Genomic DNA, 144,179 nt, shown 5'->3' with positions numbered 1-144,179 from the left:
CACGCCCACCGACCACCGCTCCCCCTCTGTCCGAATCCACATCCACTGACCTCCACTCCCCCTCCGTCCGAATCCACGTCCACCGAGCTCCGATCCCACTCCGTCTGAATCCATGCCCACTGACTTCCGCTCCCTCCCCCCTGCCCCAGTGATCACTCCCCTGCTGCTGCTGCCATCTCCATGTCCTCCATCTGTGGCTCATCTCCTCACCTCCCTGCACCTGACAGCCCCCTTCTTCCCCCGGTGATCACCCCGCCCTCCTGCCCACCAGTAATCATCCCCCACCCTCTGCCCCCTGCCCCAGTTTTCCCAGTAGGGTTAGGATTAGGGGTAGGGTTAGGGATAGGATTAGGGGTAGGCATAGCATTAGGATTGGGGGTAGGGTAGAGATAGGGGTAGGGTTAGGTATGGGGTTAGGGGTAGGGATAGGGTTAGGATTAGGGTTAGGGATAGGGATAGGGTTAGGATTAGGGGTAGGATTAGGGATAGGGTTAGGGGTAGGATTAGGGGGAGGATTAGGGATAGGGTTAGGGGTAGGGTTAGGATTAGGGGTAGGGATAGGGTTAAGTGTAGGGTTAGGATCAGGGGTAGGGTTGGGATTAGGGGTAGGGTTAGGATTAGGGGTAGGGTTAGAATCAGGGGTTGGGATTAGGGTTAGGATTAGGGGTAGGAATAGGGGTAAGGTTAAGATCAGGGGTAGGGTTGGGATTAGGGTAAGGGTTGGGATTAAGGGTAGGGTTAGTGTTGGGATTAGGGTTAGGGGTGTGTTAGGGTTGGAGTTAGAATTGGGGGGTTTCTACTGTTTAGGCACATCAGGGGCTCTCCAAATGCAATGTGACGCCCGCAGACCATTCCATCAAAGTCTGCATTCCAAAACATCACTCCTTCCCTTCCGAGCCCGAACGTATGCCCAAACAGTGGTTCCCCCCACATACAGTTAGGTCCATATATATTTGGACAGAGACAACATTTTTCTAATTTTGGTTATAGACATTACCACAATGAATTTTAAACAAAACAATTCAGATGCAGTTGAAGTTCAGACTTTCAGCTTTCATTTGAGGGTATCCACATTAAAATTGGATGAAGGGTTTAGGAGTTTCAGCTCCTTAACATGTGCCACCCTGTTTTTAAAGAGACCAAAAGTAATTGGACAATTGACTCCAAGGCTATTTCATGGACAGGTGTGGGCAGTCCCGTTGTTATGTCATTCTCAATTAAGCAGATAAAAGGCCTGGAGTTGATTTGAGGTGTGGTGCTTGCATTTGGAAGGTTTTGCTGTGAAGTAAACATGCGGTCAAAGGAGCTCTCCATGCAGGTGAAACAAGCCATCCTTAAGCTGCGAAAACAGATAAAACCCATCCGAGACATTGCTACAATATTAGGAGTGGCAAAATCTATAGTTTGGTACATCCTGAGAAAGAAAGAAAGCACTCGTGAACTCATCAGTGCAGAAAGACCTAGGCGCCCACGGAAGACAACAGTGGTGGATGATCACAGAATAATCTCCATGGTGAAGAGAAACCCCTTCACAACAGCCAACCAAGTGAACAACACTCTCCAGGAGGTAGGCGCATCAATATCCAAATCTACCATAAAGAGAAGACTGCATGAAAGTAAATACAGAGGGTTCACTGCATGGTGCAGGCCACTCAAAAGCATCAAGAATAAAAAGGCTAGACTGGTTTTGCTAAAAAACATCTAAAAAAGCCAACACAGTTTTGGAAGAACATTCTTTGGACAGATGAATCCAAGATCAACCTCTACCAGAATGATGGAAAGAGAAAAGTATGGCGAAGGCGTGGTACAGCTCATGATCCAAAGCATACCACATCATCTGTAAAACAATGTGGAGGCAGTGTGATGGCTTGGGCATGCATGGCTGCCAGTGGCACTGGGTCAGTAGTGTTTATTGATGGTGTGACTCAGGACAGAAGCAGCCGAATGAATTCTCAGTTATTCAGAGCCATACCTTGTGCTCAGATCCAGCCAAATGCAGCAAAACAGATTGGTCGTCGTTTCATACTACAGATGGACAATGACCCAAAACATAAAGCCAAAGCAACCAGGAGTTTATTAAAGCAAAGAAGTGGAATATTCTAGAATGGCCAAGTCAGTCACCTGATCTCAACCCAATTGAGCATGCATTTCACTTGTTAAAGACTAAACTTCAGACAGAAAGGCCCACAAACAAACAGCAACTGAAAACCACCGCAGTGAAGGCCTGGCAGAGCATCAAAAAGGAGGAAACACAGTGTCTGGTGATGTCCATGAGTTCAAGACTTCAGGCAGTCATTGCCAACAAAGGGTTTTCAACCAAGTACTAAAAATGAACATTTTATTTAAAATTATTTAATCTGTCCAATTACTTTTAGTCCCTTTAAAAACAGGGTTGCACATGTTAAGGAGCTGAAACTCCTAAACCCTTCATCCAATTTTAATGTGGATACCCTCAAATGAAAGCTGAAAGTCTGAACTTCAACTGCATCTGAATTATTTTGTTTCAAATTCATTGTGGTAATGTCTATAACCAAAATTTGAAAAATGTTGCCTGTGTCCAAATATATATGGACCTAACTGTATGGTATCAGCGTACTCAGGAGAAATTGGATGACTTTTGGGGTCCAATTTCTCCTGTTACCCTTGTGAAAATAAAAAATTGAGGGCTAAAAAATCATTTTTGAGTAAAAAAAAAGATTTTTTATTTTCACGGCTCTGCGTTATAAATTTCTGTGAAGCACTTGGGGGTTCAAAGTGCTCACCACAATCTGGATAAGCTCCTTGGGGGGTCTAGTTTCCAAAATGGGGTCACTTGTGGGGGTTTCTACTGTTTAGGCACATCAGGGGCTCTCGAAACGTAACAGGATGCCCACAGACCATTCCATCAAAGTCTGCATTCCAAAACGTCATTACTTCCCTTCTGAGCCCCGACGTGTGCCCAAACAGTGGTTTACCTCACATATTGGGTATCCACGTACCCAGGACAAACTGGACAACAACTTTAAGGGTCCAATTTCTCTTGTTACCCTTGGGAAAGTAAAAAATTGCGGGCTAAAAAATAATTTTTGAGGAAAGAAATTTTTATTTTTATTTTTACGGCTCAGCATTATAAACTTCTGTGAAGCACTTGGGGGTTCAAAGTGCTCACCACACATCTAGTTAAGTTCCTTGGGAGGTCTAGTTTCCAAAATGGGGTCACTTGTGGGGGAGCTCCAATGTTTAGGCACACAGGGGCTCTCCAAACGCGACATGGTGTCCACCAACGGAGCTAATTTTCCATTCAAAAAGTCAAATGGTGCTCTTTCCCTTCCGAGCCTGGCTGTGCGCCCAAACAGTGGTTTACCCCCACATATGAGGTATCGATGTACTCAGGAGAAATTGCCCAACAAATTTTAGGATCAATGTTATCCTGTTGCCCATGTGAAAATGAAAAAATTGAGGCTAAAAGAAAATTTTTGTAAAAAAAAAGTACTTTTTCATTTTTACGGATAAATTTGTGAAGCACCTCAGGGTTTAATGTGCTCATTATGCATCTATATAAGTTCCTTGGGGGGTCTATTTTCCAAAATGGGGTCACTTGTGGCAGAGCTCCAATCTTTAGGCACACAGGGGCTCTCCAAACGCGACATGGTATCCGCTAACGATTGGGGCTAATTTTCCATTCAAAAAGTCAAATAGCGCTCCTTCCCTTCCAAACCCTGCCATGTGCCCAAACAGTGGTTTACTCCCACATATGAGGTTTCAGCATACTCAGGACAAATTGGACAACAGATTTCGGGGTCCGCTTTCTCCTTTCACCCTTGGGAAAATAAAAAACTTGTTGCTATAAGATCATTTTTGTGACTAAAAAGTTAAATGTTCATTTTTTCCTTCCATGATGCTTCTGCTGCTGTGAAACACTTGAAGGGTTAATAAACTTCTTGAATGTGGGTTTGAGCACCTTAAGGGGTGCAGTTTTAGAATGGTGTCACTTTTGGGTATTTTCAGCCTTATAGACTCCTCAAACTGACTTCAAATGTGAGGTGGTCCCTAAAAAAAATGGTTTTGTAAATTTTGTTGTAAAAATGAGAAATTGCTGGTCAAATTTTAACCCTTATAAATTCCTAACAAAAAAAATTTGTTTCCTAAATTGTGCTGATGTAAAGCAGACATGTGGGAAATGTTATTTATTAACTATTTTGTGTCACATAACTCTCTGGTTAACAGAATAAGATTCAAAATTTGAAAATTGTGAAATTTTAAAAATTTTCGACATATTTCCAATTTTTTCACAAATAAACGCAAAAATTATCAACCTATATTTACCACTAACATGAAGCCCAATATGTCACGAAAAAACAATCTCAGAATCGCTAGGATCTGTAGAAGCATTCCTGAGTTATTACCTCATAAAGGGACAGTGGTCAGAATTGTAAAAAATGGCCAGGTCACTAAGGTCAAAATAGGCTGGGTCATGAAGGGGTTAAGAGAGAGGGTCTTTATAAGGCTTGTCACCATGGTGGCATATCCTTTCCAAACATTTGAGATTTTACTGGGGCTTCAGTATTGTCATGCTCACGCCCTGACTGGTGGGCGTGAGCTCGGGGGGTTTGTGTCCCCACTGTGCCATGAACCAGACTACCCTGGAAGGGGCGTGAAAATGACAGCTGCCTTGGTTTTCACTGGAGCCTCTGATGGTCAGGCTTGTGCGGCAGGCAGCTGCCAGGTGCTACTCCAGGGTGGTGTCTGGCTGTGGCTGCTGATCCCACTTGTAAAACAGGAACACTAGGACAGGTGCGGGCATCAGGCAGGACAAGCAGATGAGCACGGATGAAACTCAGATGAGTAGGCTGGCACGGCTGAGACACAGGGCTGGCAGGCACGGCAGAGACACAGGGCTGGCATGTACAGCAGAGACACAGGGCTGGCAGGAACAACAGACACAGGGCTGGCAACAACGGCAGAGACACAGGGCTGGCAGCAACGGCAGAGACACGGGGCTGGCAGCAATGGCAGATACAGAGGGCAGGTTGGTGTGGTGTATGAAGGAACAGGTAGGGATCTGTTCACACAGGAGGTGCAGGTATGGAAATAATGTATGAAGGAACAGGTTAGGACCTGTTCACACAGGAGGTTAAGGTAAGGAAACAAGCAGGAAGGAATGAAGTATGAAGGAACAGGTTGGGACCTGTTCACACAGGAAGAGAATCGCAAGGCTGCGGATAGGAGCGGTAGAGCAGCAAGAGATAGCGCAGCAACAGAAGCTAAGCAGAGCGGAACTGCAAGGAATGCGGAGAGGAGCTGCAGCAAGAGATTACTGCAGCAACAGGAGTGGAGAAGAGTAGAACGGAGCAGAACCGCAGGAGTGCGGAGCAGAGGTAAAGCTGCAAAGAGACAAGGGTAGAACCAAAAAGTGCAGAGCTAAGAGCAGAGTGAAGGCACAGAGTGCAGAGCCAAGAGCTGAGAGCAGAGCAGAGAGGAACAGAGTACAGAGCCAAGAGCAGAGTGAAGGCACAGAGTGCAAAGCCAAGAGCCAAGTGCAGAGCAGAGCAGAGAGGTACTGCAGGGAAAGAAACCACAGACAAGGAGACAGAGATAGGACAAAGTTCAGACAAGGTAATGGAACAAGACAAGGTACAAGAACAAAGACACGGGGACCAGGATTTTGAGCCTCCTGGAGGGCAAACAAACAAGATACAAGGCAAAGCAATGAGAACAGTCTTCAGAGAAGGCAAGACACAAAGCAAGGCCTGGCAGCTCAGAAGCAAAACACAAACTGAGTTAACACATTGCACAGACCCAGTTCACTGGGTGGAGCTGCATTAAATACTGGAGGCCTCTTGGTAATTGGTCAGGAACAGATGAGACAGGTGCACCTGATTCCTATAAGAACCAGAGAGTTCAGGCGCTGCCCCTCTATGCACACAGCCAGGAAGCATGCAGAGAGCAGAGGCACAGAATATGGAGCTGGCTAGACACAGAAACCACAACATGACCTGGAGCAGTGGGTAAGATAGTGTGAGAGATGAGAGGCCATGCCGTGATGCCAGCAGAGTTGTTACAAGTATATTAAAACTGTATTTATTTTGTTGAATAAATAAATAAAAAAGGGAGCGTATACTTCAAGTTATTCTGCTGGTTGGATGTTATATGGCTTATGTTGGAGAAAGTGGGATGCTAGAGTGCCTGTTGCTTTCAAGTGTCCAGTCTGGTATGAGGTGATTGAAAAGTTTGTGAGGAACCATGATTTATTGTCACGGGGAGCCTAGGTAGGCAAAGCTAATAACCCGGACCCCTGCGATATCCCTCAGGCTAGGGAAACCCTGTCTGTCCCTCTCCCAGAGAGTACACTGATGGTGTGCTTGTCTGGGCTGCCAGGCCTGACCCTAACTCCTGTTTCAGTACTAATCTGAAACCTCCACCCTCCACCCAGTGATAATTCCTCACACCAACCCCTACAGAATGCACAGACAGGGAAAACCAAAAACGCACCAGTATCAGTGGCATAGGGTATGGATCACGAACCGTAATCTGGTTTAACTCCCTGAAATCCAGACACGGGCGTAGTCCGCCATCTTTCTTCTTAACGAAGAAGAACCCCGCTGCCACCGGCGAGGACGAAGGCCTGATGTGACCTTGGCTCAAACTTTCAGCAATGTAGTCCTTTAATGCTTGCCTCTCAGGACCAGAGATGTTAAACATCCTTGCTTTCAGCAATTTGGCCCCTGGTTTAAACCTGATAGTGCAGTCATAGAGGCGATGTGGTGGCAATTCAGAGCAACCCTTCTCTGAAAACACATCCGTGAAATCCAGCAGTGACTCAGGAATGCTAGGAGTCACAGCGGACACACATGTGGCCAGGCAATTCTCCTGGCAGAATTCACTCCACTGAATTATGTCCTGAGTTTTCCAGTCAACCACTGGGTTGTGCATGGATAACTATGGAAAACCCAAAACCATTTGTGCAGGAAGATTCCTGAGTACCCTACATGTAACCTGCTCGAAATGTAGAACCCCAACCTGGAGTGTCACCTCAGCCACAAACTCAGTAATCTCCCCCTGTGGGAGAGGAGCAGCATTGATGGTAACCACCCGGATAGGATGAGGCAGTTTTTTGATCCTGAAACCGGCCGTGCGCGCAAACTCCTCATCAATGAGATTAGTGACAGAACCACTATCCACAAAAACAGTGATTGGCAGCTCTCTGCCAGCAATCATAACTTTGGCAGGGAGCATGCATTGAGAAACCACCATGGAGGATATGCATAAGCTCAGATTGGCCTCCTCCACACCCTCTGAGCTTAGTAGTTTTCCGCCGTTGCGCTTTTCTTAGCAGAGGACAAGTATTTACATAATGACCAGTTTTACCACAGCAAAAACAGGCTCCCTGCTTCCTGAGCAGAGGGGCTCGATGTTTAACATGTGACTCCCCTGCGATTTGCATAGGCTCCGTGGGCTCACCTGCAGCAACCTCACGTATACCTACGCCCTCTCCCAACGGCGGCGCCTCTTGCTCCCCCTGACGCAAACGGCAATCAATGCGGACAACAAGACTCATAGCGGACTCTAGAGAAACAGGAGTCTCGTACATCAGAAGGGCTTTTTTAACCCTTCCTGAAACCCCATGTATAAACTGACTCTGCAGCGCGGGATCATTCCATTGTGTGTCAACCGCCCAATGGCGAAATTCAGAACAGTAATCCTCCGCCATACGCTCCCCCTGGCGCGAATTTTAGATTCTGCTAGAGCCATTCTGTCAGAATCATCATAAATGAGTCCAAGAGCAGAAAAAAACTCTCCACTGAGTTAAATGCAGCTGAATCAGATGGTAACGAAAACGCCCATGCTTGGGGGTCCCCGTTGAGTAATGACAACACCAGGCCCACACGCTGAGCCTCATTACCTGAGGAGATCGGGCGCATACGAAAATAAAGTTTGCAAGCTTCATGAAACGTAACAAATTTACTGCGTTCCCCAGCAAACCTTTCAGGTAAAGGAAACTTAGGCTCAGCAACTCTACCTGCAGATTCAGCTTGCACATTAGCTACTACTAGACCCTGTTGTTGAACTGCTCCCTTCAACTCAGTGACCTGTAGGGACAGCGCCTCCAACTGGCGGGTTATGGAAGTCATGGGATCCATGGAATACAAAAATCTGGGCCGATTATAATGTCACGGGGAGCCTAGGTAGGCAAAGCTAATAACCCGGGCCCCTGCGATATCCCTCAGGCTAGGGAAACCCTGTCTGTCCCTCTCCCAGAGATTACACTGATGGTGTGCTTGTCTGGGCCGCCAGGCCTGACCCTAACTCCTGTTTCAGTACTAATCTGAAACCTCCACCCTCCACCCAGTGATAATTCCTCACACCAACCCCTACAGAATGCACAGACAGGGAAAACCAAAAACGCACCACGCCGCACACACACTCAGGAAAACACTATAATGTGCACAGGGCAAAACAAAACACAAATAGGAAGGAGAAATATGACAAAGGATCATACACCACCAGATATGATATTTCCACTCCAAGACCACCACTCCGAACCGAGATCACCAGGTACAAGACACAAGCTATAATCGGCGACGCCCAAAGTTCAGAAGAATTATTTAAAGGTCGTGGGCGTGACCCAGCCTCCAATCCGAGTACCAGCTAGATTAACCCCAGACAGCCTAGATAAAATCTAGCTGGCGCCACTGAGCGCATAGTGGACGAATGAAGAATTACCACTGTCTGTCGGACGCCCTAGTGTGAATGGCGTCCGACATGACATTTATTGAGTGTGCTGATGAATGATTTTAGAATGGCTAAGAATGTGATGAAAATAATATGTAAGAATGATGTGGAATGTAGTATTGTGGATTTGAGATGGAATGAAGTTTCGGTTGCATGGAAGAGTTTGGGAATGCATGGGATGTCTAATAGACAAAGGGATATTGTATGGATGTCCTTGCACAATATTTTGCCTGTGAGACAAGTTCAGAAGAGAAGACGTCTGACCAGAATGGATGTGTGCCCGAGAGAAGGATGTGGTGGATGTGAGACTGTGTGGCATACTACGTGGGACTGTGATTACGCGTAAAGTGTGTGGAAGTGTGTAGGTGGGTTGTGTGAGTTTTATTGATTGGCATGTTGTGATGTTTGGAATTGATGCATGTAGTAGCCTGAAAAATAGAATACTATTATGACTTGTGTGATACAGAGTTTGTGGGATGTGAGGAATTTAGGACTTTTCAAAGAGAAGCATGTATCTGTGAATAAGGCCGGCGTCACACTAGCGAGTTTTACGGACGTATGAGCGCATAAAATACGTCCGTAAAACACGCCTAACAAACGTCCCAATTATTCTCTATGCCCCTGCTCCTATCTGCCGTATTTTACTGATCAGTATTATACGGCTTTCTACGGCCGTAGAAAATCGCAGCATGCTGCGTTTGTCACTGTATTGCGCAGAAAAAAACGCCAATGAAAGTCTATGGAAGCCAGAAAAATACGGATCACACACGGACCAGCAGTGTGACTTGCGAGAAATACGCAGCGGTGTTAGAGAGAAAAGCCGAAAATTCAGTGCGGTGTACAGTAAAATCACACTGACAGCTTACAGTAGAATAGGTAGAATAAATAACATTAGTAGTGTGGAATATGCAAAAAAATGGTGATATGAGATGGTTTACTGTATGTAAACCATGTCTCATATCATGTCGGGTTTAGGAAGGAGATAGCAAAAGCCGGTAATTGAATTACCGGCTTTAAAGCTATCTAGCGCTGTATGAAGTAATAATATATATACATATATGTGTCTACTGACATATATATATTGCAGCATAGCGACTGGTCATGTGAATGATGGATGGTATGTATCGCAGAGGTGGGTGGCCCTGTGATGGAAGCCTGGGTATGTTTTGCTCAAGCAGATCTACTGCTGAGGGGTTTGTTTACATTGGGAAGGCTTCCAGGTGATTGGAGAGATGGGTGGGTTCAGTCACCTACAAACCCAGCCAAAGAGGCATGTCTTAACATGTAAGATAGTTTTGTGTGTAAGGACCTGTGGTGATGTCACGCTCAGCTGACACCTATGTAAAGGAGGTGTGTGTAGCACATGAGGAGAGAGATTGAGTGAGTGTCTGTCAGGGTGGACACACTTCTGTGTGTCCTGGCAGGACACTGCAGAATGGCCTGTGTGTTGGACGGTTCCAAGTGGGGACGTCCTGGATGCACACAGAGACCATTCCAGGCTGGAGAGCCTGCGTGCTGGACATAGCATGGACGGTCGGTGTTGGAGGCTCCTGGGAGTGGAGTCATCCTGGAAGCACCAGGAGACCGTAGACCTGGACGGTTGGTGTTGGAGACTCCTGGGAGTGGAATCGTCTTGGAAGCACCTGGAGACCGTAGACCTGGACGGTCTGTGTTGAGGACCTGGGATTGACCTGAAGTCAGTGTAAGGAGTGGAACTTCTGAGAGGTAACCCCGGACAACGGGATTATAATATACAGCAGAGAAGCCTATCTGCTACGTGAACTGTCTAATGTTTCATGGCTGCAATGAAATGGAGTGTACCCTGTCTGGTTTATGCGGAGTTTAAATAAACCATATGGACTGATATGTGTGAGATATCGTGCCTGAAGGGTTTATCATGCTGCCAAGCCAGTATCCCCAAGACCCGTAGCGGGTGAAACGCTACAATATATATAAATATATATATATATATATATATATATATATATATATATAATTATATGTTTTTTTTTTTTTTTTACACACGGATCCCTTGTATAGCCGTATGTCGGTTTTGCAAGCCTGCGAGAAAAACACGCAGTACGGATGCCATACGGATTACATTTGGAGGATGCCATGCGCAAAATACGCTGATACACCCTGCCTACGGAGGAGCTACGGACCACTATTTTGGGGACTTTTCAGCATATTACGGCCGTAATATACGGACCGTATTGTCTTACGCTGAGTGTGACGCCGGCCTAAGTGTGTTGGGCTGATCGTTTCTAGATTATTCTTGATTTATAAATTAGACAGCAAAGGCAGTGGTGGTTATGATGCAGAGGGCATTTGGAAATGAAAAAAAGGCAGCACCTGATCAAATATCAGTGCATTTCATTGACGTTTAGCAATAGGGTTTTAGGATGTCTTTTGTTTACACCTTTGGTTTGTTATACTAAACTAAATATGAACCATGATGATGAGAGTTTGAAACAATGACGTTTAAGTTGATGAGCTTATATTGAGTTGTTTAAAACTAACCTGAATGGTTTAAAAAAAAAAAAAGAAAGAAAATGAAACAGTGCCTGCAAAATGAGATTCTGGTTTGGTTTATACAAAGGTATGTAACAAAGCTCGTTAAAGAGTCGACAATGATTTTTAGGATTGCTACTTCCAATAGGTGGCACTAGAGTTCTAGTCTTTCTCTCTGAAGAGACAATTTGCACATCACTGCTGTGGGAAAAGTGATAACTCACCTTCAGCAGGCACATTCTTTAATATAGATAAATGGATCTTGCATTATATGAGCTTGAAAATTGACTTGTTTCAAATAGATATTTGTGCTGGAATATTCTGCGTCTTAGGCGTCTTTTCCACTTGCGAGAAACACGTCCGTGTCTCGCATGTGGAAACGAAGCTCTGGCGCCGGCACTCCGCTGCCGAGTGTGCGGCTGCATGTGTTGCTATGCGGCTGCACGCTCCGCTCCGGAGTGCCGGCGCCAGAGCTTCGTTTCCACATGCGAGACACGGACGTGTTTCTCGCAAGTAGAAAAGAGGCCTAAGGCTACTTTCACACTAGCATCGGCCCATCGCAGTGCGTCAGGCCGACGTATCGATGCAGCATCCTGTAACAACGCAGCACAACGGGGGCAGCGGATGCAGTTTTACAACGCATCCGCTGCCCCATTGTGAGTTGCAGGGAGGAGGGGGCGGAGTTCCGGACGCGCATGCGCGGTCGGAAATGGCAGACACGACACACAAAAAAATGTTGCAAGCAACGTTTTTTTGTTCCAACGGTCCGCCACAACACGACGCAACCGTCGCACGTGTATGCTTTGCCCAACTGTGGGCAAAGCCGAAAACCATTAGTGCACATGCGCGGGTGCACTATGTCCTGGAACACAGCAAAATATTTTTGGGACATAGTGCGCCCGTGCATGCGCACTAATGGTTTTTGGCTTTGCCCTCAGTTGGGCAAAGCATACTGTGCATGCGCAAGGCAAGATTGCTTTGCGCACGCGTTAACTAGGGAGGAAAGCGAATCAACGGCAAGTCAATTTCGCGACCAGCGTGCGGCCAGCGGAAAAAAAGGGGTTAATAAAAGATCCAAAAACACCACCCATATGACCCCAAAAAAGGCCCCCGAAAATTAAGGTGACAAGTTCCCTTTAAAAAGTTTATTAACCTTTTACCTACTTCATAGGAACTGAAGCAATGTGGAAGGAAAAAAAATAACATTTAACTTTTTTACAAACATTTTATTTCAGAACCAATTTTTTTATTTTCACAAGTGTAAAAGGAGAAATGAACCACAAAATTTGTTGTGCAAGTTCTCCTGAATACGTCAATACCCCATATGTGGGGGTAAACCACTGTTTGGGCATGGCAGAGCTTTGAAGAGAAAAAGTGCCGTTTGACTTTTTCAATGCAGAATTAGCTGGAATTGAGATCGGACACCATGTCGTGAACTTATCTAGATGTGTGGTGAGCACTCTAAACTCCCAAGTGCTTAACTTGGAGTTTATAACGTAGAGCCGTGAAAATAAAAAATAGTATTTTTTTCACAAAAATGATTTTTTTTGCCCCCAAAGTTTTATTTTCACAAGGGTAACAGGAGAAATTAGACCACCAAAGTTGTTGTGCAATTTGTCCAGAGTATGTTAATACCCAAAATGTGGGGGTAAACCACAGGGCCCATGGCAGAGCTTGGAAGGGAAGGAGTGCCGTTTGACTTTTTCAATGCAGAATTGGCTGGAGTTGAGATCGGACGCTATGTTACGTTTGGAGAGCCCATGATGTGCCAAAACAGTGGAAACCCCCCACAAGTGACCCCATTTTGGAAACTAGACCCAGAAAGGAACTTATCTAGATGTGTGGTGAGCACTTTAAACCCCCAAGTGCTTCACAGAAGTTTATAACGCAGAGCTGTGAAAATAAAAAATATATATTTTTTTCAAAAATGATATTTTAGCCCACAATTTTTTACTTTCACAAGGATAACAGGAGAAATTGGATCCCAAAGGTTGTTGTCCAGTTTGTCCTGAGTACGCTTATACCCCATATGTGGGAGGAGACCACTGTTTTGGCACACATCAGGGCTCGGAAGGGAAGTAGTGATGTTTTGGAATGCAGACTTTGATGGAATGGTCTGCGGATGTCATGTTGTGTTTGTAGAGCCCCTGATGTGTCTAAACAGTAGAAACTCCCCACAAGTGACGGGAAAGGTCAGAGAGGCCCGGCGCCTGTGCACTGCAGTACTTTGCTCTGCCCTCAACAGTGCAGACAAAGTACGCCTGCGCCGGAGCCGCAGCATGAAGGCCAGAAGAGGACGTCATCGTAAGAAGATGGGAGGCCCCGGACCGGACCGTGACACCCATTGGACAGGACCGGGACCGCCCCTGGGTGAGTATAATATAACCTCTTTTTCTCATCTTTCAGGATACATCGGGGGCTTATCTATAGCATTCCAGAATGCTGTAGATAAGCCCCTGATGCTGGTGGGCTTAGCTCACCCTCGATTTTGGGGGTGACAGGTTCCCTTTAAGGAACTTATCTAGATGTGTGGTGAGCACTCTAAACTCCCAAGTGCTTAACAGGAGTTTATAATGTAGAGCCGTGAAAATAAAAAATAGTATTTTTTTCACAAAAATGATTTTTTGCCCCCAAAGTTTTATTTTCACAAGAGTAACAGGAGAAATTAGACTACCAAAGTTGTTGTGCAATTTGTCCAGAGTACATTGATACCCCATATGTGGGGGTAAATCACAGGGCGCATGGCAGAGCTTGGAAGGTAAGGAGTGCCGTTTGACTTTTTCAATGCAGAATTGGCTGGAGTTGAGATCGGACGCAATGTTGCGTTTGGATAGCCCATGATGTGCCTAAACAGTGGAAACCCCCCACAAGTGACACCATTTTGGAAACTATACCCCTTATGGAATGTATCTAGATGTGTAGTGAGCACTTTGAACCTCCAAGTGCTTCACAGAAGTTTATAACGCAGAGCCGTGAAAATAAAAAATGTTTTTTTTCTCAAAAATTATATTTTAGCCCGCAATTTTTTATTTTCACAAGGATAACAGGAGAAATTGGATCCCAAAGGTTGTTGTCCAATTTGTCCTGAGTACGCCGATACCCCATATGTGGGAGGAGACCACTGTTTTGGCACACATCGGGGCTCGGAAGGGAAGTAGTGATGTTTTGGAATGCAGACTTTGATGGAATGGTCTGCGGATGTCATGTTGTGTTTGTAGAGCCCTTGATGTGTCTAAACAGTAGAAACTCCCCACAAATGACACCATTTTGGAAACTAGACCCCCTCTAGATGTGTGGTGAGCACTTTGACTGCCCAAGTGCTTCACAGAAGTTTATAACGCTGAGCCGTGAAAATAAAAAAACTTTTTCCACAAAAACGATTTTTTTGCCCCAAATTGTTTTATTTTTCCAAGGGTCACATGAGAAACTGGATCTCAAAAGTTGTTGTCTAATTTGTCCTGAGTACGCTGATGCTCCATTTGTGGAGATAAACAACTGTTTGGGTGCACGGCAGAGCTCAGAAGGGAGGGAGCACCATTTGACTTTTTGAATGCAAAATTGGCTGGAATCAATGGTGGAGCCATGTCGCGCTTGGAGAACCCCTGATGTACCTAAACAGTGGAAACCCCCCAATTCTAACTCCAACCCTAACCATAATCCTAATCCTAACACAACCCTAACACAACCCTAATCATAACCCTAATCAAAACCCTAACCCCAACACACTCTAACCCTAATCCGAACCCTAACCATAACCCTAAACACAACCCTAACCCCAACACACCCCTAACTCTAATCCCAACCCTAGCCATGACCCTAATCACAACCCTAACCCCAACACACCCCTAACCCTAATCCGAACCCTAACCATAACCCTAATCCCAACCCTAACCCTAATCTCAACCTATTCCTAATCCTAATCCCAACTCTAACCCTAATCCCAATTTAAACCCTTACTTTAGCCCCCACCCTAACCCTTACTTTAGCCCTAACCCTAACCCTAACTTTAGCCACAACCCTAACCGTAACTTTGGCCCAACTCACTTTAGCCCAACTGTAACCCTAATTGGAAAATAGAAATAAATGCATTTTCTTTATTTTATCATTTTTCCCTAACTAAGGGGGTGATAAAGGGGGGGTTATTTACTATTTTTTTTTTATTTTGATCACTGTGATAGGATCTATTACAGTGACCAAAATGAACCAATAGGAAAAATCTTCCTATTGTTGCCGGGTGCCAGCACTGCGCATGCGCCCACCATTTTCTTCCCAGAAAAAGATGGTGGCGCCCATGGGGGGAAGGAGGGCTAAGGAACACTGGAAGGTACTGGGGGGGATCAGGGACCATATTTCTCTCTCCTCTGATGTGCGATCACATTAGATGAGAGAGAAAATAAATAGCGCATTGGACATTTTTTTTGCGGCAGCCGTTATACAGTTAATAACGGCGATCGCAAAATCGGGGTCGGTAAAAACCAACCCAAATCACTTTTTTTGAGTCTCGGCTACCCCAGGAGCTGAGACCCCAGAGAAAATCTGACCCTGGGGGGCGCTATACACTTTCTTATTTTGTTGCAAGGCTTACTTTGTGTGGGCAATAAGGGATGTATTTTAAGAATGTGTGGGGTAACAATGAGCACTTTAAATGTTTAAGGGGTAGTATCAATGTGTAAGAGCACATTATAGTAAGAATACTATATACCAAGTTGCATTTTTTTTCCAAAAAATTCACCCCCCAAAAAAATATACAGTGTGTTCTGTCAGACTGAGGCCTGTTTAAAAATCATAGTTTGTCAGGCATACGTAGCATAGATGTATGTGCTAGCCTTGTGCCACTTTTTTTGATGTTTTAAATTCACCAAAAAAGGCCTCATATATCTGCGTGCTCCAAGTTTTACAGCACTATTTAGCCTAAAAAAATATAAAAAGGCCACATATTTGCCAGTGTGGTATTTCTGTGACAGCCCTCATATATCTGCGTGCTCCAAGTTTGGTCATTGTAGGCCAGAGGACCACTTTTTTTGCTGTCTGTTAGTCAAATTATATACAGCACTATTTAGCATAAAAAATATAAAAAGGCCACATATTTGCCAGCATGGTATTTCCGTGAAAGCCCTTATATATCTGCGTGCTCCAAGGTTGGTCATTGTAGGCCGGTGTAACACTTTTTTAGCTGTCTGTTACTCAAATTATATACAGCACTAATTTGTCCTGAGTACGCTGATGCCCCATGTGTGGAGATAAACAACTGTTTGGGCGCACAGCAGAGCTCAGAAGGGAGGGAGCACCATTTGACTTTTTGAATGCAAAATTGGCTGGAATCAATGGTGGAGCCATGTCGCGCTTGGAGAACCCCTGATGTACCCAAACAGTGGAAACCCCAAAATTCTAACTCCAACCCTAACCATAATCCTAATCAAAACCCTAATCCCAACCCTAACCATAACCCTAATCACAACCCTAACCCCAACACACCCCTAACCCTAATCCGAACCCTAACCCTAACCCTAATCTCAACCCTAACCCTAATCTCAACCCTAACCCTAATCTCAAACCTAACCCTAATCCCAACTCTAACCCTAATCCCAACTTTAACCTTTACTTTAGCCCCAACCCTAACCCTTACTTTAGCCCCAACCCTAACTCTAACTTTGGCCCAACTCACTTTAGCCCAACTGTAACCCTAATTGGAAAATAGAAATAAATACATTTTCTTTATTTTAGCATTTTTCCCTAACCAAGGTGGTGATAAAGGGGGGTTATTTACTATTTTTTTTTATTTTGATCACTGTGATAGGATCTATTACAGTGACCAAAATGAACCAATAGGAAAAATCTTCCTATTGTTGCCGGGTGCCTTTCAGACTTCTTTTTAGACCAGATGATGTACCAGCACAACAGAGTCCAAGTGTTACACATGATGAACGAATGGAGAGGATGATGCAGGAGTATCTAGAACTGAATATCAATACCATCAGGGAGGATATGGACCCTTTCATATTTTGGTCTTCCAAAATGGATGAGTGGCCAGAATTTGCCTCACATGCCTTGGAGGTTTTATTGTGCCCGACAGCCAGTGTCCTCTCAGAACGTGTCTTCAGTGCTGATAGTGGTATCCTGGCGGATAAGCGCAGCTTGCTGTCATCTGAATGTGTATACTGCCTAACTTTCATCAAGATGAACAAATCATGGATCTGTGGCACCCCAGGAGTGCAATATCTAACCCATTTATTGTTCGTTTTTCCCAGTCTGGGAGTACTGGATTTAATGGAGAGGGAATGTGGAACCCCAGGAGTTCGGGTACCACAGTGGTATTGCTTTCCTCTTGGGGAGGGTGATGCCATGCCTTGGAGCAACAAGCATCCCTTTAACAGGTAACATACATGCAACATGTTCTGACTCCAGGCCAGAAGGGGGAGCTCTAGACCCGGTTTCAGGGGAGCTTCCCTAGATATGTTTTGGCTTGGAGGAGGAGTTAGTTCAGTCTGTAGGAAAGTGTGAAGGGAGGAGCACAGGAGAAGTGAGGAGCTAGAGGGGAGCTGCGACTGAGCTCCCTCCACGCTGAAGCACAGGAACCGGACACCGGGAGTCCGAGGCTGTGTGGGACTGTATGCCCTACAGGAGAAACCAGAGGGCAAGGTATTTCAAGCCACCTGTCCACAACTACCCCTAAAGGCACAGCAGCATATAGAGCCTGGAGCCGCCGCAAGTAGGAACACCTGTAAGGCTACGTTCACATTAGCATTGTGCGGTGCAGCGTCGGCGACGCAACGCACAACGCAAATGTGAACGCATTCACAACGCAGCATTTTGTGACGCATGCATTCATTTTTTTCATGGTTTTTGGCGCAGAAAAAACTGCATCATGCAGCGTCCTCTGCGCCCTGACAGTTGCGCCATAGTGACGCATGCGTCACAAAACGCAAGAGCAAAGCATGTCCATGCGCCCCCCATGTTAAATATAGGGACGCATGACGCATGCGTCGCCGCGGCTGCCCTCGACGCAACGCTAATGTGAACGTAGCCTAAAAAGGCTCGCGTTGCCTACCATGTGGGTACTGTCCTAGGACAGAGAGAGAGAGGACCTTGTGAGAAGTCGCAGGCAGCAAGGGACGCACATTACAGCGCAGTAAGGAAGTCTTCCAACCCCACCTGGCTAAGGAGATTCCAAATCGCTTCCAGACTGCCCGGATTCCAAAGACTGCCTGTAACCTGTATGCTGGAACTTCTTCAGTAAAAGTTAAAGAGACTGCAACCTTGTGTCCTTCAATTCTTTCTGGCACTAAACCATCATCATCTTTCTCACTCCCCGGGAGCCCTGGGGACTAAGCTTCACCTGTGGGAAGCCATACCATCCCTGCTGCAATAGCATCATCCCCAGTTGACCCCTTTAAGCAGCGTCGGTCATCCCTGACCGAATACCACAGGTGGCATCACAAACATTCTTTATTTTTTTATACTATTTCTACTCTCGTGAAATTTATGCCGCTTCTGTGGTGTAATACCTTCATTTGTTTAAATGTGAACACTCCAGATTTGGTGTCCATCTGCTGGATTGGGTGTAGTGGAACACCTGTTGGTCTCTATTATACTATTTCTGCCGTGGTGAAATTGATACCACTGTGGCATTGTCTGCCAATTATTTTTGGAAATGTGAACACTCCTGGTTGGGTGTCCATCTGCTGGATTGGGTGTAGTGGATGACCTATCAGTCCATATTATACTATTTCTACTATGGTGAAATTTATGCCACTTTGGTATTGTCTGCCAATAATTTTTGGAAATCTGAACACTCCTGATTGGGTGTCCATATGCTGGATTGGGTGTAGTGGAAGACCTGTCGGCCCCTATTATACTATTTCTACGGTGGTGAAATTGATGCCACTTTGGTAGTTTCCTCCACTAATTTTTGAAACTGTGTAGTCTCCTGGTTGGGTCTCCTTCATGCATGTTGCCTATAGTGGTAGTCCTCCGAGATCGTCAGGCCTCCATTTCCTTGGACTCAACTACCCGTGTTACTATCCTTACATTTTTCTGACAATGGTAGTCTATAAAACTGATATTTGTGCCACCTGAGTGTGGCTCAGCATGTAAGCAGGTAAAGGAGTTGCATGTGTTATCAGGGCTCCCAGCAAAGGAGGCCTACAATGATCCCTGACCCACCTCGTCTTACTGTGACGTTCAATTGAAAACTGTAAATGCTGTCCCAGACCCCGATACCTCATGCCTGGCTGATTGCTGCAGTGCCATGCTACAATGTGCACTGTGAGTGAATTGTGGCCACTTTCCAGGTGTCTGTCCCTCATTTGATGTGTTTTGGAAGCATTTGGGGCCGTTATAAGGTGTTATGCATTCATTTTATTTGCCTCCCATTGACATGAATGGGATTCAGTTATGTTCGGTGAATATTTGATTAATTAATCGGCAAATATTGAAAATTCGACGATTGTAATCTGATCTGAACATTGAAATATTTGCTCATCTGTGCCCATAGCAAAACACTAGTAGTGTGGAAGCACTCACGGTTTTATCCCTACTGTTCCCTATTGTAGGTTGGACAAAGTGTGGCTTGGCAGACACAGTGGAACTGGTTCTTGCTAGAAGAGCAGGAGAGCACTTATTCAGACTTATCTTTCTTTTGTGAGGCCTCACTCCTTTGAGCATACTGTGGAGAATGATGTCCCCCAGTGTGGACTGGAATGGATTAAGGGAGCTATGGAGTTTCCTTCCTTTGCCTTGACTAGACAGGACCAGACTAGTTTAAACCAGCTCATAGTAAGTGTATGCACAGTCATTTCTACCGTAGCTTGTTGTGCGGGGAATAATCACCTAACTTTCATACATATACATTGACCAGTAGATGGCAGCAAACTACAAATTACAATGCACATTTATGAATCCTCGCTGTACACACACGCACTATATTACATCTCCTAACTCGCATTGCCCAAAGTAGTTCTATGTGCAAATTGCCTCTTCAGACTCTTCAGAGAGGAAAAGGATTAGAACTTTAGTGTCACATATTTGAAGTGGCAATCCTAAAATTCAATATCGACCCTTTAAAGAGCCTTGCCACATGAGTTAGGGAAAAAAGCCAAACCAGCATCTCAATATGCATACATGTGTTTTGGGGTGCTGCCCTTCATCAGTGCAAAGCAAGAAATCTGGCACACTGGAACAAATCTACTGTCACACGACAACTGTTTCACTCAGCAGCAGTAGATACCACAGACTGATCTATTAGTAATTATTCTGTCCACATCATTCTTCGTCAGCCTGTCTACAGAGGTCGGGAAACAAGCGCCGAACGACTTCAGTATTGTCAATCATTCTCATTTTATGGTCTGAACTCAGCGCATTTCAATGTGACCAAGATGGTTGAGTGTGGTGGTGCAATATTTGAGCATTTAGAGTACCACTTTAAACTTTTGCCCAGGACTCCATTTTGTCTAAAACTGTCCCTGGTTAAGTCACCATATTTACATTCGCTGGATAGGTCATCAATGTGATATCATCAGGGACCAACAACTGACACCACCAGCAATCAGCTCAAAAAACATATATTTCTTTATATTTGTGTTATGGTGTTTTTTTTGTCAAATGGTCCTTCTGAATGCAAATGTCAAATTTAGTGGTTGTAATAATATTGTCCCTCTGTCTTCATTTTCCATTCGATCACTCTTATCTTGTCACTAAATATTCCTTTTTCACATGCAGCCAAATCTCAATTATTATAATTCTGACTGCTGATTTACCTTAGAGACAAACACAGATTGTGACAATTTTATTTGAGAGGATAATGACTTTCAGAATTTTAGTTCTAACATTTGTCAGATGGTGGCGCCATGAGTACACTGTCAGAAAACACGGCCTGGCCTGCAAAGGAGCGAAAACATGAAAATGTGATATAGACTGAAGTTTTACATATAAAAGTTAACTTACTGTCTGATCTGTAAATTAGAATGTAACAATTCAGCGGGTACGAACAAAAGCAAGCACTACCTATTAAAAAGGTAATAATAAGGACCAAATCAAAGGAGCTTACAATCTATGTCAAAATAGGGATGACACAAATGGTACAAATTCTGAGCTTGATTTGTACAAAGCGTGAGGCAGTGAGGGGGATCATATGCGAGGGTCGATATGTATCTCCCAAGATAAGCCCCCAATGTATCCTAAAAGATGAAAAAAACAGGTTAGATTATACGCACCTGGGCGGGCGGTCCGATCCGATGGATGTCGCGGTCCGGTCCGGCGCCTCCTATCTTCATCAGATGACTTCCTCTTCTTGTCTTCATGCTGTGGCTCCGGTGCAGGCGTACTTTGTCTGCCCTGTTGAGGGCAGAGCAAAGTACTGCAGTGCGCAGGCACCGGGCCTCTCTGACCTTTCCCGGTGTCTTCACACTGCAGTACTTTGCTCTGCCCTCAACAGGGCAGACAAAGTACGCCTGCGCCAGAGACGCAGCATGAAGACCAGAAGAGGAAGTCATCTGATGAAGATAGGATGCGCCGGACCTGACCGCGACACCCATCGGACCAGACCAGCAGCGGGACCGCCCCTGGGTTACTATAATCTAACCTCTTTTTCTTATCTTTCAGGATACATCGGGGGCTTATCTACAGCATTTCAGAATGCTATTGATAAGCCCCTAATGCTGGTGGGCTTACCTCACCCTCGATTTTGGGGGTGACAGGTTCCCTTTAAGGGCTTTTATTTTTGGAGCGAACTGCAGGATGGTAGTGGGGTCATTCGTTCCCTCCAGCCGGGTCTTACAAGTGTCCCATGGCCACAGATTCCATTTAATAACCCTGCAGCAAATAGTTGGGTGGGTCAGTCTTGGTGTGCAAACTACAGAGCAGGTGGCTCTGCAACATCCGGCTTGTGTGAAGTAACATGGAGCCAAGCAAAGCAAAAACGCCTGGCACCCCTCAGTGTGACACGGTGGTGCAGTCACCCATGGCATTTAGTCTCGGATACTGTCTGTCTTGACGTCCTGGCTGCAATCCAGAGGATACCATTTGTTTTCCATTTGTGAGTTACCGTATATACTTGAGTATAAGCCGACCCGAGTATAAGCCGACCCCCCTAATTTTGCCACAAAAACTGGGAAAACCTAATGACTCGAGTATAAGCCTAGGGTGGAAAATGTGCCAGCTACCGGTAAATTTCAAAAGTAAAAATAGATACCAATAAAAGTAAAATTAATTGAGACATCAGTAGGTTAAGTGTTTTTGAATATCCATATTGAATCAGGAGCCCCATATAATGCTCCATAAAGTTTATAATGGGCCCCATAAGATGCTCCATATTAAAATATGCCCCATATAATCCTGCATAAAGGGTAATAAGGGCCCCATAAGATGCTCCATAGAGATATTTGCCCTATATAGTGCTGCACAAGCGTTATGGCCCCATAAGATGCTCCGTACAGTCACTTGCCCCATTATAATGCTGCACAAGCGTTATTGCCCCATAAGATGCTCCATATAAAGCTGTGCCCCATATATAATGCTCTGTACCGTTCATTATTGCCCCATAAGATGCTCCATACAAAGCTGTGCCCCATATATAATGCTGCTGCTGCAATAAAAAAAAAATGACATACTCACCTCTAGTTGCTGCCCGCAGCTCCTCAGCGTCCCATCTCTCCGCACTGACTGTTCAGGCAGAGGGCGGAGCGCACACTAGTATGTCATCGCGCCCTCTGACCTGAACAGTCAGAGCAAGAGGACGGGAAGACTGAGCGGCACCCGGCATGTGGAACGCGGACAGGTAAATATGACAAACTTACCTGCTCCCGGCTTCCCTGGCTCCTTATCCCGGACAGATGGTCTCCGGGCACTGCAGCCTCTTCCTCTGTCAGCAGTCACTGGCAATGCACATTACAGTTATGATGAAAATGCGGCTCCACCCCTATTGGAGTGGAGTCCATATTCATAACTTTAATGAGCGGTACCACATGACCGCTGAACAGGGGAAGAGCTGCGGCACCCGAAGACCGTGAGACAGGCAGGGACAGCGCCGGAAGCCGGTGAGTATGCGACAGACCTCTCTCTCCCTCACCCGCCGACCCTGCCGCCGACCGTGACTCGAGTATAAGCCGACAGGGGCACTTTCAACACAAAAATTTGGGCTGAAAATCTCGGCTTATACTCGAGTATATACGGTACTTGGATATTAAAAACATTTTGCTTTGAACTTTCCTGTGGTCCCTGCCTATCTGTCGCACTGCACCAACCCCTCTGTACTACATAAGTTTCAGCCATCTTTTATAAAAAAAAACCCAAACAATATGGCTATACAGTATGCATAAGGCTTGAACCATTCATAGTTTATATATATATATGCACAAATATAAAGTACTAGATGGTAGCCCAATTCTATGTTAGCGCTATATAAAAATAAAGGTTATTATTCTAACGCATCGGGTATTCTAGAATATGTTTGCGTAGTGTATAGCACAGCCCACGTAGTATATTGCACAGCCCATGCAGTACATTGCACAGCCCAAGCAGTACATTGCGCCGCCCACGCAGTACATTGTGCAGCCCACGTAGTACATTGTGCAGCCCACGTAGTACATTGCGCAGCCCACGTAGTACATTGCGCAGCCCACGTAGTATATTGCACAGCCCACGTAGTATATTGCGCAGCCCACGTAGTATATTGCGCAGCCCACGTTGTATATTGCACAGCCCACGTAATATATTGCGCAGCTCACATAGTATATTGCGCATCCCACATAGTATATTGCGCATCCCACGTAGTATATTGCGCATCCCACGTAGTATATTGCGCAGCCCACATAGTATATTGCGCTGCCCACATAGTATATTGCGCAGCCCACGTTGTATATTGCGCAGCCCGCTTAGTATATTACCTAGCCCGCGTAGTATATTGCGCAGCCCACGTATATTGCGCAGCCCATGTTGTATCTTGTGCAGCCCACGTTGTATATTGTGCAGCCAATGTTGTACTGTATATTGCGCAGCTCACGTAGTATATTGCCCAGCCCATGTAGTATATTTCCCAGCCCACGTAGTATATTGCCCAGCCCATGTAGTATATTGCCCACCCCACGTGGTATATTGCCCAGCCCACGTAATATATTGCACAACCCACGCAGTGCATAGCAATGTGGGCACCATATCCCTGTTAAAAAAAAGAATTAAAATAAAAAATAGTTATATACTCACCCTCTGTTGGCCCCTGGATCGAAGTGGTTACCGACGCTCCTCACGCGCTCCGGTTTGAAGAGTGCATTGCGGTCTCGCGATATGATGACGTAGCGGTCTTGTGAGACCGCACATCATCGTCTCATGAGACCGCAATGCATGGAGCGGTCACCGGGGCGTCGCGAGGAGCGTCGATAACCGTTTCGATCCGGGGGCCAACGGAGGGTGAGTATATAACTATTTTTTTTTTTTTTAATTATTATTTTTAACATTAGATCTTTTTACTATTCATGCTGCATAGGCAGCATGAATAGTAAAAAGTTGATCACACAGGGTTAATAGCAGCGTTAACCGAGTGTGTTACACAGCGGTCAACGCTGCCATTAACCCTGTGTGAGTGCTGACTGGAGAGGAGTATGCGGGCGCCGGGCACTGACTGCGGGGAGGAAGGAGCGGCCATTTTCTTCTGACTGTGCCCGTCACTGATTGGTCGTGGCTGTTTTGCCGCGACCAATCAGCGACTTGGATTTCCATGACAGACAGAGGCCGCGACCAATGAATATCCGTGACAGAAAGACAGACAGACAGACAGACGGAAGTGACCCTTAGAAAATTATATAGTAGATATTAAAGTGCATTGCTGGACAGTGGAAAAGGAGACCGATAAAAAGAATGTAATAGGCTTGTGGTAAATCTGGCAATAAACTTGTCAGAGGTAAACCATTCAATAGAACTGGTGAAGCACTAGAAAAGGCTTGGAAATGGGAGCAATGATGGATTTGAAATATGGAGGAGCTAAAAACTTGTTCTTTTATTAATTAAAATCCCTGGTGCATGTGTCCATATGAGTGGACAGTCCTTTTTAATAACTCAGTCTTCCCTACATGACTGCATGCAGAGAACGCTGTCAATCACTAGTAGGACCACCCACTGGACTCATATGTATACAAACACAAGGGATTTCAATGAATAAAATACAAGTTATGCTAAATCTTTTCCAGCAAACCTATACATAATTCTGCTCAGATTCTCTTTCTACCATTCTGTTTACAGGACATACTGTATGTTGAACATGATAGGTTCCTTTTAATTTCAGATTGTTGGCAGAAAGTGAAGCATAGATTAGGCGGTAGACAAGGCAAGGGAGACGAGGGATAAGATGAAGGAAAGTGCTAAGTTGTGGGGACCATTGTCAGTGAGACTGACAGTGAATTTGCACCAGTTCTCAGTCACTTTGATATATAGTATATTTTTTAAGGTTAAATACTGATGTCCTTTGTTTCTGTTTTATGAATTCCATTGTTATTCTATTATATTTTTGCCCTTGAGCTGTTAATAGTATACCTACTTTTATTGGTTCAGTGTTATTTAAGGACTGGTTTTATATAAGCTCTTAACCAGGGATGTGTAAGGATATGGTCTGTCTTACCTAATTCCTGCCCCTGAAGATAACAGATGCACTGTGAAGTCAGTTGTGTGGTTTTATATGTTAAAGTAACGTGTGTTTAATGTAATGTTATGGTGATGTACAGTATATAAAGTGTTAATGCATAATGTGAATATAGTACAAGGATAAGCTTAGGACAGTATATAATATAACATATGGGTAATAGGTTAGCACGTGAGATAGGAAATACAGTAATTATGGTTAGGATCAGCCCAGTGGGTGGGCACTAGCGCTGATTAGAAAGGGGACACTTCCTGGTTAGTGGGAGTTCAGTGTCAGCTAGTGAAGGGTACAGTGGAGTTCAAGTTCAGGTGGGGCGGGTTGCTAAGGGCAGCATGGGCCAACCGTTGGAGGCAGTGGGAGGCCAAACAGAGTTCCCTGATGGACATTCCAACAGTATCTGGCGCCTAGAGCTCGGGCCAGGTACCACGACATGGGCCTGGTCTTCTGACATCATGAGGTTGGTGAACGTGGATCTACGTGGAGGACACGTGGTCAGTCCCGGGTGCACTGCTGGAGAGGACAACAAATCCCTGAGGCTGGTGGAGTCAGCAGGCTTGGGGGTAGTGCACAACGAACAGGTAGCAAGACATAAGAGTAGTTCTACTAAGGGAAAGTGTGAATTGCTGTGCTCTATTACACTTGTACCCACCCGATGAACTTGGAGTGCATAGTAAAAGATTGACCTGGTGTCCCATGCACTGTGTATGGTGGCTCCTGAGCACAGAAGCCTGGAGGCAGTGGAGGCCTGCCTACAAGTGAATGTGATGCACCCCACACCCTACAGCAAACTAGGACTGGGACACCCCTTTTCTGTAAAGTGACAGAGCGCATTCGGACAGCAGCTCGTGACTACCACTCAGCCACTTTACAGATGCACAACCTTTTCTGAAATTATTACACTGAATCACTCCCAAGGGCTGCAATAAAACTAAAACGGGTATTACCATCTGATACATTTCTGCCACAGCAAAAGTATGTGCCATAAATACCTGATAAATGACCAGAAAGTGGAAACTGCACCCATAGAAAGAATTGAGGTAAACTCAATTACCATAAATTACAATGGAGAGTGCCACATACATTGATACTCACCTGTAACTCATCTACACTTTTCTGAATGGCTGACCAGGGTTAAGAGAACCCATTATCCTAATATTTATAGGGGATACATAGATGGCTATGTATCATGTCTGTGACCAGACGTTTGGGGGCCACACAGAATGGCATGGTTAGCCGAATATGACCCCAGTCCTCAGGTTGGGCACCCCTTCACTAGACACACTGTTGTGATTAAATTCCTAACTGATATTGCCAACAAATAACATTACAGCTGGTTGATTGAATGCCTCAATTCACAGACAAGTTCAAATTGTAGGATAATAATGAAAGTCTTAGGAATGGCAGCCAAAATGACAATTAATGCACAACAGTCTCTGACCTAAGACTGCAGTAACTGGAAAACTGGAACACTTCATTAAAGTCTAACAACTAGCTCCTCAACATGCATGATACTTCTCTGCCAAAAGATCACGCAGTTTATTCTTAAAGTCAAATCACGGATACACAAGATGCCCTCACAAGTCTGTGTGGTCTCTCTTCAGTAACTTGACTTTGCTTATTAAGAAGACCTAATATAGCCTGAATCAGATAATATCTGGAAGTACAAGGCTTATCATCCTTTGCTTTACGATAGGTTTTTTTATTTGTTCTATTATGGTCAAGTGATGCGGCGGAATCTGTATGGAATGGAGCTGGAGAGCACAGCTCCATTCAATGTGTAGCGGCCACTGCTGGGTACTGCAAAAGAATAAAATTATTAATCCTACTATAGTCAAATGATAAACAAAATCAGATATGTAGTTATTTTTCACCTTTTGCTGTTTGTGAATGGGGTACAAAATACTGACTGAATTTACTTGTCTATTATCTGCGGCAAATAATTAGACCCCTGAATGCAAGAACATTGCCAAAAACAAATAGTGTTCATACTTTATTTTTCTTTAAGATTTCTAATTAAAGGCAAAATTGCTGAAACACCGTCTGGATCAATAAACCATAAAGTGTCATCGAGTCACTATACCATATACCGTAGATACATTCGAAAACAAACCAGTCAATCGGTGTGAATAATGTTCAAGTTCATTCTCAAGAACAAATTGTGAATTCGAGACCTGGGAAAATGTAATACAGATTCAGCTCAGCATCTGCGAATACCTTGTGACTCAGTGTTGTTGTAAGAACGCCTCAAAATGATCTCCTTCCCTGTAATATAAACAGAAGTGATCGTCTTACGCTCCGGTCACAGGTTCTTCTATTATCGGCACCTGATCTGTCACGTGACACAACACTTTTCTACAGTTCGAGTAAAGTCACCTGATGAGAGGACATTTGTGTAACCAGTCTGGAGTTATGTGGATTACGCTGGAAATCAGCTCCTTGCCTGAAATGAACTAGAACAAAGTTTAATCCACGAGGTTCTTTCTATGAAGTACAATGAGTGAGGAACATAATGTCTTATTCTTCCATGAGCAGAATAATGGTCTGTTTGGAAGGGGACACAGCATTCCTATCAGTCTTCAAACCAAAGTGTTAGCCATACTGGACTTTATTGATCTGTGTACTTTTTCTTAATGATAATTACGGGAACATAAGCAGTAGACTCCGGACCACTTTATAGAAGTTGTTTCTGTTTTCCCTTTTATAGTAGAAATTAAAAATCACTTTTTTCATGGAGCATAGGAGTCTATTACATACAGATTAATTATTTAAAATAATACTCTGGTGATTTTTTAAAAAATTTCTCTCATTGGTTGCATTGATGTGTGTACGTGTAATGAGCGCAGACACACTGATCGCTGTCCCCTGCTGTTTTCAGCACTGCTGCACTCCACTCCGGCATCACGTGACTGCATTTGTGACCGGCTGGATCACACAATTTCTTCTGTGTAAAGTGGCAGTTATTTTCAATAATACATTTTTTTATTAAGGGATTTTTTACAAAAGAAGGGAAAGGGAAAATAAAATATGATAAAGACTGTAGAGTAGCATTACAACAGTTATATCAACCTAATAACAAACCTTTTAAATTGGAGGAAAAAACAGGGAAAAGAAGCAGGAGAAAAAGGAACGAAAAAAAGGAACGAAAGGGGGAGAGAAATGGGATGGGGAAAAAGGGGACAATAAAAGGGAAGGATACATTAGGAAAACAGGGAAAGGGAGGTGTGAAGAATATTGGAGAAATAATTCCATGTCAATCATCTGTATACCATTGGGCATGGAATTATAAAAAATCCTTCAGCACATGCAGTGGTAACACCTGGCCATCTTCAAACAATGTCACCCCCATAGCTAGCTTGTATGCAACCTTCTACAGGAACACCCCCTGTGGATCTAAGCTATGTGGCCTGAGTCTTTTGTTCAGCCAGCTGGGATTTCATAAATTAGTTATGGAAATACTATATGTCCTAGCTGTACATCATATATATATTTCCGTGATCCCAAGACCAGGGCAAGCGCCTGTCTGGGTTTCGAGTCATTCTAACATGCACGGGAAGGGAGATACATAGACCAGCCAATAGCAGCTTGGCCCAAACCGCTGTCCTAGGACCGCCCAGAAAGGAGTTATGATCTTTCCTAGCTTTTGGGAGATTTATCTACAAATGTCCATGGGAAGGGATTTAGGATCCGCCCAGAGGGCAGGAGTGGAGTGACCCAGAGAGTTAAATGCTTGTGTGCAGAATTTCCTATTCCTTTTTCTCTAGGAGGTCGTGATGACACATCGTGTGATGACAAGTCACACTCAGAGGGGACCACAAGCCTCCCATGTGGTAGCCCCTCTCCCACAGGCCAGGTCTTTTATCTAACTGGCAACTAACTATATGTTCAGCTTATACCTTTTGTCCTACCACTATTGTTTTTGCATATCTGACCATTATACATATACAGTTATATGAAAAAGTTTGGGCACCCCTATTAATCTTAAGCTTAATGTTTTATAAAAATTGTTTTTTTTGCAACAGCTATTTCAGTTTCATATATCTAATAACTGTTGGACACAGTAATGTTTCTGCCTTGAAATGAGGTTTATTGTACTAACAGAAAATGTGCATTCTGCATTCAAACAAAATTTGACAGGTGCATAAGTATGAGCACCCCACCAGAAAAGTGACATTAATATTTAGTTGATCCCCTTTTGCAAAAATAACAGCCTCTAGTCGCTTCCTGTAGCTTTTAATGAGTTCCTGGATCCTGGATGAAGGTATTTTTGACCATTCCTCTTTACAAAACAATTCCAGTTCAGTTATGTTTGATGGTCGCCGAGCATGGACAGCCCTCTTCAAATGATTCCACAGATGTTCAATGATATTCAGGTCTGGGGACTGGGATGGCCATTCCAGAACAGTGTAATTGTTCCTCTGCATGAATGCCTGAGTAGATTTGGAGCGGTGTTTTGGATCATTGTCTTTCTCAAAGATCCATCCCTTACGTAACTTCAACTTTGTCACTGATTCATGAACATTATTGTCAAAAATCTGCTTTTACTGAGAGGAATCCATGCGTCCCTCAACTTTAACAAGATTCCCGGTGCCGGCATTGGCCCCAAAGCATGATGGAACCTCCACCAAATTTTACTGTGGGTAGCAAGTGTTTTTCTTGGAATGCTGTGTTTTTTCGCCGCCTTGCATAATGCCTTTTTGTATGACCAAACAAATCAATCTTGGTTTCATCAGTCCACAGGACCTTCTTCCAAAAAGAAATTGTCTTCTCCAAATGTGCTTTTGCATACCTCAGCCAACTTTGTTTGTGGTGTGCTTGCAGAAACGGCTTCTTTCGCATCACTCTCCCATACAGCTTCTCCTTGTGCAAAGTGCGTTGTATAGTTGACCGATGCACAGTGACACCATCTGCAGCAAGTTGATGCTGCAGCTCTCTGGAGGTTGTGTGAGGATTGTCCTTGTCTGATCTCACCATTCTTCTTCTCTGCCTTTCTGATGTTTTTCTTGGCCTGCCACTTCTGGCCTTAACAAGAACTGTACCTGTTTTCTTCCATTTCCTTACTATGTTCCTCACAGGGGAAATTGACAGGTTAAATCTCTGAGACAGCTTTTTGTATTCTTCCCCTGAACAACTATGTTGAATAATCTTTGCTTTCAGATCTTTAGACAGTTGTTTTGAGGAGCCCATGATGCCACTCTTCAGAGGAGATTCAAACAGGAGAACAACTTGCAAGTTGCTTTTCTCATGATTGCATACACCTGGCTATGAAGTTCAAAGCTCAATGAGGTTAGAAAACAAAAAAAAAATAGTAAGTCAGTAAAAAGTAGGTAGGAGTATTTAAAACAAGAAAATTATAAGGGTGCCCATACTTATGCACCTGTCAAATTTTGTTTGAATGCAAATTGCACATTTTCTGTTAGTACAATAAACCTCATTTCAAGGCAGAAACATTACTGTGTCCAACAGTTATTAGATATATGAAACTGAAATAGCTGTTGCAAAAAAAACAATTTGTATAAAACATTAAGCTTAAGATTAATTGGGGTGCCCAAACTTTTTCATATAACTGTATGTATAACTATTGTGTATATATATATATATATATATAGTATATTGTCTAGTGTGTCCTTAAGGTGATTAAATATATCATTTAACCTTGGGCTACTCTTTTATCTCGATCCACGAATCCTCACATGCTACTGGAGACGGTTTCTGGCCCAATATAACCCTGTTAATGGACCAGGCGTATATCGAACGAGGAAATGGTGGCAGTCCTACTACCGGGCTGATAAGGATCTGTTTCACTGGTGCTAGTGAAAGGGGCCTCTCAGCCTGTCAGAGTTGAGGGCAAGTGTGGTGCCACATAAGTGACTGCATGGGTCACTTTCTCTCACTCCCGGTAGCACCCTGGGCCCGTGTGGACAGGAGGGGTCTGTGTAAAATGTGCCAAGCTGACCTTATGTGTCCCTAGGGGGTACAGAACGTCACGTTGGTACAAGTGTGGAGATTTTACCATGTAATCCCAGTGAGGTGTGGATCCTTCACGTTTCGTTACAAGTGGTGACAGTGAGGCGGGATCAAGATTATAGTATGTGTGACCCATATTCTCAGACACTAAAGACTACTAGCAGTAGCCTTTGCCACTGGGGTCTTAATATCAGCTCAGCACTAGACAGTCCGAGTGCAAATACTATAAGGTGTTTGGGTGCATCAGGCTGAAGCTTTGTGTCAGTAACCAAAGAGTGCAAGGATGATCAGTGACATCAGGGGCACAGCCAGGGAGATGACCAATATGTTGGATGGTGCAGAGAAGGTGGAAGTTCATGTTGCTCAAACAACCCAAGGAGCCTATCACTGGCTGTCGGTCCTGCAGTGGGCCGGTCCCCACCTGCCCATCTCCCCAGCCAGACAGGCTCGGATGACCTCCTGCAAGTTGCCCTGGCTGGTTTCCTGACTGGAGACAAGGCCACCTACGATAATCTCATGGCAGAACGTCAGCGGAAGCTGGAGCACAGCAACAAATTCTTCAGCTCCAACCCAACTCCAGCTGCAGACTCCACCCCTTCGCGAGTCCCCTGAGATCTGCATCCTGAAGCTACAGGGAGAGGACTTCCCTCTGCTGGACAAAGGAGGGGACTTTGACAATTTTTTACTGGCATTTGAAAAAACTTGCCATCAGTACCATCTGCAAGAGAACCAGTGGGTCCAGTTGTTAACACCTTGCCTCAGGGGTAAGGCCCTGGAAATCTTGGGTACCTGCCCAGTGAGACCACACTGAGCTATGAGGACATTAAGCAGGCTCTGGTCCGGCAGTTCAACTTGTCCCCTGAGATGTACCAGAAGAATCTCCGGAGTATGCAGCAGGATCCTGCAGACAGCTGGACTGATCACATGCGGGTCTTACTGAGAGCAATTGAAAAATGGACCATGGGCCAGGCTAGCCCAGCATTTCTACAGGCCATGGATGAGGGCCAATGTGGCTTCCTTCTGCCGTTCGTGCAACACCTGTCAGATTGTGGGGAAGGTGGGGCAGCACCACAAAGCCCCATTGGTAACTCTGCCCATCATTGAAGAGCCTTTCAGGAGAGTGACTGTGGATTTGGTTGGCCCAATGGCCACTCCCAGCATCTCCTGGAAACGCTTCATACTGATGGTAGTAGACTATGCCACCCAGTACCCGTAAGCAGAGACCTTGTCGTCCATTTGGGCCAACAAGGTGGCCACCGCCTTAATGGAGATTTTCTCGCTAGTGAGATCTCCCCAGGACCCAGTTCATGTTGCAGCTATAGAGTCCCTCTGTAAGCAGATACAGATGCAACGTCTGGTGACCAACCCTTACCGCCCACAGATCAATGGCCCGTGTGAATGGTTCAATGACACCCTGAAGCAGATGCTTAAGATGTTGGTCGACTCCCAAGGGTGCAACGCGACTGGGAGCAGTACCTCCCACACCTTCTTTTTGCCTACTGGTAGGTTTCACAGTCCTCAACGGGGTTCTCCCCCTTTAAGCTCCTGTACCGGCGACGTGTGTGTGGGCCCTGAGCTCTGGTGAAAGAGGTCTAGGAGGGAGACTTGGCCACCCCTGGAGTGTCAGTCATCGAGTATGTTGTGCGCTTCCATGGCAAGATGCAACTCTTGGCACAGCTGGTGTATGATAATATGATGCAAGCCCAGGCCGATCAGAAGAGATGGTATGACCAGAATGCTTGCGAGATGACCTACCAGGTGGGTAAAAAGGTGTGGGTATTGGTCCCTGTACCCAAGGACAAGCTTCAGGCAGCCTGGGAGGGCCCTTATCCCATCCACCATGCTCAATGCCATCACGTAGCTGGTCACCTTGGACCACATCCGGGGAAGGTGGAAAGTCTTCAATGTGAACATGATGAAGGCCCATCACATTTCATCACAGGAGGTGAAAATAAAATAGTTCATCCATATTATAATCCTTGAAAAGGCATCACAGGATTTCAGTTTAATTATATTAAAATAATAAATTATCTGTATAGTTTCTGGCTAAAAGAAAATGTTATTTGTTTGGAAAGGTATTCCTATACAGGTAAAAGTATGAGTTCCAGGAAGACCATATAGAATAGTCTTTTTTAAGAGAGTTTGTTTTTTAAAGCATAGGAATGTTTCAAAGCATTGTGAAAAAACATTTTATCTATAATTTCAGAGATAGTAGGAACATTAACTGACTTCCATTTAAATGCAATAAGTAGCTGTGATATGGCAAATATATAAATGGAAATATGTTTCATCTTTTGAATTTGAGTCAAGAGATAAAAGGATTAATTGTGGTGAAATTGTAACCATAGAGTTGCTGATTTTATTCAACAATTTAAAGATTTCTTTCTATATTAACGCAACTTTAGGACATGTCCAAAATATCTATCTATATAATTGTCTAAGGGTCACTTCCGTCTGTTTGTCTAGTTGTCTGTCATGGAAATCCCACGTCGCTAATTGGTCGTGACTGGCAGGCCTCGACCAATCATCGACGGGCACAGTCCGGCCGCGAATTCGCACCTTCCTACTCTCCGTCAGTTCCCCCTCCATAGTCCCCTCCAGTCAGCACTCACACAGGGTTAATGGCTGCGTTACACCACGTTATGCCATGATGTAATGCAGTCCGTTGACGCTGCTATTAACCCTGTGTGACCAACTTTTTACTATTGATGCCTATGCAGCATCAATAGTAAAAAGATCTAATGTTAATAATAAAAAAAAAATCATTATATTCTCACCTTCTGGCTCCTTTCCCGCTCCTCGCGATGCTCCGGTCCCAAGAATGCAATGCGGTCTCACGAAGTGATGACGTGGCGGTCTCGCGAGACCGCTACATCATCATCTCGCGAGACTGCAATGCATTCTTGGGACCGGAGCATCGCGAGGAGCATCGCTAAATGCCTGGCCTGGATCTGGGGGGCGCCGGAAGCTGAGTATATAACTATTTTTTATTTTAATTATTTTTTTTAACAGGGATATGGTGCCCACATTGCTATATATTGCTGAGCCTGTTTCAGAAGAAGAAGTTTCCAAGCTCCTCGCTTCTGCCCGGCCTACAACCTGCAATAGTGACCCCATTCCTTCACCTCTCCTACAGTCTCTGTCACCAGTGGTCACCACTCACCTGACTAAAATATTTAACCTCTCTCTTTCCTCAGGCACCTTTCCCTCCTCATTTAAACATGCCATCATTACCCCTTTACTTAAAAAGCCATCCCTGGACCAGAACTACACGGCTAACTACAGACCTGTCTCTAACCTTTCCTTCATCTCTAAACTCCTGGAACGCTTGGTCCACTCCCGTCTAATCCACTATCTCTCAGATAACTCTCTTCTTGACCCCTTACAATCTGGTTTCCGCTCTTTACACTCCACTGAAACTGCCCTCACTAAAGTCTGTAATGACCTAATAACAGCTAAATCCAAAGGTCATTGCTCTCTGCTGATTCACCTGGATCTATCTGCCGCATTTGATACTGTGGATCACCAGCTCCTTCTCACCATGCTCTGCTCGATAGGCCTCAAGGACACAGCCCTCTCCTGGTTCTCGTCCTACCTCTCTGACCGCTCCTTCACTGTATCTTTTGCCGGCTCCTCTTCCTCTCCTCGTCCCCTTACTATCGGGGTTCCGCAGGGCTCAGTCCTGGGCCCACACCTCTTCTCTCTATACACTGCCCCTATTGGACAAACAATCAGCAGATTTGGGTTCCAGTACCATCTCTATGCTGACGACACCCAATTATACACTTCTTCCCCCGACATCACCCCTACCCTAATTCAAAATACCAAGGATTGTCTGTCTGCTGTCTCTAACATCATGTCCTCCCTCTATCTGAAACTAAATCTCTCCAAAATTGAACTACTTGTGTTTCTCCCTTCTACTAATCTCACTCTACCCAACAGCGAAATTACCCTGGAGGGTTCAACCATAACTCCCAAACAGCATGCCCACTGTCTTGGGGTCATATTCGACACCGAACTTTCCTTTACTCCCTATATCCGATCACTCACTTGCTCCTGTCACCTGCATCTTAAAAACATCTCCAGAATCCGACCTTTTCTCACCTTTGAAACTGCTAAGACTCTTACTGTCGCTCTTATTCATTCTCGTCTGGACTACTACAACTCTCTTCTAATCGGTCTCCCTCTTTCCAAACTTTCTCCTCTCCAATCCATCTTGAATGCGGCAGCCAGGGTCATATTTCTGTCCAACCGCTTCACCGATGCCTCCATCTTGTGCCAGTCATTACACTGGCTACCCATTCGCTACAGGGTCCAGTATAAACTCATCTCTCTCACCCACAAAGCTCTCCGCAGTTCTGCACCGCCTTATATCTCCTCTCTAATCTCCGTCTATCGCCCTAAACATGCCCTCCGTTCTACAAATGACCTAAGAATAACATCCCCCGTAATCCGAACCTCGCACCTCCGTTTCCAAGACTTCTCTAAGGCTGCGCCAGCTCTCTGGAATGCACTTCCCCAGACGATCAGACTGATACCAAGCCCCGACATATTCAAGCGTGCTTTAAAAACCCATCTCTTCAAACAAGCCTACCACATCAACTACTCAGTAAGCTAACTTTGTCCTGTCCCCTCCTTCCAAATATTATCTGCATGTGAATCTGCACCCTACTATTCATCTGTCTCCACACCCTCCATGCACACGATAACTGCACTTGATACTTGACTATTGCACTTAAACACACGGGCTGATGATCGGATCATGCAGCTTCATATGAAAATCCCTATTTATTATAATTGCCAGACCTGAAATAACAAGCACTTTTCACCTATTGTGTCCACCAATTTCCTTGTAGATTGTAAGACCTCACCCCTAATGTCACTGTTTAAATTGTCTTAACTTATACTGAATTTATTGTCTGTACATGTCCCCGCTTAATTGTAAAGTGCTGCGGAATATGTTGACGCTATATAAATAAAAATTATTATTATTAATTATTATAATTATATACTACGTGGGCTGTGTTAGATACTGCGTGGGCTGTGTTATATACTGCGTGGGCTGTGTTATATACTGCATGGGCTGTGTCATATACTACGTCTCTGTGCCATATACTATGTGGCTGTGCAATATATGTGGCTGGGCAATATACTACGTGGCTGTGCTATATAATACGTGGGCTGTGTTATATACTGCGTAGCCTGTATTATATACTATGTGGGCTGTGCTATATACTACGTGGGCTGTGATATATACTATGTGGGCTGTGCTATAAACTATGTGGCTGTGCTATATACTATGTGGCTGTGCTATATACTATGTGGCTGTGCTATATACGATGTGGCTGTGCTATATACTACGTGGCTGTGCTATATACTACGTGGGATGTGCTATATACTACGTGGCTGTGCAATATACGTGGCTGGGGAATATACTATTTGGCTGTGCTATACACTGCATGGGCTGTGCTATATACTACGTGGCTCTGTTATATACTATGTGGCTGTGTTATATACTATGTGGCCTGTGCTATATACTACTTGGGCTGTGCTATAAACTATGTGGATGTGCAATGTACTACGTGGCTGTGCTATATACTACGTGGCTCTGTTATATACTACGTGGGCTGTGTTATATACTGCATGGGCTGTGCTATATACTACGTGGGTTGTGCTATATACTATGTGGTCTGTGCTATACACTGCATGGCTTGTGCTATATACTACTTGGCTGTGTTATATACTACGTGGCTGTGTTAGATACAACGTGGCCTGTGCTATATACTACATGGGCTGTGCTTTATACCATGTGGGCTTTGCTATAAACTACGTGGATGTGCAATATACTATGTGGCTGTGCTATATACTACGTGGCTGTGCTATATACTATGTGGGCTGTGTTATATGCTATGTGGGCTGTTATATGCTACATGGCTGTGCTATATGCTATGTGGGCTGTGTTTTATACTACGTGGCTGTTTTATATGCTACGTGGCTGTGCTATATGCTACGTGGGCTGTGCTATATGCTACATGGGCTGTGTTATATACTAAGTGGCCTGTGTTATATGCTACGTGGCTGTGCCATATGCTATGTGGGGTGTGTTATATACTACGTGGGCTGTGTTATATGCTACATGGCTGTGCTATATTTCTATGCTGTATCTGTGCATCATGAATCATGGTATGTGTTAAAGAGGGGGGCCCACTGAGACTCCTTCGCCTGGGGCCCTCAAAAACCTGGAGCAGGCCCTGGTTTCACTGATTGGTCACGCCTGGCCACGAACAATCAGCGACAGGCGCAGTCTGGCCTTGAATTGGCGTGGATTTGAACCACGCTTCGCTAATTGGTCGCGCGCGGCTAGCCGAATCCTGTGTATAAATTGCATTATTTTGAAAACTTCATAAATAAACTGCATATATATTCTAGAATACCCAATGTGTTAGAATCGGGCCACCGTCTAGTATCTAAAGCAGTTTTCATAGAAATTAGCATTTACATTAGAGTTACAGTATGTTATTTCAATTGCTTTCTTTTCCATATTTCTGTCCTGAAATGTGAGTTCAAATCTTATTCCCATTTTATCAGGTTTTGATTTTTCAAAATGTATGTCAGAATTAAAAAAAAAAACATAAATATTCCTTGTGCTCCAGATATTATCAATTGTGAGATTTAACAACATGGAAATAATAGCTCTCGGGAGAAGTATAGGTATAGAGAGTTTCTTTGTGATGTATTGTCTAAGCTGAACAAAAGTGAAGAATTCCTCTTCTGTAAGATTATAAGAAAAGTTTTTAGGGATAGGAAGCTTATAATATAACAAAGTGCAAAAATAATGGTGCAATGTTAATAAGCCCCTAAGTCAGTGAAAATGAGATCCATCCTATATTATTCAAGTAGTCACTCATGCTGCAGAAAATACCATATGAGTAAGCACAAGACTGATAAAGGCAAAGTGCCTAATGTATTTACCTGGCAATGAGATGCGGCAACTTCAGTCATGAGTGACTACTTGGATAATATCCTTGAGCATCTCCTTGAGCAGCATGTCCATGCTCAACTTTCCTCCCACCTCTCATCTAACTCTCTCCTTGACAACCTCCAATCTGGCTTCTGCCCCCACCACTAAACCAAAACTACCCTGACCAAAATTGCTAATGACTTACAGCCAAAGCTAACAGACAGTTCTCCATCCTCCTCCTTCTCAACCTGTCTTCTGCCTTCGACACAGTCGACCAATGCCTACTGCTCCAGATTCTTTCTTCCCTTGGCATCAAAGACCTTGCCCTGTCTTGGATTGCCTCATACCTTTTCGACCACACATTTAGCGTTTCCCACTCCCACACTACCTCCTCATCCAGCACGCTCTCTGTTGGAGTCCCTCAAGGCTCTGTCCTTGGGCCTTTACTTTTTTCCATCTATACCCTTTGCCTAGGACAACTCATACAGTCTCATGGCTTCCAGTACCACCTGTATGCGGACTACACTCAGATCTACCTCTGTGGCTCAGATGTCACCTCTGTTGTGAATTCTGTTATCGAACTCCCTCCTGTGGTCATGAATGGTACTTCGGCGAGTTCTGTCCATGAACTCCATCTGGTGGCTGTGAGTGGAGCTGCTGCTTCTGAGGTTCCTTCCACAGGTGACGTAGTTTATTCTTTGGCTGGCTGCTCTATTTAACTCCACTCAGATTGTTATTCCATGCCAGCTGTCAATGTTCTTGTACTGGTTCAGTTCGCTCTTGGATCTTTCTGGTGACCTGTCTACTCCAGCAGAAGCTAAGTCCCTGCTAGTTAATTATTTGTTCATTGTTTCCTTGTCCAGCTTGCTATTATGATTTTGCCTTGCTAACTGGAAGCTCTGGGATGCAGAGTGGCACCTCCGCACCGTGAGTCGGTGCGGAGGTCTTTTTGCACACTCTGCGTGGTCTTTTTGTAGTTTTTTGTGCTGACCGCAAAGATACCTTTCCTATCCTCAGTCTGTTTAGTAAGTCTGGCCTCCCTTTGCTGAAACCTGTTTCATTTCTGTGTTTGTGACTTTCATCTTAACTCACAGTCAATATATGTGGGGGGCTGCCTTTTCCTTTGGGGAATTTCTCTGAGGCAAGGTAGGCTTTATTTTCTGTCTCTAGGGCTAGTTAGCTATTAGGCTGTGAAGAGGCATCTAGGTAGAGTTAGGTACGCTCCACGGCTATTTCTAGTTGTGTGATAGGATTAGGGGTTGCGGTCAGCAGAGCTCCCACTTCCCAGAGCTTGTCCTGTGTGAGTTTAACCATCAGGTCGTTCCGGGTGCTCCTAACCACCAGGTCCATAACACACCTCCCTGCTGTCCAGAATCCCAGAGTATCTGTCAGCCATATCCTCTTTCTTCACCTCTCGCTTCCTAAAACTCAATGTAGACAAATCTGAACTCATCATCTTTCCTCCATCTCACACATCCCCCCTACCTGATCTATCTATTATGGTAAATGGCATTACGCTCTCTCCCGCACCTGAAATCCGCTGCCTCGTGGTAACTCTCGACTCTGCCCTATCCTTCAAACCACATGTCCAAACTCTTGCCACCTCTTGTTGCCTCCAACTCAAACATATTGCCAGAATCCATCCCTTCCTCAGCCCACAATCTACCAAAACTCGTATGCAAGCCCTCATCATCTCCCGCCTCGATTACTGCAACACCCACCTCTGTGGCCTCCCCACTAACTCTCTTGCACCATTCCAGTCGGTCCCCAACTCTGCTGCCTGGCTAATCCACCTGTCTCCTCGCTACTCCCTCGCTTCTTCCCTCTGTAAATCCCTCCACTGGCTCCCAATTTCCCAACAAATCCAGTTCAAACTACTAACACTGATCTACAAAGCCATCCACAACCTGTCCCCTCCCTATATTTCTGAACTAATCTCCCAATATCTTCCCTCACGTAATCTCCGATCCTCCCAAGACCTCCTACTCTCCTCCACACTTATTCGTTCCTCACACAACCGCCTCAAAGATTTCTCCCAAATATCCTCCATCCTCTGGAATTCCACGCCTCAACACGTTCGATTAGCCACCACCCTCAAATCCTTCAGATGGAACCTGAAAACCCATCTCTTCAGGAAAGCCTACAGCCTGCAATAACCATTCTGCTGCCTCACCACCACCCGAGCTGCCGCCTCACCACCACCTGAGCTGCCGCCTCACCACCACCACCAGAGCTGCCGCCTCGCCACCACCAGAGCTGTAGCTCCCCCGACCTTCTGTCTCTTCCCCATTATCCCATAGAATGTAAGTCCGCAAGGACAGGGTCCTCTGCCCTCTGTACCAGTCTGTCATTGTAAATTTGTTTACTGTAAACAATATCTATAACTCTGTACGTAATCCCTTTCTCATGTACAGCACCATGGAATTAATGGTGCTATATAAATAATAATAAATAATAATATTAGAGGATGGATCTAATTTTCACTGACTCAGGGGCTTATTAACATTGTACTATACTGAATGAACTGTTGCACTATTGGGCTACAGTGCTCTCATTTTATTTAGGATATTTTCCCATATTATTTGAACATTTGTATTGTAGCACCTTACTATTATTTTTGTACATTTGTTATATTAGTTCCTTTGCTCCATGGTTTAGTTTATACTCCATGATTCATTTTGTACCATTGGATTTCCTTTCTTGTCCCCTATGTTTTCTCCCACATGCTATGTAGCCTACAGACCTTTTGTATTCCTAGCATGTGACACTCTATTACTCTTCTCCTAATTTTTATTGCATATTACTGTACTTGTCTAAATAAAATTTGTTATTTTTTTACCGCATATAAATCGCTTTTGACTTCTGTTTTCTTTTTGGGATCTCTTCATTTAAAGGGATTGTATCACGAAAAAATTACCTATTATTTAAATCAGATTTGTGTATTACAGGTATGTAAAGAAAGGGACAGTTTTGTGTCTTCATGTCATTAATTTAAAAAAAAGTAATACATTTATAAATAAATTAGTAATCGTGCAATCTTCCCACTGGTCACTGTGGCTGTTTTTAAATTCAATTTCCTGTACTTTAAAGAATAATATTCAGGAGAGTTTTTTTATCATCAAAGGCAGAATTACAGTGACAATTATCTCATCTATACAAAGTTGATAACAAAAGAGCCACAATTCCCAAAAGGTGATGTTACACTTGTGCCCTCTCCCTTCACAATGACCTTTGCAGGTTCAGTTTATTGAAATAACAGGAAGTTAGAGCCTAGAAAAGTGGCCGTTGTAAAAATTGTAAGATTATTATTTTTTAATTTTAATGCATATTGTGAAATGTAAAAAAAATTGGCAAAGATATTTTAAAAATACATTTAACACAAAAGCCTGATTTAAACAATAGGTCATTTTGTAATGATAGCTTCCCTTTAAAGATGATGGTCTTCTCTGCTCACATAATCGAAACCTCCCCTAAATAAAACTGGCACATTTATTTTTCTCATTACTGAAGACTTTATTATGAGAAGTACAAAGCTATATACATAATTATGTTCAGTATTACACTTTTATATCTATATATGGCAAGTTAACTTAGAAATAGCAAGTTATGTGCCCTGAGGCTACTACAGAGCCTAACTGACTGATGAAGTCTGAACTAGCAATCCGTGTTACAGAAACAAAACACATGTTTACAGTGTATATCAAATGATCTGTTTCTACATGGCAAACCGGCTTAAGTGCTTTATTTCCTCTGTTCGCCATACCTGGCAATGTTTAGACTTTTACATATACCTACTTTATGTTCTTCACACTGTCACTTGCAGACTTTGGCACCAAGATTGATAATCCCTTTCTTTATTGGTTAGTTCAGTGTCAAACTTCCCCTTTGCATAAGATACAAGATTTGTGAGAACACCCTTTTGTGCAGTTTTTAATTTCAGGGTTTCTAAAGCTACATTTACACTGTAATATAATTCTAAATGAACGTTGTTGAAAATGCTCATTTAAACATACTTGCCATGTAAACAGGCAGCCAATCACCGTACGAGTGAGCAAAACGCTTGTTTATTGGGTGACATTATCCTTTGCTCAACACAAGAGGTCATTGTTCACTATAGTGCATCCTCCTGTGTGAACTAGATGATATTATTTTTCACTAAGTGGCAGGATTGCTTTCTAATTACTGATAGATTTCAGCTGGTATCATTAGTTTCCATGGCTTTTTTCACCTCTTTCTTCTTGTTTTCAATACTTTTTCCCTGTGTGATTGCTCATAACTTAATTTATGGACATATATGGTTTGTGTCACACTGCTGCCATGCAGGTAGGTGCAGGCTTCACTAGATGCCAGTAGAGTGGAAGCAGGACTACACCTATACAGAGCTGGCTTGCAGTGCAGCAGTGAGGCTACCACAGGTGGCAGAAGAACAGTCAAAACAAGCCGTGTCAAATCCTAGACTGTAGCACAGTACCAAAGGAATAAACAAACTCATGGTCAGAGACAAGCCAGGGAGTCAGTAACGGTCAGGAGCAGATAAGCCAAAAGACAAAACACAGAAGCAGGTCAGAATACAAGCCAAGTCAAAACCAGGGAGTCAGCACACTAAGGGGAAACACTAAGTCAAGATGAGAATAGGGGAAAACAGAGACATGGGTTCAGACAGTAACACAGCAGGACAAATCAGAGCGATCAGAGTCAGCTACAGCTGCACAAGGCAAGAACTATAACTAACATCACCTGCAGGAAGCAGCACTGATAAAAAGCCAACCTGAGCCTATGCAGAGGCTGAGAAAGGATAACTCTTGATATGACCAGACCAGGAAAAAAGGAAAACAGGACTCAAAACCCGGTCTAGATCATGACAGTACCCACCTCTCAAGGGGGGCAGCTGGGCCCCCAGGTTTCCCAAGATACCAAGCATGAAACACCCGAACCAATCGATCGGCATGAACCAATTGTGCCGGGGCCCAGGATCGATCCTCAGGACCGTAACCCCTCCAATGGACCAAATAGTGCAGCGAACTGCGGACCATGCACGAATCCACAATCTGTTCCACCTCATACTCCATCTGCCCATCCACAGAAACTGGAGGCAGAGGGGACGGAGACCCATCAGAGGAAGGTACAAATGGCTTCAGGAGAGACTTATGGAACTCATTGGGGATCCGAAGTGACGGAGGTAGACGTAAGCGAAAGGCAACTGGGTTGACAACCTCAATTACCTCATAAGGACCTATAAACCAGGGACCTAGCTTAGCGGAAGGAACTTTCAGCCAAATGTTTTTGGTAGACAACCAAAGTTTACTCCCACCAGGATTACGGGTCCTGTAGATCATCGCTTATCCTCAAACTGTTTGTTTGCCTTGAGCTTCCCTAATGTTCCTCTGGACTTCGCTCCATACCTCCCTCAGCCTCTGAATAGCCAAACCATCCCCTTGACACCCCGAATCCATCCTGGAAAACTCACCAAAATGGGGGTGAAAGTGATAATTACAAAAGAACGGAGACATGCCCGTGGACAGAAGAAGCTGGCGGCAAAACGTACGTCGGGGTGAAAGGACGCCAAGGAATATAGCACGTCTATTTAGGTAATTATGATCAGTTAATGCATTTATGGGACCAGCGGTCTTATTGTCATGGTATGATGAATGGTAGCACTAGCCTAATTACCAGCCTTATATTTATATATATATATATATATATATATATATATATATATATATAGATATATAAGAGACCGGGTATATATATTGCTGCATTTCTGGACAACAGGGGGTTATCTGCAGTTAACCATTATTAATTTATCATTGAATACTAATATTATTTGGCACTGCTGGGTTACTTTTATTGACTAGGTCGTGGTTCCATTTACACTGATAGGGATTGTATATATGACTGACAGTAATTGACATTTTTATGTCTACTATATAGCTATATATGTTGTTTTGACAGTAATTTATTTGATATGTGTATTATATAATGGTGGGGAAGTCACCAACCTGCTTAGATGAGAGATTAGAAATCATATAAATGTATCTGGTGATTGTTAATACTGTTAGTATAAGAATATGCCTTGTATGAGTATTATGTCAGTGGTATTTTGGTGTTATCATTCACTTGGTGTCCTTTTGACAGTAATTTTGTTGTTTATTTTGTTGATTTTATGTATTACTAAATAAAAGCTATTTTTTATCCTAAAGGGACACTGTCACCTGAATTTGGAGGGAACAATCTTCAGCCATGGAGGCGGGGTTTTTGGGTGTTTGATTCACCCTTTCCTTACCCGCTGGCTGCATGCTGGCTACAATATTGGATTGAAGTTCATTCTCTGTCCTCCATAGTACACGCCTGCGCAAGGAAACTTACAGCCTGGAATCAAGTCAATAGCACAATCGCAGTCCCTGTGCGGTGGAAGGAAACTGGACTTGGGCTCATCGAATACATCCTGAAAATCAGACAAAAACTCTGGAATTTCAGAAGAGGAAGAAGAGGAGATTGACATCAAAGGAACATCATTATGAACCCCCTGACAACCCCAACTAGTCACAGACATGGACTTCCAATACAACACAGGATTATGTACCTGCAACCACGGAAAACCCAGCACGATAGCATCATGCAAATTATGCAACACCAGAAATCGACAATCTTCCTGATGGGCTGGCGCCATGCGCATGGTCACCTGTGTCCAAAACTGGGGCTTATTTTTAGCCAAGGGTGTAGCATCAATGCCCCTTAAAGGAATAGGGTTCTGCAAAGGCTGCAATGGAAAATCACAACGCCTGGCAAACTCAAAGTCCATTAAGTTCAAGGCGGCGCCTGAATCCACAAACGCCATGACCAAAAATGATGACAATGAGCAGATCAAGGACACAGATAACAGAAATTTAGGTTGTACAGTACTGGTGGTAAATGAACTGGCGATCCTCTTTGTCCGCTTAGGACAGACAGAAATGACATGAGAAGCGTCGCCACAATAATAACACAACCTACTCTGACGTCTGAAACCTTGTCGTTCCGTTCTAGACAGAATCCTATCACACTGCATTGGCTCAGGAATTTGCTCTGAGGATAACGCCACAGTGCGCACAGTTCTGCGCTCCCGCAAGCGCTGGTCAATCTGAATGGCCAGAGACATAGAATCACTCAGACCGGAAGGCGTGGGAAACCCCACCATAACATCTTTAACGGATTCAGAAAGACCCTTTCCGAAAATTGCAGCCAAAGCATCATTATTCCATTTAGTCAGCACAGACCATTTTTTGAATTTCTGACAATACAATTCTGCCGCCTCTTGACCCTGAGACAGGGCCAACAAGGTCTTCTCAGCTTGATCCACAGAATTAGGTTCATCATATAATAATCCTAAAGCCCGAAAAAAGGAGTCTACATTAAGCAAATCCAGATTCCCAGATTCCAGGGAAAATGCCCAATCCTGTGGATCGCCACGCAGCAGGGAGATGATGATTTTAACCTGCTGAATGGAATCACCAGATGATCGAGGTCTCAGAGCAAAAAACAGTTTACAGTTATTTTTAAAACTCAAAAATTTGGACCTGTAACCAAAAAACAAATCAGGAGTAGGAATCTTCGGTTCTAAAACAGGAGTCTGAACAATATAATCAGAAATACCCTGTACCCTAGCAGCAAGCTGGTCTACACGAGAAGCTAATTCCTGAACATTCATGCTAGCACAAGGCTCCTCAGCCACCCAGAGATAAAGAGGGAGGTGAAGACAAAGCAGACTGAAGAAAAAAAATGGCTCAAGATCTTTCTTCCCTTCTTTTGAGATGCATTTAACTCATTATTGGCCAGTTGTACTGTTATGATCAGGTGACCTTGGAGCAGCATGAAAACTTTCACTGGAGTAGGTGGTAACTATACTGACCGCAAATCCTGATTTTTAACACCGCAACTAGAAGTAGCCGTGGGGTGTGCCTAACAAATCCTAGACACCTCGACACAGCCGGAAGACTAAATACCCCTATAGATGGAAATAGGAATTCTACCTTGCCTCAGAGCAGAACCCCAAAGGATAGGCAGCCCCCCACAAATATTGACTGTGAGTAGTAGAGGAAAAGACACACGCAGGCAGGAAACAGGATTTAGCAAAAGAGGCCACTCTAGCTAAAATAGGAAAGGATAGGACAGGATACTAAGCGGTCAGTATTAAAATCCTTCCAAAAATATCCACAGCAGAAAATACAAAAAACTCCACCATCTAACTAAAGATGTGGAGCGTATATCTGCAACTCCAGAGAATCCAACAAGACTGAGAAAACACTGACACAGTCTAAGCTGGACAAGAGAAAACAAATGAATAGCACAGAATATAAGCACACAGCTTGTGTGCCACAGAAAAAGAAACAGACACTTATCTTTGCTGAATTGGCAGCTAAGCAGGAGAAGCCAGACAAAGATCCAACACTTCCCAAGAAACATTGAAAACTGGCAAGGACTAATGAGTCCTGCAAACCTAAATACCCCAGTCAGAATTGCAATCAGTAGATACACCTGTCCAAGACTGCAGCCCAGGGACAACTGCATTACCACCTACAACCACCGGAGGGAGCCCAAAAGCAGAATTCAGAACACACTCGCATGTGCTGTCCCTGGCTATCGCGGTGGAAGCTAGCCACGGCTTGCGAGGTCCTCTGCAGCTGTGCATGACTATCCACGTGTGTCCAGGCTAGCAGTCGCTGCCAGGTGCCCTAGGCCACAGTTCCTGTGCAGACTGTGCTGTAATGGTATTCGTTTGTGCTTAGGGTGCGCGCGGCCACACCTACCCTGCTTTTATTAGGGTTTGAGTGTGCACCTGAGTTGCTTCCTCAGCCTATTGCTGAGGAGCAGTTCCTATATAAACTCCCTCTTTCCTATAGGGCGGGGCCAGAACATTGCATTGTGTTTCTGTGTCTTGCCTTGTGAGGTATCCATCTCCTGTTCTGTCTGCAGTATGTTCTGGTAGAGCTGATACCTGTCTTCCACCTGTTCTGGGGGCAGAGTACCCAGATCCGCCTATCCTGGAGGCTACATATCCAGATCTGTTTGTGTTTCGTTTTTCCGCCTGTTCTGGGGGCAGAGTACCCAGATCCGCCTATCCTGGAGGCTGCATATCCAGATCCGTTTGTGTTTCGTTTTTCCACCTAATCTGGGGGCAGAGTACCCAGACCCGCCTATTCTGGAGGCTGCATATCCAGTACCTGTTCCTGTCTGAACTGTGTCAGTTGTGCTATGTTCCTGAAGTCCTTTTGTGTCTGACACCCCGCACCCAGTGACTGAACTTTCAGGGCTCATCTTTTAAAGATGGAGTCCGGAGTTCTTGCTGAGCTCTTACTATGCTGTGCTCAGCCTTCCATGCGGTGCTAACCCCGTCTGGCCCAGTTCCAGTCCAGCGGTGTTTGCACCATCACGCTTGAGTTCCTTCCTAGGTCCGATGCCCGGAGCCTGACGGCCGTAGCTAGGAACCTGATGTCTACTGCTACCTGGTCCTGTGCCTTCCGTGTCCCAGCCGATGACCTGGGCTGCCACGCCGGTGTCCCAGATGTCTATCCGGTATTCCTGATATCCAGCCTGTGTCTGATGTCTTGATGTTCTTTCTGTGTCCGATGACCCGATGCCCTGCGCTGCCACGTCAGTGTCCCAGCCGATTACCTGGGCTGCCACACCAGTGTCCCAGATGTCCTGATGTTCTTCCTGTGTCCGATTACCTGATGCCCTGGGCTGCCACGCCAGTGTCCCAGCCGATGACCTGGGCTGCCACGCCAGTGTCCCAGATGTCCTGTTGTCCTGCCTGTGCCCGATGTCCTGTTGTCCTGCCTGTGTCTGATGTCCTGATGTCCTGCCTGTGTCCGATGTCCTGCCTCTGTCCGATGTCCTGATGTCCGGCCTGTGTCCGATGTCCTGCCTGTGACCCGATGTTCCACCGGTTCCCTGGGGTCCACCCTGTGATGACGTCTGTCCTGGGTCTGTGTCTGATGTTCTGAGCCAGTGCTGTACCTGTGGCCTGAGAGAGAGACCGTCCTTGTAAGCCTTTGCCAGATAGACCTGGACTGCATCAACCCATGATGACCCTTGCCATCGTCTGACGTCTGTCCAAGGTCAGTGTCTGATGTTCTCCTGCTGAGCCTGTGCTACGCCTGAGGCCTAAGAGAGAGGCCGTCCTAGTAAGCCCGTGCCAGATGTCCCTGGACTGCATCAACCCGTGATGACCCTTGCCATCGTCAGAAGTCCATCTGAGGTCGGTGTCTGATGTTCTCCTGCTGAGCCTGTGCTGCGCCTAAGGCCTGAGAGAGGCTGTCCTAGCATGCCCGTGCCAGATAACCCCGGACTTCATCAACCCGTGATGTCATCCTGCCTTCGTCTGTTAACCTGAGAGGTGTATCTTACTCTGATGTGTGGAATCAGGATCCTGACATTATGTTTCATTATGTACTGTGTTTTCATTTAAGTAAACTTTGGTTCTTCATACTTGAAGTTGTGCGGTGTAATCTAGTTCTGCATATCGCCATCTTGTCCACATGCTCAGCTGCCACAGACCCTGCTCACTGCCCTTCCCTAGTCTGGGTAGTCCAGGTAACTCTATGTGGTCCAGTGGGTCCACTTTCCGTTCCCATTATGGACGCTCGCCCCACGTCATTATGTTTGGCGACGTGGAGGCGTCGGCTCGGCCGCGTCTGCGGTCGCAGCCGTAACACACGGGTTCAGACAGCAATGCAGCAGGACAAATCAGAGCAATCAGAGTCAGCTACAGCAGCACTAGGCAAAAACTATAACTGCCATCACCTGCAGGAAGCAGCAGCGATAACTAGCCAACCTGAACACAGACAGAGGCTGAGAAAGTAATAATAGAACAACATGGCACTCGTAGTAGTGTATAGAGTAGGTGCTCAAGTAGGGTATCCAGCCCAACAAATCCAAATCCGAAAAAACTTGGCACTCTAGATGTATAATTATCATATGCAAAATGGCGCCATTTACCCAGCGACTCCGGTCGCATTACATGTGCACCTACGTGGACAGGACTTGTTGCTGCATGTAGGCTACCCTACCAGTATTGGAATTTATAGAGACAGGATTAACATTTCGCCCTGCACCAGATCTCTTATATTTGTTCTGATGAAGGTCCGGATGTGGACCAAAAACGTTCGACTTGCCTTTATGGATGCACATCAATTAACCTTTTGCATATGATAATTATTCATCTAGAGTGCCAAGTTTTTTCGGATTTAGAGGCTGAGAAAGGTTAACTCTTGACATGACCAGAACTGGAAAAAGGAAAAGCAGGACTCAAAACCCAATCTGGATCATGACAGTTTGACTTCTTTACGTGTGTGGATTGGATGGGTCAATAGCATGGCTTGATCCCTGACAGGTTCACTTTAAACAGAAATATATGGTGAAATAAAACAGTGCACTTTTCTGAACAGTGTCTGGGTGTCTGTGGTTGGTGCTGCTCAAACGTTGATCAACAGATTAAGGAACTAGAAGAAACAATGGTGTGACCACTGGCTAAATAGATGTAGGTGCTCATTGGCAGAGAGTAGGATAAATGATAGAATACCACGGCACTTAAATTAGTTAATTTGAAATTTCATTGCAAAAGGTGCAGCAATAATGCTGTACACAGCACTAAGAGTGGCAGAGCAAAACTAGCCTGAGAGTTAGGGTACCGTCTCACAGTGCACTTTGGTCGCTACGACGGCACGATCCGTGACGTTCCAGCAATATACTTACGATCTCGCTGTGTCTGACACGCTACTGCGATCAGGGACCCCGCTGAGAATCGTATGTCGTAGCAGATCGTTTGAAACTTTCTTTCGTCGTCAAGTGTCCCGCTGTGGCGGCACGATCGCATCGTGTAACAAAGGTGTGCACGATATTCTCCACCTCCTCTGCTGATTCTACATCGCAAATACGTCATGAAATTATCGCTCCAGCGCCGTGCATTGCGAAGTGTGACCGCAGTCTACGACGCTGGAGCAATAATGGAGCGACGCTGGAGCGTCACGGATCGTGCTGTCGTAGCGACCAAAGTGCCACTGTGAGAGGGTACCTTTAAGTATGCTTTTATTTGTTATGAACTTTGAAAAGAAGTTGTCCAGTAGAGGACAACCCTTTAGGTTTGGGGATTGTTAGTTTGGATTGTTTTTTCCTTCATTAATGTACTTGACAAATTGGTGTCTTAAATGACCTAGCCAGAAAGTGGTGCTCAAAAGAGTCATCAGGTGGGATCACTTGTCTACAGCACATGAATTGCCGGGCATCCTGCAAGGTTCTAGCAAATACACGTCGCAATGTAACCTCATGATGTAAATAATCACTGTAGTCTGATTTTTAATTTATTAATTCTTTGTGTCTAGGTTATTTTATGGGTTAGGGCGACTCTGGTGCCTGCAGTTATGAATTAGGAACCATTTTTATTTCCACTCTTTTACAATGAAATATACATGAAATAATAACATATATACAGCAACAAATATGATAATAAATAAAGTTCCAGGAATTTTAAAATAGGAAAGCTTGGGGATTTCTGTCAAATGTAACTTGAACCTATTCAATTTATAACTAGATGGGGATTTCTTTTTTGGTGCTTCCCATTTTAGCTTTTAATCTTCATGGATTATTTGAATTACAACTCAACTACCAGGGGACATTTCAGATCGTAAACTTAATGGTGTATCATTTACTAGATGCTTATCTATCTATCTATCTATCTATCTATCTATCTATCTATCTATCTATCTATCTATCTATCTATCTATCTATCATCTATCTATCTATCTATCTATCTATCTATCTAACCATCTATCATGCTTGAATAAGACTCTGTCATTTATTTATCTATCTTTCTAATTTACCTACGAGTGATGCCACACTCACATTTTGATAAACTATAAGAAAAGAAATGTATCAATTCTTAAATGGTCATTGCAGAAGTATGACATGCTTTTTCCTTTGTATTTTTGAGTGCAGAGTGAAAAATTAATGCATAACAATATATTTCTCATCAACTATCTACACAACCATATCTTAAGCAAATAGTAGATTATGCTGTTGGACTTCCACGCAATCTTCAACTGCCTTAAAGGCTCTCTGATTACTAATAGCAATTTTATTTATATAGCGCCAATATATTCCACAGCACTTTACAATTAAGCTGGTACCTGTTCAAACAATAAAGACATCAGAAAGTAACACATAGCTCAAAAGTTACTAGAGTGAAAGCCCTGCTCACAAGTTTACAATTTATAAGGAAATAAGGGGGGTGCACAATAGGTAGAAAGTGCTTATTATGTATGGTCCAGCCATCATTATAATAAATAGCGCATTTCAAGTAAGCTGCATGAACCGGTCACCAGCCAATATCTGTGTAAGTAGAGTTAACAAGAGCCATTGTGTAGAGGAAGGGAAATGTGTGTTGTTCCCTCTGCTCCCCAATCCCTTTAAGTGTGTATAATGTTTGTTATTTATGTGTTTATACACGGTGGTACTGCTACACAAAGTGTATTACCACCGTTTACAAGAGTATTGCTACACCTTATGTGTACTACTCTGCATATTTATATATTGTTATTGTTTGCCAAGTACTGCACACTGTTGATAGGGAAAGTTTCTCCCGGAGTCCAGTTTAGTGTCAGGGGCATAGTGTTCCAAGCTGGTCACTAGAGGGGGGCACTATAGTGTGTAGTTAGGAGGGGCATGGTGGGGATAAGTATAGTCAGAGCTTCCTTGTTTAGACAGTCAGGGCCTGGGCTCCCATGCAGCTCACTGGGCTCTTTTGCCAGGAGTCGCTTTGCCCTGCAACGTTTAAGGAAGGGGCCCAGCGTAGCATACATAGTACCGAAGGATTCTTCTAGGAGGAAAGGAGTACAGCAGCCCATAGAGAGAGAAAGAAGTTTGTTTAGCCAGGCAGCACAAGCAAGCAGATCTTTGCCTTGTTGGCAGTTCTTAGAACCGGGGCGAAACGGTGTAAGACTCCCCCCATGGCTACCTCCCTGGGCCCCCCTTCCTACAATTGGATGCATGAAAGATGTGGACACAGATGGATAGTAGGGACCAAATTCTGAGTAAAATTTAGAAATCATTAACAAGGCAGAGTTAGGCTAGTAAATTGAGGTTATAGGACTGTCTAAATAGATGTGTTTTTAAAGTATGCTTAAAAATGTGGGAACTAAGTATTAGTTGAGTAGTCCGGGGTAGTGCATTTCAGAAAACTAGCACAGCATAAGAGAAGTCATGGAGAAGGAATTGGGAGGCTCAGAATATTGAGGATGTTAGTCTTATATCATGTGATGATTCCTCTCTTCAGCATGTCTTGGGCACAGTGAGTAAGGCCGGCGTCACACTTGGCGTAAGACAATACGGTCCGTATATTACGGCTGTAATACGCTGAAAAGTCCCAAAAAAAGTTGTCTGTAGCTCCTCCGTAGGCAGGGTGTGTCAGCGTATTTTGCGCATGACATCCTCCGTATGTAATCCGTATGGCATCCGTACTGCGTGTTTTTCTCGCAGGCTTGCCAAACCAACATACGGCTATACAAGGGATCCATGTGTAAAAAAAAAAAAAAAAACATATATACTGTCTATATATATATATATATATATGTCAGTAGACACATATATGTATATATATTATTACTTCATACAGCGCTAGATAGCTTTAAAGCCGGTAATTCAATTGCCGGCTTTTGCTATCTCCTTCCTAAAACCCGACATGATATGAGACCTGGTTTACATACAGTAAACCATCTCATATTACCTTTTTTTTGCATATTCCACACTACTAATGTTAGTAGTGTGTATATGCAAAATTTGGCCGTTCTAGCTATTAAATTAAAGGGTTAAATGGCGTAAAAAATTGGCGTGGGCTCCCGCGCAATTTTCTCCGCCAGAGTAGTAAAGCCAGTGACTGAGGGCAGATATTAATAGCCTGGAGAGGGTCCATGGTTATTGGCCCCCCATGGCTAAAAACACCTGCCCCCAGCCACCCCAGAAAAGGCACATCTGGAAGATGCGCCTATTCTGGCACTTGGCCACTCTCTTCCCATTCCCGTGTAGCGGTGGGATATGGGGTAATAAAGGGTTAATGCCACCTTGCTATTGTAAGGTGACATTAAGCCAAATTAATAATGGAGAGGCGTCAATTATGACACCTATCCATTATTAATCCAATACTAGTAAAGTATGTAAACCATGTCTCATATGTCGGGTTTAGGAAGGAGATAGCAAAAGCCGGTAATTGAATTACCGGCTTTCTGCTATATCGCGCTGGATGAAATATTAATATATATATATATGTGTCTCACTGACACATATATATATATAAATAAATAAATAAATAATCTTTATTTTTATATAGCGCTAACATATTCCGCAGCGCTTTACAGTTTGCACACATTATCATCACTGTCCCCGATGGGGCTCACAATCTAGAATTCCTATCAGTATGTCTTTGGCATGTGGGAGGAAACCGGAGTGCCCGGAGAAAACCCACGCAAACACGGAGAGAACATACAAACTCTTTGCAGATGTTGTCCTGGGTGGGATTAGAACCCAGGACCCCAGCGCTGCAAGGCTGTAGTGCTAACCACTGCGCCACCGTATATATATATATATATATATATATATATACAGTGGGGCAAAAAAGTATTTAGTCAGTCAGCAATAGTGCAAGTTCCACCACTTAAAAAGATGAGAGGCGTCTGTAATTTACATCATAGGTAGACCTCAACTATGGGAGACAAACTGAGAAAAAAAAATCCAGAAAATCACATTATCTGTTTTTTTAACATTTTATTTGCATATTATGGTGGAAAATAAGTATTTGGTCAGAAACAAAATTTCATCTCAATACTTTGTAATATATCCTTTGTTGGCAATGACAGAGGTCAAACGTTTTCTGTAAGTCTTCACAAGGTTGCCACACACTGTTGTTGGTATGTTGGCCCATTCCTCCATGCAGATCTCCTCTAGAGCAGTGATGTTTTTGGCTTTTCGCTTGGCAACACGGACTTTCAACTCCCTCCAAAGGTTTTCTATAGGGTTGAGATCTGGAGACTGGCTAGGCCACTCCAGGACCTTGAAATGCTTCTTACGAAGCCACTCCTTCGTTGCCCTGGCGGTGTGCTTTGGATCATTGTCATGTTGAAAGACCCAGCCACGTTTCATCTTCAATGCCCTTGCTGATGGAAGGAGGTTTGCACTCAAAATCTCACGATACATGGCCCCATTCATTCTTTCATGTACCCGGATCAGTCGTCCTGGCCCCTTTGCAGAGAAACAGCCCCAAAGCATGATGTTTCCACCACCATGCTTTACAGTAGGTATGGTGTTTGATGGATGCAACTCAGTATTCTTTTTCCTCCAAACACGACAAGTTGTGTTTCTACCAAACAGTTCCAGTTTGGTTTCATCAGACCATAGGACATTCTCCCAAAACTCCTCTGGATCATCCAAATGCTCTATAGCAAACTTCAGACGGGCCCGGACATGTACTGGCTTAAGCAGTGGGACACGTCTGGCACTGCAGGATCTGCGTCCATGGTGGCGTAGTGTGTTACTTATGGTAGGCCTTGTTACATTGGTCCCAGCTCTCTGCAGTTCATTCACTAGGTCCCCCCGCGTGGTTCTGGGATTTTTGCTCACCGTTCTTGTGATCATTCTGACCCCACGGGGTGGGATTTTGCGTGGAGCCCCAGATCGAGGGAGATTATCAGTGGTCTTGTATGTCTTCCATTTTCTAATTATTGCTCCCACTGTTGATTTCTTCACTCCAAGCTGGTTGGCTATTGCAGATTCAGTCTTCCCAGCCTGGTGCAGGGCTACAATTTTGTTTCTGGGGTCCTTTGACAGCTCTTTGGTCTTCACCATAGTGGAGTTTGGAGTCAGACTGTTTGAGGGTGTGCACACGTGTCTTTTTATACTGATAACAAGTTTAAACAGGTGCCATTACTACAGGTAATGAGTGGAGGAAAGAGGAGACTCTTAAAGAAGAAGTTACAGGTCTGTGAGAGCCAGAAATCTTGATTGTTTGTTTCTGACCAAATACTTATTTTCCACCATAATATGCAAATAAAATGTTAAAAAAACAGACAATGTGATTTTCTGGATTTTTTTTTCTCAGTTTGTCTCCCATAGTTGAGGTCTACCTATGATGTAAATTACAGACGCCTCTCATCTTTTTAAGTGGTGGAACTTGCTCTATTGCTGACTGACTAAATACTTTTTTGCCCCACTGTATATATATATACCTATTCTATGTGTACACATTTATTCTACCTATTCTATTGTAAGCTGTCAATGTGATTTTACTGTACACCGCGCTGAATTGCCGGCTTTTCTCTCTAACAGCGCTGCGTATTTCTCGCAAGTCACACTGCTGGTCCGTGTGTAATCTGTATTTTTGGGGCTTCCATAGACTTTCATTGGCGTTTTATTTGCGCAGTACGGTGACAAACGCAGCATGCTGCGATTTTTCTACGGCCGTAGAAAGCCGTATAATACTGATCAGTAAAATACGGCAGATAGGAGCAGGGGCATAGAGAATCATTGGGACGTTTGTTTTGCGAGTTTTACGGACGTATTTTCTGCGCTCATACGTCCGTAAAACTCGCAAGTGTGATGGCGGCCTAATAGTTAAAGGGAACCTGTCACCCCCAAAATCAAAGGTGAGCTAAGGCCACCGGCATCAAGGGCTTATCTACAGCATTCTGTAATGCTGTAGATAAGCCCCCGATGTAACCTGAAAGATGAGAAAAAGAGGTTGGATTATACTCACCCAGGGCCGGTCCCGCTGCGGTCCGGTCCGGTGGGCGTCGTGGTCCGGTCCGGGACCTCCCATCTTCTTACGATGTCTGCCCTGTTGAGGGCAGAGCAAAGTACTGCAGTGCACAGGCGCCGGGAAAGGTCAGAGAGGCCGACAAAATACGCCTGCGCCGGAGCCGCAGCGTGAAGACAAGACGAGGGCGTCATCCTATGAAGATGGGAGTCCCCAGACCGGACCACGACACCCATTAGACCGGACCGCCCCCCCCCAGGTGAGTGTAATCTAACCTCTTTTTCTCATCTTTCAAGATACATCAGGGGCTTATCTACAGCATTCCAGAATGCTGTAGATAAGCCTCTGATGCCGGTGGGCTTTGCTCACCTTCTATTTTGGGGGTGACAGGTTCCCTTTAAGTCATCCAATTGCTTGTAGGGCCGTGCTTAGCTGTCAGTGTGTTGATTGAGATCTCAGTCATTGAATCTGGTGCAGGCATGTCCTGTACTTTGACAGCTCAGCCATCCAGCCATCAGAGACTGGGAGGTGCTGGGCTTCTTGCAGGTGCTCATTGTTTCTAATTAATATCTTGCTACTTAGCTGTGCTCTCAGGGTCTGAATACTTAAGATCTTTGATCTTTTTAATCATAGACCTGAAACAGGGACAAGAGGGCATCCTCTGCGTTTGGAGGAAAAAAGGTTTAAGCATAATAACAGACGTGGATTCTTTACTGTAAGAGCAGTGAGACTATGGAACTCTCTGCCGTATGATGTTGTAATGAGTGATTCATTACTTAAATTTAAGAGGGGACTGGATACCTTTCTGGAAAAGTATAATGTTACAGGGTATATACACTAGATTCCCTGATAGGGCGTTGATCCAGGGAACTAGTCTGATTGCCGTATGTGGAGTCGGGAAGGAATTTTTTTCCCCAATGTGGAGCTTACTCTTTGCCACATGGGTTTTTTTTGCCTTCCTCTGGATCAACATGTTAGGGCATGTTAGGTTAGGCTATGGGTTGAACTAGATTGACTTAAAGTCTTCCTTCAACCTTAATAACTATGTAACTATGTAATGTAATATTTCAGTTTTTCTGTTTTAATAAATTTGCAAAAATTACCACATTTCAGTTTTTTTTAGTCAAGATGGGGTGCAGAGTGTACATTCATGAGAAAAAAATGAACTTTTTTGAATTTACCAAATTGCTGCAAAAGAAAAGACAAAGACAACATCTTATTAATTTAACAATCAAGCCAATTTATTGCTATAGACGTTTTGGAATGAAGTCATATTTTTAAGTAGATGAGAGGGGGGACCTTGGAGCTGATGTTACTGATGGGTCCTTGGCACCCCAGTCTGACACTGCCCGTTAGTAAGGAAAAGATTAGAGGAGTAAAAATCTGCAGTAGAAACAGTGAAGAAATGGTCAGAGAAGTAGTAGGAGAACCAAGAGAGAATGGTGTTCAAGAGGCCTATTCGGAACATAATAATCTAGTGATCCACAGTGTCGAATGCTGCAGAGAGATCAAGGAGAAACAGCGAGGAGTAGTGATCATTAGATTTCGCTGTTAGTAGATTGCTAGAGACTTTAGTGAGGGCAGTTTCAGCAGAGTGCTAAGAGCGGAAACCAGAGTGTAAAGGGTCAAGAAGAGAGTGAGCTGAAAGATAGATTATGAGATGGAGTTGACCAAACATTCCAGGAGTTTAGAGATGGAGGAGAGATTAGAGTCAGATCTGTAGTTAGCAGCACAGTTCTGGTTGAGATATTTGTTTAGGTTAAAGGGGTTATTAAAGAGGGAAATATAACGGAAGAAAGAATGAGGTTAAATAATTTAGTTAGGTGTAGGTAGTTACAATTAGGGAGAGAGATTGGAGAAGATGTGAGGGATTAGGGTCACTGATGCAGGTTGTAAAGCAAGGAAAAGCAAAGGGTCTGGTAACTTCTTCTGTTCAGTATAGAATTGCCATGCACCATTGATGCTTCTTGGAAGAGCTTCTCTCCAGGTCCAAAAATAGGAGCAAATCCCATGATATGCGATTCAGCATACAGATCCTTATAAAAATCCAATCTTTATTCTAAATTATTTAAAACATCACAGCAGTGAGGAGACACAAAGAGAGCAACATTTAAGCCAAATGGCCTTTCCGAAGCCTAAAATACAGTCCAATACAAGAAAACACATCTTTATTTCCCATAGGATTAAGGGCTCCACCTCTTCACCTCAGGGTCCATCCCAGCAGCCATAGTATAACTATCTAGTATATTAGATAAACAATAATGTTAAAATTACTTTACAAGAAATATGTACATACAATATATACAAATATTTTTACTGTATGAATAAAAGACATCACCATTTCAAAATGAGAAAATGTAGCCACGTTTCATCAAATCCATGAAAGACTCTCAAATGTCATTTATATTTACTAGAGTCAGGTATGTGTTGTTTCACATGATATAACCGTCAGTAATATAGGCTTATTCAAGCACTTGGATCACACTATAATCAACCAACAAGGAGATAGGAAAGCTGGGTAGCTAGTGATGTGTATGAGAAAACCAAGGTGGAAAGTGATTTATATGGTAAAATCTGGATTGTTGCTGATTTGTATGGGAAAAGCTGGGTGCCTACATTTTCTCATATTGAAATAGTGATGTTTCCTGTATGTCACACCCCTGTAATGTGGTGCGGGTTTGTGGACATCGGTGAGGAACTCGTCTTTCACACAGTCCTTCAGTTCTTTTACTACCAAGGATGGGCTTATACAATTTGGTTCACTGTGGAAAATAGAGTTCATTGCTTACTCACGATTAAGTACTGATACGGCTCCCTGTCGCAGGGCGTACAGTAGAAGATGCAGTAGAACATGAGGCACTCACGCTGGCAGGACCATTAAAGGTATGGAGCGTAGCAGAAGAGCCCTTGCACAACTCTATCTCTTCTGTCTCTATGAAGACTGAAATTTAAGATGCCCTCCTGTCAGAGGCGTAGTTAGGCTAGGGTCACATTGCGTTAGTGCAACCCGTGTAGCGCTAGCGGGTTGCGCTAACGCAATGTTTTTAATGTGGCCGCGTCCCGGGGTCGCGGTAACGTCCCCGCTCTCGCAGATCCCCGATCTGCGAGAGCGGGGAACGGACCGCGGGCGCGCCTCGGACGCTGCAAGCAGCATCCGCGGCGCGCCAGGAAACACCGGCGCGTCGCTAGCGCGTGCCGAACATGGCACGCGCTAGTGCTGCGCGTTCCCATTGCCGTGAATGGGCGCGCTAACGGACGCGTTGGACGGCGTTAATTTCGCCGTGCAACGCTGTCTGTTAGCGCTTTCCCATTAACGCAATGGGAACCAAGCCTAAAGGGTTCAGCTCAGGGGGGGCGAACCATCTGAGTGGGCCCCTAAACCTTGACTACAACTATGGTGGTACACTTTAATCATGGGTATAGGGGGAACCTCAGCAGATAATCCTGCTGTAATTGAAAATGTATAATGGCCCCCGCATTAGCTCCCATGTTGTATCTCCCTTGGATTCTTGTCTCTGTCCCTTCCTGTGGGCTGCAAATTGCAGATAAAAACAACCAGTAAATGCGTATAGAGTCCACCATATGGGAATAGGTCCCTGAATGAATCCAGGTAACTCTAAAAAGAATACTCTTGTCTGGACAAGACCCTAAAGAGGTGAATGGAAAGAAAGAGGCTCTTCATCATATATATTTATCCTCAACTTTATGGGGATTTTTATTGTTTATATAAATGGCATTTTCATGTTTGTTACCTTATATTTACTGATATGAGATGAGACACATTGGACTGATAGGACCCTGACCCCGGCTACAGGACCACATTACAAGAGATATAGAGAGAGAGAGAGAGATGTTGAGAGAGAGACAGAAAGAGACTGAGACACAGACAGATAGACAGAGAGACTGAGACAGAGAGAGAGAGAGACTAACAGAGACAGAGCGAGACAGAGCGAGAGAGACTGACACAGAAACTGATAGAGACAGAGAGAGCAAGACAGAGAGCGAGACTGAGACAAACTGAGAGAGAGTGAGACAGAGAGAGACTGCCAGAGAGTGACAGAGAGAGACTGACAGACAGTGACAGAGACAGAGAGAGAATAACACAGAGACAGAGACTCAGAGAGAAACTGAGACAGAGAGAAAGACACAGCGAGCGAGACTGAGAGAGACAGAGAGCGAGACCTTGACTGAGAGAGACCTTGACAGAGAGACAAAGAGACAGAGACAGACAGAGACTGACAGACTGAGAGCGAGACAGAGAGAGCGAGACAGAGAGAGAGCGACACTAAGACAGAGACAAACAGAGCGAGACAAAGACTGAGCCAGAGAGAAACTGCCAGAGAGTGACAGAGAGAGAGAGAGACTGACAGAGACTGACAGAGAGACAAACAGAGAGAGAGCGAGACAAAGACTGAGACAGAGACTGCGAGAGGCAGAGACTGACAGGGAGACACAGAGATAGACTGACCCTGAGAGAGACTGACCCTGAGAGAGACTGACCCTGAGAGAGACTGAGAGAACGAGACAGAGTGATCGAGAGACAGAGAGCGAGCGAGACAAAGACTGACAGAGACAGAGGCTAACAGAGACAGAGAGAGACTGACCCTGAGAGACAGAGACTCAGAGAGAGACTGAGAGAGAGAGACAGAGTGACAGAGAGCGGGACAGAGAGTGAGAGAGACTGAGAGAGACAGACAGAGCAAAACGGATGCAAGAAACCTCAGGGACTTGTCAGGAGGGGAACAGTGTCCTGCCTCCTCCTCACTGCACAGTGCAGTCACCTCCAGTCCCCTGCAGCCTGAGCTCCTACATTGTCCTATCTCCTGTCCTGCTCCTGTATGCAGGGCTGAGGGAGGGAAGAAGCAGCAGCGTCCTGAAGTCTCTTCAGCAGACACCACACAGCCGGCAATGTGTGTGTGTCTGCAGTATGCTCTGCTGGAGGCAGCAGGTACAGTGCCGGCACCCAGCGTCCCCCGCACATGCTCCTCTACAGAACAGACCGCAGCAGTGCAGGGAGATTCTGTCCCTGCTCTACCGCAAAGCTCAACTATATTGGCATGCACAGCAGGCTAATATAGCCAGTAGCGTAGCTCCAGGTGGGCCCCCTCTGAGCTCCGGGCCCGGGGCGACCGCACCCTCTGCCCCCCTGGTAGCTACGCTACTGCCTCCTGTCGTAGGCTGTGCCAGTTTCCTGGCCGAGGGAAGTGGGACCTAGGCTAAAGGCAGAGCAGCCTAGGAAGTAGACCTCTCCTCACGTCGCTCGGGCTATTTTTCTCCTTCGCTCCTCACAGGAAGGAGACTCACTCCTCTCCAACTCCTCCCTCAGCTTCTAAAGGCTTTCGCAGGAAACCTGGCTGTGAAAGTGTCATGTGACCAAATTCTTGCACCTTTACATTTTGGACCGTAGATGGCAGTATAGGACAATTTATTTAATAAATTGCATAACAGGACATAGGTTTTTGGTAACTACCCGACAACTATATTTTGTGACAGAGAGGATGAGGTACAGGGACACTACACATTCTTTTACTTAACATGAACTTCATGGGAACCCGAGGTGTATCTAGGTTTTCTGGCACCGGGGGGGGGCAAGAACACAGTTCCCCCCATAACCCCCGACAGTACATATGCCCACTTAGTCACATGAGCTGCTCATCTTAATTCAATGTTAAGTGAAAAACTGAGTGAAACAAGAAGAGCAGCGCATTGTCACATGACAGCGTAAATATGAGTGAAGTTGCCACGTGATGATTGCTGGAACCATCAAGTAGAGCTGAATCCTGACAGTGAGGATATTAAACGCTGATAGGATTGGCTACAGGGCTTCATTTTATTATTAAAGGGCACGTCCAGGTATGAGATAAACATCTGCAATCACTCTATATGACTGTAGGCTTCTGGATTCTTACAGCGCATGTACTGTGCACTTTTAGGATTCTACCTTGCACAAGTATGCAATTTGTGTACTTCTGCTCACCATCCAACTAAATGTTTCCGGCCTCGCTAAATTCATTTTCATTGAGTGAGGCTTAGAGGCTACACATGTCTAGTCAGCACGTGACCACATGTATGCAAATCAGCAGTGACACGAGAGAATTCTGAGGGTATGTGCACACGTTGCAGATTTGCCTGCGAATTTTTCTGCTCTAAATCCGCAGCTCTTGGTAGAAAATGCAGGTGCATTTTATATGCGTTTTTTGCTCGGTTTGGATGCATTTTTTTTGTGCAGTTTTGAAGCGGTTTTTGATGCGTTTTTGTATGCATTTTTGAAAGATAAATAAAGATGTATTAGTGAACAAATAAAAAAATTTGTGATGTCATTATTGTCCAACCTCCTCTTTTACGTTTGTCCAAACCCGCACTCCATTACACACATAGATAGACAGATAGATAGACAGACAGATAGGTAGATAGATAGATATGGGATAGATATAGATAGATCGATAGATAGATGATAGAATGAGATAGATATAGATAGATCGATAGATAGATAGATAGATAGATAGATGATAGAATGAGATAGACAGACAGACAGATAGATAGATAGATAGATAGATAGATAGATAGATCGATAGATAGATAGATGATAGAATGAGAGATAGATAGATAGAAGGAATGAGAGATAGATAGATAGATCGATAGATAGATGATAGAATTAGATAGATAGATATGGGAAAGATATAGATAGATCGATAGATGGATAGATAGATAGATTGAAGGAATGAGATAGATAGATAGATAGAAGGAATGAGATAGATAGATGTAGATAGATATATCTATGGATAGATGTAGATAGATATATGGATAGTTAGGCTACTTTCACACATCAGGTTTTTGCCGTCAGGCATAATCTGACTAGTTTTGAAAAAAACGGATCCGGTGAAAAAAAAGGATCCGTTTTTTTCTCATAGAGTTGTATTAGCACCAGATTGCACCTGATGGCCACACATTTCATCCGTTTTTTGCCGGATCCATAAAAAAAAACTTTCTGGCAGATGGAGAAAACGTACAGAGGAAAGTTTTTTTCTCTCCGGCGAAAAAACGCACAGCGACTGATCCGGCGAAAAATGTATGAAACTGAAATGTGAAATGATGAATCCGGCCTCTGAATCTGGTTTTTCATGCATTTTTTCCATTGAAATCATGCACATTTGCCGTTCTCTCTCTCTCTAAAAAAAAAAAAAAAAAAAAAAAAGGATCAGTTGCATCAGTTTTTCACTATTTGCAACAGATTCATTTTTTCAAAAATTTGCCGGATCCTGCCTGACTGAAACAAACTGAGTGAAAGTAGCCTAACTATCCATTTACCTATCTACATCTATCCATCAGGCACAGAGGCGTAGCTAGAGCTTTTGCCGCCCGGGGCTGTTCCCGAGTTTGGCAACGGCTCAATACACACAAAGGTTACCAAAATTGGTTTTCCTGTTTTGTAGAACTTAAACTGGGCCTAATGGTGTCACCCCCACATGCCAAACCTGTGACTTAATACCACCACACCCTGACCAGACCACATAGTGACCGAATAATACTACATACAAGGGACAAATACCACAACACCATTTCCAGACCACATATTACCACCACATAGTGACTGAATACTACAATACTGATCAGTAATTTAAAAAAAACACAATACTATCACCATAAGGGCCCCTTTCCACTTGTGTGAGAAAAAAACGGTCCGATTTACGGACCGAAAAAACGGATGTAACGTGTGCGATTGTCATGCGAGTGTCATGCGAGTGTAATGCGATTTTTTTTTTTAATCACATCATCCGTTTTTACATCCGTATGCAATCCGTTTTTTTTCTCTGCAACTATTTTTATACAGTCATTTACAGGACTATTTACAGTGTTCTGTGCCACAGAATGGTAAGGTATCCGTAAAAAACGGATGGAATACGGATGGTCCGTATTCCATGCGTTTTTTTTCTCGCACCCATTGACTTGCATTGGCGAGTCTCGTCCGAGAATCTCAGCAATACGCAGCATTCTGCGATTTTTTTCTCAGCCGACACAGATTTTCTCAGTCCGATTTCGGCTGGGAAAAAAATCGCAAATGGAATGTCACCTATTGAAAAACATTGGTCCGAGTGCAATCCGATTTTTTATCGGATTGCACTCGTCCGTTTTTCTCACAAGTGGAAAGGGGCCCTAAGTGCCAGTATTCACAGGAGATCTGTACTTAGTATGCAGTGTCTGTGTAGAGGGAATACAGAGATCCTGTGGTATTATACACAGGAACTCTGTATATAATGTATAGATAATACAGTGATCACTGGTGACATTGTACACAGGACCACTGTATATAGTATACAGTGTATAGTGTCAGTGTATAGGTAACACTGACTCACCAGTGACGTCTCTAGGTGAAGTCCTTCATCTTTCATCCAGCACAGACCGCCATCATTCCTTCCAGCCAGGACTCGTTTCTGCAGGAAATAACACAGTTATCTCGAGCTCCGCTTGCAGAACACATTACTTAATTTTTCACAACTTCTACATTACACCACATGAAGAAAAAAAGGTGATATAGTGTCACTCTGCACAGTAACAGGACCGCCCCCTCATTTAAAACAGTATACTCAAAAAATAAAATAAATACATCACTGCAGTAATAATATCCCTTAATTAGCCCCTGTGGTAATACTATTCCCCACCCTGGCCCCGTTTATCTCATTCCTGGCTCCAGCCATATGTTCTCCCATCCTGCCCTCATGAGTATCCATTCTACCCCATATGATCTCCCCATCCTGCCCCATCAGTCTCCATCGTATCCATCCTGCCCCATGATCCAATCCTGCCCCATGTCTCCAATCATGCCCCGTATCTACATTCTGCCCATGCCTCAAGTCCTGCCCCCAGTGTGTCCAGCAATCTGCCCCAGTGTGTCCAGCATATTACCCCCATGTTGTCCAGCATTGCCCCAGTGTGTCCAGCATATTACCCCCAGTGTGGCCAACAATCTGCCCCAGTGTGCACAGCAATCTGCCCCAGTGTGCACAGCAATCTGCCCCAGTGTGCACAGCAATCTGCCCCAGTGTCCAGCATTGCCCCAGCGTGTCCAGCAATCTGCCCCAGTGTCCAGCATTGCCCCAGTGTCCAGAAATCTGCCCCAGGGTCTCCAGCATTGTCCCAGTATATCCAGAAATCTGCCCCAGTGTGTCCAGAAATCTGCCCCAGGGTCTCCAGCATTGCCTCAATGTGTCCAGAAATCTGCCCCAGGGTCTCCAGTATTGCCCCAGTGTGTCCAGCATTGCCCCAGTGTGTCCAGCATTGCCCCCAGTGTGTCCAGCAATCTGCCCCAGTGTCCAGCATTGCCCCAGTGTGTCCAGCAATCTGCCCCAATGCCCAGCATTTCCCCAGTGTGTCCAGAAATCTGCCCCAGGGTCTCCAGCATTGCCCCCAGTATGTCCAGCATTGCCCCCAGTGTGCACAGCAATCTGCCCCAGCGTGCACAGCAATCTGCCCCAGCGTGCACAGCAATCTGCCCCAGCGTGCACAGCAATCTGCCCCAGCGTGCACAGCAATCTGCCCCAGCGTGCACAGCAATCTGCCCCAGCGTGCACAGCATTGCCCCAGCGTGTCCAGCAATCTGCCCCAGTGTCCAGCATTGCCCCAGTGTCCAGAAATCTGCCCCAGGGTCTCCAGCATTGCCCCAGTATGTCCAGAAGTCTGCCCCAGGGTCTCCAGCATTGCCTCAATGTGTCCAGCAATCTGCCCCATGGTCTCCTGTATTGCCCCAGTGTGTCCAGCATTCTGCCCCATGGTCTCCAGTATTGCCCCAGTGTGTCCAGCATTCTGCCCCATGGTCTCCAGTATTGCCCCAGTGTGTCCAGCATTCTGCCCCATGGTCTCCAGTATTGCCCCAGTGTGTCCAGCAATCTGCCCCATGGTCTTCTGTATTGCCCCAGTGTGTCCAGCATTCTGCCCCATGGTCTCCAGTATTGCCACGGTGTGTCCAGCAATCTGCCCCATGGTCTCCAGTATTGCCCCAGTGTGTCCAGCATTGCCCCCAGACAGAGTCAGACATAAAGAAAAAAGAAGTAAAATCCTCACCTCTCCCGTTCCTAGCGCAGGTCCGGTGCAGCCAGTCAGCGTCTCTCCGGCTCTGCAACGCTCAGGACAGAGAGGCTGAGCGGCGCGCACAGTGATGACGTCATCGCGCCCTCTGCCCTGAGACGTCGCAGAGTCAGAGGGCGCTGAAGACGCTGCAGCTGCCGCAGGAACCAGGAGAGGTGAGTATTAGAGCGGGGGCCGGGGGTGGGGGGAGCCTGGTCTTGGCGGCGGACGGTGCCGCTCAAAGATTTAAAGGGCCCGCGTCTTTTTTTTTTTTTTTTTTTTCTTCCTACTCCTGCAGCGCCGGCCGCCCCCCGCATTGTGCCGCCCGGGGCGGCCCGCCCCCCCCCCCCCGCACCCTCCTTCCTACGCCACTGATCAGGCAGGATCCGGCGAATTTTTGAAAAACGGATTTATTGCAAACAGTGAAAAACTGATGCAACTGATCTGTTTTTTTTTTTTTAGAGAGAACGGAAAATGTGCATGATTTGAATGGAAAAATGCATGAAAAACCAGATTCGGAGGCTGGATTCATCATTTCACATCTCAGTTTCATACATTTTTCGCCGGATCAGTCGCTGTGCGTTTTTTCGCCGGAGAGAAAAAACTTTCCCTTATGGGAAATATGCATAGGTGGTTTTCCTTTTTGGATGCTGCCCTTCCCGTGGTTGCATATTTCCCATAAGGGATGGGAGCAGTGTTCTGGATCACTGCGTTGAGAATCACGTGATGGTGTCTCCGCGGTGTTGGATGTTTTGATCTCCCCGAGGTCATTCATCCTTATGTTTATAGTCCTTTCACTAGGCACTGCTCCTAATAGCCAGTTTCCTTTTCCACACTGGTGAGGGGCAAATACCCCGAAACAGCTGTCTGTGGATGGATACCATGTTTTGGCATAGGCGGTTTTCCTTTTTGGATGCTGCCCTTCCCGTGGTTGTTCCTTCCCAGTGAAAGACCTGGCTATTTATTGCTTGCGTTGAGAAATACGTGATGGTGTCTCCGTGGCTTTTCTACATGCATTTGCATATTTCTCATAAGGGATGGGAGCAGTGTTCTGGATCACTGCGTTGAGAAACACGTGATGGTGTCTCCGCGGTGTTGGATGTTTTGATCTCCCCGAGGTCATTCATCCTTATGTTGATAATATTTTACAATGTGACGGTGTATGTGTAGACATATAAGGCTTCTTTCACACTAGCATCGGAATCTCTCCGTCGCAATGCGTCGGGGAGAGATTCCGACGCTAGCGTTTAGCGCATTACACAATGGAGGCAGCGGATGCATTTCTCCGGCGCATCCGCTGCCCCATTGTAAGGTGCAGGGAGGTGGGGGCAGAGTTCCGGCCGCGCATGCGTGGTCAGAAAAAGCATCAGAACGTTACATGTAGCGTTTTTTGCTCCCGACGGTCCGCAGAAGCACGACGCATCCGTCACTCGACGGATGCGACGTGTGGCAATCCGTCGCAAATGCGTCGTCAATACAATGCGTTTTTTCTGCAAAACGACGCATTGTGACGGATTGCAGAAAACGCTAGTGTGAAAGTAGCCTTACATACTGTACATGATGGAACAGCATAAAGAACATTTTCTGTGAAGAAGAGGGGAAGGTTATTTTCATTGAGCAGTTTAGAAAAATGTTAGGATTTACAAGTGTAAATAATTCCAAATAACACGCCTTACATAACCCAGGGTTAGTAATATGTAATCCCAATCTTCTATTACTGGCAGGTAATGGGATCAGAGGCTCTGCAATTATATCTGTGTGGTTTATAATGCAAGGTTCCGTAAAAAAGCTTCTCGCTGTGGAAATGGGAAGAATTCAAAGAGACATTCAGTATGTTGGCTTCAGGCCTAGCACACACTGATATAATGGCACTGTGGGAAAACTCACTGCAATGTCACAGCCTTGTTCTTCCCAATTAATGTCACAATGCAGTAACAAAGGGTTTACATGCACAATTAATAATGTCGAATAGAATGTTTGCAATCTCTATACACATTACACAGACTGCATCTTTAAATTGTTTGCTAGATGTTGCCGCACTTTGTGGGTACATCTAAATTAACCCTTTGGCATCACAGCCCCTTTGGACGTTATGCCAGACCGTTGTTTTCACTTTTCTCTTGTCACGTTTCAGAAGTCATTACTAGCTCTCTATGGAAAGAAACATAAACAAAACAGCAATTCTGCCACTGTTTTTTAATTTTTCCTGCTATTTTCCATGCTGCACAAAAAAAGTCTTCACTTTATTCTGTGGATCAATACAATTGTGTTGATTGCAAATTTCTGTAGTTTTATTTTTTATTGCTTTGAAACAATTAGTTCATGCTTTGAAAAATGATTTGTTTCTCAGTGGCTATATTCTGAAGCCAAACGTTTCACAATTTTCTGTTTGTATGAAGACCTATTTGTTTTCGTGACATGCTGTAGTGTTCATTGGTACTTTTTGTGGTAGAAGCAACTTTTTGAGAATTTTTTATTACACTCTTTGGAAGGCAATTTGAATAATAAAAAAACAGCAATTCAGTTCTGTATTTTTTTTAAAACACCATCCACTGTTAGGAATAATTGACATGTGTGTCAAAACAGCCATGATTTCTATAGGTTTTTATGTTTAGTTATTTTTCCACAAGAAATGACTATTAAAAAAAAATCTTTTTTTTCTGTCACCATATGCTGATACCTTTAACGCTTCTATTATTCCACAAATGGATTTGGAGGAGTGTTGTGAATTCCGCTTTTGGGCTCCCTCCGGTGGTTGTAGAGGGTAATGCAGTTGTGCCTGGATTGCAGGAGTGGACATGTGTATCTACTAATTGCAGGACTGACTGGGGTATATAGCTTTGCAGGATCCTTTAGTCAGTGCCAGTTGTCCATTGTTCTTGAAGGATTCACTTCCCTGCTGGTCTCTCCAGTTTGCTGTGTTTTTCTACAAGGGCTTTGTTTTTGCTGTCCACCTGCAGTGGACCTTATAGTTTTGTGCATTTTCATGTTTTTGTCTTGTCCAGCTTGGTCTGTGAAGGATTTTTTGCAGCCTAGCTATTTCTCTGGAGATGCAGATATACCCCCCATGTCTTTAGTCAGATGTGGTGATCCATATTTTCTGCGGTGGATATTTTCATAGTACTCTATTCTTTTCTTTCTTTTTAGCTAGTATGGCCTCCTATGCTAAAATCTAATTTCATATCTGCGTATGTTTTTTCCCTCTCCTCTCACAGTCAATATTTGTGGGGGGCTATCTATCCTTTGGGGATTTTCTCTGAGGCAAGATAAGTTTCCTGTTTCTGTCTTTAGGGGTAGTTAGATCTTAGGCTGTGCCGAGGGGTCTAGGGAGTGTTAGGTACCCCCCACGGCTACTTCTATTTGCGCTGCTAGGTTCAGGGTTTGCAGTCAGTACAGGGACCACCTTCTCCAGAGTACGTCTCATGCTGCTCCAAGGCCACCAGATCATAACAGAGGAGGTCTTGTTTTTGTGTTATAAGCTATATTTTTTACTGGTATCATTTATTGGTACATACAACCCACATAGGTTACGGGTTATGTCATTTGGGGCAATCTTTTGTGATTATCTTGTATATAAACTGTTGTTTAAATAGAGCCCATAGACATGGATTTCAAAGCCAAAGATAGTTCTTGGCATGAAAAAGCAGCTAACATTTTTAAGAGAGGTGCTGGTCCTTAACCTACTCCTTCTAATCATCAGGAGAATATTAAGAAATATAGAAATGCGTTATATAAGAAAATCAAATTCTTGTGGATCAAGGTCACGTTGGAAAATTATGTCTCACAAAAATATATCCCTAGGGGATTGAGGATCCACATTTTCCCATCATTTGATTTGGACGATGAGAGTTCAATTAATAGATGGATTAAGGCAGCTAACACATGCTCCTTGGAATTTATTAATATCATCATTGAGAAGAACACCTCCACCCTTAAGGACATTGAAATGGAAATTGATTATTTTACAAAAATCTCTACAACAAGATTTGAAGGCTGATGGCTTTCAAGAGATTGTTGCTAAGTTGGACAAGGACATTGAAAAATGGGAAGGCATTATTAGTCTGAACAAGCAGAAAAAATATGAAAGGGATCTGGTGGATTTTGAATCCAATAAGATCTTTAGATAGCAAGAAAAGGCCCTGCATAGAGAAGAGAAATTTTTCTAGAAGTTCTTCAATTATATCCAATTCATTCATGATTGAGGAAGGTGGTTCCATCCATGACGATGGAATGTCTGCCAGGGCCATGGGGTACTCAGTACCGGGTCTGGTCATTACCAAAGGGGTGGTCACGGTGGCAGCGACCCGGTTCGTGGCTCCAGGCACCCAAGTAAAAGGGACGGTCTTTAAAGGGGTTTGAATAAAGTCTGTAAAATAGGAAATGTTTGTGACGCCACCTGTGGTACTTGGTCAAGAGTGACTGATGCTGCTTATAGGGGTCCTCTAGGGGTGATAGTACTGCAACAAAGATGGTATTGCTTCCCACTGGTGAAGCTGGGTCCCCAGGGCTCCCGGTGTGTTTGGGAAAAGATGATGTGTGCCGGAAATAAACGGAGGGCACAGGGCTGCAGTCTTTTCACCTGGTTTACTGTTGATAAAGAGTCTCAGTCCAGGGTACCAGCGACAGCTGACGGTGGAGTCCAGGCAGCCTGGAAACGAATTGAACCCCCTTGGTCAGGTCAGATTGTTAGCCTTCCATTAGGCACTGAATATTAGTCCCTTGCTGCCTGCAGCTTCCTTACAAGGTCCTCTTTCCCTCCTGTCCTGGAACAGTACCTGCACGGTAGGCAACTCGAGCCGTTTCCTTGAGGTCTCTATCCACAGTGACTCCGGGCTCTGGTTGTTGCTGTACCTCAGGTGTAATGAGGATAAGTCACTTCCAATTTCCTGCCCTCCGGTTCTGCCGTGGGACTTGTAGTTCCACACAGCCTTGGGCTCCCTTTGCTCGGTTTCTGCACTCTAGCTTAGAGAGAGCCCACTCACACCTCTCCTCTAGCTCCTGACTTCTCCTGTGCTCCTCTGTTCCTTGTCTGCACCAGACTACCTAACTCCTCCTCCAGACCAGAATGTATATTATCTAGGGAAGCTCCCCTGAATACCGGGTTTAGAACTCCCCCTTCTGGCCTGGAGTCAGAAAGTGTTGCATGTAAAATTACCTGTCAAAGGGATTCTCCTCATTTCCAGGCATGGCATCACCCTCCCCTAGAGGAAGGCAATACCACTGTGGTACCTGAACTCCTGGGGTGCCACAACGACACATGTGGTCCCAAAACCTGTCAATTTTACAAAAAGAGTTCCTCACATAAAAATCAAAAAGTGGACTCAGTAAAGGTAATTAATTTATCGGCACATAAGCTAATGGATGCACAGGAGAATGTCTTACAAAAGGGATTAACTTTTTACCCCTAATCTGATTTAGACTCATTTACCACTATAAAAGACCTTCATCTTTTTTCAAGAAAACTTTAGAAAAAATTGCATTTTAACCCCTTACCGGCATCGGACGTACTATACCGTCCGATGCCGGCTCCCCTGCTTTGATGCAGGGCTCCGCGGTGAGCCCGCACCAAAGCCGGGACATGTCAGCTGTTTTGAACAGCTGACATGTGCCCGTAATAGGCGCGGGCAGAATCGCGATCTGCCCGCACCTATTAACTAGTTAAATGCCGCTGTCAAACGCAGACAGCGGCATTTAACTACCGCTTCCGGCCGGGCGGCCGGAAATGACGTCATCGCCGACCCCCGTCACATGTCCGGGGGTCGGCGATGCGTCTCCATTGTAGCCATAGAGGTCCTTGAGACCTCTATGGTTACTGATTGCCCGTCGCTGTGAGCGCCACCCTGTGGTCGGCGCTCACAGCACACGTGCAATTCTGCTACATAGCAGCGATCAGCAGATCGCTGCTATGTAGCAGAGGCGATCGAGTTGTGCCTGCTTCTAGCCTCCCATGGAGGCTATTGAAGCATGGCAAAAGTTAAAAAAAAAAGTTTAAAAAAATGTGAAAAAAATAAAAAAAACATAAAAGTTTAAATCACCCCCCTTTCGCCCCAATCAAAATAAATCAATAAAAAAAATATCAAATCTACGCATATTTGGTATCGCCGCGCTCAGAATTGCCCGATCTATCAAATAAAAAAAAGTATTAACCTGATCGCTAAACAGCGTAGCGGGAAAAAAACTCGAAACGCCAGAATTACGTTTTTTTGGTCGCCGCGACATTGCATTAAAATGCAATAACGGGCGATCAAAAGAACGTATCTGCACCGAAATGCTATCATTAAAAACGTCATCTCGGCACGCAAAAAATAAGCCCTCAACCGACCCCAGATCACGAAAAATGGAGACGCTACGAGTATCGGAAAATGGCGCAATTTTTTTTTTTTTTTTTTAGCAAAGTTTGGAATTTTTTTTCACCACTTAGATAAAAAATAACCTAGTCATGTTTGGTGTCTATGAACTCGTAATGACCTGGAGAATCATAATGGCAGGTCATTTTTAGCATTTAGTGAACCTAGCAAAAAAGCCAAACAAAAAACCAATGTGGGATTGCACTTTTTTTGCAATTTCACCGCACTTGGAATTTTTTTCCCGTTTTCTAGTACACGACATGTTAAAACCAATGATGTCGTTCAAAAGTACAACTCGTCCCGCAAAAAATAAGCCCTCACATGGCCAAATTGACGGAAAAATAAAAAAGTTATGGCTCTGGGAAGGAGGGGAGCGAAAAACGAACACGGAAAAACGAAAAATCCCCTGGTCATGAAGGGGTTAAAGAAGATCCATGGGAGAGTTTTGTCTAGTAGAGAAGAATAGGAGGCCTTGGAGGTTCTTGAATCCCTGATGGAAGAGAACACCTCATGTGTAAGTAGATTGCCAACGAGACTGATTAATAAATCTACTAAATTTCCCTCGGTAACATTAGTTCCAGCAATAGATACGTTTACTAAAATGGTATCATTAGACATTGAAAAATTGAGAACATCAACTTTTCACAGGAAAGAGAAGCCCAAGGGAACTTAGGGAATGGGATGCTGCTATTTTCAAGATGGCGGATAAAGGTGGGAATATTGTTATCTTGCCGAACCAAATGTATGAAGCTCAGGCCTATAAATTGTTTCATAACAAGAAAGAAATTGCTCACTTTTAATCCTATGACTAAATTTAAAATGGAGCTGATTGATATTTTGACTATTGTCTAGGAAAACAACATCATCCCTAAGAAATTCTTAGAAATTCATGAAAAAATCAGGCCTAGGTTGGCGACATTCTATCTTATCCCGAAGGTACACAAAAACCCACTGGACCCACCAGGTAGACCCATAATTGCTGCAAATGAGGTTTCATGTGAAATTATCTGTAATGTTATTGAACATTTTTTGAAACCTCTTGTAATACAATTACCCTCTTAAATCAAAGATACCACTGCTGCTTTGGGCCATCTTGAGAATATACAATTGACAGAAAATATGATTTTAGTAACACCTGATGTAGAAGCCCTATATTCATCCATCAGACACTTGGATGGGCTAAATGCAGTGAAAAGATATTTGATGCATAGTAACATTGATAGAAATATGTCAGAACTCATTCTAACACTGTTAGAGTTTATCCTTACCCATAATGCCTTCACATTTGATGGAAAAATATACCTGCATTTGCAGGGAATGGCAATGGGGGCCTCTTGTGCCCCCTCTTATGCCAGTTGGTTTATGGAGGCATGGGAATGGTCTGTATTCCAAGAAGAAGGGATCCTAGATATTGAACGAGTCCACAACTGGATCCATTACATTGATGACATCATATTTATCTGGGAATTTCCAGTTGAGGGATTACAATCCTTGATGAGTAGATTGAATGAAAACGATCAGAACATTAGGATGTAATTTAAATTTGGACGTGACATTGAGTTTTTGGACCTATCCATTTCAGCACTTCCAAGTCGTCGGTTATCCACGACAGTATTCCGGAAACCAACTGCAAAAAACTTATTACGACATGCCTCTTGAGCACCTTCCTAAATCTACTATCCATGGCATACCTATTGGACAATTTTTGCATATCAAGAATATTTGCTCAGAAAGTCATTTTGAGGAACAATCTAGGATTTTGAAGAAACGGTTCCAAGATCAAGGTTACAATCGAAGAGAAATTCAGAAGGGATATGTGAGAGCTAAAAACACCCCTAGGGAACAGCTTTTACACAAAAATCAACCTGTCTTACCCCTTGAGGCTGAGGGGAATCAGGTAAGATTTATTACCAACTATAGTAATAAGTGGTTTGATCTTAAGAACATCATACAAAAACACTGGCAGATTTTGTTGACTGACTCCACTCTTAGAAATATCTTACCAGCACGTCCCTCCTTTGTAGCTAGGAGGGCCCCGAATTTGCAGGAAATCCTCACCCACAGCTCGCATGATCCAAAAAGAAAAGAGATTGGTAGGAGAAACACAGAACTCAAAGGATTTTTTTCTTGTGGAATGTGTAAGGGATGTGCCAATATGAAGAAGAGTTTGACCTTTTGTAATTTCAACAACACAATGAGTTTTGAGATAAGGGCCAACAATACATGCTCAACTAAGGGAGTAGTATATTATGCTGAGTGCCCCTGCAAAAAGAACTACAACCAGTCGAGAACGTAAAGTAAGAGTGCATGAACACTATCTTGATATTGATAAGGCCAAAACTATGACTGATGTTACGACATTGAAAACTCTTCCTAGACACTTCAAAAAGTATCATCAACGTAATTCCAGACTGCTTTCTATTAAGGGTATTGATTTGGTTAATCTAGGTCTTAGAGGTGGTGACATTGGCAAAAGACTAGCCAAAAAAGAGTACCAGTGGATATACAGATTGGGAACACTCACCCCACTGGGACTAAATGAAAGTTTTGGGTTTGGCTCATTTTTATAATAGGATATTCTTATTATTCATTATTTCAGGAACTACATCAGTAGGGGGTTTTAAGATTTTAACACATTCTTTTGTTTCATTTTAGTATTTGGTTTTACTTATCTGTATTGTTCTCTTGGTGATATTCCATTGTGTGTTGGGTTTGTGGTGTTTGGGATCCTTCAGTACATCCATCAGTGATTCTGTGGAACATAAAAACATCGGTCAATTGGATTTTAGACAATGAGGATCTTTTTCAGGTTGCCTTGTTGGACTGTTTTTTACTAAAATTTATTTCTTATGGTTGTCATATTTATCTTTAAGGAAGTAATCATTTGTACATTTAGCCAATGTTTTTATGTATATGTGTATGTATTTACATTCATATGTGTTAGGTGTCGAGTTCCCGCAGCTGCACAGGGGGAATCTCGAACCATGTCCTCAGTGGTCTCCCATTCTTCCACAGCCACAGAAGAGCTGCTCAGCAGAGACATCGGTCCCATCATCTTGCTCAAGCTGATGCTGTATTGGACGGTTTACCCTGGGCTGCAAACACACCTTATAGCTTTCTTTATATTATTTGGTGCTTACCGCCAGTCCTAACACATATGTATGTGTGTATTCACTCATTCACATTTATACTTTTCACATTTTCATTATATATATATATATTGTGAGGCAGTAACCGGTGTCATATGCGAGGGTCGCTATGTATCCCCCAGGATGTGCTTAGAAGCATATTAGATCCGCTGGAGTGCCCTGTGCTCACAGCAGGTTGCCTGTGAGACACAGGGAAGAATAAAAGTGAGTGTGAACTGGGTCAAGTTATTTGTCCCAGAAATTATTCAGGAAAACCCGGTATGGGCTTTTATTTTGAAACAGACTGCAGGATGGTAGTGGGGCCGGTCCGTTTCCTCCAGCCCAGATCTTATAGTGGCCCATGGCCATAGAATCTGGAGGATAGAATAAAAAACCCTGCAAGAGAGTTTGGGTGTGTCAGTCTGGTCTGGGAGTCAGGCCTAGCAGGAGGCTCATGAGGAGCTCTTTCCGTGTGGAGCAACACGGGCCAGGCAGAGACTAAAAAGACTGACACCCCAGCGTACACAGTGGTGTAATATGTCCACGGCAACGGATTGTGGACTGTCTTTACTTTTCCCGGCTGCATACTGAAGGACTTGTTTCTTATGTGTTTTGTTTGTGAGTATGCTACAAAATAAACAAGACTTTATTTGAACTTTATATGGGTCACTGCCTATTCACTGCACAGCAAGGACATCGCTGCTTCACATATGGTGGAGAATGCGGCAGTGTGAATTAAGGCATACCCCAACGCCATTAGCATGTCTGTTATTAAGCCTGCTACATTGCAACTCAGGCCTACAGACAAAATGGAGGAGATCCTGAGGCAGCTGGTCCTCACACAGCAACAACAGCAACAAACTAATAACCTGTTGCTGCAGCAAATTACAGTCCTGCGTGAGGCACCTCCAGCACCGACCCCGAAACATCGCGATGCCCGAGACAAGGTCCGCTCCGCTTTGAGGAAATTGAGTCCGGAAGATGACGTGGAAGCTTTCCTCACCGTCTTTGAGCGCACGGCAGCACGGGAGAATCTGCCAGCAGCACAGTCGGCTGAAGTTGTGGCTCCGTTCCTGAGGGGTGATGCGCTAAAGGCCTACTTTGACCTCAGTCGGGAGGATGCCCAGGACTATTCCAAGCTAAAAGGTGAGATCCTTGCCCGACTGGGGGTTAATACTTATGTGAGAGCTCAACGGGTGTTTTCTTGGACTTTTGTGGAAGCCCAGCCTGCCCGGTCTCAGATTTTTGACTTTTTGCAGCTTGTGAAATGGTGGCTCCAACCTGAGACTTTAACCACAAGTCAGATAGTGGAGAGGGTGGTGGTCGACCGACTGGTGAGGGCTCTGCCAGCAGCCATACAGCGTTGGGTGGGTCAAGGGGACCCGGGTACCCTAGACCAGGTTGTAGGTCTGATAGAGCGATATAAGGCCACCCAGGACTTTATACGGGACACTGCTCCACTTCGTCTGTCACGTAAGGCTCCGCCAGCTCAGGAGTCTGAGAAAAGTCCACGACCCTCCACTGGGACAAAACCAGACCGAGTCCGTGCTGAGGGGTTGTCTCGGAAAGAGAGTGACCACAGACCTGTGTCCCCTAAACTGGCTCCAAGGTTACCTCGTGCCACAGTCATTACGTGTTGGCGGTGCCAAGAACCTGAACATGTGGTTGCTAATTGCCCCCTAACAACGGAACCCATGGACTGCGGGTGTACCCGCCGCGTGTCTATGTATGCCCAGCCAGTTTGCATTGCCACTACAGACCCTGCCGGTACTGAACCTCAGCTGTGCAGAGTGCTCGTTAACGGGTACCAGACAGATGCTCTCTTGGACTCGGGGAGCTTGGTGACCCTGGTACACGGGTCCCTGGTTGCTGGGGACAGTCCTAATGTACGAAAGGTAGGGGTAGTGTGCATACATGGGGACCTCCGAGAGTAACCGACTGTGGAGGTCACATTCTCCACCCCATGTGGAGATATAAAACATGTGGTGGGAGTGGTAAAGACTCTTCCGTATGGGACTGTGATAGGTAGAGACTTGCCGTTGTTCTGGTCCCTCTGGTAGACCAGAGTTAACCCTCTCAGGGTAAAAAGCATTTCGGGTGCAGAACCCAAAGATCCCGAGTCAGGGACACCTGCCGTAGGGGTCGCCACTAGTGTTGAGCATTCCGATACCGCAAGTATCGGGTATCGGCCGATACTTGCGGTATCGGAATTCCGATACCGAGATCCGATACTTTTGTGGTATCGGTATCGGATCAATAGGGATGTGTAAAATAAAGAATTAAAATAAAAAATATTGATATGCTCACCTCTCCGGCGGCCCCTGGAGATCACGCTGGTAACCGGCCGGCTTCTTTGTTTAAAATGAGCGCCTTTAGGACCTGAGAATGACGTCGCGGCTTCTGATTGGTCGCGTGCCGCCCATGTGACCGCCACGCGACCAATCAGAAGCCGCGACGTCATTCTCATTCACTAAACTCCTAATTCTAGGAATTGAGGACCTGCGAATGACGTCGCGGCTTCTGATTGGTCGCGTGGCGGTCACATGGGCGGCACGCGACCAATCAGAAGCCGCGACATCATTCGCAGGTCCTAAAGGCGCTCATTTTAAACAAAGAAGCCGGCCGGTTACCAGAGTGATGTCCAGGGGACGCCGGAGAGGTGAGCATATCAATATTTTTTATTTTAATTCTTTATTTTACACCTCACTATGGATCCCAGGGCCTGAAGGAGAGTTTCCTCTCCTTCAGACCCTGGGAACCATCAGGATACATTCCGATACTTGATGTCCCATCAGAGGCGTAGCTAGAGCTTTTGCCGCCCGGGGCTGTTCCCGAGTTTGGCGCCCCCCCCCCCCCCGGCTCAATACACACAAAGGTTACCAAAAACGGTTTTCCTGTTTTGTAGAACTTAAACTGGGCCTAATGGTGTCACCCCCACATGCCACACCTGTGACTTAATACCACCACACCATGACCAGGCCACATAGTGACCGAATAATACTACATACAAGGGACAAATACCACAACACCATTTCCAGACCACATATTACCACCACATAGTGACTGAATACTACAATACTGATCAGTAATAAAAAAAAAACCACAATACTATCACCATAAGTGCCAGTATTCACAGGAGATCTGTACTTAGTATGCAGTGTCTGTGTAGAGGTAATACAGAGATCACTGGTGACATTATACACAGGACCTCTATATAGTATACAGTGTATAGTGTCAGTGTATAGGTAACACTGACTCACCAGTGACGTCTCTAGGTGAAGTCCTTCATCTTTCATCCAGCACAGACCGCCATCATTCCTTCCAGCCAGGACTCGTTTCTGCAGGAAATAACACAGTTATCTCGAGCTCCGCTTGCAGAACACATTACTTAATTTTTCACAACTTCTACATTACATCACATGAAGAAAAAAAGGCGATATAGTGTCACTCTGCACAGTAACAGGACCGCCCCCCCATTTAAAACAGTATACTCAAAAAATAAAATAAATACATCACTGCAGTAATAATATCCCTTAATTAGCCCCTATGGTAATAATATTCCCCACCCTGGCCCCGTTTCTCATTCCTGGCTCCAGCCATATGTTCTCGCATCCTGCCCTCATGAGTATCCATTCTACCCCATATGATCTCCACATCCTGCCCCACCAGCCTCCATCGTATCCGTCCTGCCCCATGATCCAATCCTGCCCCGTGTCTCCAATCATGCCCTGTATCTACATTCTGCCCATGCCTCAAGTCCTGCCCCCAGTGTGTCCAGCATATTACCCCCATGTTGTCCAGCAATCTGCCCCAGTGTGTCCAGCATATTACCCCCATGTTGTCCAGCAATCTGCCCCAGTGTGTCCAGCATATTACCCCCAGTGTGTCCAGCAATCTGCCCCAGTATGTCCAGCACTGCCCCCAGTGTGTCCAGCAATCTGCCCCAGTGTCCAGCCTTTCCCCAGTGTGTCCAGCAGTCTGCCCCAGTGTGTCCAGCATATTACCCCCAGTGTCCAGCATTGCCCCAGTGTGTCCAGCATATTACCCCCAGTGTGTCCAGCAATCTGCCCCAGTGTCCAGCATTGCCCCAGTGTGTCCAGAAGTCTGCCCCAGGGTCTCCAGCATTGCCTCAATGTGTCCAGAAATCTGCCCCAGGGTCTCCAGTATTGCCCCAGTGTGTCCAGCAATCTGCCCCATGGTCTCCTGTATTGCCCCAGTGTGTCCAGCATTCTGCCCCATGGTCTCCAGTATTGCCCCGGTGTATCCAGCAATCTGCCCCATGGTCTCCTGTATTGCCCTAGTGTGTCCAGCAATCTGCCCCATGGTCTCCAGTATTGCCCCAGTGTGTCCAGCAATCTGCCCCATAGTCTCCTGTATTGCCCCAGTGTGTCCAGCAATCTGCCCCATGGTCTCATGTATTGCCCCAGTGTGTCCAGCAATCTGCCCCATGGTCTCCAGCATTGCCTCAATGTGTCCAGAAATCTGCCCCAGGGTCTCCAGTATTGCCCCAGTGTGTCCAGCAATCTGCCCCATGGTCTCCAGCATTGCCTCAATGTGTCCAGAAATCTGCCCCAGGGTCTCCAGTATTGCCCCAGTGTGTCCAGCAATCTGCCCCATGGTCTCCTGTATTGCCCCAGTGTGTCCAGCATTCTGCCCCATGGTCTCCAGTATTGCCCCGGTGTATCCAGCAATCTGCCCCATGGTCTCCTGTATTGCCCTAGTGTGTCCAGCAATCTGCCCCATGGTCTCCAGTATTGCCCCAGTGTGTCCAGCAATCTGCCCCATGGTCTCATGTATTGCCCCAGTGTGTCCAGCAATCTGCCCCATGGTCTCATGTATTGCCCCAGTGTGTCCAGCAATCTGCCCCATGGTCTCATGTATTGCCCTAGTGTGTCCAGCAATCTGCCCCATGGTCTCCAGTATTGCCCCAGCCCCAGACAGTCAGACATAAAGAAAAAAAAAAAAAAGTAAAATCCTCACCTCTCCCGTTCCTAGCGCAGGTCCAGTGCAGTCAGCGTCTCTCCGGCTCTGCGACGCTCAGGACAGAGAGGCAGAGCGGCGCGCACAGTAGTGACGTCATCGCGCCCTCTGCTCTGAGACGTCGCAGAGTCAGAGGACGCTGCAGCTGCCGGCGCCGCAGGAACCAGGAGAGGTGAGTATAGAGCGGGGGGCGGGGTCCGGTGGTGGGGGGAGCTGGCCCTGGTCGTGGCGGTGGACGGCGCCGCCCGAAGATTTAAAGGGGCGTCTTTTTTTTTTCTTTTCCTGCAGCGCCGGCCGCCCCCCGCATTGTGCCGCCCGGGGCGGACCGCCCCCCCCGCACCCCCCTTCCTACGCCACTGTGTCCCATTGACTTGTATTGGTATCGGATATCGGTATCGGCGATATCCGATATTTTTCGGGTATCGGCCGATACTATCCCATACCGATACTTTCAAGTATCGGACGGTATCGCTCAACACTAGTCGCCACAATAGGGACAGTGTGTAATCCCGATAGGTTTCCCCTAGAGGTGTTGGCAGGAGAAGTGGAAGAGAATCCACCAATTCCTGTGCTCGAGGTGTCACCTGGTAAGTTTGGGACTGCCCAGCTCCAGGATCCCACTCTGACCCGGGCAAGGGAAAGAGTAATCGAGGTGAATGGGGTGGCACAACAACCTGGTGCAGAAAAGGAGTTTCCCCGGATGATGATCAACCAGGAGTTACTGTACAGGGTTGATAAAATCCGGGATGAGGTGGTGGAACAACTGGTAGTGCCCCAACCCTATCGTCGGGCGGTGCTCGACATGGCTCACACTCACATGTTGGGGGGGGCACTTGGGGGCCAAAAAGACGTTAGAGCGCATATTACAGAGGTTTTTTTGGTCTGGTGTCTATGCTGAGGTTACAAAGTACTGTGACACATGTCCTGAGTGTCAACTAACCTCACCCACCACGAACTACCGGAGTCCATTAGTGCCTCTGCCCATCATAGAAGTACCCTTTGAGTGGATAGAGATGGATCTGGTAGGACCAATAGTAAAATCCGCCCGGGGCCATCAGCACATATTAGTAGTCGTAGACTACGCCACCCGGTATCCAGAGGCGATATCGCTCCGGCACACTTCGGCTAAACTAATAGCCCGTGAACTATTTGCCATGTTTTGTCGCCTTGGGCTTCCCAAGGAGATCCTTACAGATCAGGGAACCCCTTTTATGTCTAAAGTGACTAGGGAGCTATGTAAATTGCTCCAAATTAAACAGTTGCGTACGTCAGTGTACCATCCACAAACCGATGGGTTAGTCGAGAGGTTTAATAAGACCCCCAAGGCCATGCTCAAAAAGGTGGTCGCCAAGGATGGGAAGGATTGGGATATGTTATTGCCATATTTAATGTTCGCCATACGCGAGGTACCGCAGGCGTCCACAGGGTTCTCCCCATTTGAGCTATTGTATGGCAGGCACCCGAGGGGACTGCTGGATGTAGCCAAAGAGACGTGGGAACAGGAGCCCACTCCACATAAGAGTGTTATCGAGTATGTGGCAAGTATGAAGGAACATAAACCAGCTCACCCATGATTCAGCAACCAAACCTCGGGAGCACGGACCCGCTGTGTCCAGGCGTGCAAGATCCAAAAAAAGAGAAATGTCCAGCTTCACCGAGTCCGTAAAAAGGCGATTTCTTTATTAAACTTTAAACATGGAGGATACAGACTTCAGCACAACCATATGGGTAAGAATCTCAACGCGTTTCTGGAGACTAGGCTCCCTTAATCATGTCAGTTGCAGTTGTGCAACCCATAGTAAAGGAGCATCTGTTGGATGCCCAGGCCGCTCAGAGCTGTACATATAATAAAAGGGCCACGGTCAGGACCTTTAAAGAAGGAGACCGGGTGTTGGTACTAGTACCCACCCCAGAGAGTAAACTCATGGCCAAGTGGCAAGGACCTTATGAGGTACGGGGGAAGGTGGGGGAAGTGAATTACAAAGTGTACCAACCCGGGAAAAGAAAACCCGAGCAGTTGTACCATGTAAACCTGCTAAAGGCCTGGAAGGACAGAGAATGTTTGGTCACAGATGCAACTACGGTCATACAATCGGAGGTCCCTCTGGCCCTGGCAAAGGACACAGCCGGCTGTGAGGTAAAAGTCAATGATGCACTCACAAAACAGCAGCGGCGGGAGGCTCGAGCTTTGGTACAGCAGAATATGGATGTGTTCTCAGAGCTGCCGGGGTGAACCTCGGTGATTCAGCATGATATTGTCACTGAGCCCCAGGTAAAGGTGCGGATGAAACCGTACCGAGTGCCAGAGGCCCGAAGGCAAGCCATCGCGGCCGAGGTAAAGCAAATGCTTCAGTTGGGAGTCATTGAGGAGTCCCGAAGTGAGTGGGCTAGCCCCATTGTTCTAATACCAAAACCAGATGGGTCATTATGCTTCTGTAATGACTTTAGGAAGTTAAATGAAGTGTCAAAATTTGACCTCTATCCCATGCCACGGGTGGACGAGCTAATTGAGAGACTGGGGAAGGCCCAGTACTTCACCACGCTGGATCTCACAAAAGGTTACTGACAGGTTCCCTTAACAGAGTCAGCAAAGGAAAAGACTGCTTTTATAACCCCAGAGGGTCTCTTTCAATACGTTGTCTTACCTTTTGGGTTACATGGAGCTCCGGCCACATTTCAGAGGTTGATGGACATTGTATTAGCGCCACATAGAGACTATGCATCAGCCTATTTGGATGACATAGTCATCTTTAGTACCGACTGGGATACCCATCTGTCCAGGTACAAGCAGTGCTGGAGTCTCTTAGAGCTGCAGGGTTAACAGCAAACCCAAAGAAATGCGCGATAGGTCTCACGGAAGCCCGGTACTTAGGATATGTGATCGGCCGGGGGGTTATCAAACCTCAAGTGAACAAAAGTGAGGGCATTCCTTGGCATCATTGGGTATTACCGTCGATTTATACCCAATTTTGCTGGTAAATCGGCTTCCCTAACAGACCTGTTAAAAAGGGAAGAAAACGGTGATGGTCAAGTGGAATCCTCAAGCAGAGGAAGCGTTCCAGTCTCTGAAGTCGGCATTGTGTGGACAGCTGGTCCTCATCAGCCCCGACTTCAAGAAAACCTTTATTTTGCAAACCGATGCCTCAGAGGTAGGCTTAGGAGCGGTGTTGTCGCAAGAGGTGAACGGGGATGAGCATCCAGTCACCTATTTAAGCAGGAAACTGACCCCGGCAGAGAAAAATTATAGCGTAGTGGAGAAGGAGTGCTTGGCGATCAAATGGGCCTTGGAGTCCCTACGCTACTATTTGCTCGGGCGTCAGTTTCGGTTGGTAACGGACCATTCACCCCTCGTCTGGATGAGCAATGCAAAGGAAAGAAATGCCCGTGTCACCAGATGGTTCTTGTCCCTACAAAATTTCAGCTTCTCTGTGGAACATCGGGCTGGGAAATCACAGGGAAATGCAGATGCCCTGTCACGGGCACCATGTATGCTGACAAATGTTCAACCCCACAAGTCTGAACAGAGGGGGGGGTATGTGAGGCAGTGACCGGTGTCATATGCGAGGGTCGCTATGTATCCCCCAGGATGTGCTTAGAAGCATATTAGATCCGCTGGAGTGCCCTGTGCTCACAGCAGGTTGCCTGTGAGACACAGGGAAGAATAAAAGTGAGTGTGAACTGGGTCAAGTTATTTGTCCCAGAAATTATTCAGGAAAACCCGGTATGGGCTTTTATTTTGAAACGGACTGCAGGATGGTAGTGGGGCCGGTCCGTTTCCTCCAGCCCAGATCTTATAGTGGCCCATGGCCATAGAATCTGGAGGATAGAAAAAAAAACCCTGCAAGAGAGTTTGGGTGTGTCAGTCTGGTCTGGGAGTCAGACCTAGCAGGAGGCTCATGAGGAGCTCTTTCCGTGTGGAGCAACACGGGCCAGGCAGAGACTAAAAAGCCTGACACCCCAGCGTACACAGTGGTGTAATACGTCCACGGCAACGGATTTTGGACTGTCTTTACTTTTCCCGGCTGCATACTGAAGGACTTGTTTCTTATGTGTTTTGTTTGTAAGTATGCTACAAAATAAACAAGACTTTATTTGAACTTTATATGGGTCACTGCCTATTCACTGCACAGCAAGGACATCGCTGCTTCACAATATATATATATATATATATATATATATATATATATATATATATATATATATATATATATATATATATATATATATATATATATATACATATACAGTTAGGTCCATATATATTTGGACAGAGACAACATTTTTCTAATTTTGGTTATAGACATTAGCACAATGAATTTTAAACAAAACAATTCAGATGCAGTTGAAGTTCAGACTTTCAGCTTTCATTTGAGGGTATCCACATTAAAATTGGATGAAGGGTTTAGGAGTTTCAGCTCCTAAACATGTGCCACCCTGTTTTTAAAGGGACCGAAAGTAATTGGACAGATTCAATAATTTTTAATAAAATGTACCTTTTTAGTACTTGGTTGAAAACCCTTTGTTGGCAATGACTGCCTGAAGTCTTGAACTCATGGACATCACCAGACGCTGTGTTTCCTCCTTTTTGATGCTCTGCCAGGCCTTCACTGCGGTGGTTTTCAGTTGCTGTTTGTTTGTGGGCCTTTCTGTCTGAAGTTTAGTCTTTAACAAGTGAAATGCATGCTCAATTGGGTTGAGATCAGGTGACTGACTTGGCCATTCAAGAATATTCCACTTCTTTGCTTTAATAAACTCCTGGGTTGCTTTGGCTTTATGTTTTGGGTCATTGTCCATCTGTAGTATGAAAGGACGACCAATCAGTTTGGCTCATTTGGCTGGATCTGAGCACACAGTATGTCTCTGAATACCTCAGAATTCATTCGGCTGCTTCTGTCCTGTGTCACATCATCAATAAACACTAGTGACCCAGTGCCACAGGCAGCCATGCATGCCCAAGCCATCACACTGCCTCCGCCGTGTTTTACAGATGATGTGGTATGCTTTGGATCATGAGCTGTACCATGCCTTTGCCATACTTTTCTCTTTCCATCATTCTGGTAGAGGTTGATCTTGGTTTCATCTGTCCAAAGAATGTTCTTCCAGAACTGTGCTGGCTTTTTTATATGTTTTTTAGCATAGTTCAGTCTAGCCTTTTTATTCTTGATGCTTATGAGTAGAGTTGAGCGACCTTGACCTTTTTAGAGTCGAGCCGGGTTTTGCGAAACCCGACTATGTCCAAAGTCGGGTCGAGTGAAATCGGCCGATTATGACGTAAAGTCGGGATCGACCGAAACACGAAACCCAATGCAAGTCAATGGGGCAGCATAGTCGGCAGTGAGTGGGGGCCAGGAAAACACCTAGAGTGCCCATTTTAATGTCAAAACCATCCATTCTTCTTAATGAAGCTTGTCAAGCGTAATTTACCTTATAATAATTGGAAGGCATTTGAAATTGGGGGTCATTTGGCTAAAGTTGTGTGGGGTAGGGCTGGTTCAAGTAATTAGTGGGCCCAGGAAATCTGGACCACGTCACGGCAGTGGAGCAGGGAGAGGTAAGTATTTCAACTTTGCAAGTGCTGTGAACCTGAGCAAGCAGGGGGGGCCCACTCGTTGGCATTGGCACTGGCACAGGGCCCCTCAAAGTACAGCGGTGTGTTTGCACGGCGGGGGCGCCTCCCACCGGCAGCAACACTTTTGCGTACTATGAGAGGCCCTGTGCCAGTGACGTCGCCAACTAGTATTCCTCCCCCCACCTGATGAAGGAACCTGCACTTTCATCTGCACCTTCCTCTTTGTCCCCGTGTAAGGTGGTATGGTATGCGGGAAGAGCAACCTGACTTTCAGCAGGGTCACAATGTTGTTGTGTAGCGTGCACGGGGAATGTTGCGTTATGGGTCAATGTACCAGCAGACTCATCTATCACTGGCTGGGCAATGGGCACGATGAAGTGGAAACACAGATATAGGCCCAAAGAAGAAAGTGGGCTAAATGCAGTTCAAAATTGGTAACACAGGAATAACCAGGGGGCATTGCAGTGGAGGACAACTGGAATGAGAGGCTGACACAGAGAGTAGGGCCAAATCAGTAAGTAGTCGAAATGCAGTTCAAAATTGACAACCGTAGTAAACAGGCGGCACAGCTTTGTTCAGTGGAGGAGAACAGCAAGGAGTGGCAGACACCGATAGTAGGCCCCAAACCAACTAGTACGCCAAATGCAGTTGTTCCATTTAACCACAATTTAATGAGAGCCTGAAGATAGAAGCTCAGGAAAGGCAACCTGGTGAAAACCTTGGAGTGTAACACAACCTGTCTCTACCCCCCATACCAAATTTGTAGGCCTAATGCAGCGTAGTTTCCACCAACTACTAAACGAGAGCCGGAAGATCGAAGCTCATGAAAGGCAACCCGGGGAACACCTTGGAGTGTAACACAACCTCTCTCTACACCACGGAAGGGCTGATTCTTAGGAAGGAAGGCTGTTGTAAATAAGCATTGCGCGTCCGAGGGTGATTATATTCTTATTCGGTATCTACTCACCCTCGGACGCGCCATGCTTCTTGATTTGTAATTAATGTTTATTTGCAATGTGCTTTTGACTTACTCAATTATTTTTTTAATTATTGATTTTATTAAATTAATAGTTTAACATCTTATTGGAAATAATTTAAAGGAGACGCGACAGGACAACACTCGGTGGATGCCATATCTGTGTTAACAACTCCAAAAAACTTTCAGTTAACTTCTTGCAGGAGAAAGAAATTGTAGCTGTTGGACCTTTGTAGTACAGTTCCAGATATTTGTTGTGTGTTTGTTTTGATTGTTAAAATGTCTGCATTTGAGATCTCAACACAATCTTATTTTTTATAATCAAATTAATTTTTTAAATATTTTATTAGGTTGGTTCAAGGGGTACACGGGCAGCAATAGACAGGTCAGTGGAGGCCTAGTGGAAGGAGTGACGGCAGACAGGCATCAAAGGCCTAACATTGGGCTGGCTGTAGGCAAGTTAAAATTGGTTCCAGGGGAACACGGCCATCAGTGGCCTGGTCAGTGTAGTTGTAGTTGAAAGAACGGGACGCAGACAGGCTTCGAAGGCCTAACATAATAACATAGGGCTGGCTGTAGGCAAGTTAAAATTGGTTCCAGGGGAACACGGCCATCAGTGGCCTGGTCAGTGTAGTTGTAGTTGAAAGAACGGGCCGCAGACAGGCTTCGAAGGCCTAACATAACAAACTTGGGCTGGCTGTAGGCACTTTTAAATTGGTTCCAGGGGTACACGGGCAGCAGTGGTCTGGTCAGTGGAAGTCTAGTGGAAGGAGTGACCGCAGACAGGCTTCGAAGGCCTAACATAACAAACTTGGGCTGGCTGGAGGCACTTTTAAATTGGTTCCAGGGGTACACGGGCAGCAGTGGTCTGGTCAGTGGAAGTCTAGTGGAAGGAGTGACCGCAGACAGGCTTCCAAGGCCTAACATAACAAACTTGGGCTGGCTGTAGGCACTTTTAAATTGGTTCCAGGGGTACACGGGCAGCAGTGGTCTGGTCTGTGGAAGTCTAGTGGAAGGAGTGACCGCAGACAGGCTTCGAAGGCCTAACATAACAAACTTGGACTGGCTGGAGGCACTTTTAAATTGGTTCCAGGGGTACACGGGCAGCAGTGGTCTGGTCAGTGGAAGTCTAGTGGAAGGAGTGACCGCAGACAGGCTTCGAAGGCCTAACATAACAAACTTGGGCTGGCTGTAGGCACTTTTAAATTGGTTCCAGGGGTACACGGGCAGCGGTGGTCTGGTCAGTGGAAGTCTAGTGGAAGGAGTGACCGCAGACAGGCTTCCAAGGCCTAACATAACAAACTTGGGCTGGCTGGAGGCACTTTTAAATTGGTTCCAGGGGTACACGGGCAGCAGTGGTCTGGTCAGTGGAAGTCTAGTGGAAGGAGTGACTGCAGACAGGCTTCGAAGGCCTAACATAACAAACTTGGGCTGGCTGTAGGCACTTTTAAATTGGTTCCAGGGGTACACGGGCAGCGGTGGTCTGGTCAGTGGAAGTCTAGTGGAAGGAGTGACCGCAGACAGGCTTCCAAGGCCTAACATAACAAACTTGGGCTGGCTGGAGGCACTTTTAAATTGGTTCCAGGGGTACACGGGCAGCAGTGGTCTGGTCAGTGGAAGTCTAGTGGAAGGAGTGACCGCAGACAGGCTTCGAAGGCCTAACATAACAAACTTGGGCTGGCTGTAGGCACTTTTAAATTGGTTCCAGGGGTACACGGGCAGCGGTGGTCTGGTCAGTGGAAGTCTAGTGGAAGGAGTGACCGCAGACAGGCTTCCAAGGCCTAACATAACAAACTTGGGCTGGCTGGAGGCACTTTTAAATTGGTTCCAGGGGTACACGGGCAGCAGTGGTCTGGTCAGTGGAAGTCTAGTGGAAGGAGTGACCGCAGACAGGCTTCGAAGGCCTAACATAACAAACTTGGGCTGGCTGTAGGCACTTTTAAATTGGTTCCAGGGGTACACGGGCAGCAGTGGTCTGGTCAGTGGAAGTCTAGTGGAAGGAGTGACCGCAGACAGGCTTCCAAGGCCTAACATAACAAACTTGGGCTGGCTGTAGGCACTTTTAAATTGGTTCCAGGGGTACACGGGCAGCAGTGGTCTGGTCAGTGGAAGTCTAGTGGAAGGAGTGACCGCAGACAGGCTTCCAAGGCCTAACATAACAAACTTGGGCTGGCTGTAGGCACTTTTAAATTGGTTCCAGGGGTACACGGGCAGCGGTGGTCTGGTCAGTGGAAGTCTAGTGGAAGGAGTGACCGCAGACAGGCTTCCAAGGCCTAACATAACAAACTTGGGCTGGCTGGAGGCACTTTTAAATTGGTTCCAGGGGTACACGGGCAGCGGTGGTCTGGTCAGTGGAAGTCTAGTGGAAGGAGTGACCGCAGACAGGCTTCCAAGGCCTAACATAACAAACTTGGGCTGGCTGGAGGCACTTTTAAATTGGTTCCAGGGGTACACGGGCAGCAGTGGTCTGGTCAGTGGAAGTCTAGTGGAAGGAGTGACCGCAGACAGGCTTCGAAGGCCTAACATAACAAACTTGGGCTGGCTGTAGGCCCTTTTAAATTGGTTCCAGGGGTACACGGGCAGCAGTGGTCTGGTCAGTGGAAGTCTAGTGGAAGGAGTGACCGCAGACAGGCTTCCAAGGCCTAACATAACAAACTTGGGCTGGCTGTAGGCACTTTTAAATTGGTTCCAGGGGTACACGGGCAGCAGTGGTCTGGTCAGTGGAAGTCTAGTGGAAGGAGTGACCGCAGACAGGCTTCCAAGGCCTAACATAACAAACTTGGGCTGGCTGTAGGCACTTTTAAATTGGTTCCAGGGGTACACGGGCAGCGGTGGTCTGGTCAGTGGAAGTCTAGTGGAAGGAGTGACCGCAGACAGGCTTCCAAGGCCTAACATAACAAACTTGGGCTGGCTGGAGGCACTTTTAAATTGGTTCCAGGGGTACACGGGCAGCAGTGGTCTGGTCAGTGGAAGTCTAGTGGAAGGAGTGACCGCAGACAGGCTTCCAAGGCCTAACATAACAAACTTGGGCTGGCTGTAGGCAATTTTAAATTGGTTCCAGGGTAACACGGCCAGCAGTGGCCTGGTCAGTGTAGTAGTTGTAGAAAGAAGGGACCGCAGACAGGCTTCGAAGGCCTAACATAACAAAAATGTCAAAACAATGGTATTGTCAGTGCCAGGCATTGAAGGATGTCAGCGCCTAGACTACACATTGGTGAAGCTGTGAGAGATAATTTTGCTAGTGGTAGAGCACTGTTTGAGCTGGGGGGGGAACTGTCTTGTTGCCGGCGGTACAGGCACAGGGCCCCTCATATTACAACGGTGTGTCTGACGTTGGGTGCGCACCACCACCGCCAGAGACACTTTATTGTACTATGAGGGACCCAGTGGCAGTGCCGTAGACCAAAAGCGGCCACACCCACCTCTTCAGACAAACAGCACTCTCAAGGGTCCAAGCGCAAAGTGGCGATAACACGGCCCCGTGTGGGGACTTTGGCCATTTCGTGAGGTGGAAACATGTCGTATGCTGGACAATCAGGTGAAGAAAATTACGAGATTGGAAAAGTCATTCAGAATAGTCCACAGGCAAGACCTTTTCATAGGAAAGCTAGGTGTCAGCCGGGCAGGGTGGGGCAAAAGATTTTGAAATCCAGTTGTGGTTCATTTTAATGAAGGTTAGATCATCTACATTTTGGGTAGCCAGACGAGTCCTTTTTTCTGTTAGTATTGAACCTGCAGCACTGAATACTCTTTCTGATAGGACACTAGCTGCCGGGCAAGCAAGCTCCTGCAATGCATATTCTGCCAATTCTGGCCAGGTGTCTAATTTTGATGCCCAGTAATCAAATGGGAATGACGGTTGAGGGAGAACGTCGATAAGGGATGAAAAATAGTTTGTAACCATACTGGACAAATGTTGTCTCCTGTCACTTTGAATTGATGCTGCAGTACCTGTCCTGTCTGCGGTCATAGAAAAATCACTCCACAACCTGGTCAGAAAACCCCTCTGGCCAACGCCACTTCTGATTTCTGCCCCTCTAACACCTCTGGTCTGCTGGCCCCTGGAGCTCGTGTGAGAATGATCACGGGCGCTGTGTGCAGGGAATGCCAGAAGCAAACGGTCAACAAGAGTTGATTGTTTTGTTGCTAATATTAGTTCCAAGTTCTCATGTGGCATAATATTTTGCAATTTGCCTTTATAGCGAGGATCAAGGAGGCAGGCCAACCAGTAATCGTCATCGTTCATCATTTTTGTAATGCGTGTGTCCCTTTTGAGGATACGCAAGGCATAATCCGCCATGTGGGCCAAAGTTCCCGTTGTCAAATCTGCGGTTGTGCTTGGTTGAGGGGCAGTTGCAGGCAAATCTACGTCACTTGTGTCCCTCAAAAAACCAGAACCCGGCCTTGCCACGCCACCAATTTCCCGTGCCCCCGGGAAAGCTTCCTCATTAAAAATATACTCATCCCCATCATCCTCCTCATCCTCCACCTCCTCTTCGCCCGGTACCTCGTCATGTACACTGCCCTGATCAGACAATCGCTGACTGTCATCAAGGCTTTCCTCTTCCTCTGGTGCAGACGCCTGATCCTTTATGTGCGTCAAACTTTGCATCAGCAGACGCATTAGGGGGATGCTCATGCTTATTATGGCGTTGTCTGCACTAACCAGCCGTGTGCATTCCTCAAAACACTGAAGGACTTGACACATGTCTTGAATCTTCGACCACTGCACACCTGACAACTCCATGTCTGCCATCCTACTGCCTGCCCGTGTATGTGTATCCTCCCACAAAAACATAACAGCCCGCCTCTGTTCGCACAGTCTCTGAAGCATGTGCAGTGTTGAGTTCCACCTTGTTGCAACGTCTATGATTAGGCGATGCTGGGGAAGGTTCAAAGAACGCTGATAGGTCTGCATACGGCTGGAGTGTACAGGCGAACGGCGGATATGTGCGCAAAGTCCACGCACTTTGAGGAGCAGGTCGGATAACCCCGGATAACTTTTCAGGAAGCACTGCACCACCAGGTTTAAGGTGTGAGCCAGGCAAGGAATGTGTTTCAGTTGGGAAAGGGAGATGGCAGCCATGAAATTCCTTCCGTTATCACTCACTACCTTGCCTGCCTCAAGATCTACAGTGCCCAGCCACGACTGCGTTTCTTGCTGCAAGAACTCGGACAGAACTTCCGCGGTGTGTCTATTGTCGCCCAAACACTTCATAGCCAATACAGCCTGCTGACGTTTGCCAGTAGCTGCCCCATAATGGGAGACCTGGTGTGCAACAGTGGCAGGTGCGGATGGAGTGTTTGTGCGACTGCGGTCTGTGGACGAGCTCTTGCTTCTGCAGGAGGACGAGGAGGAGGAGGAGGAGGAGGGGGTGCGAACGGCTACAGACAACTGTTTACTAGACCGTGGCCTAGGCAGAACTGTCCCAAACTTGCTGTCCCCTGTGGACCCTGAATCCACCACATTTACCCAGTGTGCCGTGATGGACACGTAACGTCCCTGGCCATGCCTACTGGTCCATGCATCGGTTGTCAGGTGCACCTTTGTGCTCACAGATTGCCTGAGTGCATGGACGATGTGCTCTTTAACATGCTGGTGGAGGGCTGGGATGGCTTTTCTGGAAAAAAAGTGTCGACTGGGTAGCTCGTAGCGTGGTACAGCGTAGTCCAACAGGTCTTTGAAAGCTTCGCTTTCAACTAACCGGTAGGGCATCATCTCTAACGAGATTAGTCTAGCTATGTGGGCGTTCAAACCCTGTGTACGCGGATGCGAGGCTAAGTATTTCCTTTTTCTAACCATAGTCTCATGTAGGGTGAGCTGGACTGGAGAGCTGGAGATCGTGGAACTAGCGGGGGTGCCGGTGGACATGGCAGACTGAGAGACGGTGGGAGATGGTATTGTTGCCGCCGGTGCCCTAGATGCAGTGTTTCCTACTACGAAACTGGTGATTCCCTGACCCTGACGGCTTTGGCCTGGCAAAGATACCTGCACAGATACAGCAGGTGGTGCGCTAAATGGTGGTCCTACACTGCCGGAAGGGATGTTGCATTGATGACTAGCTTCATTGGCCGAGGGTGCAACAACCTTAAGGGACGTTTGGTAGTTAGTCCAAGCTTTCAAATGCATGGTGGTTAAATGTCTATGCATGCAACTAGTATTGAGACTTTTCAGATTCTGACCTCTGCTTAAGGAAGTAGAACATTTTTGACAGATGACTTTGCGCTGATCAATTGGATGTTGTTTAAAAAAATGCCAGACTGCACTCTTTCTAGCATCGGATACCTTTTCAGGCATTGCAGACTGAGCTTTAACCGGATGGGCACGCTGTCCTCCACCAGGTTTTGGCTTTGCCACGCGTTTTGGGCAAGATACGGGCCCGGCAGATGGAACCTGTGGCGATGTTGATGCCTGCTGCGGCCCCTCCTCCTCCTCTGCTTCAGAACTGCTGCCGCCTGCACCCTGTTCCCCCAATGGCTGCCAATCGGGGTCAAGAACTGGGTCATCTAATAACTCTTCTTGTACCTCCTGCGCAACTTCGTCTGTGTCACCGTGTCGTTCGGTGGTATAGCGTTCGTGATGGGGCAACATAGTCTCATCAGGGTCTGATTCTTGATCAGCACCCTGCGAGGGCAATGTTGTGGTCTGAGTCAAAGGACCAGCATAGTAGTCTGGCTGTGGCTGTGCATCAGTGCACTCCATGTCAGATTCAACTTGTAATGGGCATGGACTGTTAACTGCTTCACTTTCTAAGCCAGGGACGGTATGTGTAAAGAGCTCCATGGAGTAACCCGTTGTGTCGCCTGCTGCATTCTTCTCTGTTGTTGTTTTTGCTGAAGAGGACAAGGAAGTGACTTGTCCCTGACCGTGAACATCCACTAACGACGCGCTGCTTTTACTTTTACCAGTTTCACGAGAGGAGGCAAAAGAGCTAGAGGCTGAGTCAGCAAGATAAGCCAAAACTTGCTCTTGCTGCTCCGGCTTTAAAAGCGGTTTTCCTAATCCCAGAAAAGGGAGCGTTCGAGGCCTTGTGTAGCTGGACGACGAACCTGGCTCCACAGCTCCAGACTTAGGTGCAATATTTTTTTCCCCACGACCACCTGATGCTCCACCACTACCACTACCCTCATTACCAGCTGACAATGAACGCCCCCGGCCACGACCTCTTCCACTAGACTTCCTCATTGTTTTAAAAACGTAACCAAACTAACGTTATTTGTTGCAGTCACACAACTTACACGGTGAGCTATAACTTCAGTATGATTTAGCTACCCCTTTACAGGTTGGTGAGACCACAGCGAAAATCAGGCCCAATGTTACACACTCTGTTTTTGGTGGCTGCAAATTAGAGAGATGCCCCACACGAAAGACTGTCACTGAAGCACAAATGTTAATATTAATGTCACACTATTATTTTTTTTTTATTTTTTATTTTTTCAGGAACACTTTAGAAACCCCCAAAAAAAAAAAAAAAATAGATTTTTGCAGGGAGAATTTAGAAAACAAATGTAACAAACTATATGCTTTCTATGGGCCACTGAGTGAGAGATGACGCACACAGGAATCAGGAGTGGCACACAAGCCCAGAGGCCAATATTTTTCTACCAATGATTGATGGAGTTATTTTCTCTGGTAGATTTTGGAACCCAAATCAAGGAAAAAAAATATAGGCTTTCTATGGACCACAATTGGAGAGAGAGAGAGAGAGAGAGAGAGAGAGAGATGGCACACCCAGGAGTCAAGACTGGCACACAAGCAGAAAGGCCAATATTAATCTCCCACTGTTTTTTTTGGTTGTTTTTTTTTTTTTTTTTTCAGGGAGACTTTAGAAAAAAAAAATAATAAAAAAAATATGATTTTATCAGGAAGAATTTAGAAACCAAATAAAATAAAATGATTTTTTCAGGGAGAATTTATAAAACAAATAAAAACAAAAATAGGCGTTCTATGGCCCACTGACTGAGAGATGACGCACAGAGGAGTCAGGAGTGGCACACAAGCCCAGAGGCCAATATTTTTCTACCAATGATTGATGTAGTTATTTTCTCTGGTAGATTTTGGAACCCAAATCAAGGAAAAAAAATATAGGCTTTCTATGGACCACAATTGGAGAGAGAGAGAGAGAGAGAGAGATGGCACACCCAGGAGTCAAGACTGGCACACAAGCAGAAAGGCCAATATTAATCTCCCACTGTTTTTTTTGGTTGTTTTTTTTTTTTTTTTTTCAGGGAGACTTTAGAAAAAAAAATAATAAAAAAAATATGATTTTATCAGGAAGAATTTAGAAACCAAATAAAATAAAATGATTTTTTCAGGGAGAATTTATAAAACAAATAAAAACAAAAATAGGCGTTCTATGGCCCACTGACTGAGAGATGACGCACAGAGGAGTCAGGAGTGGCACACAAGCCCAGAGGCCAATATTTTTCTACCAATGATTGATGTAGTTATTTTCTCTGGTAGATTTTGGAACCCAAATCAAGGAAAAAAAATATAGGCTTTCTATGGACCACAATTGGAGAGAGAGAGAGAGAGAGAGAGAGAGAGATGGCACACCCAGGAGTCAAGACTGGCACACAAGCAGAAAGGCCAATATTAATCTCCCACTGTTTTTTTTGGTTGTTGTTTTTTTTTTTTTTTCAGGGAGACTTTAGAAAAAAAAAATAATAAAAAAAATATGATTTTATCAGGAAGAATTTAGAAACCAAATAAAATAAAATGATTTTTTCAGGGAGAATTTATAAAACAAATAAAAACAAAAATAGGCGTTCTATGGCCCACTGACTGAGAGATGACGCACAGAGGAGTCAGGAGTGGCACACAAGCCCAGAGGCCAATATTTTTCTACCAATGATTGATGTAGTTATTTTCTCTGGTAGATTTTGGAACCCAAATCAAGGAAAAAAAATATAGGCTTTCTATGGACCACAATTGGAGAGAGAGAGAGAGAGAGAGAGATGGCACACCCAGGAGTCAAGACTGGCACACAAGCAGAAAGGCCAATATTAATCTCCCACTGTTTTTTTTGGTTGTTTTTTTTTTTTTTTTTTCAGGGAGACTTTAGAAAAAAAAATAATAAAAAAAATATGATTTTATCAGGAAGAATTTAGAAACCAAATAAAATAAAATGATTTTTTCAGGGAGAATTTATAAAACTAATAAAACAAAAAATAGGCGTTCTATGGCCCACTAAGTGAGAGATGACGCACACAGGAGTCAAGACTGGCACACAAGCAGAAAGGCCAATATTAATCCCCCACTGTTTTTTTTGTTTGTTTTTTTTTTTGTTTTGTTTTTTTCAGGGAGACTTTAGAAAAAAAATAAATAAAAAAAATATGATTTTATCAGGAAGAATTTAGAAACCAAATAAAATAAAATGATTTTTTCAGGGAGAATTTAGAAAACAAATAAAACCAAAAATAGGCGTTCTATGGCCCACTGACTGAGAGATGACGCACAGAGGAGTCAGGAGTGGCACACAAGCCCAGAGGCCAATATTTTTCTACCAATGATTGATGTAGTTATTTTCTCTGGTAGATTTTGGAACCCAAATCAAGGAAAAAAAATATAGGCTTTCTATGGACCACAATTGGAGAGAGAGAGAGAGAGAGAGAGATGGCACACCCAGGAGTCAAGACTGGCACACAAGCAGAAAGGCCAATATTAATCTCCCACTGTTTTTTTTGGTTGTTTTTTTTTTTTTTTTTTCAGGGAGACTTTAGAAAAAAAAATAATAAAAAAAATATGATTTTATCAGGAAGAATTTAGAAACCAAATAAAATAAAATGATTTTTTCAGGGAGAATTTATAAAACTAATAAAACAAAAAATAGGCGTTCTATGGCCCACTAAGTGAGAGATGACGCACACAGGAGTCAAGACTGGCACACAAGCAGAAAGGCCAATATTAATCCCCCACTGTTTTTTTTGTTTGTTTTTTTTTTTGTTTTGTTTTTTTCAGGGAGACTTTAGAAAAAAAATAAATAAAAAAAATATGATTTTATCAGGAAGAATTTAGAAACCAAATAAAATAAAATGATTTTTTCAGGGAGAATTTAGAAAACAAATAAAACCAAAAATAGGCGTTCTATGGCCCACTGACTGAGAGAGAGAGAGAGATGGCACGCTTAGTACTGGCACACAAGCCCAAAGGGCAATATTAATCTCCCTTTTTTTTTCAGGGAGAATTTCTAAAACCCAAAAAAAAAAAAAAAATAGGCTTTCTATGGCCCACTATTTGTGAGAGAGATGGGACGCTCAGGACTGGCACAGATGGCACGCTCAGGACTGGCACAGAAGCCCAGAGGCCAATATTAATCTCCCTTTTTTTCTGGGAGAATTTATAAAACCAAAAAAATATTTAAATAGGCTTTCTATGGCCCACTATTTGTGAGAGAGATGGCACGCTCAGGACTGGCACAGATGGCACGCTCACAACTGGCACACAAGCCCAGAGGCCAATATTAATCTCCCTTTTTTCAGGGAAAATTTATAAAACCAAAAAAAAAATTAAATAGGCTTTCTATGGCCCACTATTTGTGAGAGAGATGGCACGGTCAGGACTGGCACAGATGGCACGCTCACAACTGGCACACAAGCCCAGAGGCCAATATTAATCTCCCTTTTTTTCAGGGAGAATTTATAAAACCAAAAAAAAAATTAAATAGGCTTTCTATGGCCCACTATTTGTGAGAGAGATGGCACACTCAGGGCTGGCACAGATGGCACGCTCAGGACTGGCACACAAGCCCAGAGGCCAATATTAATCTCCCTTTTTTTCAGGGAGAATTTATAAAACCCCAAAAAAAATTAAATAGGCTTTCTATGGCCCACTATTTGTGAGAGAGATGCCAGACTCAGGACTGGCACAGATGGCACGCTCAGGACTGGCACACAAGCCCAGAGGCCAATATTAATCTCCCTTTTTTTCAGGGAGAATTTATAAAACCCCAAAAAAAATTAAATAGGCTTTCTATGGCCCACTATTTGTGAGAGAGATGGCACGCTCAGGACTGGCACAGATGGCACGCTCACAACTGGCACACAAGCCCAGAGGCCAATATTAATCTCCCTTTTTTCAGGGAAAATTTATAAAACCAAAAAAAAAATTAAATAGGCTTTCTATGGCCCACTATTTGTGAGAGAGATGGCACGCTCAGGACTGGCACAGATGGCACGCTCACAACTGGCACACAAGCCCAGAGGCCAATATTAATCTCCCTTTTTTTCAGGGAGAATTTATAAAACCAAAAAAAAAATTAAATAGGCTTTCTATGGCCCACTATTTGTGAGAGAGATGGCACACTCAGGGCTGGCACAGATGGCACGCTCAGGACTGGCACACAAGCCCAGAGGCCAATATTAATCTCCCTTTTTTTCAGGGAGAATTTATAAAACCCCAAAAAAAATTAAATAGGCTTTCTATGGCCCACTATTTGTGAGAGAGATGCCAGACTCAGGGCTGGCACAGATGGCACGCTCAGGACTGGCACACAAGCCCAGAGGCCAATATTAATCTCCCTTTTTTTCAGGGAGAATTTATAAAACCCCAAAAAAAATTAAATAGGCTTTCTATGGCCCACTATTTGTGAGAGAGATGCCAGACTCAGGACTGGCACAGATGGCACGCTCAGGACTGGCACACAAGCCCAGAGGCCAATATTAATCTCCCTTTTTTTCAGGGAGAATTTATAAAACCCCAAAAAAAATTAAATAGGCTTTCTATGGCCCACTATTTGTGAGAGAGATGGCACACTCAGGACTGGCACACAAGCCCAAAGGCCAATATTAATCTCCCACTGTATTTTTATCAGGGAGAATTTATACACCCCACAAAAAAAAATACAGAAAAATGAAAAGGCTTTCTATGGCCCACTATGTGAGAGAGATGGCACACACAGGGATGGCACTCTAGCAGAAATGCCAAATTGCCAATCTTAATCTCCCACCAAAAAAAAAAAAAAAAAAAAAAACAGGGAATGTCCTACAATTACTATCTCCCTGCCTGCAGTAATCTCAGCCAGGTATGGCAGGCAGCAATAAGGAGTGGACTGATGCACAAATCAAATAAAAAGTGTGGACAAACAAAAAAGATAGCTGTGCAGAAAGGAAGGAACAAGAGGATTTGTGCTTTGAAAAAAGCAGTTGGTTTGCACAGCGGCGTACACACAGCAATGCAGCTATCAGGGAGCCTTCTAGGGCAGCCCAATGAGCTACAGCGCTGAGGGGGAAAAAAAAAAAAAAAACTTCCACTGTCCCTGCACACCGAAGGTGGTGTTGGACAGTGCAAATCGCTGCAGCACAAGCGGTTTTGTGGTTAATGGACCCTGCCTAACGCTATCCCTGCTTCTGACAAAGCGGCAGCAACCTCTCCCTAAGCTCAGATCAGCAGCAGTAAGATGGCGGTCGGCGGGAACGCCTCTTTATAGCCCCTGTGACGTCGCAGACAGCAAGCCAATCACTGCAATGCCCTTCTCTAAGATGGTGGGGACCAGGACCTATGTCATCACGCTGCCCACACTCTGCGTTTACCTTCATTGGCTGAGAAATGGCGCTTTTCGCGTCATTGAAACGCGACTTTGGCGCGAAAGTCGCGTACCGCATGGCCGACCCCGCACAGGGGTCGGATCGGGTTTCATGAAACCCCGACTTAGCCAAAAGTCGGCGACTTTTGAAAATGTTCGACCCGTTTCGCTCAACCCTACTTATGAGTGGCTTGCACTGTGCAGTGAACCCTCTGTATTTACTTTCATGCAGTCTTCTCTTTATGGTAGATTTGGATATTGATACGCCGACCTCCTGGAGAGTGTTGTTCACTTGGTTGGCTGTTGTGAAGGGATTTCTCTTCACCATGGAGATTATTCTGCGATCATCCACCACTGTTGTCTTCCGTGTGCGCCCAGGTCTTTTTGCATTGATGAATTCACCAGTGCTTTCTTTCTTTCTCAGGATGCACCAAACTGTAGATTTTGCCACTCCTAATATTGTAGCAATTTCTCGGATGGGTTTTTTCTGTTTTCACAGCTTAAGCATGGCTTCTTTCACCTGCATGGAGAGCTCCTTTGACTGCATATTTACTTCACAGCAAAACCTTCCAAATGCAAGCACCACACCTCAAATCAACTCCAGGCCTTTTATCTGCTTAATTGATAATGACATAATGAAGGGATTGCCCACACCTGTCCATGAAATGGCCTTGGAGTCAATTGTCCAATTACTTTTGGTCCCTTTAAAAACAGGGTGGCACATGTTAAGGAGGTGAAACTCTTAAACCCATCATCCAATTTGAATGTGGATACCCTCAAATGAAAGCTGAAAGTCTGAACTTCAACTGCATCTGAATTGTTTTGTTTAAAATTCATTGTGGCAATGTCTATAACCAAAATTAGAAAAATGTTGTCTATGTCCAAATATATATGGCCCTAACTGTATATATACACTTTTCATATTTATTTATATTAATTTTCACACATATTTAATCATGTCATACTTTATGGGGTCAATTTATTATATATTTAGGCACGGTTGCACTTTAGTAAGTGCATCAATTGGTTATCATGTTTGCTTATACAGTAATTATGCTCATACCAATTTTTACACTTATTCATTATCTGCATAACCATTGTGGTTTTAATATACACTTTTTCACATAGGCCCGCTAGCAGTTTGTAATATAGAACTTCGTAATTTTCATTCATTCCTCTCTCTATTCAAATATCGGTGAGACTTAACTGTGCTGTTAGGAGGCGAGCACATGCACAGGCCGCTGACTTGTTTGAGGGATTGACGGCGGTCAGCTGTGTAGCCGTGCCCCTACATCATCTTTTCAAATGGCCTGGCATTCTGCACACGTGACCCCTCTCTGTCTGACTGGCGGGTGCATGCGTCGATAAGCTCCGTACTCGGCAATTATCTTTAGCCCCATTACATTAATGTGGCCAGGACTTTTGACTACTTTTACTACTATGTAGCTGCTATTATTTGCCTATTTGAGCACAACCTCTGATGTTCTTAAAATATGATATTTAAATTTTGTACTTAAGACATGTCCCTATCTTATGTTCTGGGTAATATGCCACTTATGGGGTTTTGTATTTAGGATACCCTATGGCTTCATAGTCCCTCTTGATTTGGTCTAGCACCTTTCTTTTGCATGTAAATTTTTTAATTGTCTTTACAACAAAGAATATTTTTTATTCAGAAAGTACCATTGCTTGGGACCATTTTTTAATTTTGGTTACCATAACAGTGATGTTATATGAGGGGGCTGCATTATACCCTATGAGGGGGCTACAATATATTCTATGGGAGGCTGCATTATACTATATGAGGGGGGCTGCTTTATACTCTATGAGGGGGCTACAATATATTCTATAAGGTGGCTGTATTATAGGCCATGAGGGGGCTGCATTATACCCTATGAGGGGGCTACATTATATTTTATGGGGGCGGCATTATACCCTATGAGTGAGCTTCATTTTACCTTATGAGGGGGCTGCATTATATTCTATAAAGGCTGCATTATACTATATGAGGCGGCTTCATTATACCCTATGAGGGGCTACATTATGTTATATGGAGGGGTGCTGCATTATACTTTATGAGGGTCTATATTCTATTCTATGGGGGATGCATGATATTATATGAGGGGGGCTGCATTAAACCCTATGAGGGGTCTGCATCATATTCTAGGGGGGGCTGCATTATAGCCTATGAGGGGGTTGCATTATACACTATTGGAGGGCTGCATTATACTATTTGAGGGGGCTACATTATATTTTTTGGGGAGATGAATTATACCCTATGAGGGGCTACATTATACCCTATGAGGTGGCTACATTGTATTCTATAAGTTGGTTGTATTATATGAGGGTACTTCATTATACCCTATGAGGGGGCTAAATTATATTCTATGGGGGACTGCATTATACCCTATGAGGGGGCTGCATTATACCCTATGAGGGGGCTACATTATACTCTGAAGGGGCTACATTATATTCTATGGGGTGCTGCATTATACCCTATAAAGGGGCTACATTATATTCTATAAGGTGGCAATATAATACCCTATGAGGGGCTGCATTATACCCTATGAGAGGGCTACATTATATTCTATGGGGGGCTGCTTTATACCATGTGAGGGGGCTACATTATATTCTATGGGGGCTGCATTATACCCTAGGAGGAGGCTTCATTATACCGTATGAGGGGGCTGCATTATACTCTGAGGGTGCTACATTATATTCTATGGGAGGCTGCACTATAGTCTATGAGGGTCTATGTTATATTCTATGGAGGGCTTCATGATATTATATGAGGGGGCTGCATTATAACCTATGATGGGGCTACATCATATTCTAGGTGGGCTGCATTATACACTATGAGGGGGCTGCATTATTCTCTATGGGAGGGCTGCATTTTACTATTTGAGGGGGCTACATTATATTCTTTGGGGGCTGAATTATAACCTATGAGGGGAGCTGCATTATACCCTATGAGGTGGCTACATTATATTCTATGGAGGGGCTGCATTATACTCTGAGGGGGCTACCTCATATTATATGGGGGGCTGCATTATACCTTATGAGGGAGCTACATTATACTCTATGAGAGGCTGCATTATATTCTATGGGGGGCTGGTTTATACTATATCAGGGGTACTGCATTGTATTCTTTGGAAAGGGCTACATTATACCCTATAAGGGGCTGCATTATATCCTGTGAGGGGGCTGCCTTATACTCTATAAGTGGGCTACATTATATGCTATGGAGGGGGGCTGGATTATACTCTATGAGGGGGGCTTCATTATATTCTATGAAGGGGGCTACATTATATTCTATGAGGGGGGCTGCATTATATTATATGAGGGGGCTACATTATATTCTATGAGGTGGGCTGCATTATATTATATGAGGGAGCTACATTATATTCTATGAGGGGGGCTACCCCAACCCCTGCTATATCATTAAGACGTGTGCTATCTTAAATTATATCCTGATATTAGTGTGTTTTACCGCACAATTGACAGTCTTGTACACACGTGGTCAAAATTGTTGATACCCCTCGTTTAATGACAGAAAAACCCACAATGGTCACAGAAATAACTTGGATCTGACAAAAGTAATAATAAATAAAAAATCTATGAAAATGAACAAATAAAAGTCAGACATTGCTTTTCAACCATGCTTCCACAGAATAAAAAAAAATAAAACTCATGAAATAGGCCTGGACAGAAATGAAACAAATATTTTGTTGCACAACCTTTTGAGGCAATCACTGCAATCAAACGATTCCTGTAACTGTCAATGAGACTTCTGCACTAATCGACAGGTATTTTGGTCCACTTCTCAAGAGCAAACTGCTCCAGTTGTCTCGTGTTTTAAGGTTGCCTTTTCCAGATGGCATATTTCAGCTCTTTCCAAAGATGCTCACTAGGATTTACGTCAGGTCTCATAGAAGGACACTTCAGAATAGTTCAATGTTTTCCTCTTAGCCATTCTTGGGTGTTCTTAGCTGTGTGTTTTGGGTCATTATCCTGTTGAAAGACTCACGACCTGCGACTGAGACCAAGCTTTCTGACACTGGGCAGGACATTTCTCTCTAGAATCCCTTGATAGTCTTAACATTTCATTGTACCCTGCACAGATTCTAGACACACTGTGCTAGATGAAGCAAAGCAGCCCCAGAACATAACAGAGCCTCCTCCATGTTTCACAGTAGGGACAGTGTTCTTTTCTTGATATGCTTAATTTTTCAGTCTGCCAAATGATTTTGGTAAACTAATTGATTTGGTAAACAAGAGGAAAATTACTTTTTCAAATTAGGCGAAATAGAGTTCTTCAGAACTCTTATGTTAATAAATAAAATCACAAAGTAAAAAGAGCATTTAAACATTCAAATGTGATAAATATGCAAAAATAGATCCAATTACATGGCAAATTTATAGTCATCATACCTAGTGCAAAGCTAACACATCATGAAAGATCCTGCTGTCGGTTATGCATACTGATACACCGTGTCCATCTTAACAAAACATCTGTCACAGTCTGGCATTCCTACGCAGGGTGTTCTTAGGATGTTTGAGAAATGTCCTCTCTCTTCCATCCTTTGACTGACCAGATGAGACACAGGATGGATTGGACTATCGAAAAGGGGAGGTAAGTAATGCCTCAGATGTGTCCGAATGCTGAGAGGTCTTAGACTATGGTATTCATTTTGTCCAAATAAAAACGGGGAAACAAAGTGTGCTTTACTCACCCTCTTTGAGATCAGTGCTGAGTCTCCACTGTTGCTCTCAGTGTCTGCTACTGTATTGTCAGTAGTGCTAACTCCATATCAACTGTGCTGCAGCAATTAAGTAAGCTCAGTAGCTCTGCCTGAGTAGATGACACAAGCCCCACAGAGCCAACTCCTTAACCCCCAGGCTATTTTCCGTTTTTTTCATTTTGATTTTTTGCTCCCCTTTCTCCCAGAACCATAACTTTTTTATTTTTTGGTCAAAATGGCCAAGTGAGGGCTTGTTTTTTGCGGGACAAGTCATACTTTTGAATGACACCAAAATTCCAAGTGGGGTAAAATTGCAAAAAAGAAAGTGCAATCCCACAGTTGTTTTTTTTATTTTATACCATGTTCATTAAATGCTAAAACTGACCTGCCATTATGATTCTCCAGATCATTACGAGTTCACAGACACCAAACATGTACTGTATAGGTTCTTTTTTATTTAAGTGTTGAAAAAAAAATCCAAACTTTGTTGAAAAAAAAAAGCATCATTTTCCGAGACCCGTGGAGTCTCCATTTTCCATGATCTTGGGTTGAGTGATGGCTTATTTTTTGCACACTAAGCTGATGTTTTTAATGATACCTATTTGGTTCAGATACGATATTTTGATTGCCCGTTATTGCATCTTAATACGATGTTGCGGCGACCAAAAAAACATGATTCTTGCATTTTGACTTTTTTGCTCCTTACGTCGTTTAACGATCGGGTTAATTCTTTTATTATATTGATAGATTGGGCGATTCTGAACACGGTGATGCCAAATATGTGTATGCTTGATTTTATTTTAATTGCTTTATTTTTAATGGGGCGAAAGGGGGGTGATTTGAGCTTTTATATTTTTAAAATATTTTTAAAAACATATTTTTTTACTTTTGGCATGCTTCAATAGTCTCCATTGGAGACTAGGAGCTACCATAATCCAATCAGCTCTGCTACATACAGGCGATGATCAGATCGCCTGTGTGTAACAGAAATACTCACTTGCTTTGAGCGCCACCCACCGAGTGGTGCTCATAGCAATCGGCAGTGACAACCATTGAGGTCTGCTGGAGACCTCTGGTTGTCATGCCGACCCATCAGTAACCTGCGATCAAGTGACGGGGTCACTGATGGGCAGGCTTTCGGGGACGCTTGCCGGAAGCGCGAGTTAAATGCCGCTGTCAGAAATTGACAACGGCATTTAACTAGTTAATAGCCATGGGTGGATAGCGATTCCACCCGTGGAGGTTGCGGGCACATATCAGCTGTATATATCTGCTGAAATGTGCCGGAAAGGTGAGGGCTCAGCGCCTGCAGCAAACAGGGGGAGTCCGACATCGGCATACTATTATGCTGGGTTGGAAAGAAGTTAAATGTCTTTTTTGGCCCATTTTGTCTGAGGAAAACAAGCTGCCAAAAAAGGGTGCTGATATTCTTAGGGAACATCCACCCTCATTACACAAATGCACATCACCTAATATGCTTCAAATCAGTGAGCATTCAAGTTTATAGAGCTTGGAGTTGAAAAATATTCATAAAATGCTGAAAATGATATGGTCAAAATACTCACTTGCCTAACAATTATGCACACAATTATGTAAAGTAGACCAAGTCCTCGTAACAGTTTGCTATGCTTGCAGCAGGCGATGGTTTGTACCGGATGTCTGAACTAGGATGCAGATTGTTGAATGCACAGGAGTTTGCAGAGATGATTGCAGTGTAATGTGAACAGTCTCTATTTAACAGTTTGTACTGCTGATAATGACTGTGGGCTAATCAACAAATCTAGGGAGCTGTAGATGCAGGTTTTATAGAGGTGATTGCAGTACAATGTGAACAGTCTCTAGATAAAAGTTTATAATGCTTTCAGCAGGTGATGGATTATTCTGCAGGACTGTGGAAAAGTATTTTCAAGTAGTAGAAACACAGGAGTTTGCAGAAAGGATTGGAGCTGAAGCAACTGGATAGTGGCAAACTCCAAAACAAATGGCAGCTGAATTCACTTATTGAATACCTAGACACACAGGTGTATCTAAGTTAGGCTGGGTTCATATTGCGTTAAGTGCAGTCCGCTGACGGCATCCGTTACATAGCAACACTAACGCTATGTAACGGATGCGTTAGCGCACCCATTGACTGCCATTATGTAGCGCATCGGTAACGCATGTCATAATCGGCATGCGTTAGTGATGTGCCATCATTCTGTGAGTCTGCAGCGTTTTTGGGTCCGTCACCGCTAGCACAGATAGAGCATCTGCGCTAGCGCGATCGCATAAACGCGATCTTTTTCAGCACTTGCGTTAACGCAGTCCGTTAGCGTATGCGCTGGACGGACTGCACTTAACGCAATGTGAACCTAGCCTAATCTTTGAGGCCATAAGTGACGATGTCCGAAAGGTACACCAAGCAACTTGTTAAATCCGACATGGAAAACAGCAAATGGAGTGAACATAAGGGAATGGAGCAAAGCCCGACCCTGGAGATGAGACAAGAGCATACCAACAAAACAAAATCCACAAATAAAGTAACTATATTAACTATTTTAGAAGTAGATGCTCATCCTTTTGTTACAGATTCAAAATTGAGACAACATTCCCAAAATAAACATTAATATAACCTATGTGGTCCACAATCATTTGAATACACTGATAGGTCAATGGTCTTCACAAAATTGGTGGCAAGCGAAAGATATACAAATTGGATAAACATCATTAACATGGATGGCAAGAGTGTTTGATCCAAAGTGTGAAAAGCGATCCAGAAGAAGTAGATGTCTATTTACTACTCTGTATGGTGGAGTAAGTCACCCCTTGAATTTTCCTCTATCCTTTGACACCCTGATTATATTCTCTCTAACTGTATTCTCTTATGATTCTATTTTTTCAACCAGTATGTCAGTGTTTGATCATTTTAGATAATTTCCAAAATGATCTAAAGCACATATGTAACTCCAGCACCTCCAGCTAAAATGAGATAACTGAAAATGTCAATCAGCAACCAATCAATCAAACGAACAAATAATTGCCACAATTTCATCTAAACATAGTAACATGTAGAATAAAGCATGTCTAGCAGTCATATGTGAAAAGTCAACACCCACGCATTTAAATAATGAGAACATGCTTACTATTTATATACATTATTACATAGTCAAAACAAAAGTCAAAACAACATAGTCAAAACAACAGAAAATGTGATAATATTAATCACAAGGGGAAAAAACATAAGAAAAGGTAAAGAAAAGGGCACCAAACTAAAAGCATAGACAACGTACAGAATGATAGGACCTAATTATATATCAAAATAGTCATGTCGAATACATGTTCTTGATATACATAGCAAAGATCTTATTGATTTAGAGAGAATGTTGACTGAGCATAGAGGATTTCTTCTAGGGCTGAATATACAACTTTTTATTCTAGTGTATGCAAGAATTTGTGTTGTATAAAACAGTTTTTTTTTATTTTATATAAATATCTTTATCCCTTTAGAAATGTAAATGTTAATTTAAGCAAATATAGTAAATTTACAAATTCTCTAGACAAGTTAGAAATAGCCAGTGATCATTCATCATAGAAAATGTTACAAAAGCTGTCCAGAACAGTTTTACTTCTAATACATATTTATTGAAGCTCTGTCATAAACTGCGATATTTGTGTTGGACTGTTTTATACTAATTATTAACCAGACTAAGCTTGTTCTAAAAAGAAGCTGAAAAATGCACTAAAATAGACCTGGTCATCGGTGCCAATGTATTTACTTTGGCAGAACATATTAAAATAAACAGTTTATGTAGGGAAAGGGTACTTGGGACATATCTATATTTTCAGTTAGTTCACCTAACATTCATTTCTAAAACTAAAAAAATAATAATTTGAAGTAATAATATTTGCACTGACCAGCATGTTATTGCTGTACAAGAGTGATTAAGCATTTAAATTATATACTGTATAGTCACTATTATTTATTTATTTTTCCTAAATGCTAAACTAGGCAAATTCCTAAATCATCTTCATTACAGAAACAAAATACTAGACTTTTTTAAGAGTCTGGACTATTCTTTCTTTACAGATGTGCTGTTTCTGACATAGATCCTCTTTGTTCTCTATCTCTATTCTCTCACAGATAGAAGCAAAGTAAGTTGGAGGAAGAAGATTGTACAGATCACAGTGTGGAGAGAAAGGAAAGTATCCAAGTCTTCACTTAACTCCAAACACCCAGGCTATACAGTATCAGAGCGTCCCGAGTAACTGAGCTCCACAATTGTCAGTTCTACATTTTCAAATAAGTCAAATGCGATTAGAAAAATTGCCCCAAAATCCCATTGTTTACATCGCAAAAACACCCTTGACCCCTTAGTGACCTAGAAAATTTTAACCTTATGAGGTATTAACTCTATAACACTTCAACTGATCACAGTGATTCTTAGATGGTTTTTTGTGGCATATTGTACTTCATGATAGTGGTACTTTTTTTTATATGACTTGGGTTTTGTGGTGAAAATATTGGAAATATTGAAAAAATTTTGAACAGTTTGCAGTTTTCAAGAAAATTTTTAATTCTTATGCACTTAAACCAGAGAGTTATGTCACACAGAATAGTTAATAAATAACATTTCCCACATGCCTACTTTACATCTGCATCATTTTGATTTTTGTTAGGAAGTTATAAGAGTTAAAAGTTGATCATCAATTTCGAATTTTTCCAACAAATTTTACAAAACCATTTTTTTAAGGACCACATCACATTTGAAGTGACTTTGGGGCCTATATGGCATAAAATACCCACAAGTGACACAATTCTAAATACTGCACCCCTCAAAGTCCTCAAAACCACATTCAAGAAGTTTATTAACTTTTTCTGATCCTTCATGTAACTAAAGCATTGTGGAAGGAAAAAATGAACATTTTCATATTTTTCACAAAAATGTATCTTTGGCCCCCATTTTTTTATTTTCACAAGGGGAACAGGAGAAAATTGATCTCAAACTTTGTTGTGTAATTTTTCCTGAGTACAATGATACCTCATATGTTGGGGAAAACTACTCTTTGGGCGCATGGCAGGACTTGGAAGGAAAGGATCACCATTTGATTTTTTGAACCCAAAAAGGGCTGGAATCGAGAGAGGGTGTAATTTCGCATTTGGAGAAACCCTGCTGTGCCTACACAGTGGAAACCACCCAAAAGTGACTCCAATTTGGAAACTAGACCATAATCAAATGTATCTAGATGCGTGGTGAGCATCTTGAACAGGTGCTTCATAGAAGTTTGAACGTAGATCTGTGAAAATAAAAAATATAATTTTTCCCACTAAAATGTACCTTTATTCCACAATTTTTTTAACAAGGGTAACAGGAGAAAATGGACAACAAAATTTGTTGCACAATTTCTCCTGAGTATGCCGATACTCCATATGTGAGGAAAAACTACTGTTTGGGCACATGGCAGGGCTCAGAAAGGAAGCAGAAACTTTGATGGAGCTGTCTATGGGTGTCATGTCATGTTTGGCGAGCCCCTGGAAACCCCCCACAAATGACCCCATTTAGGAAACTACATCCCTCAAGGATTTTAGCAGGGGTATAGTAAGCATTCTGAGTAGTGATGAGTGAGTATACTCGTTGCTCGAGAATTCCCGAGCGTGCTCAGGTGTCCTCCAAGTATTTTTTAGTACTTGGAGATTTAGTTTTCTTCACCGCAGCTGAATGATTTACATCTGTTGGCCAGCTTGATTACATATGGGGATTCCCTAGCAACCAGGCAACACCCACATGTACTTATGTTGGCTAATAGATGTAAATCATTCAGCTGCAGTGAAGAAAACTAAATCTCAGTCCGAGCACTAAAAAATACTCGGAGGACACCTGAGCGTGCTCGGGAAATCTCAAGCAACGAGAATACTCACTCATCACTAATTCTGAGACCACAGATACAACACAGAATTTGATAACATTAGGATGTCATATTGAAAATGTTCAGATTTTTTCACAAAAATGTTGTTTTACCCCAATTTTGAAATGTTCACAATGGATAAAAGAAGAAAAAGGACCCCATAATTTGATATGCAATTTCCCTTGAATGTGATGATGCCTCATATGAGGTCAAAAACTTCTGTTCGGGCACATGGTCTAGGCCTAGGAAATGAAAGAGCGCTTTTTGTCTGGAATAGATTGTCAATGCTATGTCGCATTTGGAGAGCCCCTGCACATTTAGATGTGAGAACAAAAAATATATTTTTTTTTAACTAAAATACTGTTTTAACACCAAATTTAAAATTTACACTAAGGGTAGTGGGAGAAATTGGACCCCATAATTTGTTATGCAATTTCTCCCAAATGTGGCAGTACCCAATATGTGGTTGTACACTACTGTTTAAGAACTCTGCAGGAATCGGGTGGGAAGGAGTGCTACTTGGCATTTAGAAGGCAAATTTCATTTGAACAGATTGTGAGCTCAATTAGCTGAGGCTCTGAGGTACAGCAAAAAAAAAAAAAGTGACCCTGCTGTAGAAATTGCACCTCTCAATTAATTCATCTACGGCTGTAATTACTATTTTGTAACATCCACACCAGGCTTTTTTTTGGAGAATTGCAAATCTGCCAGTTTAGTGCCAATACATTGTGCCCTCATAAAGTTTAGAGTCCCCATATATTGCAGTGCACCCATGCATTGTGCCTAGCCAGGTGCTTCTAGTGACGCTCACTCCATAAATTGCCAAGTGCTGGAATAGTCTGATAGTGTTGAGTTTGGAGAACTACTGATGTGCCTAAACAGTGGAAACCCCCAAAACTTTCCCCATCTAGATATGTGGTGAGTACCTTGAAGCCACAGGTGCTTCACAGAATTTTAGAATGTTGTTCTGTGAAAATGAAAAAAAAAAATTCCCACAAAAATGTTTTTAGCCCCATATTTTTCATTTTCACAAGGATAGCAGGAGAAAATGGACATCAAAATTTATTATGCAATTTCACCTGAGTACACTGATTTCCCATATGTGGTTGAAAATTACTTTGAGGCACAGGGCAAAGCTCAGAAGGGAAGGAGCGCCATATTCAAGTGCAGATTTTACTATTATGGTTTGTGAGTGCTATGACCCACTGGGAGATCTTCTGAGGTGCCAGGACAGAGGATTGCTATATAAGTGACCCATTTTTACAAACTACACCTCTCAATTAATTCATCTAGGGATGTAGTGATCACATTGACACCATGGCTGTGCCACAGAACCTTACATTTTTACACTGGAAAATGGGTACAAATGGCACCAAAATTTGTTCCACAATGTCTGATAAATGTTGAAGTACCCCATATGTGGCTATATAGTACTGCTTAGCCATACGACAAGACTTTGGAGGGACTGAGTGCTATTTGCCTCCTTGAGCCCAGATTTCCCTAGAATAGTTTGCAGACTCCATATGCAGAGCCCCTAAGTGCGCGAAGAGCAGAATCCCCCCTCAATTTACCCCATTTTGGAAATGATACCTCTTTGGGAATTTATCTACAGGAATAGTGACAATTTTGACTCCATGGGTGTTTTCCAGAAATAAGCAGTAGTGGATGTTGCTGATTGAAAATTGCAAACTGACTTTGCAGTGGCCAGTATGTTGTAGTCCCCAGTACGTTGTAGTCCCCAGTATTTTGTAGTGCCCAGCTCATGTTTCCGGAGACACACACATGTAAATTAGGCTGTCTGTCATCGCTACAGCAATGCCAAACACATGGATGCTAAATGTGGCTTAGGCACACTGGGACTCAGAACAGAGTGGGAATTTGGATTTGGGAGCAGATAATTTGCTGAATTTCTTTTGGGGGAAGAAGCTATTAAGCTTTTCCAGAGCTTTGTGGTGCCAGTAATGTGAAAGCCCCCTATACTTCCATTAACAGATGACAGACCTGAGTGGGGACTTGACTTGATTTTTTGTGGATTGATTTGAATCCTTTCTTGGGAACATTTTACATAACATTTTAAATTACATTGTTCCTGTGCACTACGCTGAGCACTTTGGGATTTTCATCTAAATCTCTAAATGACGTGATTCAGATAAAAACATGAGTGATCCATTCACCATAGCTCAGTTACTCTGGACTCCATTTGGGCTCTGTTCAGCGGTCTCCTTTTCAAAAGGTTCACAGCACTGTGGTCAACCACGCTTTTATACACTCCTAAAAAGAAGGGGACCACCAGATCATATGCCAAACTGCATCCAGTGTTCCCATCTGCATCTTTATATGGAATCTTCTGCCAGGGGGTTCCATCTGAGTCACTTATGTCAGAGATTTTCACAGAAACTTTGGTGTAAGCGCTCAATGTAGAGTACAGGATAAATGTGAGGTGAGCCTTAATGCGATCATTTTGGAAGCAGAATGAACAAATCAACAGCAGGTGAAGAATATGTTTTACTTATTTTTTACTCTGTTCCTCATGAGGTATAAGGGATTAGATGACTTTATTTTTCTGGTCAGTGCAATTACAGTGATACCAGATCTATATATTGGGGTTTTCTGTTTGGCCTGTTGTGAATTCTGCTCTTGGGTTCCCTCCAGTGGTGGTAGGTGGGAATGCAGTTGTCTCTGAGTCACAGTCCTGGCCAGGTGTATCTGCTAATTGCTGTTCTGACTGGGATATTTAAGTGTGCAGGATTCATTAGCCCTTGCCAGTTCTCAATGTTTCTTTGGAAGTATTGGATCTCTGCCTGGCCTCACCTACTTAGCTGCCAGTTCAGCAAAGATAAGTGTCTGTTTCTTTTTCTGAAGCACACTTGCTGTGTGCTTATTTTCAGTGCTGATCTTTTGTTTCTATTTGCTCCAGCTTAGACTGTGTCAGTTGTTTTTCTCAGTCTGGTTGGATTCTCTGGAGTTGCAGTTATACTCTCCACATCTTTAGTTAGGTGGTGGAGTTTTGTATTTTCTGCTGTGGATATTTTTGTAGTATTTTTATGCTGACCGCTTATCCTGTCCTGTCCTTTTCTATTTAGCTAGAAGTGGCCTCCTTTGCTAGCCTGTTTTCTGCCTGCGTGTGTCTTTTCCTCTCCAACTCACAGTCATTATTTGTGGGGGGCTGCCTATCCTTTGGGGGTCTACTCTGAGGCAAGATAGTTTTCCTATTTCCATCTTTAGGGGTATTTAGTTCTCCGGCTGTGTCGAGGTGTCTAGGTTTTGTTAGGCACACCCCACGGCTACTTCTAGTTGCGTTAAGATCAGGGTTTGCGGTCCGTATAGTTACCACCTACTCCAGAGAAAGTTTTCATGCTGCTCCAAGGCCACCTGATCATAACATTGGCCGCTGTCACACACTAAAAGAAGTTTTTGAATCGCCATATTTTCAGAGCTATAATTTTTCTGTATTTCGACTGACAGAGTCATGTAAGGGCATGTTTTTTGTTAACGTCTTCATTGTGACCATTTTCACATACCATTCTATAATCGCTTTCTTTTCTATTTATTGAGAGTTGTGTGTAAATGGGTTAGTAACTGGCTTAGTGATAGAAAGCAGAGGGTGGTTATAAATGGTATAGTCTCTAACTGGGTCGCTGTGACCAGTGGGGTACCGCAGGGGTCAGTATTGCGACCTGTTCTCTTCAACATATTCATTAATGATCTGGTAGAAGGTTTACACAGTAAAATATCGATATTTGCAGATGATACAAAACTATGTAAAGCAGTTAATACAAGAGAAGATAGTATTCTGCTACAGATGGATCTGGATAAGTTGGAAACTTGGACTGAAAGGTGGCAGATGAGGTTTAACAATGATAAATGTAAGGTTATACACATGGGAAGAAGGAATCAATGTCACCATTACACACTGAATGGGAAACCACTGGGTAAATCTGACAGGGAGAAGGACTTGGGGATCCTAGTTAATGATAAACTTACCTGGAGCAGCCAGTGCCAGGCAGCTGCTGCCAAGGCAAACAGGATCATGGGGTGCATTAAAAGAGGTCTGGATACACATGATGAGAGCATTATACTGCCTCTGTACAAATCCCTAGTTAGACCGCACATGGAGTACTGTGTCCAGTTTTGGGCACCGGTGCTCAGGAAGGATATAATGGAACTAGAGAGAGTACAAAGGAGGGCAACAAAATTAATAAAGGGGATGGGAGAACTACAATACCCAGATAGATTAGCGAAATTAGGATTATTTAGTCTAGAAAAAAGACGACTGAGGGGCGATCTAATAACCATGTATAAGTATATAAGGGGACAATACAAATATCTCGCTGAGGATCTGTTTATACCAAGGAAGGTGACGGGCACAAGGGGGCATTCTTTGCGTCTGGAGGAGAGAAGGTTTTTCCACCAACATAGAAGAGGATTCTTTACTGTTAGGGCAGTGAGAATCTGGAATTGCTTGCCTGAGGAGGTGGTGATGGCGAACTCAGTCGAGGGGTTCAAGAGAGGCCTGGATGTCTTTCTGGAGCAGAACAATATTGTATCATACAATTAGGTTCTGTAGAAGGACGTAGATCTGGGGATTTATTATGATGGAATATAGGCTGAACTGGATGGACAAATGTCTTTTTTCGGCCTTACTAACTATGTTACTATGTTACTATGAGAGGGAGAATGAACAGAAACCAGCAATTCAGGAAATGATTTTATTTTTAAGCCATTCTGCTTGTGGTAAAATTGACAGGGCAGCTTTATTATTCGGGTCAGTTCAATTATAGCGATACCTCATTCATATTTTTATTTTACGTTTTGGTGCTTTTACACAATAAAAACTATTTTATTGAAAAAAATATTTTTGCATCACTTTATTCTGAGAGCTACAACTTTTTTATTTTTCCACTGATGGAGCTGTATGGCGGCTTTTTTTTGCGGGACAGATGATGTTTTTTAGCTATACCATTTTTATTAACAATCGTCTTTACGATCATGTTTTATTCCACTTTTTGTTTGGTGGCATGATGAAAAAGCATTATTATTTGCCTTGTTTTTTATTAAACGGTATATACTGAAGGGGTTAACTAGTGTGACAGTTTCATGCAGTTGGTCGTTCTGGACGAGGAAATACTAAACATTTTTACTGTTTTTGTTTATTTTTATTTTTTTACATAAAAATACAAATTTAATGGTACAATACGGTATATATATTTTTTATTTGTAAAAAATAATTTTTACTTTTTTTACCTTCTAGCAGTCTAATTCCTGCTATAATGCACACAAGATTCGTGATATTGTTCGACAACATTTTGATGTGTTTATCCTTCAAATTTAACCGACATCTCTTCAAAGTCACTCAGACCACTTGGAGCTCTCTGAGGTTTCATGATGTGAGCTAAAATGGCTTTGGCCAGATGCCCTGTAGGTATTGACCTTGCACATGGACTCCCCATCCACTGTTGCTTGTGTCTGTGGTGATGGTTACAAATGGGGATAGTCTCCACTCTCCACATATTCCTTTTCTGCAGGTTGCTCATAGAGGTTCACCAAATTAAGAACTTTTTTATTGTTATGGACAATTTTATTTTCTTGTTCAAGCCATCTTCTCGCCTGTTCCATGATGCCAGGATTTGCTGCTGTAACTGCCTTGAGTGGAATTGGCTCCACCGTACTCATGTTATAAAGACTGCCGTTAATCCCAAATGTTCATGCTCTCTCCAATAGAAACCTGCAATCTCTTTTTGACGGCAAGAACTGTTTTTGAGTTTGTTTTGTGTTCTCTGTGATAAAAAGAATGTCTGTCAGTCCGAATCCAAGAGAACTCTTAAAAAGATATTTATTTCCCCGGGATGAGATCTGATATTTTTCAGGTTATTATCCAATCCTTAGTTCTTAAGGACTAAGATAGTTGATGCTAAACTGGCTATTAGTTGATGGGGTGATTTTGCAATTAACAGGAAATTGTCTAAGTACTGAACGAATATTATCCCTTTTTCCCTCAAAAAAGCAGCAATTTCTGCCACTGGTTTGGTGAAAATGTGTGAGGCTGAGGAAAGATCAAGCAGAAGACAATGGAATAGGTAACGCTAAATCACTTCTCCTTCTTTCACTGTGAATCTCAGATATTTTTGACTGTGATGATGAATAGGCACATGGTAATAGGCTTTTTTGAGATCTAGCAAACACATAACCATATCTTTCCTGATTAGCGGAATTGTTGATTCTATTGATTCCATGTCAAATTTTTGCTTTCCGCCCACTTTTTCAGCGAGTGGGCGGAAAGCAAAAATTCACCAACTTTTTTACGTCCATTTAGCAGCCTTTTGTAGACTTACAGGGACTGGAAAGTCATGAGATGGAATCTTCATTGTGGGATCTGCGTAAACTCTATCCTGTATCCTTCTGATATTGTTTGAAATATCAATGGATTCTGGGATACTTCTGTCTGTGCCTTGTGAAAGGATTTGAGTCTTCCTCCTACTTCCTTGGTGTCATTGTCTCCCTGTGTTAATTGTTGGATTGAGAAAGGTATTCCTTCCTCTGCCTCCTTTGGGGTAGCTACATCTACCCATTTTCCCTTTACCTGTATAATCTGATTTCTGATGGGGACGGGGCCTTCGAAATGACAATACCTTTTTCGATTTCTCCTCTGGAAACCATTTTTTTCTCATCTGAGGGTCTTTCTAGTATGTCATCCAATACTAGAACAAACACTTAGAGACCAGCAAAGAGAATGGAATGCAGCTTGCTCTTTGAGTGACTATCCCAGACCAGGTCTTAAGTCATATAGCTCACCTTACAGTATTAGAGAGTACCCCATTCCTTGCAGCAAACCTGATTCATTCTGCTGAGGCATCAGCCATAAATCCTGTTGCCATTTTGAGTAAGGAAATGGATTCCAAGATCTCTTCTCTGGATGTCTTTTTTATAAGAAGACCCTCCATCTCCTCTATCCATTGGTTCATGGATGTTGCTACAGAGATAGCAGCTATAGTAGCTTTAATAATCGCTGCTGAAGTTTCCCAAGTTCTCTTGAATAGCCTATCTACCTTTCTGTCCATAGGATCCCTCAAGCATGATAAATACTCAAAAGGGATATGCCAGTATAATATGACAATTCCTCTTCCTTTGAACTTGACTCCATCTTCCACTGTGGCATTAATGCCTAGGTGCAGCCTGGGAGAAATGAGGGGAAACTAACTCTGTAAAGGAATTTTGGACCTCTTCTCTTATTATTGCCTTCACATCAGTCATGAAGGAGGAATCTTCTTCCTTTACCACTTTGGCAATACAGCCTGGACATAATTGTTTCCCATGTGTGTCAGGAAGCTTTATGTTGCATGTGGCACATTTTTTCCCTTTCTTCTTCGATGCCAAAGGTGCCATACACCTTTTAGGAACATACTTATCCTAAAGGATAAATGCATATATAATGTAATATCAATGTCATGTGGAACAAACCCTAGTAAGTGTGAAAACTTCCATATTACTCACTTGTAACAGAGAATCAGTAGGGGTAAAGAATGGCCAGTGTCTTGTCCTTCCATTTCTGGCTGTCTCAACGCAAAGGTAATTCTGCTCCCCTTTGGTAGTACAATAAATAGCACCATCTCACCTGTCTTGCATCTGATTTGTCAAAAGGCACTTCCCCTTTAATTAGATGTTGGGGATTAGATGGGGATCCTAGTTAATGATAAACTTACCTGGAGCAGCCAGTGCCAGGCAGCAGCTGCCAAGGCAAACAGGATCATGGGGTGCATTAAAAGAGGTCTGGATACACATGATGAGAGCATTATACTGCCTCTGTACAAATCCCTAGTTAGACCGCACATGGAGTACTGTGTCCAGTTTTGGGCACCGGTGCTCAGGAAGGATATAATGGAACTAGAGAGAGTACAAAGGAGGGCAACAAAATTAATAAAGGGGATGGGAGAACTACAATACCCAGATAGATTAGCAAAATTAGGATTATTTAGTCTAGAAAAAAGACGACTGAGGGGCGATCTAATAACCATGTATAAGTATATAAGGGGACAATACAAATATCTCGCTGAGGATCTGTTTATACCAAGGACGGTGACGGGCACAAGGGGGCATTCTTTGCGTCTGGAGGAGAGAAGGTTTTTCCACCAACATAGAAGAGGATTCTTTACTGTTAGGGCAGTGAGAATCTGGAATTGCTTGCCTGAGGAGGTGGTGATGGCGAACTCAGTCGAGGGGTTCAAGAGAGGCCTGGATGTCTTCCTGGAGCAGAATAATATTGTATCATACAATTAGGTTCTGTAGAAGGACGTAGATCTGGGGATTTATTATGATGGAATATAGGCTGAACTGGATGGACAAATGTCTTTTTTCGTCCTTACTAACTATGTTACTATGTTACTATGTTACTATGTTGGCGTTCTTTTTTTCAAATCCCTGAAGTGCAGTCCACGCTGGAACTCACACTTGGTACTAGATGCTTGTGCGTCCTCCCTTCTGTAACCAGAAATGCTTCAGTATACTGGTGTCTTTGGCACGTACTGCAACTGCACGCAGGGATGGACAGTGTGAACAGAGAGCCCCCTGATGGGGAAGTGGCTCAATCCAGGAGCTCCAGCGCTACTGGCCATTCTGAGGGACTCCTTGTTCAGCGGGGTGTCGGCCTCCAGGTTCTGCTGTGGCAAGAAGGAGAAAGATGAAAGGATCCCACCAATCCTTGTGTGCCCAGCAGTCGAGAGCTCCTTCTCAACTGATGGGTAAATTCCTCTGCTTCTGCGAGCACACCTCCTATGCGTCTGTGCCTGATAGGGGCCGGAAAAATATTGATGGATGGCGGAGGAAGGGGGCTTTTAACCTCTTGTGTTTTCCAGTCCCTATCTAGGATATGAAGTATGACCTCCTGATGGTGATGTCAGGAGGGACATCTTGGAAATTGGGGCTACCTCATGCCATTTTTAAAAAATTATTTATAAGTTAAACTAGCTGAAGAGCCCGGCGTTGCCTGGGCATAGTAAATATCTGTGGTTAGTTATAGCACCTCACGTCTCTTATTTTCCCATCATGCCTCTCATTTTCTCCCTTACACCTCATTTTACCCCTCATACCTCTTATTTTCCCTGTCACTCCTCTCATACCCCCCTAACACTTGTCATTTCGACCTCATATCTGTCATTTTCCTATCACTCCACTACTTTCCCTCACTCCTCTCATTTTGCACTCACACCTTTTCATTTTCACCTCACACCCCTCATTTTCACCTCAGTATATACATGTTTGTCATCTCCCTTATATATAGTATACACCTGTATGTCTTCTCTTGTATATTGTATATACCTGTATGTCATCTCCCCTGTAAATAGTATATACCTGCTGTATGTCATCTCCTCCAGTATATTGTATATACCCATGTGTCATCTCCTATATTATATACCTGTATGTCATCTCTTCTGTATATACTATATACCTGTATGTCATCTCCTCCTATATATAGTATATACATGCATGTCATCTCCTGTATATAGTATATACCCATATGTCATCTCCCCTGTATATAGTATATACCTGCTGTATGTCATCTCCTCCAGTATATTGTATATACCCATGTGTCATCTCCTATATTATATACCTGTATGTCATCTCTTCTGTATATACTATATACCTGTATGTCATCTCCTCTTTTATATAGTATATACCTGTATGTCATCTCCTCCTGTATATAGTATATACGTGTGTCATCTCCTCCTGTATATAGTATGTACCTGTAAGTCATCTCCTCCTGTATAGTATATACCTGTGTATCATCTGCTCCTGTATATAGTATATACCTGTGTCATCTCCTCCAATATATAGTATATACCTGTATGTCATCACCTCCTGTATATAGTATATACCTGTGTGTCATCTCCACTGTATATAGTATATACCTGTGTGTCATCGCCCCTGTATATAGTATGTACCTGTATGTCATCTCCCCTGTATATAGTATATACCAGGTTGTCATCTCCTCCTGTATATAGTATATACCTGTGTGTCATGTCCTCCTGTATATAGTATATACCTGTGTCATCTCCCCTGTATATAGTATATATGTGTGTGTCATCTCCTCCTGTATATAGTATATACCTTTGTCATTTCCTCCTGTATATAGTATATATGTGTGTCATCTCCTCCTGTATATAGTATATACCTGTCAGTTATCTCCTCCTGTAGATAGTATATACGTGTCATCTGCTCCCGTATATAGTATATACCTGTGTGTCATCTCCTCCTGTATATAGTATATACCTGTGTGTCATCTCCTCCTGTATATAGTATATACCTGTGTGTAATCTCCTCCTGTATACAGTATATATCTGTGTGTCATCTCCTCCTGTATTAGACCGCATTCACACATTATTTGGTCAGTATTTTTACTTCAGTATTTGTAAGCTAAATTGGCAGCCTGATAAATCCCCAGCCAACAGGAAGCCCTCCACCCTGGCAGTATATATTAGCTCACACATACAGATAATAGACAGGTCATGTGACTGACAGCTGCCGTATTTCCTATATGGTACATTTGTTGCTCTTGTAGTTTGTCTGCTTATTAATCAGATTTTTAGTTTTGAAGGATAATACCAGACTTGTGTGTGTTTTAGGGCGAGTTTCATGTGTCAAGTTGTGTGTGTTGAGTTGCGTGTGGCGACATGCATGTACCAACTTTTTGTGTCGAGTTGCATGTGACAGGTTAGTGTAGCAAGTTGTGTGCAGTAAGTTTTGCGCATGGCGAGTTTTGCGCGTGGTGAGTTTTATGTGTGGTGCGTTTTGAGTATGTGCAAGTTTTGTGTGAGGCAACTTTTGCATCTGTTGCAACTTTTGTGCATGTGGTAATTTTTCCGCGTGTGCAAGTTTTGCGTGTGACGAGTTTTCCATGAGGTGAGATTTGCACGTGTGGCGAGTTTAGCGTGAGCCTAGTTTTGCATGTGGTGAGTTTTGCGCATGGCGAGTTTTGAGCGGCGACTTGTGTTTCGACTTTTATGTGGTGAGGTTGGTGTATGTGTGGTGAAATGTGTGCTGAGGGTGGTATATGTGTTCAAGCACGTGGTAGTTTGTGGCACCTTTTGTGTGTGTGTTCATATCCCCGTGTGTGGTGAGTATCCCATGTCGAGGCCCCACCTTAGCAACTGTACAGTATATACTCTTTGGCGCCATCGCTCTTACTCTTTAAGTCCCCCTTGTTGACATCTGGCAGCTGTCAATTTGCCTCCAACACTTTTCCTTTCACTTTTTCCCCATTATGTAGATAGGGGCAAAATTGTTTAGTGAATTGGAATGCGCGGGGTTAAAATTTCGCCTCACAACATAGCCTATGACGCTCTCAGGGTCCAGACGTGTGACTGTGCAAAATTTTGTGGCTGTAGCTGCGACGGTGCAGATGCCAATCCCGGACATACATACATACATACATACATGCACACATACACACACACATTCAGCTTTATATATTAGATAAGGCTAAGCTCCCTTTAGAGTCATATGAAATGCCCTAAATGGTGTTAGGTTATTATATGTCTGGGGCTTGTGACATTAAATTGCAACGTTACATCTATCTAGCTAATCTACAGTGCCTTGCGAAAGTATTCGGCCCCCTGGAACTTTTCAACCTTTTCCCACATATCATGCTTCAAACATAAAGATACCAAATGTAAATTTTTGGTGAAGAATCAACAACAAGTAGAACACAATTGTGAAGTTGAACGAAATTTATTGGTAATTTTTAAATTTTTGTGGAAATTCAAAAACTGAAAAGTGGGGGTGCAATATTATTCAGCCCCTTTACTTTCAGTGCAGCAAACTCACTCCAGACGTTCATTGTGGATCTCTGAATGATGCAATGTTGTCCTAAATGCCTAATGGGGATAAATATAATCCACCTGTGTGTAATCAAGTCTCCATATAAATGCACCTGCTCTGTGATAGCCTCAGGGTTCTGTTTGAAGCACAGAGAGCATCATGAAGACCAAGGAACACAACAGGCAGGTCCGTGATACTGTTGTAAAGAAGTTAAAAGCCAGATTTGGATACAAAATTATTTCTAAAACTTTAAACATCCCAAGGAGCAGTGTGCAAGTGATCATATTGAAATGGAAGGAGTATCATACCACTGCACATCTACCAAGACCTGGCTATCCCTCTTAACTTTCATTTCAAACAAGGAGAAGACTGATCAGAGATGAAGCCAAGAGGCCCATGATCACTCTGGATGAACTGCAGAGATCTACAGCTGAGGTGGGACAGCCTGTCCATAGGACAACAATCAGTCATACACTGCACAAATCAGGCTTTTACGGAAGAGTGGCAAGAAGAAAGCCATTTCTCAAAGATATCCATAAAAATTGTTGTTTAAGGGTATGTGCACACGTCAGGATTTTTAGCGTTTTTTTTGCGGAATTTCGCTATAAAAACGCTATAATTCAGCATTAAAACGCTAAAATTATGCATCCTATCATTTAGAATGCATTCCGGATTTTTTGTGCAGATGTAAGCGTTTTTTTCCGCAAAAAAAACGCTTACCGCTAAAAATCCGGACATGCTCTATCTTTTTCCGGAATTTTTGCGGATTTCTAAGCCAAAATGACATTCCGGGAAAAAAAAAAAACCGCAAAAATTCCGCAAAAAATCCACGCAAAAACCGTGCAATTTCCGTGAGAAATCCGCGCAAAAAAAAAAAGCGGATTTCTGGCAGAAATCTCAGGATTTGGTCAGGAAAAAATCCTGACGTGTGCACATACCCTAAAGTTTGCAACAAGCCACCTGGGAGACACACCAAACATGTGGAAGAAGGTGCTCTGGTCAGATAAAACCAAAATCGAACTTTTTGGCAACAATGCCAAATGATATGTTTGGCGTAAAGGCAACACAGCTCATCACCCTGAACACACCATCCCCACTGTCAAACATGGTGGTGGCAGCATCATGGTTTGATGCTTTTCTTCAGCAGGGACAGAGAAGATGGATAAAATTGATTGGAAGATGGATGGAGCCAAATACAGGACCATTCTTGAAGAAAAGCTGTTGGAGTCTGCAAAAGACTGGGACGGAGATTTGTCTTCCAACAAGACAATCATCCTAAACATAAAGCAAAATCTACAATGGAATGGTTCACAAATAAACATATCCAGGTGTTAGAATGGCCAAGTCAAAGTCCGGACCTCAATCCAATCGAGAATCTGTGAAAGAGCTGAAAACTGCTGTTCACAAACAATCTCCATCAAACCTCACTGAGCTCCAGCTGTTTGCCAAGGAAGAATGGGCAAGAATTTCAGTCTCTCGATGTACAAAACTGATAGAGACATACCCGAAGCGACTTGCAGCTGTAATCACAGCAAAAGGTGGCGCAACAAAGTATTAAGTTAAAGGGGCCGAATAATATTGCTCGCCCCACTTTTCAGTTTTTGAATTTCCACAAAAATTTAAAATAACCACTAAATTTCATTCAACTTCACAATTGTGTTCCACTTATTGTTGACTAGATGGCAGCCCGATTCTAAAGAATCGGGAGTCTAGAATCCATATATACTTTATTTATTCAAATGTAAAAATAATACAATTAATAAATAATAGTAAGAAAGAACAAAAAATGGCTGCACTCACCAGCTCTTGACAATTCTTGTTATTTAAGGTACAGTTACACAGGATCCATGAACATGCTTATGAGGGGAGGGATGAAAGACATCAGACGACAACTTTGCGTGTTGTGGCAAATGCCACAACAACGGTTCTTTGCTTAAGAACAATGTCAGGTAGTAGGAAAATACCCAGTTAATAATAGGCAATAGTTCTTTGCAGGAATGCAGATATTAATAAATAGGCAGTTTGTATTGCAGAGAAATTGCTGGGCAATAATGGACAATGTCCTTATGTGGCAAATAATAGAGCAATATACCCAATGTGGCAAAGAAGAGGTTAATAAACGGCAGTCTCTCAGTATAACAGTCAGTGAATAATAGGCAGTATATGGAGAAAACACCAAACAAAAGTTCAAAATTGGTGTGAAAATGTCACTGAACCACTTCACAACTAAATATATATAGTTTTGGTAAATGGTATTATCATTTTTTTGACGAAATTCGGCAGGAGCTTGAAGAGCAACGTCACTGGGCCCGCCTCCACGCAGTAGAAACTTGCTGTGAGGTAAAAATTCAAAAATCACACCAAAATGGCGGGCGGAGTGTGTCACAGTACGGCACGTTTCTGATTGGTCGCTCGCAGCAGGCGGCAACCAATCAGACACTGGACACTGTTGACGTCACTTATCTCCGGACATTAGCTCCGGACATTATCTCCGGACATTAGCTCCGGACATTAGCTCCGGACAGGAAGTTGGCACAAATTGCAGGAAGTAGTATTCTAGGCAATTATATATTAGATTATTCACCAAAAATGTACATTTGGTATCTTTATGTTTGAAGCATGATATGTGGGAAAAGGTTCAAAAGTTCCAGAGGGCCAAGAACTTTCGCAAGGCACTGTAACTATCTATTCTATCTCTCTATTCTGACAGGCTGATGGGCTGTGAATTTATTGCACTTAGCCAATGAAATGTCAGGTTTCCTTTGAGATATGTGTGTAAAAATTGGATGCCCCCAAACATACAGCCAATGTCATTAAGAATTATCTTCAGTATGAGAAAAGACACGGAGTCCTGAAAGTGTTGATATGGCTCCCACAGAGCCCTGATCCCAACATCATTAAATCTGCGTGGGATTACATGAAAGAAGAATTTGTACAAGTCTACATCCACAGAAGATCTGTAGGTAGTAATCCAGTGGGCCGAGTTCCTTCAAAAACTTTGTGCAAGTGTACCTAGAAGATAGATGCTTTGATACTGTCCTTAAAGGTAAGGTACCGCGTTTGTAGGTCATTAATAAATCACTGTAATGTAGCATAACATGCTGCTATAAGCAAGTTTGAAATGCATGTGAAACAGATTTCATGTGTTATATGAGTTTAAAGAATGCACTGGGGGCTGACATCTTGGTTTTGCAGCAGTAGCAGGGCACTATCAGTGTCAGATTATGGCACCCCATGGACATAGGAGATAATAGACTGGCGCTGACCCTATCTCTAACATTGTAGCAGCATTAGCAGTGAGCTGGGCACGCCTCTGTGGGCTGCACAACTCACTGCTGTAGGTGTGACTAGCTGCCATTTTATTATAGCCCTGTGCTGTCTGCCGAGCTCCACTTACTCTCTATCGCAGGACAGGAGAAGCGCTCACTGGAGCCGGAGGATGGAGAGTGGGGAGTGCAGGTGATTTACCTCCCTGCTCCTCTGTACTCCAGGTAGGCACATCCTGGGCAGACATCCTCTGCTCCTCACACGCCTCTCCCTCACACACAGTCCCTGTGATCTCCGGTAAGCTGCACTCACAGCCTGCAGAGAGGGAGGTGACACCTGGAGAGAAAGAGCAGGGCAGCTGACAGGACAGGGATTAAGGTGGGGGAAGGGGGATGGCAAGAATGTTATTCACAAAAAATGCTGCTGAGTCCACTGTGTTCTGCTCCTCTGTAAACAAGCTGTGCCTCTGATACAGTAACTGCTGGTGATAGCAGGTCACAGGGCAGTCACACACAAAATGGTGCTGCCCTGTGATGCTGCTCTTCATTGTGCCCCAGGGATGTTAGACCACCCAAAAGGGGAGGGAAATGGTGATGTCAGCAGTTACTGCCCCAATTTTGCTGCTAACAGTAAAGCTGCTAAATCTTACTATAGCTGCTTGAGATCTAAGGCTAGGTGCACACGTTCAGGATTTCTCGCAGAAAATTCCTGAGAATTCCGGACATTTTCTGCAAGAAATCCGCAAGAAAACTGCATGCGTTTTTGCCGCGGTTTTGACGCGTTTTTGCCGCGTTTTTTCCCGGACACTTCCCAATGCATTTTGGAGTGGGAAATCCACAAAAAAAAACAGAAAATTAATGAACATGCTGCGGTTTTTACCGCAATGCGTTTTTTTCGCGGAAAAAAACGCATCATGTGCACAAAACATGCAGAATTCATTCTAAATGATGGGATGCTTATTGTATGCGTTTTTTTTGCGGTTTTATAGCATTTTTATCGGGAAAAAACGCAAAAAAAAAAGCAAAAAAACCGCAACGTGTGCACACAGCCTTAAACGGAAAATGCTCCCCCTAGTGGTAAATATGTATATTTGTAGAAAAATATATAATATTTTTCATATAGAAATGTTTGCAAACAGTGCAAACATTGCATTAATATATTTTAATTACTATTTTAAGCTTAATTTCACAAAAAAACAAACAAAATACAAGAAAACTGGTGGCACCTTCCCTTTAAGACAAGGGATGATCCCACCAAATATTGATTTTTAGATTTGACTTTTGTTGACTCACTTTTCATTTTGTTAATTGATAAAAAATACACTATGAACATTTGTATTTTCAAGTATTGTTTGAACACCTGACTAAAACTTTTGCACAGTACAGTATATATAAACATATAAATAACAAATAAACACAAATACAAAAATTAGTATCACCAGAGAGTTCTTCGGGATGCTTGTTTTGAAATATATGCAACAGGTACCTCTGCAAAGACTTGAGACTTTACAGAAACATCAATTATACAGTGTACTACATAGCACAGTTTCTCAAGACTTAGCTCAATGGAAACACACGATTCTATGGAATTTCATATCCGCCATAACTAAGGGTCTCTTACCACTGACAGCCCCCTTTTTCTTAAACACAGTTTTAGAAGAACCCTGTAAAGTCTTCCTGATGCATTAATAGTGTGAATCAGTTCAAGTAAACATGTAGAGGACCTTTTGTATCAAAGACTTTACCATGTTACATGGTGTTTTTTATTTACTTTTCAAAACCAGACCTAAGTTTATACATATAGGTGTGAAGGAAACTGGTTCCTCCCACGTCACCAATTCGAGATGTAACTACACAGGCACAGCTCTCTGGCGCCCCCTTCATCTCACAGGTCAATAAGGGACCTGCACCTAGAGCAAATGGCCGCCGGCGAGACTGCCCTGTTACCCACGCTGGGTAATCTAAGATTCGCAATCAGAATAAAAAGGATCAGCCCAAAATTAATTTATGGTTTAATTGCCTTAAGGGCGCACTAGATAATTACAAGAAATATACAGTAAAAGTAAGGGCAGCTTACCAGAGATCACAGGGACTGTGTGTGAGGGGGAGGGGGAGACACGGCAGGAGAAGCGTGTGAGGAGCAGAGGATGTCTGCCCAGGACGTGTCTGCCTGGAGTACAAGAGTTACAGTCAGAGTAAAATATAACAATAATAGTACAAGGCTTAAAGGTATAAAGCTGGAGGTCAATTTATCAGGTTGAAGGTCGCTTGTGGAGGCCGGGAAGCTCTGCGTTCCACAGGTAAAGACTTCTAGTTGCCGGGCAGCCCCCAAAAAGCATGTGCTTGCTCCCCTCTGGCTGGCATATGCCCTGTTCCTTATTTCATCATAATCTTCTTCTGTTGTGTGTGTCACTGTCCATGTGTCCTCAGCTCTTAATCCTTCTGTGTCCCTCCCCTCTGTACCTGGGTGGGCTAAGAATCTCCACCCTTCAGCTTCCCTGCAGAATCTATTCCTAATAACTAATAAATGGAATTACTTCTCTCAGGATGATCGGATCCGTACACGGGCGGTACCAGCGCATGTGGTTTGTTCTGCCGGTCGTACAGGGACCAAACCTGGACCCATTCAATCGCTGTGGGAGGCTGATCATTATATCTCAGGTTCCAGAACTCTCACTGACCCGGGAGTTGCACTGTCAGATGCGCAATTTCTTCAGGACTATGAGGATATTTTTTATGAGCCTGTATCTCGGACGATGCGTCCATAATTCATAATTTCATGTTGTAGACGGTCCGGCTGGGAAGACAATAGCCGTGTCCTCCTGTAGCCACCTGACATGTATGCTTTAATTTAGCCCCCAGGCATCTCCTTGCTCCCTGCTGGTGTGGCTTCCTCATTCCATGTTTGAAGTGCCATCTGCCTGCTACACTGGTCTAGTCCATAACCATACTAAAGGGTCTTCATTCAGGTAGGAAAAAGGTGGGGGCTAGGAGTGCTCATGTCCCTGCAGATGTGTGACCAGGTGAATTCTGATATGAGGCAAAATGGAGTCAGGCCAATCTCAGATAGGAGGCCAGCATTATGCCCCATATCCAAGATGGCAGCTGCTCACTCATCACACCTCCCTGCTTTAGAGGGCGCTAGGGGGTAGCACATTCCTCTGTTCCCCCATGCACCCTTCCATACCGTCTCCTTGCCGGGACAACCCATCAGCGTTACCATGGTCTCTGCCTCTTTGGTGATGAATGGTGAAGTGATACTGCTGGAGAGCGAGGCTCCAGCGTAGCAACCTCCCATTCATCCCAGAGACTGTGTATAACCAGCTGAGGGTTGTGGTCTGTTTCCATGGTGAATTGGCGTCCGTACAAGTATGGCTGCAAACGCTGCAGGGCCCATACAATTGCCAGACATTCCTTCTCTATCGTGGAATAGGCCACTTCCCTTGGCAGGAGCTTCCAGATCAGGAACAAAACAGGGTGATCATGATCCGTAGTGTCGACCTGGCTGAGCACAGCACCGAGGCCAAAGTCACTGGCATCGGTCTGTACTACAAACGGCCGCGTGAAGTCAGCTGCCTGTAGAACAGGAGAGCTAGAAAGGGCGGTTTTGAGCACCTGGAAAGCTGTCTCACAGATGACTGTCCAGTCGATTGCAACGGGAAGCTTCTTCTTGGTGAGGTCCGTCAGGGGCTTGGCCAGGGTACTATAGTGTGGAACAAACCTCCTATAGTACCCGGCAGTCCCCAAGAATGACATCACCTGCTTTTTGGTCCTGGGGGTGGGCCAGGATGCGATGGCATCCACCATCCTGGGCTCTGGCTTCAGAGCTCCCCCACCTACCCGGTGTCCCAGGTAGTGGACCTCACTCATACCCAGCTGGCATTTTTCCGGCTTAATGGTCAAGCCTGCTCCCTGGATTCACGCAAGCACCTGCACCAGGTGCTCTAGGTGATCCTCCCAGGTGGGACTGAAGATGGCAATGTCATCCAGGTTGTCACATACCCTTCCAGTCCCTTGACTAGCGTGTTGATCATCCGCTGAAAAGTGTCAGGGGCATTCTTCATGCCGAAGGGCATCACCGTGGTCTCGTACAGTCCAAATGAGGTGATAAAGGCAGCGCTTTCCTGTGCCTTAGGGGTCAGAGGAATCTGCTAATATCACCTGCTCAGATCCATGATGGTCAGGTACTTGGCCCCGGCCAGTTGATCGAGCAGGTCATCGATGCACGGCATTGGGTACGCATCGGTGACCGTCACAGCATTGAACCCCCGGTAGTTCATGCAGAACCGCATAATTCGGTCCTTTTTAGGGACGAGGACTACAGGCGAAGCACTTACGCTGTTGGACGCTTGGATCACCCCCATCTTCAGCATCTCGTCTATCTCTTGGCGCATATGCTGTTGCACCTTGAGAGAGACCTGATATGCTGAACACCGGATCGGGGGGTGATTACCGGTGTCAACATCATGGACAGCTGCCTCAGTCCTTTCGGGCAGGCTGCTGAACTGTTCCCGAAAGGGGTGTTGGGTGACCCCCAGCTGGGAACATTGGTCCTCCGAGAGCTGGTGGCCAACCCCCACATCGTCAATGGATCTACCCGCCTTGGCTTGGGTGAGCAGATCCAGGAGGGTTTCTACCTCACCTTCCTCGGGAAGGTTGCACACTGGGTGGGCACAAGCCTCCCGCTCATGATGTGCCTTCATCATGTTCACGTGGAAGGCCTTCATCCTTCAACTGGCATTGTCCAGGGTGACCATATAGTTGACTGTTGTGAATTCTGTTGACGGGCTCCCTCCTGTGGTCATGAATGGTACTTCGGCTGGTTCTGTCCATGGACTTCCTCTGGTGGGTGTTTCTGAGTTTCCTTTCTGAAGATTGCTGCCAGGGCGCATTCATTCCACTGAGTGAGCACAGACCACTTTCTAAACTTCTGACAATATATCTCCGCTTCATCCTGACCCTGACACAGAGCCAGCAAGATTTTCTCTGCCTGATCCACTGAATTAGGTTAGTCATAAAGCAATCCAAGCACCAGGAAAAACGCATCAACATCACGCAATGCCGGATCTCCTGGCGCAAGGGAAAATGCCCAGTCTTGAGGGTCCCCACGTAACAAAGAAATAATGATCTTTACTTGTTGAACAGGGTCACCTGAGGAGCGAGGTTTCAAGACAAGAAACAATTCACAATTATTTTTGAAATTCAAGAACTTAGATCTATCAACAAAAAACAAATCAGGAATAGGAATCTTAGGCTCTGACATCGGATTCTGAACCACAAAATCTTGAATGTTTTGTATCCTTGTAGTGAGATTATCCATCCAAGAGGACAGACCTTGAATGTCCATGTTTACACCAGTGTCCTGAACCACCCAGAGGTAAAGGGGAAAATTGAGACAAAACACACTGCAAAGAAAAAAAAATGGTCTCAGAACTTCTCTTATCCCTCTATTGAGATGCATTAGTACTTTGGGCCACCTGTACTGTTGTGACCTGGTGGTCAAGACAATAATGGACCTGATGGTTAAGAGCACACGGAATGACCTGATAGTTACTGATAATCCAGGACGAGCTCTGGAACATGGGAACTCTGCTGACCGCAATCCCAAATCCTATCAACCACACTAGAAATAGCCGTGGATTGCGCCTAACGCTCCCTATGCAACTCGGCACAGCCTAAGAAACTAGCTAGCCCTGAAGATAGGAAAATAAAGCCTACCATGCCTCAGAGAAATTCCCCAAAGGAAAAGGCAGCCCCCCACATATAATGACTGTGAGTAAAGATGAAAATACAAACACAGAGATGAAATAGATTAAGCAAAGTGAGGCCCGACTTACTGAACAGACCGAGGATAGGAAAGGGTACTTTGCGGTCAGCACAAAAACCTACAAAAAGACCACGCAGAGGGCGCAAAAAGACCCTCCGCACCGACTCACGATGCGGAGGCGCTCCCTCTGAGTCCCAGAGCTTCCAGCAAGCAAGACAACAAATTAAATAGCAAGCTGGACAGAAAAATAGCAAACCAAAGAAATACAAGCTGGAACTTAGCTTCTGATGGGAAGACAGGTCACAAGAACGATCCAGGAGTGAACTAGACCAATACTGAAACATTGACAGGTGGCGTGGATGTTATGAACTGGTGATTCAGAACCACAATGGACTTAGTGGTTAAGAGCACACAAAGTGACCCGATAGTTACCAACATAGGACGAGCTCTGAGACGTGGGAACTCTGCTGACCGCAATCCCTAATCCTATCATACCACACTAGAGGTAGCCGTGAAGCGCTCCTGACCAGACCTAGGCGCCTCGGGCACAGCCTGAGAAACTAGCTAGCCCTGAAGATAGAAAAATAAGCCTACCTTGCCTCAGAGAAATTCCCCAAAGGAAAAGGCAGCCCCCCACATATAATGACTGTGAGTAAAGATGAAAATACAAACACAGAGATGAAATAGATTTTAGCAAAGTGAGGCCCGACTTACTGAATAGACCGAGGATAGGAAAGATAGCTTTGCGGTCAGCACAAAAACCTACAAACAACCACGCAGAGGGGGCAAAAAGACCCTTTGCACCGACTAACGGTACGGAGGTGCTCCCTCTGCGTCTCAGAGCGTCCAGCAAGCAAGAAAAACCAATATAGCAAGCTGGACAGAAAATATAGCAAACAAAAGTAACACAAGCAAAACTTAGCTTATGCAGGGCAGACAGGCCACAAGAACGATCCAGGAGAGAGCAAGACCAATACTGGAACATTGACTGGAGGCCAGGAACAAAGAACTAGGTGGAGTTAAATAGAGCAGCACCTAACGACTTAACCTCGTCACCTGAGGAAGGAAACTCAGAAGCCGCAGCCCCACTCACATCCACCAGAGAAAGCTCATAGACAGAACCAGCCGAAGTACCACTCATGGCCACAGGAGGGAGCTTGACCACAGAATTCACAACAGTACCCCCCCTTGAGGAGGGGTCACCGAACCCTCACCAGAGCCGCCAGGCCAACCAGGATGAGCCAAATGAAAGGCACGATCCAGATCGGCAGCATGAACATCAGAGGCAAAGACCCAGGAACTATCTTCCTGACCATAACCCTTCCATTTAACCAGGTACTGGAGTTTCCGTCTCGAAATACGAGAATCCAAAATCTTCTCCACTATATACTCCAACTCCCCCTCAACCAAAACCGGGGCAGGAGGATCAACGGATGGAACCACAGGTGCCACGTATCTCCGCAACAATGACCTATGGAATACGTTATGGATGGAAAAAGAAGCTGGAAGGGTCATACGAAAAGACACAGGATTAAGAACCTCAAAAATCCTATACAGACCAATGAAACGAGGCTTAAACTTAGGAGAGGAAACTTTCATAGGAATATAACGAGATGACAACCAAACCAAATCCCCAACACGAAGTCGGGGACCCACACAGCGCCTGCGGTTAGCGAAACGTTGAGCCTTCTCCTGGGACAATGTCAAATTGTCCACTACATGAGTCCAAATCTGCTGCAACCTATCCACCACAGTATCCACACCAGGACAGTCTGAAGACTCAACCTGCCCTGAAGAGAAACGAGGATGGAAACCAGAATTGCAGAAAAACGGCGAAACCAAAGTAGCCGAGCTGGCCCGATTATTAAGGGCGAACTCAGCCAAAGGCCAAAAGTACACCCAATCATCCTGATCAGCAGAAACAAAACATCTCAGATATGTTTCCAAGGTCTGATTGGTTCGTTCAGTCTGGCCATTTGTCTGAGGATGGAAAGCTGAGGAAAAAGACAAATCAATGCCCATCCTAGCACAAAAGGCTCGCCAAAACCTCGAAACAAACTGGGAACCTCTGTCAGAAACGATGTTCTCCGGAATGCCATGTAAACGAACCACATGCTGGAGGAACAATGGCACCAAATCAGAGGAGGAAGGCAATTTAGACAAGGGTACCAAATGGACCATCTTAGAGAAGCGATCACAAACCACCCAAATGACCGACATTTTTTGAGAGACAGGAAGATCCGAAATAAAATCCATAGAGATATGTGTCCAGGGCCTCTTCGGGACTGGCAAGGGCAAAAGCAACCCACTGGCACGAGGACAGCAGGGCTTAGCCCGAGCACAAATCCCACAGGACTGCACAAACGAACGCACATCCCGCGACAGAGACGGCCACCAAAAGGATCTAGCCACCAAATCTCTGGTACCAAAGATTCCAGGATGACCAGCCAACACCGAACAATGAACCTCAGAGATAACTCTACTCGTCCATTTATCAGGGACAAACAGTTTCTCCGCTGGGTAACGGTCAGGTCTATTAGCCTGAAATTTTTGCAGCACCCGCCGCAAATCAGGGGAGATGGCAGACAAAATTACCCCCTCTTTGAGAATACCCGCCGGCTCAGGCAAACCCGGAGAGTCGGGCACAAAACTCCTAGACAGGGCATCCGCCTTCACATTTTTAGAGCCTGGAAGGTACGAAACCACAAAGTGAAAATGGGAGAAAAACAGCGACCAACGAGCCTGTCTAGGATTCAACCGTTTGGCAGACTCGAGATAAGTCAAGTTCTTGTGATCAGTCAAGACCACCACGCGATGCTTAGCTCCTTCAAGCAAATGACGCCACTCCTCGAATGCCCACTTCATGGCCAGCAACTCTCGATTGCCAACATCATAATTACGCTCAGCAGGCGAAAACTTCCTGGAAAAGAAGGCGCATGGTTTCATCACCGAGCCATCAGAACTTCTTTGCGACAAAACAGCCCCTGCTCCAATCTCAGAAGCATCAACCTCGACCTGGAACGGGAGCGAAACATCTGGTTGGCACTAGGGTTGAGCGAAACGTGTCGTTCATTTTCAAAAGTCGCCGACTTTTGGCAAAGTCGGGTTTCATGAAACCCGATCCGACCCCTGTGCGGGGTCGGCCATGCGGTACGCGACTTTCGCGCCAAAGTCGCGTTTCAATGACGCGAAAAGCGCCATTTCTCAGCCAATGAAGGTAAACGCAGAGTGTGGGCAGCGTGATGACATAGGTCCTGGTCCCCACCATCTTAGAGAAGGGCATTGCAGTGATTGGCTTGCTGTCTGCGGCGTCACAGGGGCTATAAAGGGGCGTTCCCGCCGACCGCCATGTTACTGCTGCTGATCTGAGCTTAGGGAGAGGTTGCTGCCGCTTCGTCAGAAGCAGGGATAGCGTTAGGCAGGGTCCATTAACCACCAAACCGCTTGTGCTGTAGCGATTTCCACTGCCCAACACCACCTTCGGTGTGCAGGGACAGTGGAAGCTACATTTTTTTTTTTTCCCCTCAGCGCTGTAGCTCATTGGGCTGCCCTAGAAGGCTCCCTGATAGCTGCATTGCTGTGTGTACGCCGCTGTGCAAACCAACTGCTTTTTTCAAAGCACAAATCCTCTTGTTCCTTCCTTTCTGCACAGCTATCTTTTTTGTTTGTACACACTTTTTATTTAATTTGTGCATCAGTCCACTCCTTATTGCTGCCTGCCATACCTGGCTGAGATTACTGCAGGGAGATAGTAATTGAAGGACACTCCCTGTTTTTTTTTTTGTTTTTTTTTGTGGGAGATTAAGATTGACATTTCTGCTAGAGTGCCATCCCTGTGTGTGCCATATCTCACTCAGTGGGCCATAGAAAGCCTATTTATTTTTTTGCTTGATTTGGGTTATAAAATCTACCTGAAAAAATCACTACATCAATCAGTGGGAGAAAAATATTGGCCTCAGGGCTTGTGTGCCACTCTTGACTCCTGTGTGTGCCATCTCTCAGTCAGTGGGCCATAGAAAGCCTATTTATTTTTTTGCTTGATTTGGGTTCTAAAATGTACCTGAAAAAATCACTACATCAATCAGTGGGAGAAAAATATTGGCCTCTGGGCTTGTGTGCCACTCCTGACTCCTGTGTGCGTCATCTCTCACTCAGTGGGCCATAGAAAGCCTTTTTTTGTTTTATTTGTTTTCTAAATTCTCCCTGAAAAAATCATTTTATTTTATTTGGTTTCTAAATTCTTCCTGAAAAAATCATTTTATTCTATTATTTTTTTTTCCTAAAGTCTCCCTGAAAAAAAACAAAAACAAATCAGTGGGAGATTAATATTGCCCTTTCTGCTTGTGTGCCAGTCTTGACTCCTGGGTGTGCCATCTCTCTCTCTCTCTCTCTCTCTCTCCAATTGTGGGGCATAGAAAGCCTATTATTTTTTTAGCTTGATTTGGGTTCCAAAATCTACCTGAAAAAATCACTACATCAATCAGTGGGAGATAAATATTGGCCTCTGGGCTTGTGTGCCACTCCTGACTCCTGTGTGCGTCATCTCTCACTCAGTGGGCCATAGAAAGCCTTTTTTTGTTTTATTTGTTTTCTAAATTCTCCCTGAAAAAATCATTTTATTTTATTTGGTTTCTAAATTCTTCCTGAAAAAATCATTTTATTCTATTATTTTTTTTTCCTAAAGTCTCCCTGAAAAAAAACAAAAACAAATCAGTGGGAGATTAATATTGCCCTTTCTGCTTGTGTGCCAGTCTTGACTCCTGGGTGTGCCATCTCTCTCTCTCTCCAATTGTGGGCCATAGAAAGCCTATTATTTTTTTAGCTTGATTTGGGTTCCAAAATCTACCTGAAAAAATCACTACATCAATCAGTGGGAGATAAATATTGGCCTCTGGGCTTGTGTGCCACTCCTGACTCCTGTGTGCATCATCACTCACTCAGTGGGCCATAGAAAGCCCATTTTTTTTTTTTGCTTTATTTGGGTTCTAAATTCTACCTGAAAAAATCAATAAATCAATCAGTGGGAGATTAATATTGGCCTTTGGGCTTGTGTGCCAGTCCTAAGCGTGCCATCTCTCTCTCTCAGATAGTGGGCCATAGAAAGCCTATTTATTATTTTTTTTATTGGGTTTATGAATTTTCCCTGGAAAAAAAAAAAAAAAAAGTGGGAGATTAATATTGGCCTCTGGGCTTGTGTGCCAGTCCTGAGCGTGCCATCTCTCTCACAAATAGTGGGCCATAGAAAGCCTATTTATTTATTTTTTTTTTGGTTTTATAAATTCTCCCTGAATAAAAAAAGGGAGATTAATATTGGCCTTTGGGCTTGTGTGCCAGTCCTAAGCGTGCCATCTCTCTCTCTCTCTCTCTCTCTCAGATAGTGGGCCATAGAAAGCCTATTTATTATTTTTTTTATTGGGTTTATAAATTTTCCCTGGAACAAAAAAAAAAAAGTGGGAGATTAATATTGGCCTCTGGGCTTGTGTGCCACTCCTGACTCCTGTGTGCGTCATCTCTCACTCAGTGGGCCATAGAAAGCCTTTTTTTGTTTTATTTGTTTTCTAAATTCTCCCTGAAAAAATCATTTTATTTTCTTTGGTTTCTAAATTCTTCCTGAAAAAATCATTTTATTCTATTATTTTTTTTTTCCTAAAGTCTCCCTGAAAGAAAAAAAAAAAATCAAATCAGTGGGAGATTAATATTTACATTTGTGCTTCAGTGACAGTCCTGCGTGTGTGGCATCTCTCTCATTTGTTGCCACCAACAACAGAGTGTGTAACATTGTGCCTGATTTTCGTTGTGGTCTCACTTACCTGTAAAGGGGTAGCTAAATCATACTGAAGTTATAGCTCACCGTGTAATTTGTGTGACAGCAACAAATACCGTTAGTTTGTTTACGTTTTTAAAACAATGAGGAAGTCTGGTGGAAGAGGTCGTGGCCGGGGGCGTTCATTGTCAGCTGGTAATGAGGGTAGTGGTAGTGGTGGAGCATCAGCTGGTCGTGGGAAAAAAAATATTGCACCTAAGTCTGGAGCTGTGGAGCCAGGTTCGTCGTCTGGCTACACAAGGCCTCGAACGCTCCCTTTTCTGGGAGTAGGAAAACCGCTTTTAAAGCCGGAGCAGCAAGAGCAAGTTTTGGCTTATCTTGCTGACTCAGCCTCTAGCTCTTTTGCCTCCTCTCGTGAAACTGGTAAATGTCAAAGCAGCGCGTCGTTAGTGGATGTTCACGGTCAGGGACAAGTCGCTTCCTTGTCCTCTTCAGCAAAAACAACAACAGAGAAGAATGCAGCAGGCGACACAACGGGTTACTCCATGGAGCTCTTTACACATACCGTCCCTGGCTTAGAAAGTGAAGCAGTTAACAGTCCATGCCCATTACAAGTTGAATCTGACATGGAGTGCACTGATGCACAGCCACAGCCAGACTACTATGCTGGTCCTTTGACTCAGACCACAACATTGCCCTCGCAGGGTGCTGATCAAGAATCAGACCCTGATGAGACTATGTTGCCCCATCACGAACGCTATACCACCGACCGACACGGTGACACAGACGAAGTTGCACACGAGCTACAAGAAGAGGTAATAGATGACCCAGTTCTTGACCCCGATTGGCAGCCATTGGGGGAACAGGGTGCAGGCGGCAGCAGTTCTGAAGCGGAGGAGGAGGGGCCGCAGCAGGCATCAACATCGCCACAGGTTCCATCTGCCGGGCCCGTATCTTGCCCAAAACGCGTGGCAAAGCCAAAACCTGGTGGAGGACAGCGTGCCCATCCGGTTAAAGCTCAGTCTGCAATGCCTGAAAAGGTATCCGATGCTAGAAAGAGTGCAGTCTGGCATTTTTTTAAACAACATCCAATTGATCAGCGCAAAGTCATCTGTCAAAAATGTTCAACTACCTTAAGCAGAGGACAGAATCTGAAAAGTCTCAATACAAGTTGCATGCATAGACATTTAACCACCATGCATTTGCAAGCCTGGACTAACTACCAAACGTCCCTTAAGGTTGTAGCACCCTCGGCCAATGAAGCTAGTCAGCAACGCAACATCCCTTCCGGCAGTGTAGGGCCACCATTTTCCGCACCACCTGCAGTATCTGTGCAGGTTTCTTTCCCAGGCCAAAGCAGTCAGGGTCAGGGAATCACCAGTTTCGTAGTAGGAAACACTGCATCTAGGGCACCGGCGGCAACAATACCATCTCCCACCGTCTCTCAGTCTGCCATGTCCACCGCCACCCCCGCTAGTTCCATGATCTCCAGCTCTCCAGTCCAGCTCACCCTACATGAGACTATGGTTAGAAAAAGGAAGTACTTGGCCTCGCATCCGCGTACACAGGGTTTGAACGCACACATAGCTAGACTAATCTCGTTAGAGATGATGCCCTACCGGTTAGTTGAAAGCGAAGCTTTCAAAGCCCTGATGGACTACGCTGTACCACGCTACGAGCTACCCAGTCGACACTTTTTTTCCAGAAAAGCCATCCCAGCCCTCCACCAGCATGTTAAAGAGCGCATCGTCCATGCACTCAGGCAATCTGTGAGCACAAAGGTGCACCTGACAACAGATGCATGGACCAGTAGGCATGGCCAGGGACGTTACGTGTCCATCACGGCACACTGGGTGAATGTGGTGGATGCAGGGTCCACAGGGGACAGCAAGTTTGGGACAGTTCTGCCTAGCCCACGGTCTAGGAAACAGTTGGCTGTAGCCGTTCGCACCCCCTCCTCCTCCTCTTCGTCCTCCTGCAGAAGCGAGAGCTCGTCCACAGACCGCAGTCGCACAACCACTCCATCCGCAGCTGCCACTGTTGCACACCAGGTCTCCCATTATGGGGCAGCTACTGGCAAACGTCAGCAGGCTGTATTGGCTATGAAGTGTTTGGGCGACAACAGACACACCGCGGAAGTTCTGTCCGAGTTCTTGCAGAAAGAAACGCAGTCGTGGCTGGGCACTGTAGATCTTGAGGCAGGCAAGGTAGTGAGTGATAACGGAAGGAATTTCATGGCTGCCATCTCCCTTTCCCAACTGAAACACATTCCTTGCCTGGCTCACACCTTAAACCTGGTGGTGCAGTGCTTCCTGAAAAGTTATCCGGGGTTATCCGACCTGCTCCTCAAAGTGCGTGGACTTTGCTCACATATCCGCCGTTCGCCCGTACACTCCAGCTGTATGCAGACCTATCAGCGTTCTTTGAACCTTCCCCAGCATCGCCTAATCATAGACGTTGCAACAAGGTGGAACTCAACACTGCACATGCTTCAGAGACTGTGCGAACAGAGGCGGGCTGTTATGTTTTTGTGGGAGGATACACATACACGGGCAGGCAGTAGGATGGCAGACTTGGAGTTGTCAGGTGTGCAGTGGTCGAAGATTCAAGACATGTGTCAAGTCCTTCAGTGTTTTGAGGAATGCACACGGCTGGTTAGTGCAGACAACGCCATAATAAGCATGAGCATCCCCCTAATGCGTCTGCTGATGCAAAGTTTGACGCACATAAAGGATCAGGCGTCTGCAGCTGAGGAAGAGGAAAGCCTTGATGACAGTCAGCCATTGTCTGGCCAGGGCAGTGTACAGGACGAGTTAGCGGGCGAAGGGGAGGACGAGGAGGATAATGGGGATGATTATATTTTTAATGAGGAGGCTTTTCCGGGGCCACTGGAAATTGGTGGCGCGGCAAGGCCGGGTTCTGGTTTTTGGAGGGACACAAGTGACGTGGATTTGCCTGAAACTGCCCCTCAACCAAGCACAACCGCAGATTTGAGAACTGGAACTTTGGCCCACCTGGCGGATTATGCCTTACGTATCCTCAAAAGGGACACACGCATAACTAAAATGATGAACGATGACGATTACTGGTTGGCCTGCCTCCTTGATCCTCGCTATAAAGGCAAATTGCAAAATATAATGCCACATGAGAACTTGGAACTAATATTAGCAACCAAACAATCAACTCTTGTTGACCGTTTGCTTCTGGCATTCCCTGCACACAGCGCCCGTGATCGTTCTCACACGAGCTGCAGGGGCCAGCAGACCAGAGGAGTTAGAGGGGCAGAAATCAGAAGTGGCGTTGGCCAGAGGGGTTTTCTGACCAGGTTGTGGAGTGATTTTGCTATGACCACAGACAGGACAGGTACTGCAGCATCAATTCAAAGTGACAGGAGACAACATTTGTCCAGTATGGTTACAAACTATTTTTCATCCCTTATCGATGTTCTTCCTCAACCATCATTCCCATTTGATTACTGGGCATCAAAATTAGACACCTGGCCAGAATTGGCAGAATATGCATTGCAGGAGCTTGCTTGCCCGGCAGCTAGTGTCCTATCAGAAAGAGTATTCAGTGCTGCAGGTTCAATACTAACAGAAAAAAGGACTCGTCTGGCTACCCAAAATGTAGATGATCTAACCTTCATTAAAATGAACCACAACTGGATTTCGAAATCTTTTGCCCCACCTTGCCCGGCTGACACCTAGCTTTCCTATGAAAAGGTCTTGCCTGTGGACTATTCTGAATGCCTTTTCCAATCTCCTAATTTTCTGCACCTGATTGTCCAGCATACGACATGTTTACACCTCACTAAATGGCCAAACTCCCCACACGGGGCCGTGGTATCGACACTTGGCGACAGCACCCGTGAGAGTGCTGTTTGTCTGAAGAGGTGGGTGTGCCCGCTTTTGGTCGACGGCACTGCCACTGGGTCCCTCCTAGTACAATAAAGTGTCTCTGGCGGTGGTGGTGCGCACCCAACGTCAGACACACCGTTGTAATATGAGGGGCCCTGGGCCTGTACCGCCGGCCACAAGACAGTTCCCCCCCCAGCTCAAACAGTGCTCTACCACTTGCAAAATTATCTCACAGCTCCACCAATGTTTAGTCTATGCGCTGACATCCTTCAATGCCTGCCACTGACAATACCATTGTATTGACATTTTTGTTATGTTAGGCCTTCAAAGCCTGTCTGCGGTCACTCCTTCCACTATGCCTCCACTGACCACACCACTGCTGCCCGTGTACCCCTGGAACCAATTTAAAATTGCCTACAGCCAGCCCAATTTTTTTATTTTAGGCCTTCGATGCCTGTCTGCGGTCCATTCTTTCTACTACTACTACACTGACCAGGCCACTGCTGCCCGTGTACCCCGGAACCAATTTAAAATTGCCTACAGCCATGTGTTATTATTTTAGGCCTTCGATGCCTGTCTGCGGTCACTCCTTCCACTAGGCCTCCACTGACCACAAAACTGCCGCCCGTGTACCCCTGGAACCACTTTAAAATTGCCTACAGCCATGTGTTATTATTTTAGGCCTTCGATGCCTGTCTGCGGTCACTCCTTACAATATGCCTCCACTGACCACACCACTGCTGCCCGTGTACCCCTGGAACCAATTTAAAATTGCATACAGCCATGTGTTATTATTTTAGGCCTTCGATGCCTGTCTGTGGTCACTCCTTCCACTAGGCCTCCACTGACCACACCACTGCTGCCCGTGTACCCCTGGAACCAATTTAAAATTGCCTACAGCCATGTGTTATTATTTTAGGCCTTCGATGCCTGTCTGCGGTCACTCCTTCCACTAGGCCTCCACTGACCACACCACTGCTGCCCGTGTACCCCTGGAACCACTTTAAAATTGCCTACAGCCATGTGTTATTATTTTAGACCTTCGATGCCTCTCTGCGGTCACTCCTTACAATATGCCTCCACTGACCACACCACTGCTGCCCGTGTACCCCTGGAACCAATTTAAAATTGCATACAGCCATGTGTTATTATTTTAGGCCTTCGATGCCTGTCTGTGGTCACTCCTTCCACTAGGCCTCCACTGACCACACCACTGCTGCCCGTGTACCCCTGGAACCAATTTAAAATTGCCTACAGCCATGTGTTATTATTTTAGGCCTTCGATGCCTGTCTGCGGTCACTCCTTCCACTAGGCCTCCACTGACCACACCACTGCTGCCCGTGTACCCCTGGAACCAATTTAAAATTGCCTACAGCCAGCCCAATTTTTTTATTTTAGGCCTTCGATGCCTGTCTGCGGTCCGTTCTTTCTACTACTACTACACTGACCAGGCCACTGCTGCCCGTGTACCCCTGGAACCAATTTAAAATTGCCTACAGCCATGTGTTATTATTTTAGGCCTTCGATGCCTGTCTGCGGTCACTCCTTCCACTAGGCCTCCACTGACCACACCACTGCTGCCCGTGTACCCCTGGAACCAATTTAAAATTGCCTACAGCCAGCCCAATTTTTTTACTTTAGGCCTTCGATGCCTGTCTGCGGTCACTCCTTCCACTAGGCCTCCACTGACCACACCACTGCTGCCCGTGTACCCCTGGAACCAATTTAAAATTGCCTACAGCCATGTGTTATTATTTTAGGCCTTCGATGCCTGTCTGTGGTCACTCCTTCCACTAGGCCTCCACTGACCACACCACTGCTGCCCGTGTACCCCTGGAACCAATTTAAAATTGCCTACAGCCATGTGTTATTATTTTAGGCCTTCGATGCCTGTCTGCGGTCACTCCTTACAATATGCCTCCACTGACCACACCACTGCTGCCCGTGTACCCCTGGAACCAATTTAAAATTGCCTACAGCCAGCCCAATTTTTTTATTTTAGGCCTTCGATGCCTGTCTGCGGTCCGTTCTTTCTACTACTACTACACTGACCAGGCCACTGCTGCCCGTGTACCCCTGGAACCAATTTAAAATTGCCTACAGCCATGTGTTATTATTTTAGGCCTTCGATGCCTGTCTGCGGTCACTCCTTCCACTAGGCCTCCACTGACCACACCACTGCTGCCCGTGTACCCCTGGAACCAATTTAAAATTGCCTACATCCATGTGTTATTATTTTAGGCCTTCGATGCCTGTCTGCGGTCACTCCTTCCACTAGGCCTCCACTGACCACACCACTGCTGCCCGTGTACCCCTGGAACCAATTTAAAATTGCCTACAGCCATGTGTTATTATTTTAGGCCTTCGATGCCTGTCTGCGGTCACTCCTTCCACTAGGCCTCCACTGACCACACCACTGCTGCCCGTGTACCCCTGGAACCAACATCAGAAAATATAAAAATAAGTATTTTGCTTATAAAAAAGAAAATACTGGAGAGATATCAAATGCAGACATTTTAACATTAAAAACAAACACATACAACAAAAATCTGGTACAGTACTAAAAATGGCCACCAGCTACAATAACTTTCTCCTGCAAATAGTTAACTGAAAGGTTTTTTCAATTTTAAACACAGATATGGCATCCACCGAGTGTTGTCCTGTCGCGTCTTCTTTATATTATTGCCAAGAAGATGCAAAACAATGAAAATAATAAAATCATTATTTACCAAAAAAATAGAGTAAGTCAAAACCACATTGCAAATAAACATTCATTACAAATAAAGAAGCAGGGCGCGTCCGAGGGTGAGTATATACCTAATAAGAATATAATCACCCTCGGACGCGCCCTGCTTCTTTCCGACAGCCTTCCTTCCTAAGAATCAGCCCTTCCGTGGTGTAGAGAGAGGGTTTGTTACACTCCAAGGTGTTCCCCAGGTTTCCTCTCCATTG

This window comes from Ranitomeya imitator, chromosome 4, assembly GCF_032444005.1.
Source record: "Ranitomeya imitator isolate aRanImi1 chromosome 4, aRanImi1.pri, whole genome shotgun sequence".
In the NCBI taxonomy this organism is placed as follows: domain Eukaryota; kingdom Metazoa; phylum Chordata; class Amphibia; order Anura; family Dendrobatidae; genus Ranitomeya; species Ranitomeya imitator.
The sequence above is the reverse complement of the archived record's forward strand: the minus strand, read 5'-3'. Positions refer to the sequence as shown.